This window comes from Glycine soja, chromosome 7, assembly GCF_004193775.1.
Source record: "Glycine soja cultivar W05 chromosome 7, ASM419377v2, whole genome shotgun sequence".
In the NCBI taxonomy this organism is placed as follows: Eukaryota; Viridiplantae; Streptophyta; class Magnoliopsida; order Fabales; family Fabaceae; genus Glycine; species Glycine soja.
This window is the reverse complement of record NC_041008.1, coordinates 16,507,113-16,609,397: the sequence shown is the minus strand read 5'-3', so window position 1 is coordinate 16,609,397 and position 102,285 is coordinate 16,507,113. Positions and strand designations below refer to the sequence as shown.

Sequence of the window (102,285 nt, the reverse complement as noted above, 5' to 3'; positions counted from 1 at the left end):
ATCGGCTTTATAGTTTTGTGCTTTGCAGTATTGTGTTACCCTTTAAATATCTGAAGTTTCAATAAGAATAGACAGGAAAATTATCTTTACAATTTATTTCTTATCAGTGGAATAAAATTACCTAACATTTTGGTTTTGGTTCGACCTGCTCCTCCTTCCGTGCCTTTATGCTGAAACACAATACCCGCCAAGCTTCAATTGAATGTTTGGAAGAAGCAATGGCTCACCTCACCAGAGGCCACACAGAGTTGAACAACAAGATTGAAATCATCCTGGATCAGCTTGCCACCCTCACCATTCCCCCACCTTCACCCAAAACACCACCACGTCCTCCTCTGTCCACCAAACCACACATGAAGCCAGAGGTCCCCAAATTTGACATGGCAAGATCCACTTGGGTGGATTTTTAAAATTCAACAATTTTTTGACTACCAAGGCATACCTGAAGCAGAACGACTCACCGTAGCCGCATTCTATATGGAAGACCCTGCCCTTTCGTGGTATCAGTGGATGTACAAGAATTGTTTCCTTACTCTTGGCCAACCATGCTTCAAGTGTTGGAATCGTGATTTGCACCATCTTTTTATGATGACCCTTAGGGTTCGTTGTTCAAGCTGCCATAGAGGGGTACAGTGAACGAATACCTAACCAATTTCGAACGCCTTGCGAATCGCATTATCAAGTTACTGTTAACAGATTGACAAATGTACCAATTTTATCACAAGTAGTAAAGATTAAAATGAAAGATCGAGTATCAAGTCCACAAGGACTTTGTTTGTACTTGTGTTGATAAATATCCAATTCATAAGCAAGAGAAGAGCAAGTAGAATAGAAATAAGAAGAAAGAAAGAAATTAAATTTAAAAAGGCAAGAATAATAAAATAAACAAGAAAATAAACAAGAAGAGAACAAAAGATGATTTCAAAATGCAATTATGTTGAAGCCTAGCATGCCTAACTATCATTGATGCAATATTAATATTTTTCTCTATTAACTGCTTTTCCAATTTTCACCCACATCTACTAATTTATGTATTATCTCTCCCAAATCCCTTTGTAAAGATTGAATCATAAATAAAATTAAGTATGAAGATATATACAAAGACACAACAAAGTCATTATATCCCTAATAATGCAATGTTGAGATGCTCTTTTCCAATTCTTTTAGACATTATCATTTCTCAATGTATAATCCCTAAAAACAGATGCATGGATGACCAAACACTACTAGAATTAGCATTTTCTAAGTTGGTTGATTAGGTCGTTCTAAATCGGTTTTTAACCGTCTTGAAAGAGCATGTCGTAAAATGGCATCACATATACTATGACAGTTGTTGAACCGTCTTAGAAAGATGATTATTCTAAGACCTTTAGGTAGATCTACGAAGACGGTTTTTGCACCTAACCCGTCTTAGTATACTCTACTTTCTAAGACGATTTTCTCTTTAACCGATTTAGAATGATAGAGATACTAAGACGATTAAATAATAACCGTCTTAGATTGTCCTGTTCATAGTTGTGAATCTAAGACAATTATTAAAATGACCGTCTTAGAATGGTTGACAAATTAAGACGATCATTTAATAACCGACTTAATTTGTCCACCATTCTAAGACAAGTATATAATAATTGTCTTAGAGTTGAATTTTTTTTATTGGTGCTATTTTATTATATTTTTTTGGTTTTTTCTGTGGTTTTTTGTCCTTGTTGTCAGGTAGTTTTAAGCAACAAATTATACATTGATGGAAACCAAAAATCTAATCATCATTTTCAACAATTATAAAATCATTTAATTACATATTACAACAATTTACATAATTAAGTACAAAAATTTATCAAAAGAAGCAAACTTCATCAAAATAAAAGAGATCTGAGCCAAATCTAAATTTACAACAATAGATCTGAAACATATATGATTCAACCTTTGTCAAAATCAAAAGATATCTAACTCAAATATCAAAATCACTTTTCTAGTAGTGGCTATAATGTTTTGGAATGTACACTCTAAAAGAAACCCTTTTTTTTTAATGCGTCAAAAAGGACCATTTCCATATATTAAGGAACATGCAGCTAGCACTATATAATTGAGAGATCTCTATCGTAGCTAACAAACTAATTTTGCAAAAAAGTTCATGCAAGACCCATGCTAATTCTTAGCTTGTAATGAACTCTATAAACGGAAAATGTTATATAATTGGTCACAATAATCATGCCTACAAAGAAAGGTTAAGTTACAAAGTTTTTATTTCAGGCATTATTTGCTCGTGGTTATATGTCTCAGCCTTAATTTCTACACAAATACCTTAAGGATAATGTCACTATGTCATACAGATGAATATGATGTATGTTATTAGTGGAAAAAATTATGCATTGATATTATATTATTAAATAATATAATATCATATATGTAGCAATATTTGTCTGCTGTTGAGCAAAAAGGATAGAGAAATAAATTAATTATCCTACTACCCTACAAATTTATATCACGTGCCTCTGATACTCGCAAGATTGTGAAAAACACTGAATCACCTTAGAAGGGGAAGATTCAAATAGGTAACGAATGGGACTTTACAGCAGGATAATCTCTAACCATTCATAACCTTATGTTTCTGACGTAAAAGATAAAATATAACCCCCCCCCCCCCACCCTCTATAACCCCTAGTCCCGAAATCATTGCTTGAATTCTTATTATAATGTAGTATTATTTTATTCATTTATTTAATTTGTGCACACTTATATATATGAAGTTAGATAAATGAGATATTTTGTTGTTGGATGTGTAAAAGGAGAGAGATATTCATCAATAAGATTAGGAAAAGAATGCAATAATGGGTTTTGACATCACATATATGTTAAGGATATATATGCATGAGTTATTTTATTTTATACTCCATTATCATCATTTAAAACTCATTGTTAAATTTCCAACATATTTTACCTCGAATCTTGAAGGGTCAAACTTCTCTGACTGAGGGAAGAAGTCAGTAGAATGATGAATGCTTCTGAAGAGTGGAAGGACCTTCCAACCTTTTGGAATAGTGTAACCTTCCAACTCAACATCTGTCACTGCTTCTTTGAATGTGAATGACAAAATGCTTGCACTTCTCAATGTTTCTTGGATCACCTGATGAAATTCAGTTTAGTAGTATTATAATTATTTCACAACCTTTCTAATATTTAACAAAATTAATCATGCATGATTGAGATATTAATTAAATTCTTATTTTTAAAAAATGAGAATAAAAACTAGATTAAATTTGAATCAGGCCTTGGAGATGAGCTGAAGTTATCATAACCATACTTTCCACAAAAGATAAAAAGGAAAAGAAAAAATTGAAATAATAATTAATATTACGAGTTGACAAGCTTTGGGGGCATATGTACTTTAAGTGAGAGAGAAGATATAAAAAAATTGGAATAATAATTAATATTACGAGTTGACAAGCTTTGGGGGCATATGTACTTTAAGTGAGAGAGAAGATATAAAAAAATTGGAATAATAATTAATATTACGAGTAAATAACATATACAAAGATGATTAATTTTTACATAATCAATCACATATTATCATATAATGTAAATTGATTGATAATAATAATAAAAAATATAAAATTCATATTAATTATGATTTAAGTTCTAAACATTATAGATGATATGATGAAAAAAATGTGTATAAAAATGAGAAATTAAGCAATAATTGGAGAAAATAAAATTGAATAATGAAAGAGAGAAAGAGTGTGACCGTCACAGCTTCCAATAGATTGGTGTTATCGTGCAAGTACTTGAGGACCCATGTTAGAGCACTTGTTGTGGTGTCATGTGCAGCAAAGATGACACCAATGAGATTATCAACAACTTGAGAATCTGTGTGCTGCTGATAGTACATCTTGTTCTTCTCACCTCGAGCTTGCAATAGAACTCCCAATAGCCCCCCACCATAATTTAAACAGATTATAGACTTTTATAATTACATTTCAACAGAAAAACCCAAGTCAGTGTGACCATCAACAAAGGTTACATATTATATATAATCAGCGCTGGATAAGAAAGGGGATGGATGCTACAAAGCTGTATGAATGAGTTCAAAGGTACTAGAGTACTGAGTAAGGGAAGGGAAAGAGGGAAGACAATGACACTTGCCAATGCAGAAATCAGAACCTGTTGTATTGATAAAAAAGTATGTTACACAATTTGAGCACAACTTTCATACTATGAACATTTGGATGACCTAATCTGAAATGCCAACTACCAAAACAAATAGCGCTAGTAAAGGCAATGTTTACATGAGACACAGTAGGACACATTCTATCAACAAAAGTTGTAGAATTTGATGAACAAGCACTTCACACAGGTTTTGAGCTACCATAGGAAATGGTATTCACACTGAAAGAGGCCTTGCATTGTTGTCCAGTTGACTAAAGCAAGCCAAGGAATTTGTAGAGGTCATGACAGGCTACCATCCCTTTAAGAAGCACGTCTTTAGAGGAAATGTGCAAATCTGCAGCATGTGATTATGTTGACAATTTGTCACATGGGTCAGCGCTTGAAGTGCTGCCAAAAGCTAAGAATGGGGTGTGGAGAGTGAAGTTGTTGATTGACCCGAGACAACTTGAGGAAATTTTATCTAAGCAAGTGAATACTGAAGCGCTGATTGAGAAGATGAGGATGGCTGCGCAACTTCATGTTCTACTACTACTCTTTCTCCTTCAAGGAGCCCAAGCCCAACTACAAGTTCTAAGAAAGTGAGGTGGAAGACAACACTCTTCAATGGGAAAATTGCTAAACACACTATCCTTGTCCCTGCCCCAGCCCTTGCAGCTTCTAATTTGTACCTGGGTTCTTGTCAGGGAAAGGTTTTCTATTTTGTATTTGCATAATCTATATATGCAGAAAAGCATTTAGTATGCTAGCTAAGTTTTCTCTAACAAATATTGGGTCTATATATCATGTATATGTAGAAAAGCTTTAGTATGGTAGCTAAATTAGCAAAACCTAAAATTGGACTGTGTAAATGTTTTATTCTCTCCTTAATTAGGATGTATGTATGTTATGTGTTTGTGCCTATATGTGTGTTATTTTTTTTTATAACAACTCATGCACCTCCTTAACTAACTAAGTTAGACTCCCTTAATTGTGTTAGTTTAGCTGATTTAATGAGACTTCTCCAGCCGAAAGAACACAGTTTTGTCTCATTCTTTCGAGTTTTTTGCTTAAATTCAAGAGTTCGAACACACAAATAAGACAAGAATTTTATTTATTGAAAGTTTGGATTAAACCAGAATTAAAGTAAAGCAACATTTTACATAGGTTTAAGCCCTAATAGAGAGTTCTCTTGGTCCTCTCACAAACACACAACAAAAAAACCACACCCAGAATAATAATAACTACCACACCATACACATAAATAAAACACACAAAATTGTCCTTCTAGGCACATAATTGTCCTCTTGCATAACAACCATCAATCACCTTTTTTTCTTCTTCTAACATAGACTTTGACAAGACCTTCAGTCTCCAAAAATTCAGTCATATCATGTTGGACTAGGCTATCAATACTCCCAGGTGCAGAAGCAGCCTTGTCCTTAAGGCTAAAACAAGGAAATTGTCCTTTGATAACATCTGCATCTTCCCTAGTAGCTTTAATGATTGGTTGAATACATCATTTCACAAGAATGAGGGAAATAAGCTTGACATTTCTGGTTATGACTCTTGAATTAAGAATTTCATCCAGTTGAAAGGCAGGGCCGACTCAAGGATAAAACAACTAAAGTATACATATATAAAAAATGCAACTTTTATTTAATATATATATATATATATATATATATATATATATATATATATATATATGTTAAATATATATTGTATACAACTGTATTGTGTAGATAGCTGTGTAGGTAAAAGGATGCTTTGAGTGTGTGAGTGAGGTTGAGTGTGTATTAAGCTTTATGTGTTGTCATGTCGAGTGTGTGGGAAGTTGAGTGTCTAATCCTTATCCAAAGGCAGTTTTCCCTTTCTCTCTCTCTTTCTCTGTACTATATATATATATGTGTGTGTGTGTGTGTGTGTGTGTGTGTTAATAAAAAGCTAAGGGCTGAGTGTGACAATTATCTCCACTCATTCAAATTCAAGTTTTGGAGTATCTCAAGTCCTTAAGCAATGTAGTTCTAAATTTTCAACATGGTATCAGAGCAGGAACGATCCCGTTATGACCTGCTATGGCCGCCGTCCGCTGTCTGCCGCCGTTGCCTCCGGTCGCCGTCAAATTTTCTGGCAAAACCAGGGTTAGGTGCACCTCGAAGAGCGCGACCGACCCCTGCACGTCGCGTGATCAGCAACGCATCATTTCCGGCACGTGAAGGCCACGTGCTGCCTTCCTGTTGTCGGAACCTCTCCGGACCACCTCCAGTCGCTTCGTCGGCCAGTCCTGGGTACGGTCCAGCCCTTGTTTTTTAATTTTGACCACCTGGAACGTGTCAGCCTCGTGTTTCCTCCTTTTTCTCTATTAGGGTTTCGTTTCTTTGGTCAGAAATGGCTTCTTCCGGCACTGTGCACCCAGTTTTAACAGCTTTGTTGTCTCCTTTTGGGCACATTTCAATCCCTGTTTTCCGGTATTGACAACTTGATTGTTCCAGCCCTTGCGTTCCCTTCTCTTTCTCCATTAGGGCTTCTTCTCCTTGATCAGAAATGGCCTCTGTTGATCCCGTATTCTCCTTCTCTACTGTCAGCCACCGTCGTTAGCCGCTCAAACCTCTCCTTTTGGCCCTTCTTCTTTGTCTACAGAACTATGGCATGTTCTGGTCCTATTTAAGGCCACTGTCGTTACCCATTGCTTTGGCTTCCTTAAAAGCAGTTACTCAGTTTGGTATGGTTTTGAATGTTGCCAAGGTTCCCCTTCCAGCTGCCTTTGAAGTTCCATTGTGTTATGGTTCTAAAAATGTCAACTTTAGACCCTGTTCTTTCTGTTCCTTGGTCATCCTCCATTGTACTTTTGAAGAAAGATTGGTAGGGATGCTACTGTTTTTTTTTTTTTAAGTTTTCTTTTAGTTTGGCCAGAAGTGCTCACAAGGCTTCTTTTAGTTTGTCTCTCTTAACCCTTTACTGTGCAGCTCCATTGTCTCATGTCCTTTTATTCATTTGTTGTGTGGTCTACTGATTAATATCCCTGTCCCTAGGGTTCAATCTGGTCAAGAACCCTATTATAAGTCATTTGTTGATCCTGTTGTCCAGCAATTTCTTCCTTGTCTCTGTCCTTGAAGCAATTGTTGTTCCCGGGGGTTCAATCTGGTCAAGAACCCCTACTATTAAAAAAAGGTCATTAAGTTTCTATCCATGGTGGTTAAACATTGATGTCAAGCTTCTACCATGGATGGTTAAACATTGTTGTGTTGCTTCTGCCTTTAGTGGTTAAGCATTCAAAAATTGTGTTTTGCTTCTGTCTTGAGTGGTTAAGCACCATGTTTAGCTTCTGCTCTTGATGGTTAAGCTTTGGTTTGCTTCTACCTTTTAGGTGGTTAAGTGTGTTTGCTTCTGTTAAGTGGTTAAGCATTGTGTTGTGGCTTCTGCTTAATGGTTTAACATATTCCAATTGTCTTTGAATGTTTTTCAGTCATTTTCAATCTGCTGCCAATGTATTTTTGACATGTTTCATTGTCTATTTTTGTACTTTATTGTTCATCCCAAGCTGGAAGTGTTGACTCCACCTTCCATCTCGTGAGGGGGAGTGTGTGGTCTCCTAATCAATACTAATCACTTTGAAGTCTAGCCCTGGAGCAAGTGCAGCTTTTGTTTTTGGGAATTTGTTGTTTCCTTCTTCAAGTCTTGCCACATCTTTTGAACTTGGCACCCCTGCTTCCTCTTCGGTGGTCTACTCTTAGTGGGCTGCCAATGTGGTCTAAGTTCTACTTTAGTTGGCAGCCCACTAAGTCTGCATTTGGCTCCACATTTAGTACATCATCGTCATCCACTGTGTTTGTTACTTCTGACAGTTCTCCCTCAATGTTTTGATCAACCTCCAGTGCATCAACTCCTCAATCCTCATTCACTCCGACAGCAGCAGCCTCGACATCCACACAAGTCAGCAACCTGCCCCAGTTAAATCAAATTTTGTATTTGGAATCATCAACTTCATCTGGAGGCAGTCCTTTCCAGTTTGGTAGTCAACTGAGTTTCAATCAGGGGTTTCAATCAAGCAATCAAGCTTCACCGCATCATCTAACTTAGAAGAAGAATCTTTCTTATGCTTCAGCTCATGTTCCAAGCTTGGAGCATTTAATTTATATGCTCCAGCTTGAGGAAGAGTGTTAAATATATATTGTATACAACTGTATTGTGTAGACAACTGTGTAGGTAAAAGGTTGTTTTGAGTGTGTGAGTGAGGTTGAGTATGTATTAAGCTTTATGTGTTGTCATGTTGAGTGTGTGGGAAGCTGAGTGTCTAATCCTTATCCAAAGGCAGCTTTCCCCATCTCTCTCTCTCTCTCTCTCTCTCTCTCTCTCTCTCTCTTTTTCTTTCTTTGTACTATATATATATATGTGTGTGTGTGTGTGTGTGTGTGTGTTAATAAAAAGCTAAGGGCTGAGTGTGACAATTATCTCCATTCATTCAAATTCAAGTTCTAGAGTATCTCAAGTCCTTAAGCAATGTAGTTCTGAATTTTCAACAATATATATATATATATATATATATATATATATATATATATATATATATATATATATATATATATACATATTACAAGGATTCAAGACTCAAAACGGGAAACTTTTGCATTTTATACATAGAAGCTTGAATGCTTGATGCCAAAGACATGACTTTGGATGTTGGTTAATTATAGGCACTTACAATTGATATAGGAGTCTGGTTGAAAATATGCCTAAATATCTGCAATTCCCTAGTTTTTAGGAATTTTTGTTATATTTCAAATTTTTAGGATATTATTTTTATCATTTAGACTTAAGGATACAATCACTTTGATTTTAAGATTACAGTGCTGTTGTCTGTTGAAATTTTTTAATTTTAGGTTACCCTTTGACTCCATATATAATGCTAAAGAATAAAAGTTTAATAAGTTCATTTGCCTAATGCCTAACATATCACTACTTCTTTTGAAAAATCTTTTCTTCTAAAAAAACCCAACAAGTTCTTTGTCTTTGCAAGGCGCACACAACTTACGAGATTTCTAAGTTTGCATAAGTGCTTCATTTGCATGATTTTGGAGATGGAGAACCAGATGGGCAAGTTCATTTACCTTAGAATAGAAATGAAGGGAATCAAAATGAAGAGACTTGCTCTCCAAATGAAGTTATGGAAGAGGCAAATACAGACACTGACGTGAACTCAGGAAATTAAAATATGATTAAGGTCAGGACCATGAACAAAATGCAGACTTCAGTTCCACAAAATCAAAGAAAGATGGCTCTTTTGCTACCAAAACCCAACCCATATACCTTGCATTCATTCATATAATACAAAACCTACAGTATTATATCTAGTACCTTAAATTAAAATTACATACACTATAAACACATAAATGCAGGCAAACACAAATTTCCCTAAAGACAGGAAATAAAAAATTGTTAAGATCAACATAATTAATCTTCAATCCATTCAACTCAAGTCCCTTAAACAACACCAACCTAAGTATCAACTATATATCAAGATACCATACGAACATGCATGAACCAGAGAAAATAAACAAATGCCCACTGACCCGTTTGCAGCCCAGTGAACTACGTATCAACTGTTGTTCACCAATAACTCATTCAATACATCAAATATCTTCCCTGCAACCACCATTACCAAACATCATCAGCAAAACTAGGTTATATCGAACCCACGACCTTTATTTAACACCACGACAACCTTATCTTGAGTAAAATAAGCTAATTTTTTCACTAACCTGGTTTCTTTGCAGTGACTCCAATGTCTTTCTTCACGAACTACCACTCCTTCATTCAAACTAATTTCTTCACGAACTTGAAAGTTCGAGCCGGGAAGTTCCTCGACGTCGTGGGGTTGAATGGAAGGAGAAGAGGCTAGGGTATGTTGCTGGATTGTCAAAGATTGAAGGGTTCAATGGTGAACAACGAAGAGGGTAGGGTTCAATGGACCGGAAGAATGAAGAACAGGGTAGCTAGGGCTTGAATGCGAAAGGAGAAACAAGCAGGTGGCTAGCTAGTACGTGCGGGTTTGCGGTTTTTTGATTTTTTTATTTTTAAATTACGACGGTTATTCAGTAAAACCCATTGTAAAATTTAATTCGTATAACATTCTAAGGCGGTTTTCAATAACTGTCTTAGAATGTGCGTCGTAAAATGCATTTTTAGTGACAATAATTACAAAAATGTCATTCTACCACTTTCCAAATCGGTTGTAAACAACCGTCATAGAATTGGTGTGGTAAAAAGGGCTTCTTTTAGTAGTGTGTGTTAGCACCACAGTCCAATCCTATATTATTATATATGTAGTAAAATTGTTGAATTTTATCATAATTTAAAGATCATATAATACTGTTACACAAAATGGTTAGACTTACAAATTTAATTTGAAAGTTGAAGCCGAAGAAAGAAGAGATAAGTGGTGAGTTTAATTTTTCTTCCTAACAAATTAATATCCCTGATAAAAAAAGTTACTAAATGGTTGAAAATAGATTAGTCTTTTTTTTAATACTAAGATTGATCTTTTAATTATGCACAAATGGTTGAAAATAATTATGCAAAGGCTATATGGTATGGAATTTTTTTATAGCAAAAACTGTATATGAACACCATGGGTCTTGTCCCACTTCTTTGCTTTTATTTTTATTCTTTTAAAAGTTTTAACTTATTGTTTAACTAAATAAAATTTTGCCACGTTGTCTCATAATGATTCGTACGGAAATATCTCTCGTAATCCATTCGTATCAAAATTATTCGTACTATCTAACGATTTGCAATAATTATTTAAGCTCTAGGGCCAAATGGTTTCAATGCTTTATTCTTCAAGAAGGCTTGGAATATCATTGGTGATGATATCTTTGAGGCGGTTAATGAATTCTTTACAACTTAAATTTTTTTAAAGCAGATTAATCATGCTATTATTGCGCTTATTCCTAAGCACGATCAGGCCTCCTAGGTTAACCATTTTAGACCCATATCTTGTTGTAATTTGTTATACAAGATTGTGTCTAAAATTCTGGCCAACCGCATAGCCCTAGTGCTTGAGACTATTATTGGGGAAACTTAAACTGGCTTCATTAAGAACAAAAAGATGGTGGACAACATCTTCCTAGTTCAAGAGATTTTGTGCAAATATGCACGAAAAAGATCCTCTCTAAGATGCCTCCTGAAAATTGACTTGCATAAAGCTTATGATTACATTTCCTGGGAATTCTTGGATTGGATGCTTAAGTCCATTGGCTTCCCAACCCAGTTCTGTACTTGGATCATGGAATGTGTTTCTTCCACTTCCTTTAGTGTGGCAGTCAATGGATCCATTTATGGCCACTTCAAAGGGCAGCGGGGTTTTAGACAAGGGGATCCTCTCTCCCCTTATCTGTTTGTGCTTTGTTTATAGTACTTTTCCAGAGATATGAGCAGCCTCAAGGATGATGCCAATTTTAAATTTCATCCCAACTGTGCAGGTATTCAACTATCTCATTTGGCTTTTGCAGATGATATTATGCTTCTATCTAGAGGAGATATCCCTTCTGTGTCAACTATGTTTGTCAAGCTTCAGCACTTCTATAGGGTTTCAGGGCTTTCCATCAGCTCTGATAAATCTTCCATATATTCAGTCAGTATTAGGCCTTATGAGCTTTCTCATATTCAACAGCTTACTGGATTTAGCTTGGGTGGCTTCCCTTTTAGATACTTGGGTGTTCCCTTTTATCATCTAGATTAAATGTATGCCATTATGCTCCCTTGCTTTCCAAGATTACTGGCCTGATTCAGGGATGGAGCAAGAAGTCTTTATCTTATGCAGGTAAGCCAGAGTTGATCAGAGCAGTTATTCAAGGAATTATGAATTTCTGGATGGGGATTTTTCCTTTGCCTCAATCTGTTTTGGACCGGATCAACGCTTCGTGTCGTAATTTTCTGTGGGGCAAAGCAGATATTGGCAAAAACAAGCCCTTGGTTGCTTGGTCAGTAGTTTGTTCTTTGAAAAAAGAAGGGGGTTTAGGCCTTTTTAATCTCAAGGACTGGAACATTGCGCTTCTTTCCCGTATCCTGTGGGACTTTCATTGTAAGAAAGATTCTCTATGGGTTCTATGGGTTCACCATTACTATTTCAAAGGGAGCGATGTGTGGAATTACAATACTTCTTCATCAGATTCAATTTTGATAAAGAAAATCATTCAAATAAGGGACTTTATTATCTCCAAAGAGCTAAGTACGGAAGAGGCCAAAAAGAGGATTCAATCTTGGAGCACCAATGAACAATTGCTTGTTGGCAAAGTCTATGAATACATTAGAGGTGCCAAGCCTACTGTTAGTTGGTGTTCTGTTATATGGAACCCAGCAATCCCCCCTAAGATGTCTTTCATTCTATGGCTTGCTAAAAGGAACCGGCTGCTTACTCTTGACAAAGCTGCTTTTTTGAACAAGGGTTCCCTCAACCCTTTATGTTCAAATGAGGCTGAGTCAAATGTTCATTTGTTATTTTCTTGCAGGAAATCTCTCCAAGTTTGGGCTCACATTCGTGATTTGGCTCCTTTCCGCAGGCGTTTCACTTCTTTGCAGCGTATTACTGACTCTTTAATTAGGGGCCGATCCACATCAGGTGTTCAAGGAAAATTTTGTTGTCTAACTATAACAATTACAGTCTACTGCATCTGGCTGTCTAGGAACAAGCTGATTTTTGAAGATTACCAATTTTCTATAATAGAGGTTATTAGCAAGATTAAGTTTATTATGTATAGATAAGCGCACCTGTTGCATTTGTTTTAACATCTTGATATAGGCCTTCTTGTATTAGGGAGACTTTTGATTTTCTCTAGCTATGGGGTATGCCCCGTTTATTGTTGTATCATTTTGGGTTTAATATAATTTACATTTTTCCAAAAAAAAAATGCACAAACTATGCAAAAATAGGGCAAGAAATACAAAACAGGATAATAAGAAATACATTTTACATACCTTCATTGCCTTCCAATAGGAAGTTCCAGGAACATGTAATGGATAAGAGTTGTATCCCTTCTCCAAGCAACGATAGAGCTCCCTGATTTCTTCCATTTCAAGCTCCTATATTTCCCCAAAGGCTGAGATTGCAGCTACTTCAAATGCATACTAATTAAATAAAACCAAGAAAATTTCTTGAGATTCTAAATCCATATAATGAAATAAATAATTTTTATCACATTACTTATCACATTTTCGTTTTCTTGTTATTCCTCTTTCTACTATAATCCAACCAAAATGAAGTTAATATTTATCGTGATTCTTAATATTTTTTGGTACACAAAAGTCAAACTAAGATTACAATTTATAAGCTCATGCATATTATTCAAATTTCCACCATTAAGCCGACTAAGTAGCATGCTCTTAATATGATAAGATATGGTTAATTCTAAAAGTTTTGATCGACATATGTGTAGATGTAGTTAAGTTATGTCATGTGTGATACCTTTTTCATCTCTTGCAAAGGTGTTGATAGTTTTGTTGGTCCAAGTTGGCACCATTTTGATGACAATTCGCTCGACCTCAAAGACTGAGTGCTTAATTGTGGAGGGTAAAAATGAGGCTTGAACCAACCTCTTGAGCATGGAGTGATAGGCACCTTGTTGAAAGAACACAGCCTCTGGCCCTATCAACTTCTCTTTGCTTGGAGGGTACGTTGGCTTGAAGAGATGTGCGTGAGTCACAGGCACAATTCTAGCTGCCTCAGGGCTTGATATCATCACACAAGGACACCCTAATATGTTTGTCTTGAATATATCTCCATACCTACACGTACAATTCAAAATCATGACTCATCAAACACAAATTCAAATAAATATCTATATATTTAGTATGTGTTTGAAAATCCGTTTCACATATTGCAAAGCAAAAACATAGAAACAAGGAGGCAGTTAGATATTGAAGAAATATCATATATTGAAGAAAGACTTGGTTATATAAAGACCATCTTGTCATATAAGACTAATATCATCAACATTATAAAATGAGGACAAGGGGATAGTAATTACTGCAAGTGGAGACACAACTATCAGTACTTAGTTATACATGTAGTCGAACTGATAAGTGGTGTTGCATAAGGACTTGTACTATGCCATTTCACATTTGCTCGCTCTAGCTTCTCTCCACAAGATTTGCAAGGCCTAATGGAAACTTTAACATTCAACTTTAGACTACTCTCATGTCCCTGTTGCTTGTTGTCAAAATTTGATTCTGACAAGCCCACACCACAATAACGACACATACTACATCCGATCCAACACTGTAACATGTAAAGAATGAAAAGAAAGAGGAAAAAGCATCATCTAAATAAATAAATATTTGTTGGAATTCACAATAGCACCCTATATCAAACAAATATTCGCTCTTATATAACCATAGAATCAAATGATTGTTTTAAGACCCTAAGTGTTTCATGGAGCATAAAAAAATCATAGAAAATTAGAAATCATTGTTATGCTAATTACTTTATTTTATGGAAAACATTTTATGAGAGAGAGAAAGACAGGAAGCCTCTTGGTAAGATATGAGTGTGTTGAAATTCATGGACTACACGAAAATGATAAAGCATTTTAAGAAGTGCACCTAAGGAGAAAAAGCAGCCCTATTTATGGATTGATGCAATAAATAGAGGAAAGGAAATACAGAACAACTTAGCAGCAAGTTGAATCAAACAAAGCTTGTGGGAAGGAAAGCTCAGTTTCCATCGAGAGAACAAATAAGGAAAATATTGCTAGTCTAACAATGCAAAAAAGAAAAAAAAATCATCAACTTAAGGTCATATGTTGGTGATATTAATTTCCAAACAAAAGCAAACAACCCATACAAGATCAAAATAATTGGTACCAAAGTAAAAACAACTAAGACGGCTCAAATTCATTAGCCACACATAAATTAAAACACAAGACAGCACAAAACTCAATCAAGGACTACAATTCCAAATTCATTTGTAAACAGTGCATTGACAAAGCATTGTGAACCCAAAATCTAGAATTGGAACCTTTAAAATGGCAAGCAATGCCAAAAATAGACATAGCTTTGAAACAGTAGTGAATAAATGAATCAGAGCTCAAAGCAGAAAGAACATTACTATGAAAAAGGAAACCAAGCAAGATTGATCCACAAAAATCAGACAAAACACTCAATCAAATCTTCTATTTCCAATCAAATCCACCATGTCAGACCAAGATTCATCAAGAAAGCTGCCATTTTTTGCTCCCATCAAGGATAATTTGAAATTTAAAGAAGAAGAAGAAAGAAATGCACACCTTACCGTAAAAAAAAACATGTAGTGCTGCAAGCATATGCCCGCTAAGAATAACATGTAAGAATACGCCGACGACGCCGATAGCGGCTTCACCCTCAGCTCCTCCAGCTGCTCCCGGTTCATGTAAAACACCCCTTGGGCATCGGCGTTCGTGAGCAACAAATTGTCGAGGGTGGCGTGCTCAGAGATTATCAGTTGAACCAAGTAATGTCTGGCGGAGGCAGTGTTGAGGGAGCTTATGGTCCAAACAATGCGCAGTTTGAGGTCCCCGTTGGTGTAGAAGGAGTCAGTGATGCTTTGATTGTCGCTGCTAGGGAACTCGATCCGGAGGAGGAAAATCTCGTTGAAGTTCTTGAGGACTTGGGTTGGGGAGTGGTGGGTGACGCCGTCGTCAAAGTCTTCGTCGGAATCGACGGCGAGGGAGGAGGTGGAGGAAGGGAATGTGGCAGCGGTAGCGGTGACAGAGGAAGAAAGGCGTTTGGGACTCAGGAATTGGTTGAGGGTTTGAATGGGTTTCATGATTCTGTCGAAGACGAGGCGGAGGAGGTTCTAGAAAGGGCCTCCGTTGGAGGCGGTAGAAGAGGAGGAACAGTCGTAGTCAGAGATCAAGTAGTCGACGCGGACAACGACATTTTCGACCTGCGGGACGAGGGAGTGGAAGCGGCGCTTGCTCTTTCGAGAATGAGGGAGCACAAAGAGTAGCTAGAGGGACACAATAAATATTAAAAATAGCACACAATTTTCTAAGGTGATTTTTATAAAACCGTCTTAGAATAACAATTTTCTAAGGAGGGTTTTGCATAACCGTCGTAGAATTATTATAATTATTTATGGAAATGCCACCGTGTTCTTTCTAAGACAGTTTTTTCCAACTGATGTAAAATTGACGTCATAAAAAATCACTTTTTTAGTAGTGAAACCACACAATAGAGATGAAAAGTAGAAAAAAGAGAATAGAAAATTGAAATTGCATTAATAGATAAGAAAAACAGTTACATTACAAGGGAGTTTAATAACAAGAAAATGGGGAATGATTAAGAAAGAAGGTTTCCCCTAAAGGATAGGCCCAATTTTTGGATAGCTCTGAGATTCAGTGTGTGTTTTCCTTCTGCCTCCTACTCCTTTTATAGGCATGAGGTAGCTTACTTTTCACGCTGACTTCGTGCTAAGCACGCATTTGCGCGCTAAGTGCACCTTGGGCTTTCCTCATGGACCTTCTCAGGCTAAGTCTGACATGTGCGTTGAGCGAGACTGCACATTAAGCCCGAGTTGCACGCTGAGCGAGATTGCGCATTGAGTCTGACTTTGCCCACTATGTGAGAGTGTGTGTTGAGCGAGCTGTACAATTCTTCAATTTTTCATCAAGGTTTTTTCTTCCAGTTTTTGCACCAATTTTTCTTCTAAAGCACTTGAAATCTTCTTTTGAATTTTGCTAATAAAAAATTGCAAAGATGTTAATTTCTTCATTATTTCCTTAAAAACAATAATAAAGTAAAGAAATTACACCCATTTATTAGCCAAAATTGACTATTAAATTAGCTCATATTTCACAGTTATCGGTTACCACCGACGTCCCTCCTTAGTTGTTTTATTTCCAGTCTCAACCTGGAATTGTGCTGCGAGGTCCAAGCCTTTCAGCTTGTCTCCTTATCCTTCGCTGGTGGTAACCTGACAATGCGATTCGCAAGGCGGAAAAAATTATTGACTGTCGATGTGCTACTCAACAACACTGTTCTCTTTCCCCACTTGTGCTCCCAACAAAACCACTACCTAAAATACCCTTCAAAAGATTATCCCCGGAGGAGATGGTTGTGTGACGCGATAAAGGTCTTTGTTATCATTGTGATGATAAATGGACTTCCATCCACCGTTGTTAGCCCCATTTCCATCTCCTCATAGTCGAGGATGATATTGAATACCCTTACCCTCTTTTGGTGCCGGATGACCCACATGCCCTCCAAGCTAATGCCTTTTGCCTTTACCAGACCAATACTCCCCACCTTAGCCTCAACGCAATGGCTGATATGCCAGCTCCAAAATTTTTTGTCTTTACGACACCATTAATGATCACCAGCTAACCATACTCATTGATAGGGGGCAGTACGCATAACTTTATACAAATGAGGGTAGCTAAGTTTTTGGACTTAACCTCCTCTGCGATAGAGCCCCTCAATGTCATGGTGGGTAACGACGGGGTCATGGTCTACAACCACTACCACCCTCAGGTGCCGATAAGCATCCAGGGTCATTCCTTTACCATTGATTTATATGCCCTACCCATCAGTGGAGCCGACATTGTTCTCGGGGTACACTGGCTTCGCCAATTGGGCCCGATTACCACTGACTACACCACACTTTCAATGTCTTTCACCTATTTGGGCCAGCCGGTCCAATTAGTTGTTGATATTCCCGTTCGCCTAGTTTTTGCTTCAGCTCACCAATTGAAGCACATGTTTCAAAACACAAGCATTTTTCGCCCTTTTCATACTCACACCCATACCAGATCCAACCCAAGATCACCCCATATCACCTTCCCTGAGCCTTGACCAACACACAGAACCACCAGAACTCAGCACACTCCTTTTCCGATATGCTAAAAATTTTCATCGAGGCCACCTAGCTCCCTCCACCCCGCCCTATCTCCCATCACATTCACCTTCCATCAAATTCCAAACCCATTAATGTAAAATCATACCATTACCCCCACAGCCAGAAAGTTGAATTGGAGAAACAAATTCAATTGTTGCTTGAAGTCGGATTCATTCAACTTAGCCACAATCCCTTTTCTTCTCCAATCCTTCTCATGAAGAAGAAGGATAGGTTCCCAGTGCCCACTATCGAAGAGCTACTAGATGAATTGAGACTCAGCTTCGTGGTTCTCTAAGCTTGACCTTAGTCAAGGTTTCCATCAAATACACATGGCGGACGAAGACATCCCTAAAATGGCGTTCCAAACACATCAAGGTCATTACAAATATCGCATAATGCCCTTTTGGTTGTGTAACGCGCTGACAACTTTTCAGGAGATAATGAATGAATTGCTTAAACCATTTTTGTGTAAGTTTGTTGTTGTTTTCTTTGATGATATACTCATCTACAATTCATCACTACCACATGCTCCCTTTGGAGGAAGTATTCGCAATGTTGTCTCAGGGATCTTTTCACCTTCGTCAATCCAAGTGCCTGTTTGCCAAATGATTTCTTCAATACCCAGGCCATGTAGTGTCTGCAGAAGGGGTGGCCTTTGACCATCTAAAATTAGCGCCATGGTTGATTGGCCTGCACCACGCACTGACCGCAACACCACTTAACCAATTTCTACACAAGGACCAATTCCATTGGCACTCAGACTCATAAGCTGCTTTTGACCAACTGAAACACGCCATGACCACTGCCTCTATTTTGGTTCCTCTTGATTTCTCCATCCCTTTCACACTAGAAATCGATGCCTCTGGTTTCACAATGGGTGCAGTGCTGGCTCAACAACATCATCTAATATCCTTTTTCAGCAAACTCTTCTACCCCCGCTTACAACACAGCTCAACCTATGTCAGGGAACTGCACATTATAACCATCATGGTGCACAAATGGCAACATTACCTACTGGGACACCCATTTGTCATTCTCACGGATCATCAAAGCTTAAAAGAACTTATGACACAAGTAATACAAACACCCAAGCAGCAAACTTATTTGTCCAAATTACAGGGCCACAATTACACAATTGAATATAGGTCCGACTCCGGCAATGTCGACGTGGATGTATTGTCCCGTATGCCACACCAAGGCCAACTTCTCACCATCTCACTTCAGCATTCGATTTCTTGGTAGACCTACAAAGGTCACTTTAGCAGTCCCCTGTTTTTTTGGACTTATGGAACAAGGTTGGGCTTCATCCAAATGCCCACCCGGAATATTCCATTTGACGGGACCTCCTTCATTATCAGAGAAAAATTTGGCTTCCTCTTGATTGCTCCTTCATTCCTTTATTAATGTATGAATACCATTCTATAGCCCTGGGGGGACATTTCAGAATCATGAAAACATTGTGTTGCATTCAGGATAATTTTAATTGGGAAGGAATGTGCAATTTAGTCCACCGTTTTGTGTCTCAGTGCCCTACGTTCCAACAAACAAAGTAAGAGACCAAGGAAGTAGCAGGCCTCCTTCAACCTCTGTCTATACCAAATGGAATTTGGGTGGACATTTCAATGGACTTCATCATGGGACTTCCCCAGTCCCATGGCTTTACCACAATTTTGGTGGTGGTCGACCGTTTCTCTAAAGGGGCCCATTTTGGTGCTTTACCCCCACACCATTCCGCATACAAGGTCGCCACCCTATTTATGGACATCTTCTGCAAGTTGCATGGTTTCCCCAGGAGTATCATTTCAGATCGAGAGCCAATCTTCATTAGCTTGTTTTGGCGAGAACTTTTTCGACTCAGTGGCACCGAGTTGCGATTTAGCACCGTGTACCATCCAGAGACCGATGGATAAACGGAAGTCCTTAATCGCATTCTGGAACAGTATCTACGTTCATTCGTGCATGATCGTCCATCCCTATTGTACAACTTCCTGACATTGACAGAATGGTGTTACAAGACTTCCACTCATTCTAGTACAGGGCTATCACCATTCGAAGATACATACAACAAACCTCCCCCGTCCCCTCCATCATCATTGCTCGACTCTTCTCCGATGGAAGTCATGACTTCTATGGTAATGTCACGCCAAGCTACTCATATTCAGTTACAGAGACGCTTACGGAAAGCACAAGAGGCCATGAAACACTATTCTGACAAACATCATTGTCATATATAATTTGATGTTGGAGACTTGGTATACGTCTGCCCACTGCCTTATCGCCAAACCTATGTGTGTCCCTATTACACCAAAATTTCAAAGAGGTTCTACGGACCCTTCCCAATAACAGATAAAGTAGGCCCTGTAGCATACCACTTTGAACTCCCGATGGATTCTAAAATCCATCATGTATTCCATATTTCACTCTTGAAAGCGCACAAAGGACCTTCACCCACTCAAACCGCTACTCTCCCACCCATCCAAACAGAGAACCATCCGGTGGTTGAACCTTTGTCATTCTTAGATTGGAAATGGGATCATTTAACAACAACACCTTCATGTATGGTTTTGGTGCAGTGGAACGGCCTCACTCCAGAGGATGCCTCTTGGGAAGAATGGACCACCTTGCACAATGCGTACGACCTCGAGGATGATGTCGAGTTTCCTAGGGAGGGTTTTGTTAGCAATTCAAACTAGGGAGATTAAAAACCCAAATGGATAACCAGAAGGCCCACTCATTTGGAGGATTATGTCTGATACCGCTAAAGAATTCCCTCTCCCTCTGATAGACAATCATTAGGCTGTTATTGGAATTCTGTTATTCCTTAGGTGGCATTTCTGTTATGCCCATTATCAGCTTTGTAGTTTTGTGCTTTGCAGTATTATGTTACTCTTTAAATATCTAAAGTTTCAATAAGAATGGGCAGAAAAATTATCTTTACAATTTGTTCCTTATCAGTGGAATAGAATTACCTAACACTTACAAACAACATTTTGAAACGAAATCATAACAACAATAACAAACAAGTAGTCAACACAATTTTCCTTAGAAATTCTGAGTCTCTCACTAGTTACTTCACGAGCCTATTTTAGAAATTCTGAGTCTTTCAAAGATAGTTTTGAAGAAGGCAAAAAGTGTGTCTCTAGGAGGAAGAACTTCTTTGACAACAGGGTGGTTGGTGAATTCTTCGCACCATTTGTTGAGCTTAGGAAATTTCTCACTGTTTAATAACTTCAAACCCACTACTTCTTGAACTATAGGGATCCAAAATGCTACGAAGATACCAGAAATATCTACCAAGCCAAACTCCTCTTCTCTAAAGAACTTCTTGTCCTTTAGCTCATTCTCAAGAAACTGAAGAGCCTCAAATGATTGATCAACATTCTTCTCACGCTCTTTCTCATCAGCAGTGAAAACAGCTTTCCATGCAGCATCCGCCACCTGATTTCATAAATCAGAGTATTTATTAGTAATTAGTTAATAAAGTAATTAGGATAACAGAATTTAGATTTAGTTATATATAGAAACAAATGTGACACCCCAAAAAAACAAAATTCTCCCAAGATTCCAAACAAATCATAATAATTGGAGGTAGTTCTTAAATGAATTTGATCTATCATTAATATGATTTTAGACAAATTTGGTACACTTAGTGAATGAAGTTTCTTCAACTTCTCTGACTTATTCAAAGATTTAACATTTAGATGTCATGAAAGGTGATGTTTTAGGGACAAATATAATAAGCACAAAGCAAGAAAAGAAGAAAAGTAGAGTTACCTTGTCATCTATGAATTTGGATCAGAAACAAGCCAAGGATCTTTGGTAAGGATCAGAAGGCAAGATGGGGTTGTTCTTCCATGTCTCATCAATGTACTCAACAATCACAAGGGATTCTGCTATGGGCTTCTCATTGTGAATAAACACTGGAACCTTCTTGTGAACTGGGTTGGATTTGAGAAGCAGTTCACTCTTATTTGCCAAATTTTCTTCCAAAAATTTGTATTGAACTTCCTTCAACTTGAGGGCAATTTTCACCCTGCACACATATGGGCTTCCCACAGCTCCTAAAAGTATCACCTCTTCCTGATTGTTGGCCATTGTTTGTACGTAGCACTTCAAACCTTCACTCAAACAACTATCTCTGGTCTTGTTTCTCTGTCTATGATGGATTCCTACGGTGTTCTCCTTTTATGGAGCCAGGACTAGTATTCATGGACACGAGATCAATTACAAAGGTTATCAAAGGTGCATGATAGATGACATAAGGTTTAGATATTTTTATTTTATGTGAAATATAGTCGATTTTTAAAAACTTTTTTTCTAGACTTTGCAATATAGGTTTCAAATCACTTTATAAAATATTGGTTAAATATGTTTTAACTCCGTCATAAATAATCGGATTTTATTTTGAGTTTCTAATTTTTTTTTTCTTTTGTATTAGTTCCGCAATACATGAAAATTTTTATTTTATATATATGTCGTTAATTAAATTGTGACAACATGTTGGTTAAAAATTTCAAAATATGATTTGTGACCATTTTGAAAACACCAATATTCATTTTAAAAAGTTAAATTATAATTTCGGCAGTTTAAAAACCAACAGAATCAATTTAAACAAAAAATATATCTTCCACATCAAATCCAACATAGAACTCTCCTCAAATGCCCAACTTTTTTAGGGGTAAATTTATAATTATATTATGAGTAAAATAAAAAAAAGAAAAAATTTGCAATCTTTTTTTTAAAAAAAATAAGAGATAAAATGTGTTCAATTAATTTATTAAAAATAAAATTTGTCAAAAACTAATTAAACAATAAGATGAAAAAATGTAATTAAATCAAATAAAAAAGTTGTTTTTGCATGAAGTGAAGAAAACTCCATTGTCATATAGTCAATGACTTAGAAATGATACAAGAGTTACGTCACCTCTACGTGGGAGCACGTGTTTAGCATTTTATATTATACGATGAAGTATCTAAGCAAGTAAGTGACTCACTCCAAAAATTTAATATGTTATACTTAAGATTAAATTGTCGGATCATATATGAGTTTGATATTTAATAAAAAGAATTCTAAATCATATTTTACTTATCTCTGTCCAACTCTAGATTAGTTATAATCTTTTTTTTTAATTAATTGAAAGATGGAGACAAAAAAAATAATGAAATATCTTTTACTAGAATAGTTTATTTATGAGATTTGTACATGGGCTTGCTATTTTTTAGTTTGTAATTTTTTTGGGGTGGGCTTATTCTTAATTTAAATTTTGATCACTTAAAGTTTCTAAATTTGTTCTCTATTATCACTTTAGTAATTTTTAAATAAAATATTAATCAATGACCTAACAACATTAATGATCTAATAACTTATCACATTACCAAAAAATGTGATAAAATAGTCACATATTTTTTTTTAGTAAAATGTACTTTAAATTATTTATCAGATAATCTAATGTCATCAACTCCTTAATGACATAATAAGTCATTGAGTTATCAACCATATTATTATAATATCAATTAATGTTATTATTTGATAATACAAACTAAAAATTGTAAGAAAGAAATGTTTAGGGATTTTCTTAGCTCAAAATTTAGATTTAGACTAAAAGAAGTCCGGAAAAGTTTAACTATCAAAAACATAATAAATCTTTCTTAAATTTAGAGTAATTTTAATGGAGTTTTTTTACTGGATTGTGTAAATTTTGAAATCATTCTTTATTTATTTTCATTATTGGAGTTGATGTGATTGGTAGAATGGATTGCTTAAATTTAAGCATGGTTACTTATATAAAAAGTAGTTGTTTATGAAAAAAGTGGTTTGAAATTAATATTTTAATGGAAAAAAAATCAAATGCAAATAAAAAGAATAATATTATAAGTTTTTAAAGGGTTGTAGCATTGAAATATAATAAATGCTGGTTAGTTGCTTAAATATAATGATACATATAGTGGAACCCGTTTTGGACTCAACTAAAAATTCCAAATGAATTGCTTAAATAAACACCATTGATTTATTGAATATGCTTTTACCACATCTTCAATGCATGTTCTTAACTAACTTAGTTCTTATGTGGAAGAACTATATATTTCTTAACAAGTTTTATTGTTGGAGAATTTTTATCATTTAGTGTGGTGTACTGCGTAGGGAATCATTCTTATAGAAGAATCCAAAATCAAAATCGACTAAAACAATAAAAAAAAATAATCATATATTCAAGTGGTGAAATGAGTGATTATAAAAATCGAGCCCAAAATCAAAATCTAGAAATAAAAAATTCATCGCAAGAATTTTTTCTAGAAAATAAATAAAAAAATTTAAATATACTTTTGGTTTTGATTTTGATAAATGATTAAATTTTGTTTTTTATCTTAATTTTTGCTGTTGTTGTTGATCTGATAAATTTAAAATTTTGTTTTTTTTCTTCTAAAGTGCTATCTAAACAAATTTTAATTGACTATCTATCAACTTACAGCATGTTGATATTTTCACATGTGGCATATCATATCTTTCAAGAATCGTTGTATCTTTGCATCAAATCCTTATCTCTTCCGACACCCGTATCCCTAAAAAGCATATCCACCAAAAGATTTATATGGTGTGGGGAAGGGAGGATATATTTTTTTTCCTTTTATTGATTGCAGTAGCGAAAATGTCAACAAGACCAAGACCCAAAGGAGAAGGCATTGATTTAAAAAGTAAAAAAATAAAATAAAAAATCATTGGATACTCATTTGATTTAAGCTAAATCTCATTGGTCCCTTTACTAAATAGTTTAAACCAATAATTAACACAACTCATTTGAAATAGCGAAAATGTCAACAACCTTGGATTTTTATTTTTTTTACATGGCGAAATCCTATATCGCTTAATTCATTTTGAAATGAAAATATAACCGCAATAACTAAACATAGATTGTTGAACAAAACGAAAACTAAACATAGATTGTTGAACAAAACGAAAACTAAACATAGATAGTAAGTAGCTTTCACTTCCTACAATATTAAAATCTCCTTGGGAATTCTGAGTCTTTGTTAATTCTTTGTTTTAGCAGCGAGGCTTTGAGCCCGAGCCTTGAAATAGGCAAAAAGTTGGTCCTTAGGAGGCATAACTTGGTTAACAAGTGGATGGTTGTAAAAGTCTTGGCTCCATTTGGAGAGCTTTGGGAATTTCTCACTTGGGAACAATTGCAACCCTGCTATCTCTTGAATTATAGGTATGATCACAGCAGCAATATCCACAAAGCCAAACTCATCTCCACCAAAAAACTTTCCCTTCAACTCATTCTCAAGATAATTCAGAGCCTCAAATAATTCTTCTTTTGCCTTCTCTTTCTCTTTCTCATCAACAATAAAAACAGATTTCGCTGCTGGAGCCACGCACTGATTTCCCAAGTTACATTACTTGTATGTTAGTAAATAATTGGAATATATAAAAACAACTATGATTTTTCTTGGATACATATATAATAGCAACCAATGTCTCCAATCATCATTCATAGATGCTAATCTCCTTGGAGAAATCTAAAAGCTAGGATGCAGTCTTCCTACCAAGTTACATTACATCAATCAGAAATATGATTGACTTATGTAAAAGTAAATAAAATTTGGATTTAAATACCTTTTTGCTCCTTAAAATTTAATTTTTGATAATGCCTTCACTACTAAAAGAGGTTGATTTTACGATGCGTATTCTAAGACGGTTATTAATAACCGTCTTAAAATGTAAGACAGTGACATTTTTATAATTAGAAGTAATATTTTTTGTTTTTACGTCGTGCATTCTAAGACGGTCGTAGAGAACCGTCTTAGAATGCTAGTTCATGGCATTTTTGTAAATATGAAAAACTTGAACAAAGACGGGTTTGGGTGAAGGACCGTCTTTGTTTAAGTTACCCTAATTATCTACGCGCGCGTTCAAATCGAGCTGGTTCATCTTCTCTGTCATTGTCGTTTCGGTTCCTCAAAAGCATTTCGCGTGTGAGGGATATGAGTTCTAAAGTGAAAGCATAGCATAACGGAGTGAGTAGTAGATCCAATCGTGTGCGGCAATGCCTCACCGTAACAACCCTGCACCTCTCCCCCTTGTCAGTGAGTAGTAGAAGCTTCTAATTTCTATATTATTTACGGTTAGAAATTTAGAATACATAACACAAATATTTCTTCCCCAAGTTGAAAATTCTACCATAATCCTATAATTACAAATCATAACAATAATTCAAGACAGTTCTTAAAGAAGTTTGATCCATATTATATATATATATATATATATATATATAAGCGATTTATTTTAAGAAAAGGAAAGAATAAAAGGAAGGGATCTAATTGAGAGTTACCTTGTCATCAATGAACTTGGCCCAGAAACGAGCCAAGGCTCTATGGTAAGGATCAGAAGGCAAGATGGGGTTGTTTTTCCATGTGTCATCGATGTACTCAACAATCACAAGGGACTCGGATATGGGCTTTTCATTGTGAACAAACACTGGAATCATTTTATAAACTGGGTTATACTTGAGGAGCAAATCACTCTTGTTGTTCAAATCATCTTCCAAATATTTGTATTCAACTCCCTTCAATTTGAGAGCAATCTGCACCCTGTGCAGAAATGGGCTTCCAATAACCCCCAAAAGGATCACCTCTTCCTGACTTGAAGCCATTGAAGCAGCACTTCACTTCTTCTCTTGACTTAAGAAACTACGAAGATGCTCGTTTGGAAAATGATGAATCCTATGTGGTCTTCACTCTTCAGCAATTAAATTATTATATAGAGTGGTACAAGATGACAAAACTAATTAGAAAGCCCTTGTGTCTAGATCTAGAAAATATAAATATTTTTTTTACAATATTACATAAAATAAGTAAGATTAATTTAAATAATATTTGAATACTATAAAAGTAAAAAAAAAAATTATAAATAATTCATGTCACTAATCTTGAATATACGGCATTTTAAAAATAAAAAGAAAATAACGGGTAAACTCTTTTTTATGTTGAGTTTTATTTAGTTTTTATTAATAACTATATATAATATTTTTATTTTGTTCTTTTTAAATATGTATACGTAAATTCATTATTTTCTTCACAATTCCTTAGAATTATAAAATAAAGTAAAATTGATGTGGTTATTTTGTGATTATTAATAAAGAGCAAAGAAAAACAGGACAGAAAACGAATTCTCAGATGAAGCAAACCTAAAAAAACATAAATGAATAAGACAAAACCAGTTGACGTTAATATGCTTTGAAAACGTTTTTTTAATCGATCCTTAATCTTTAAGCATTGCCTTTTTTTTTTCAAAAATAAATTAGAGTTGAATTGTTTTAATTTTAAAAATATATAATTATCATAAACCTTTTTAGACATGATCTTTATTTATAAAAAAAACAGTTATTTTTAAACAAAATAATTAGACAAGTACTCTAAAACGTATAAATTACATTCAAATGAAAATGAAAAACTCAAAATAAGAAAAACCACAAGTTTTACATGAAACTTGCTCAAATTTTATCGTATAAAAAACGGAAAATGCTTTACTTTACCAATTACCAATTCGTGTAACACGAAATCCATAATACCATGTTACCAGGTACATGCATGCGTATTCCTGTCAAACAACTTATTGTGTCACAATTTTTTATTTAACTTTTATTCGGTCAAATAAAAACAGTGGTCTTTATATGAATTCGTCTAAGCTGTTTTTTTTTATACGAAATAGTAATTCCAAGATAATAAACGTGGCATTAATTTTTTATTTTAAAATAAATGATATTTTAATATAAAAAGAATTAGAAAAAATATATATCTTTAGTTATTATTTCTCATAAAATCTTGTTTTTAGTTATTAAAGTTTCATATGATTTAATTTAGTCTCTCTTTACAAAAATCTTATTTTTAGTCTCTAGTCATAAATTATGTTGACTAAGACTACTAAAAAAACTAGTTTTAGAAAATACCTATAACTATAAATATTTTTATATAATTAGTTATATAAAAGTAGGTATTTTAAATAATTTATTTTTATTTAAAAAATAATTATAATTATAAAAATATAATTAGTTTTATAGAAATGAATATTTCAAACAACTTATTTTTATCCATATATAACTAGTTTATTCATAACTAGTTATATACCTCTATTTTAAAAATAATAACTAGTTATATTAAATTATACCCATATTTAAAAAACTAGTTATAATTATAATACCTACTTATAATCTAATTATTTATTAGGTATGGTTATAGTTGCATAAATATCCAATTATGAGGACCTCTATTGTTAACGTCATTTCTTACATGATACATAAATTACACTATTTACCTATCATGCCAATTCATAGAATGGAAATAAAAACAAAATAGAACCATTAAAAGTTACTGTTTGATGTATATCGTAGAGACATATTAATAATTATTTTTCAAAAAAAAAATTACATATCATTTTAATTAATTTAAAAAATAAAAAAAAATATACTTTGCTTATTTGTCACGTTAAATAGACGTTAACAACGTTGTTTGTAAGAATTTTGTAAAAAGAATTTAAAAACAATTTTTTTTATAAAATACATGGGTTAAATTAGATGGTATGAAATTTCAACAACTAAAAATAAGATTTTATAAAAGTATGAAAAATAAAACATATTTTTCCTAAAAGAATTCATTAAACGACGCTTTAGGTTTCTGATAAAATATAGTTTTTTATTATAATTTTACTCTAATAAATAATTAATACCATAAAATCAGTTCTAAAGATTTTCGTTATTTCTATAAAGAACCATTAAACGTCATTTATGCAGAGAGTATCATCTCTTTGTTTGTCTTTTCTTTTGGTCCTGCTCATTTTTCTGTCTTTTCTTTTCTTTTTCTCTTTTTCTCTTTTTCCTTTTCTTACTTGTCTTCTTCCCTCCATCTTTCCGTAATTATCTATTCGTCGGCCCCTGCTTAGTTTCACGCCACCTCTCCCCAATCCATAATTATAAGCTCAATTGGTTTCATGTTATTTGATGAAAAGTGGTGAGCGGTAAAAAAAATAAAATCAAACATATGGATGGGTAAGATGCATTTAATAAAATTTCTCAATGGAGTAAATCCCTCTGTTAGTTTGGGAATGCATCAAGAACAAGATTTTTTCCCTTGAAGGTAGGACATTTTTCCCTTGAAGGTAGGACGTTTTCTTCCTCCACTCATCCTTTTTCTTTTATATCGGGTAGATTTTTTAGAATTTTAACATTATTCTTGTGTAAAGTTCATATGAATAGTTAATATGTAAGGTTATTATCCCAAAATTCGAAAATGTAATTTTTATGTTATTATCACAATATTTTAATCAACTAAGTTAATAGATTAATTATGTTATAAAATAAGTAATTTTATTATATATAATAATAAAATTTCTAATGTATATTTAATACACATATAAATCTATATAATAAATTTTGATCTAATAATATATATTTTACATATATAAATTTTTATTAAATATATGATTTTTATTTAAAATTTATATATTTTAAAAAATTATTATTAAATCAAAATTAATTGTAATAAAGTCAAAAATAAAGAATCAATTTAATGTAATAATTATAAAAAGTTATAATTAAATTTATTAAAAAAACATTAAAATATCTATTTTTAATTATTTTTTTAAAATAGTTCATACTGATTGACCATCTGTATGAATGACCATCCGTATGAATGATACCGATTCTTTAATGTAGAAAAATTGGAAGAAAACTACTTACAATAATAATGACGGTGACGGTGACGTAAAAGCGGTAGAAGGAAACACCAACAAGTGAAGTTAAACAGAGGAGTGAAAGAGGGGAGATCACTGCGCAAGAAGGGAGAAGGGAGAGTAAAAACAGAAGCGGCAGAGGAGGAAGGGGATGCGTGTAGGGGTGTAAGAGCAAAATCAACAATTCAATTATATTGTTGGGTGTAGAAAAAATCTAACGGTGTAGGAAGCAATTGCCTGAAGGTAGGGGTCTTAAAAGGGGTTGGTCCCATTAGCCCAATGATTGATCGGTCTATATTATAAAAATTTAAGCTCAAACTATTTTAGCTCACTCTGCCCAACCCAACTTGTAATTGTCCTTACAGCTGGCAAGTTTTTGTCATCACTTGTGCTAAGTTTGATATCTTTCCCAATAAAATTATTTTACTTGGGTAAAAAAGAGAGTTTTACATAAGAAGCACAAAATATAAGAGAGAATAGAAAAATAAAATTAACTAAAATCACGAAAATGAAGACAAGATTTTCATTATATCCCTTCTTGTATTTATCAAATTATCATGAATGAAATGTCTTAATTCTGTTATTGTAATAACTATATCTTACTGTCGTAAATTCTTTCACACGGTGCTTGATATGCTAGTAGCCTTATACATGCCAGCTTTCGTCTTAATTAACAAAGGAAGACAAAAGCTTTCGCTATAAAATTTGTATCAAGAAAAAATAGAGTTTCTTTAATTATTAACTGAAATGGCAAAAATGGAAACAAAATCCTAGGATTCTTTGTTCCTTGGGGATATCCTAATATCCCAGGTTACTAAATTACATATAGTATCAAATTGACAAGAAATTCAAACAACAATAATTCAATGAGCGACAAGTAGTTCACACAATCATTCTTAAACAATCTATTTTGAAGCAGAAAGGCTTTCATAGAGGGATTTGAAGAAGGCAAAAAGTGGTTCTCTAGGAGGAAGGACATCTTTGACAACAGGGTGGTTGATCAACTCTTGGCTCCATTTGAAGAGCTTAGGAAATTTCTCACTGGTGAATAATTGCAACCCTGCTACTTCTTGGAAAATTGGGATTGAAAATGCAATGAAGACACCAGCAATATCTACAAATCCAAATTCATCTCCTCCAAAGAACCTTTTGTCTTGTAGTTCATTCTCAAGAAACTGCAGAGCCTCCAACGATTCTTCAACATTCTTCTCACGCTCTTTCTCATCAACCGTGAAAACAGATTTCCATGAAGCACCCACAATCTGATTTCACAAATAAGATTAATTTTTAGTAATTAGTATTTTATAAAGTAATGAGGACAAACAGGTTATGGATTCACTTATATGATAGTACAAATTAGGACAAATATAGTACAAATTAAAAAGAGCTCATGGTAAGCTGTTAGATGAATTTGAGGTAGTATTGAGTTCTCTAACATATTCTAACATTTCACAGTTAGATGTCACGAAAGGTGATTATTTGGGGATAAATAAGCCCAAAGCATGAATTTTATTTTATTTTGAAATTTGAGTTACCTTGTCATCTATGAACTTGGACCAAACCCGAGCAAAGGATCTTTGGTAAGGATCAGAAGGCAAGATGGGGTTGTTCTTCCATGTCTCATCAATGTACTCAACAATCACAAGAGACTCTGCTATGGGCTTCTCATTGTGAATAAACACTGGAACCTTCTTGTAAACGGGGTTGGATTTGAGAAGTAGATCACTCTTGTTTGCCAAATTTTCTTCCAAAAATTTGCATTCAATTCCCTTCAATTTGAGGGCAATCTGGACCCTGCACACAAACGGGCTTCCAACAACTCCCAAAAGCGTCACATCTTCCTGATTAGCTGCCATTGTTTGTAGCACTTCAAACAGAAAAACTATGTAGCTGGTGAATTAATTGCTTCTTTGTCTGTGATGGGTCCTAAGGTTTTATTTTCTAGAGCCAGGAATCAGGACTAGTATTCAGAGGATACGTGATCAATTAGAAAAGATATACCTATATTATATTATATCCATTACATATACATATCATGGACATAGTCAATAGTGGGGACGATAAGAAAAAAATGGGAAAGTGCTGTCACGTATCATTTCCATTTTGATGTAGATGGTGCCACCTAATTATTTCTACATGAAAACAAATAATTCTAAAAATCTTTAATGATGTTATATATTTTTAATAACAATCGATTATTTAATTTAAAATTTACTACAAATTACTTAATAATAAAAAAGTGCCTTAAAAATGTATTAGAGAAGGTATTATTACTTACTAATACTCTTCTTTTAGATCGAATTGATTTATAATGTTCTAGGGATGGATGGTTTGGTTGGTGAATCCATGACTCCATTTTTGTGGAGTTTTGGAAATTTTTCAGTGGTCAACGATCTCAACCTGGTGGCTTGTCGGAGAATAGGGAGCCAATTAAAGAGAGTCACACCATAAATAAAAAAAATAATAAACATATTTGACTAGGCTCTTTTCATGTTTAAAGAAACTACAAATTCTCTGTTTCATACAGCTTTTCATGTTGCTGGCAAGCAAAAGAGAATTTAATTAGCAAAGATCACACATTACATATAATTGTAAGTGACAATCATGAAATTCGAACAGCATTAAGTCGAGAGACTCAAATAGTTTTAAGGCTGGAATTTACATATGATATTATATACGTTGTCCTTCGAATTGAGGCAATAAAACTTTCAAGGTAGTAGCTGGCTAGTCGCTCCAAGTCTACCAATATTAAGATTATGCACATTGAAGGATTTTATAAAGGAAGACAAAGGCTTTTCACTATAAAATTTATTTGGAAAAAATGAATTTCTTTATTAACTGAAATGGCCAAAATGGAAACAAGATCCAAGGATTATTTTCTCCATGGGAGATATCCCAGGTTACTAAATTACATATAAAACCAAATTGACATGAAATTCAAACTGCAATAACTCACAAATGAGAGACCAGTAGTTCACACAACTATCCTTAAATAAGTCTATTTTGAAGCAGAAAGACTTTCATGGCAGGCTTTGTAGAAGGCAAAAAGTTGATCTCTAGGAGGAAGGACTTGTTTGACAACAGGGTGGTTGATGAACTCTTGGCTCCATTTGTAGAGCTTAGGAAATTTCTCACTTGTGAATAACTTCAAACCCAATACTTCTTGAATTATAGGGATCCAAAATGCTATGAAGACAGCAGCAATATCTACCAACCCAATTTCCTCTCCTCCAAAAAACTTCTTGTCCTTCAGCTCATTCTCAAGAAACTGCAGAGCCTCATATGACTCTTCAACATTCTTCTCACGCTCTTTCTCATCAACAGTATAAATATATTTCCATGCAGCACCCACAACCTAATTTGACAAATCACATTATTTACTAGTAATATTTTGATAAATAATCATGAGGGCAAAATAATTTAGATCGATGTAATGAAAGGTGGTGTTTTGGGGATAAATCAGTAACAAAGCAAGAAAAGAAGAAAAGTAGAGTTACCTTGTCATCAATGAATTTGGACCAGAAACGAGCCAAGGCTCTTTGGTAAGGATCAGAAGGCAAGATGGGGTTGTTCTTCCATGTCTCATCAATGTATTCAACAATCACAAGAGACTCTGCTATGGGCTTCTCATTGTGAATAAACACTGGAACCTTCTTGTGAACTGGGTTGGATTTGAGAAGCAGTTCACTCTTGTTCCTCAAATTTTCTTCCAAAAATTTGTATTGAACTCCCTTCAACTTGAGGGCAATCTGAACCCTGCACACAAATGGGCTTCCAGTAGCTCCCAAAAGCTTCACATCTTCCTGATTAGCAGCCATTGTTGTTTGTAGCACTTCTAACAGAACAACTATAGTGGTGAATTAATGTTTCTTATGGATTCCTAAGGTATTCTCCTCTTATTGAGCCGGGAATCAGGACTAGTATTCAGCGGATACGTCATCAGTTAGATAAGATGTATTATATATTTATAGAATGTGGAAAAATAAATGATGTAAGAGATTACGTAAACCGTATAGAATTTTTTTTATATATATTCTCCTAATGAATAGTCAAATATTTACTTTTTACTCCATAGATAAAACTTAGATAGTAACACACACCGTGGTTTTATTCGATCCCATAAAATACACACCCTTGAAAAGGAGTGATTATGGTTGTTGTCAACAAAAAAAAAATACTTTCTTATTTCATTATTTATAATTATCATACTAGATTATTTTACACAAATAAAAAAAATTAATAAATAGATAAAAAAATAACATTTTTTTAAATTTAACTTTATCACCATTAATTCACTTTTAATTTTTGTTACCCATATCATTAATATTAATTTTTGTTACCCATATCATTAATATTATAAGGAATATGAATAGAAAAAATAATAAAAGTTACTTTAAAAATTTAAAATGATACTTATTTTAGAATAAATATTTTTTTCACACAATAATTATTTTAGAACAAAAGATGAATACATTAGAGTAAATTACAACAACATCCGTAGACGTTTAATATAATTATACATCTTTTTATATTATCATTACTTTTAACATTTTCTATAAGGAATATTAGTGTAAGATTTGACGGAGTATCACAATAGTATTTTTAAACATATAAGAAAGTGTCAATGTAATATTTTGAAAATTAAAGGAAGGTTATTGTAGTGTAATGTTTTCAAACATTTAAAGAGGTGTTAATATAATATTTTCAAACTTAAAAAAAAGAAGTCTAGGAAAATAAAAAAGGATAAAATTATGTATAGTTTGATAAAAGTTCAACGAGTAATGCTATGATTTATTCTATAAATTATCATAACATGCAATAAAGGAATTCTAAAAAAATAATCAATGATATTGATTTTACTAAGAGATATTTTTTCTAATTGAATATCTACCGCAATCACTAAATTGAAGGAGGATTTTGAAAATATTGAAGAAACCTTCCTCATCAAAATAATTTTATGCACCTATATATGAAGAGAGAGAAAAAATGATGCAAGAGATTATGTAATTTCTTATTAGGCATAAATATGATTTTTATATTCTGAAAAATAATATTATTTTGATTTAGTTCATGTAAAATTTAATATGTTTAGTTTTAGTCTCTCTCAAATGATGCAGGATGACATAACAGTGATATTTAGATTTTATTGACTAGTCACGTAATTAAAAAACATGACAAAACGATTATGCATATACTTTTTAATAAACTATGTTTTTATATATCTCATCAAATTACATAAAAAAAAAAAAATCTTATCGACCAGTCTGATATACTTACTCAGTTTTAAGCATATTAGATGTACCTATTCTTTAAGATTTCATAATTATGGGAAATATTGTAGTTATCATATCAGTTAATGTTGCTATTTCACAATAAGGATTGAAAAAAAAATTAAATTTTACATGGACTAAAATTAAAATAATTTTTTTAAAAGAACAAAATCAAAATGGTCTTATTTTTTAAGGATTAAAATTATATTTAATACAAATGAATTATAGTGCGTTAATGTTTTGTTTGGATGATAAATGATTTGAGGTGCCAACATTCTTGTGAGATGTCAAAGAAGGTCCTATTGCAATGCTCGTGCATGCCAAAGCTTATGGAAAAAACGAGAGAAAATTTTAAAAAGATTTAAAAGAGGAGAAGAGAATAGAATAGAGAATGAGTATTTAATGAGAAGATTTTTAAGTTATTTGGATTGAGACAAGTAGAAATAAATAGAAGAAATAGAAAAATGTGTGTTTGTTGTAAATATGTATTTATTCCTAATAATATTATATTTACACAGTTCAAAATAAAATGATAGATAACCAGATGATTCATTTCATTTTTTTAAATAAGTCCCACATTTTTTTTCACTTTTCCCTTAAAACTCTCGTCACTTCTTTCTCTTCAAACTGAAAACAAGCATGGTATATGTAATGCGATTTAATTTGATTTTTAGAAGAAAAATAATAACCAAGCATAGAATTAATATGTGATTTGGTTTAGTTGAATTTAAAAGTAACATGAAATTTAAATTAAACCAAATTAATTTTTTACAGTTTGATGAATTTATGTTTTTTAAAATTTATAAATACAATATAAAATTTAATAACTAAATTTACATAATTATTATTATGCTATACTGATCTAAAATATAAATTTTCTTTTCTATCTCTTTTTAAAATTTGAAAAACAATACTTTTTACTACTGTTTAACATTTTTTCTTAATTATATTGGCATCATCATCTTGTGATGTAAAAGTAACTTGCATAATATTTGATATTTAGCATTATTCTTCAACTATATTGCTATGCTCTTTCTGTAACATGTAAAAGTAAATTATGCAGATCAAATTACAGAGCAAAAAATATTATAAATTAATTTAATATTTATTATTAATAGAATAATAAAAACCACATATTATGAACATCTTATAAAAAGAATTAAATTATAAATTATATATTATAACTATTAAAAGTTTAAAATACAATTACCTAATGCTCAATACCTAGTAAGATTGATATTAATATAATGTGAGGTTTGATTTGAATTGGTTCAATTTTGAAAATATCATCCAAATTCAAACCTGATTGATTATACAAAATAGTAATAAAAAATTCCAAAACAAATAAATTTTTATTGGTTTGAAGTTTTTTTTTTATCAATTTTTGTGATTTATTTTTGGATTTGTTTAGATTTGAACACCCCTACAATAAATGTGTGTTATAAACACTAATTTTCTTATATCCTTTTAAGGGATACTTAAGAATTAATAATTATTTCTGCATGTAAACAAATAATTCTAAAAATAAAAAAAATTTAATGGTGCTTTATATTTTATTAACAATTTATTATTTAATTTAAAATTTACTATACAGATTTCTTTATAAAAAAAAAAAGTGTCTTAAAAATGTATTAGAGAACGTGTTATTACTTACTAATACTCTTCCTTTTAGATTCAATTGATTTATTATGTTGTTGGTTGGTTGGTGAATCCTCCTGATTCCTGACTCCATTTTTGTGGAGTTTTTGAAAATTTTCAGTGGTCAACAATCTCAACTTGTGGTTTATCTGAGAGTCACACCATGATTTTTTTTTCACTCGGCTCTTTTATCTCAATAAACTATAAATTCTATGTTTCACACAGCTTTTCATGTTGCTGCTTGGCAAGCAAAAGAGAACTTAGGAAATCATATTACATATTACTTTAAGTGTCAATTTGACATCAAATTTGAACAACATTAAGTCAACCAGAGACACAAATAATTGTATGGCTGAAATTTAATTACATATTACATAATATATACGTTGTCCTTCGAATTGAAGCAAAATTTTTAAGGTAGTAGCTACTAGCCGCTCTAAGTCTCTCTACGAATAAGATTATGCACATTGAAGGATTTAATGAAGGAAGAATAAAGCTTCTCACAACAAAATTTATATCGAAAAATATAATTTCTTTATTAACTGAAATGGCCAAAACGAAAACAAGATCCTAGGATTCTTTTTTTTTTTTTTTGGGATTTACATATAGCTAGTATCATTTGACATGAAATTCAAACATCAATAACTCAACAAGACACAAGTTGTTCAACAAATATCCTTAAATAAGTCTATTTTGAAGCAGAAAGACTTTCATAGCGGGCTTTGAAGAAGGTAAAAAGTGGGTCTCTAGGAGGAAGGACTTCTTGCACAAAAGGGTGGTTAAGGGATTCTTGGCTCCATTTGTAGAGTATAGGAAATTTCTCACTGGTGAATAACTGCAACCCTGCTATTTCCTGAAAAATTGGGATCCAAAATGCTATGAAGACAGCAGCAATATCTACCAACCCAAATTCCTCTCCTCCAAAAAACTTCTTGTCCTTCAGCTCATTCTCAAGAAACTGAAGAGCCTCATATGTTTCTTCAACATTCTTCTCACGCTCTTTCTCATCAACCGTGAAAACAGATTTCCATACAGCACCCACAATCTGATTTCGCAAATCACATTATTTATTAGTAATTATTTCATAAAGTGATTAGGACAAACAGAATTTAGATCGAGTTATATAGAAACAAATACTTGACAGAATCCCCCCACCCCAAATAAAAATAGTAAAATAAAATAAAATTTCTCCCAAAGTCATAGTATATGATTCCATAAAGTTTCAAATCACTAATATCGTTTTACAAAAAGTTGATACATTAAAAAAAATCATGGTTGGCTGTTGACTTTTGAGTTCTCTAACATATTCAAAGATTTCACATATATATTCCACACCAGAAAGATTTCACATATATAGATTTCATCGTGATGTTTTGCTGACAAATCAGCACAAATCATGAAAACTAAGAAGATTTTTGAAATGTTGAGTTACCTTATCATCAATGAATTTGGACCAGAAACGAGCCAAGGCTCTTTGGTAAGGATCAGAAGGTAAGATGGGGTTGTTCTTCCATGTCTCATCAATGTATTCAACAATCACAAGAGACTCTGCTATGGGCTTCTCATTGTGAACAAACACTGGAACCTTCTTGTGAACAGGGTTGTATTTGAGAAGCAAATCACTCTTGTTGCCCAAATTTTCTTCCAAAAATTTGTATTCAACTCCCTTCAACTTAAGGGCAATCTGGACCCTGCACACAAATGGGCTTCCCACAATACCCAAAAGCTTCACATCTTCCTGAGTAGCTGCCATTGTTTGTATTGTAGCACTTCTAACCTTCAAAAGGAACAAGTATAGCTGGTAAATTGTTTGTTTGTCTGTGATGAATTCCTATGGTATTCTCCTTTTATAGAGCTAGGAATCAGGACTAGCTAGTATTCAGCAGATACGTAATCAATTAGAAAAGATATACCTATATACATATCATGGGTATAGTCAATAGTGGGGACGATAACAAAAAAATGGGAAAGTGCTACCGTGTATTAATTCCATTTTGATTGCTGCGTATGAATGCGGAGACATTGCACATGAGAAGGATCTAGAAAAAATATGAAAAAACTTTCCCCTATCAAGAAGATTCCTCAGAGTAAACAAACGTGGAAAAATAAATGATGTAAGAGATTACGTAAACCGCGTAGAGAACTTTCCTTAAATATACTCGATCCTAAATTCAAATTATAAATTAGAGTAAATAATAACAACATTTTTTAAGATTTTGTGTAATTATATAAATATTTTCTTTTTTTTTTTATAAATTCATTACTTTGAATCTTTGACCACCCTTGTTTCTAGTATTCAGGTGCTTTTTTACCAATTGGGGATAAAATAATCCGCAATTTTTCATTTGGGGTATATTTTAAAAAATTATCTAAAACGGGTTAAGTTGTAACAGTTGTTAGCACCTATTACGACTTTTTAGTTTTCTTATTTTTTTAACTGAAATCGTAAAAATATTTACAACTTCAATGTAAATATAATTTTTTTACGACTTTAAAGTCGTATTAAAAAAAAACTCGTATTTTGTTTTATTACTTTAAAGTTGTAAAACTGTCTTACTTATTTTTTAAAAATTTCATGAGGTATACGATTTTGAGATCGTAACCTCCTTTTTTTTTTAAAAACGTTATTTTACTATTTGTAGTTTGTTTTTAATTTGTTAACCTTTTTTTTCATAAATTTGTTTTTTAATTTTATAATGTTAACAATTTTATTTTTTTAAAATAAAAAAGTTAAAAAATATATATTTAAATATATAATAAATAATATTAAGTTGATTTCATTAGTATATTTTTTGTGATTTTATTTGATATGTTATTATTTTATTTTAATGTTTAATTATTTAAAACATGTTATATATATTTTTATTATAGTTTACTTTAAATGTTTTTTATTTAAAGTTTAAATAATTTATCAATAAAAATTAAAAACAACATAATTAATACATTAATATAAAACGCACAATACAAATGAAAGAAAAACATAAAAATTACAAGTTATTTTAGTTATGTACTTGTTTGTATGGACAGTTACTCTGATTATGTCCTTCAGTTTTACATAATGAGCATTTCTTAAGCCTATTTGGAATTGATTCATCCATCTCATTATGTATCCGAGTAGTGGCCGGCCTGCCTGATATCTGTCGTCGTTTCGAAGGATCAGACATAAAATGCGGACCTAAATATTGAGGCCACGTGTCTTCACTTCCAAGGGAATGAAAATGATGTTGATAAACTTTGAAAATATTTTCCAACTTGTATACAGGGTCAACAAAGTCATCATAATTTAAATTGCAAAAAGCACACGCTGCAATTGCATGTGAGCAAGGTAGTCGAAGTGCTTGAAATTGTCCATAATCACACAACCATTCATTCAATTTGACAGTGCATGCCATTCCTCGTCGACCAAGTCGCGTATTTGCAATTTCTTGAACCTCAAACTCCTTTGTTTCTCGAACATACATGCGAACATAATGTGAGGTAGCAATGTGTTGATTTTCTTGCATCATGACATATACGTCTTCGGAGTACCTATGCCCTGCCTTTATCATATTCATGATTTTGATGTCGTTAGTGACAAATGAATCATTTATTTTATTAAATGTTTCATTGACTAAGGCAGTAATAGGTAATGTTCGGGCTCCTTTCAAAACAGAATTCATACATTCAACAAGGTTGGTAGTCATATGGCCATACCGTTTTCCTTCATCGTAGGCCTGAGTCAATTTACTCTTACGAATTTGATCCAACCAATCTGCTGCTTGTGGAAACTCTGCTCGCCTAGCGAGCAACTTAGCCTCAAATCATGATTTCCTCATCTCATACCCTGTGCGAAAAGATAGAATAATGAGTAAAAAATTTAGTGAACATGTAATAAAGCAAGAATATGATGCATGAAATAGGAAGAAACATACCCATATTGATGACTTGTTTTTTTAAGTTAACATTTTTAAACTATTTGTTGAAATTTGATGCAATGTGACGAATGCAATACACAGACGAAACATCTGGTCCATTCCAACCAACGTGTTTGGATTGTAAAGTTGCTAGCAAACCAGTTCCCCTGTCTGATATAATACACAAATTTGGTTGCGGAGTAACATATCTTCACAAATAATGCAAGAACCATATCCAAGCTTCTTTAGTCTCGCTCTCAACAATTGCAAAAGCAAGTGGAAAATTGTCCCTACTACCATCTTGTCCGATGGCAGTCAACAAAGTATCATTGTATTTGCCAGTTAAAAATGTCCCATCTACTTGCACAAGTGGCTTGCAATATTTGAAGCCTTCAATGCATGGATTAAACGCCTAAAATACACGGTTAAGAATCACCCTAAGAGGGTTATCGTTACCTTCCTCCATTGAAGATGAAGTTGTGTATTTTACTATGGTACCTAGTACAAAGTGTTGAGCAGCTGTGAACCATATAGGCAGGTAACTATATGATTGTTCCCAACTTCCAAATGCCATTTCAAGATCTTTTTGTTTACTGTCCATGCTTTTTTGTATGAAACAATGTAATGAAACCGTTGATGCATGTCTGCAATCAAGGTTTTGATTTCGATATCCGAATTTGTTTTCACTAAATGAACAATATTATGGGCAATTACAGAAGAATCTAACCTAACATGATCTTGTGATATGGTAGAATTTGTGCATGTGTGAATACCGTTTAATTTCTTCAGCTCCCACCTTTTGCGTATTTTGCTGAACGATACTCTCGCCCTCCAATAACATCCATTACCATATTGATTACACATGACAACATACTTGTCACGCTTGTTCTTGACCACATCAAAATTAAATGAATGCATAAAATGGAATTGTTTAATGGCATTCACAGCGGCTTGTTTTGATTCAAATATCAACCCTTCATAAAGGTCATTTGTACTAACACTCGTTGTCCTTTGATAAGGATTTGAGTACTCTTGATTTTTAGAAATTTGGCTACTAATAGTTTCAAAATATGAAGATGACTCACTTTGATTGCTTGGTTCACCATGTTCACCAAAATCATGTTGTTGCTCATCATCACTGAAGTCACTAACATTATCTCTTATTATGGGTTCTTCAGTAGCCATTTGTAAAAAAAAATTATTGATTAGTAAGGAATCATTGGATTACATGTAATGTAAAAAATTAAAACATTTTTAAATACCTTTTTCATGTATGTAACACTAAAAAAATTATGTCAGTATGACTCTAAGAAACACGTCAAAATCAGAGAACTAGGGTGATTGTTTGGATGCAACAGATGCATCGAAGTGAGAATGAACTCTCTTTTTATAGGTTTCACGGGAGTGAACAGTGTAATAATAATTTGTCTAACTCATATTCTAAAACACAAAATAATAACTAAACTGTAAATTAATAATAACTAAACGGTATTATTCTAAAACATAAAATAATAATTTAACAAAATTAATTGCTCATCTATAATAATTTATGTAACTAAACCATAAATTAATGATAACTAAACACTAATATTCTAAAACACAAAATAATAATTTAACATGTATAATAATTTATCTAACTAAATCGTAAATTAATAATAACTAAACACTAATATTCTAAAACATAAAATAATAATTTAACAAAATTAATTGATCATCTATAATAATTTATGTAACTAAACCGTAATAAACACTAATATTCTAAAACACAAAATAATAATTTAACAAAATTAATTTAACATGTATAATAATTTATCTAACTAAATCGTAAATTAATAATAACTAAACACTAATATTCTAAAATACTAAACCATAAATTAATAATAACTAAGTGATATTAAAAATGCAAAACTAATTAATAGTGAAGTCGAGTGATATTTCACGACTTCAACAATTCAGCAATTGTCTCATGAATTAATAGTGAAGTCGTACTCCAAAGTAAAGAGCAGTTTATAAACAATAACAAAAAATCAGAAAATTGAAAGGCCATCACTTGTGCAGCACAGAAAACAGCGGAGAAAATCATAAAACAATCCTTAAAAACAGCATGCGTAATGTATTGTTCACTCATGTTAATGCAATGTATTGTTAACTCATGTTGCAACATTGAAATAACAACTGCAGCCAAGGGAATAATTTTAGAATCCATGAAGGTTGCAGAGGCAAGACAGTATATTGTTAACTCATATAGTCATGAAACATGCTTACACGATTTCCAACTTGCAATAATTATTATTATATAATATATACGTTGTCCTTCGAATTAAAGAAAAAATTTCAAGGTAGTAGCTACTAGCCGCTCTAAGTCTCTCTACGAATAAGATTATGCACATTGAAGGATTTTATGAAGGAAGAATAAAGCTTTTCACAACAAAATTTATATCGAAAAATATAATTTCTTTATTAACTGAAATGGCCAAAACGAAAACAAGATCCTAGGATTCTTTTTTTTTTTTTTCTGGGATTTACATATAGCTAGTATCATTTTACATGAAATTCAAACAGCAATAACTCAACAAGACACAAGTTGTTCAACAAATATCCTTAAATAAGTCTATTTTGAAGCAGAAAGACTTTCATAGCGGGCTTTGAAGTAGGCAAAAAGTGGGTCTCTAGGAGGAAGGACTTCGTGCACAAAAGGGTGGTTAAGGAATTCTTGGCTCCATTTGTAGAGTATAGGAAATTTCTCACTGGTGAATAACTGCAACCCTGCTATTTCCTGAAAAATTGGGATCCAAAATGCTATGAAGACAGCAGCAATATCTACCAACCCAAATTCCTCTCCTCCAAAAAACTTCTTGTCCTTCAGCTCATTCTCAAGAAACTGAAGAGCCTCATATGTTTCTTCAACATTCTTCTCACGCTCTTTCTCATCAACCGTGAAAACAGATTTCGATACAGCACCCACAATCTGATTTCGCAAATCACAATATTTATTAGTAATTATTTCATAAAGTGATTAGGACAAACAGAATTTAGATCGAGTTATATAGAAACAAATACGTGACAGAATCCCCCCACCCCAGATAAAAATAGTAAAATAAAATAAAATTTCTCCCAAAATCATAGTATATGATTCCATAAAGTTTCAAATCACTAATATTGTTTTACAAAAAGTTGATACATTAAAAAAAAATCATGGTTGGCTGTTGACTTTTGAGTTCTCTAACATATTCAAAGATTTCACATATATATTCCACACCAGAAAGATTTCACATATATAGATTTCATCGTGATGTTTTGCTGACAAATCAGCACAAATCATGAAAACTAAGAAGATTTTTGAAATGTTGAGTTACCTTATCATCAATGAATTTGGACCAGAAACGAGCCAAGGCTCTTTGGTAAGGATCAGAAGGTAAGATGGGGTTGTTCTTCCATGTCTCATCAATGTATTCAACAATCACAAGAGACTCTGCTATGGGCTGCTCATTGTGAACAAACACTGGAACCTTCTTGTGAACAGGGTTGTATTTGAGAAGCAAATCACTCTTGTTGCCCAAATTTTCTTCCAAAAATTTGTATTCAACTCCCTTCAACTTAAGGGCAATCTGGACCCTGCACACAAATGGGCTTCCCACAATACCCAAAAGCTTCACATCTTCCTGAGTAGCTGCCATTGTTTGTATTGTAGCACTTCTAACCTTCAAAAGGAACAAGTATAGCTGGTAAATTGTTTGTTTGTCTGTGATGAATTCCTATGGTATTCTCCTTTTATAGAGCTAGGAATCAGGACTAGCTAGTATTCAGCAGATACGTAATCAATTAGAAAAGATATACCTATATACATATCATGGGTATAGTCAATAGTGGGGACGATAACAAAAAAATGGGAAAGTGCTACCGTGTATTAATTCCATTTTGATTGCTGCGTATGAATGCGGAGACATTGCACATGAGAAGGATCTAGAAAAAATATGAAAAAACTTTCCCCTATCAAGAAGATTCCTCAGAGTAAACAAATGTGGAAAAATAAATGATGTAAGAGATTGCGTAAACCGTGTAGAGAAATTTCCTTAAATATACTCGATCCTAAATTCAAATTATAAATTAGAGTAAATAATAACAACATTTTTTAAGATTTTGTGTAATTATATAAATATTTTCTGTTTTTTTAAAAAAAATTCATTACTTTGAATCTTTGACCATCCTTGTTTCTAGTGAATGTTACCGTAAGATTTAAAGGAATGTTAGTATAACATTTTAAGTATTTTAAAAAAAAATTAGTGTAATATTTTGAAACTTAAAGGAATGTTAACATAGTATAATATTTTTAAACATATAAGAAAGTATTAATATAACATTTTTAAACTTAAAAAGGAATTAGTGTAAAAAAAATGGAAAGTTAACTGTAATTTCATAAAGGCTTAAGGAATAAGGAGTGTTATAATTTATTCTATAAATTATAATAACATGCAATAAAGGAATTTTAAAAAACAATCAATGATATTAATGATTTTACTAATAAATATTTTTCTAATTGAATATGTTCCGCAATTAGTAAATTCAAGGAGGATTTCAAAAATATTGAAGAAACCTTCCTCGTCTTAAAATGTATCAGAGAACGTGATATTACTTACTAATACTCTTCGTTTCAGATTGAATTGATTTATTATGTTGTAGCTTGGTTGGTTAGTGAATCCTGACTTCAATTTCGTGGAGTTTTTGAAAATTTTTCAGTTGTCAACAATCTCAACTTGTTGTTTGTCGGAAATGAGGAGCTAAAACGCTATGTCGGGAGTCACATCATAAAAAAAATGACTCCTTTTTATCTCAATAAACTATAATGACTTAATTAGTCTTTTAATTACAATTAAAAATTTGGACTCCCCGATTATTCAAAAGTTAAATGACATTGATGGGAGAAAATAGACAAACATAATAAGTAATAAGCAGTCAAAATAAATTTCTCAAAATTTGTAAAAATCTATAAGGAACACCAATGAAATATAGAGCGTAAGATAGAAATTAAGGAAAAAAAACAGAGACATAATTTGTTTAGCGTGAAAAACTTCTCAATGTAAGAATAAAAATTACGGGTCATCTAGATCAAAGAAATAACTTTACTATAATCAATGAATATACAAGAGAACCTCCAACAAGTGCATTAAAACATGCTACGAACAGTCAAATCAAATTAAACCCTCCAATTGATACAACAGAGACAAAAAGATAAAACTCCAAAATATAGAGTAGATAATGCGAAACACTTATCTCTCTCTAAAGATATCTTTTTTCCGATCCAACCAAACAATTTGCAGAATCACGCGTGTAGAACTTGTTTTCCAAAAATCAACTGGGTCCAACGGTGAACGAATTCGCAGTTGCAATCTAAAAAACGCTCTCTAGTGGGTATGCAAAAATTACAATAATTTTCCCTCTCATTCTTTCTCTCTCAATGATTTGTAACTCTTTTCCCTTCTCAAATGAGTCTCTCTCACTATATCTCTCTGTGTGTGTTTCTTTCTAATCTGACCTCTCTCCACTTAAATAAGTGAGACAAAATGGATCTTTTCATTTGGGTTTTTACTCCACATAAGAAGGTAGCCCAAAAAACCCAACAAATCTCTCCCTTACAACTATGGGGAGGTGACCGCCAAACCGGCGATCTCACAACAAACTTCAAACTTCCCTCTTAGTAATGCCTTAGTCATCATATCAGCACCATTATCATCAATATGGATTTTGGCCAACTCCAATAGCTTAGCATCCAAAGTATCTCGTATCCAATGATACCTCACATCAATATGCTTAGACCTTGAATGAAAGGTTGAGTTCTTACCAAGATGAATAACACTCTGACTATCCACAAATAGTAGATATTTATCCTGAACAAAACCAAGCTCCTGCAAGAATTTCTTCACCCATAGCAACTCCTTGCATGCTTTGGTAATGACAATGAATTCTGCCTCTGTAGTAGACAAAGCTACACATTTCTATAGCTTGGAGTGCCAAGTAATAGCTCCCCCTGCAAATTTAATCAAATAGCCCGAAGTGAACCTCCTGGAATCAATGTCTCCAACCATATCTGAGTCTGAGTATCCCACCAAAGTAGGCTTATCACCACCAAAACAAAGCCTCATATCAACAACACCATGAAGATACCTCAAAATCCATTTCTCAGCATTCCAATGCTCTCTACCTGGGTTTGACAAAAATCTACTAATTGTACCAACAACATGTGTTATATCTGGTCTTGTGCATATCATTGCATACATCAAACTTCCCACCACAGATGTATAAGGAACCTGTTGCATATCTAATTTCTCAACTTCATTTGATGGACTCTGTTTAGAACTCAGCTTAAAATGAGTAGCAACAGGAGTGCTCACCGCCTTATCCTTTTCCATCTGGAATCTCTACAACACTCTTTTGATGTAGTGTTCTTGTGACGGCCACAACTTCTTCTCTTTTCTGTCACACATGATTCTTATACTAAGAATCTATTTAGCAGCTCCTATGTCTTTCATGGCAAATGACTCACCCAATTGCTTCTTCAACCTGCCAATCCTGGAAACATTTTTCCCAACAATAAGCATGTCATCAACATACACTAACAGGATAATGAAGTCATCATCAGAAAACTTTCTAACAAAGACACAATGGTCAGAAGTTGTATTCCTGTAGCCTTACTCACAAATAACAAACTCAAACTTCTTGTACCACTGCCTCGGAGCCAGCTTCAAACCATATAGGCTCTTTCTCAGCCTACACACATAGTCTTCTTTCCCTTCAACATGAAAACATACAGGTTGCTTCATGTAGTTCTCTTCCTCCAAATCACCATGAAGGAAAACAGTTTTTACATCCATTTGTTCTACCTCCAAATCAAGAGTAGACGCCAAACTTAATACGGTTCTAATGGATGACATTTTCACTACGGGAGAAAAAATCTCATTAAATTCAACACCCTTTCTTTGACTATAGACCTTCACCATTAATCTGGCTTTGTACCTTGGAGATGTAGAGTTACTCTCATGCTTTACCCTATAGATCCACCTGTTATCCAAGGCCCTTTTACCCTTAGGTAACTTCACTAAATAAAAAATGTGATTATCATGTATGGATTTCATCTCATCCTTCATTGCATCCAACCACTTTCTCTTTTCTTCACTTTCCATAGCCTCTCTAAAGCACTCAAGTTCTCCATCATCTGTTAGGATCACATACTCATTAGGAGAATACCTCTTAGAAGGTTGCCTCTCCCTGTTGGACCTCCTGAGTTGAACTTGAGGTGGTTCGATAGCATCACCAAGATTTTCATCTTGTGACATGTCATGTTCCTCATCATCATCATCAGTAGGAACATCTACTTCATCTCTAAGTTGTTGGACACCAACATCATTCTGAACATCAGTATTCAGATTCTGAATAGACGGTTGAACTGGTTGAAAATCAGCCACACCGTTGTCTTCCTTGGGTGTAAACTTCTCCACCTTATCAATGTCTTCAATGGTTTGGTCTTCCATGAATTTCACATCACGACTTCTAAAAAGCTTGTTCTCAAAAGGATCATAAAACTCGTAACCAAATTCATTCTAACCATAACTAATGAAGATACACTGCCTTGACTTTACATCCAACTTCGATCTTTCATCCTTTGGAACATGCACAAAAGCCTTGCAGCCAAAAACTCTTAAATGATCATACTTCACATTCTTGCCAAACCAAATTTTGCTCAGCACCTCACTATTCAAAACAACAACAGGACTAAGATTGATAACATGCACCGCCGTGTACAGTGCCTCACCCTAGAAGTGCTTGGGTAACTTTGCTTTGAAGAGCATACATCTCACTCCCTCGATCAATGTCTTGTTCATCCTCTCCGCCAAACCATTCAGTTGAGGAGTTTTAGGAGGAGTTTTCTCATGAGCAATACCATGCTGCTTGTAGTAGACATCAAATGGTCCACAATACTCACCACCATTGTCAGTATAAATGCGTTTCAGATTCTTACTTAACTTCCTCTCAACTAAGACATGAAACTCCTTGAACTTCTCAAGAACTTGGTCTTTTGTCTTCAAAACATAGACCCAAAGTTTCTTGGAACAGTTACCAATGAAGGTAACTAAATAAGGTGCACCACTAAAGGATTTCACCTTCAAAGGGTCAGAAACATCTGAATAATGCACCAATTCAAAAAACTCAGATTTTCTAGAGGGAGGATGCTTCTTAAAGGATACTCTGGTTTGCTTACCAACCATGCAATGAGAACATTTCTCCAAATTTGCATTCTTCAATCCCTGAAGCATATCCTTCTTGGCTAAACAATTCAATCTCTTCTCACTGATATGACTAAGCCTTCGGTGCCTCAAAGATGCCTTTATATCCATAGCATTCACACTGTCTCTAGCAACCAAAGCTTTTGTCCAATACAACTTTGAAATTTTCTCCCCCTTGGCCACAACCAAGTTACCCTTGGTGAGTTTCCACTTCCCAGAACATCATCAAGTACCTACACAAAGATCAAATTAAAGTGAACATTTAGAGCATGTTTCACTCCTCTAAGTAGCAATTGCATTCCCATGTTGGTTTGCAAACAAACATCAGCAACACCAATCACCTTGGACATGCCATCATTACCCATCTTCAAAATTCTAAAATCACCTGGAGTGTAAGATGTGAAGAACTCCTTCCTGGTTGTAACATGCAGTGTAGCACCACTATCAACAACACCAATCACCTTGGACATGCCATCATTACCCATCTTCAAAATTCTAAAATCACCTGGAGTGTAAGATGTGAAGAACTCCTTCCTGGTTGTAACATGCAGTGTAGCACCACTATCAATTATCCACATGCTTTCATCAAATACAAGATTAAGCGAATCAGGGTCATGGAGAATAACAAGATCATCACTGGTAGTAGTAGTCACACAATCATCATCATGATCCTTCTCTATTTGCTTACCCTTCTTCTCTTTATTCTCCTTCTTCCATAGAAAACAATTCCTCTGGATATGCTCTGTTATGTGACAATAATGACACTCAGCATTCTATTACCGAGACCTGAACTTGCTTTTGCTCTTGTCTCTATCACCCTTCATATGTGCCTCCATTGTTCAAGCAAGTAGAAAAAACAACCCCTTAACCAAAAGCTCTGATGTAATGAGCCTATCCTCTCTTCGCTATTTTTATTTTTTATTTTTAAAATATTGAAAACAATTACCAATATAAGACCAGAATATTCGGAGGACTTTTCTGACCAAACAAATATATGTCAGCAAAGTTGTTTTTTTTCTTCAAATCCAAAGAATTCTTATTCATTTATACATAGGTCATCGATTACACATTGTACAAAAGGGAGGGTTAAATTAACCCGTTTTTCAATTTCTTGTCGTAAGTAAATAGGATTCAAGCCATTTTATCGAGATGAGTGTTCTATATTGAAAAAAAATCTAATAATTTTATCGAAATCTGATGGGGGAAATTAAGCAAACATAATAACAAACTCTATAATAGAGTAATAAGCAACGGAAATAAATTCCTCCAAACTTGCAAGAATCTGTGAGGAGTACCAATGAAATATAGAGCACAAAATAGAAATTAAGAAAAAAACATAGACAATTTGTTTAACGTGGAAAACCCCTCAATACAAGGGTAAAAATCACAGGTCGTCCAGACCAAAGAAATAATTTCACTATAATCAATGAATATACAAGAGAACCTCCAACAAGTGCACTAAAACGTGCTACAAACAGTCAAATCAAAACAAACCCTTAATTGGTACAATAGAGACAAGAAGATAAAACCCCAAAATATAAAGTAGATAATGCAAAACACTTATCTCTCTCTAAAGATATCTTTCTCCCGATCCAACCGGAAAATTTGAAGTATCACATGCGTAGAACTTGTTGTTCAAATATCAGCCCGATCCAATGGTGAACGAATTCATTGTTGCAATATGAAGAATGCTCTTTAGTGGGTATGTGAAAATCACTGATTTTCCTTCTCCTTCTTTTTCTCTCAATGATTTGTAATTATTTTTTCCTCTCAGATGAGTCTCTCTCTGTGTGTCTCTTTCTAATCTGACCCATCTCCACTTAAATAAGACAAAATGAGTCTTCTCATTTGGGCCTTTACTTCACATAGGAAGAGAGCCCAAAAAACCCAACATGCATTCCACTAAATTTTGGTAAATTTGTCTATTATTTGTTGTTTCATGCACATGTAGCGATCTCTATTTTGATTAGGGTTTCTTTTCAAACCACATGCCACATGATCAAAGAATAAACCATTATTGGTTATGACTTCAAACATATTTTTGTTATCATCAAAATTCACCATTTTTTATGTCGCTTGTTAATCTGAAGTGGAGAGAGGGAGGAAAGGTGTGGAGGTTGTGAGGAAAAAAATGAAATGTAACCATCGAAAATCGTCTTTAACGACGGAGAATGGTAGTCAGAAGAAGAGTTGCTGGAGGGTAAAGGTATAAGAAAGATGATGGGGAGATATAATCTAGTGTGATTAGCGTAAGGTGTGATTTTAAGGTATAAATTAATCTAATGGTGGATAAAGATGATGCACCCCAAACTACCTATAAAGGTGTGATCCATGTAGCATCCACCGAAAGACAAAGCTTCTCACTACAATAAATATATATATATATATATATATATATATATATATATATATATATATATATATATATAAAGAATTTCTTTATTAAATGAAATGGCCAAAATGGGAATAAGATCCTAAGTTACATTACATATAGTATCAAATTGACATGAAATTCAAACATCAATAACTCAACGAGAGACAAGTTGTTCACACAAGTATCCTTAAATAAATCTATTTTGAATCAGCGAGCAGGCTTTCGTAGCGGGCTTTGAAGAAGGCAAAAAGTGGGTCTCTAGGAGGAAGAACTTCTTTCACAACAGGGTGGCTCATGAACTCTTGGCTCCAATTGTAGAGCTTAGGAAATTTCTCACTTGTGAATAACTCCAACCCTGCAATTTCTTGAACCATAGGGACCCAAAATGCTATGAAGATAGCAGCAATATCTACCATCCCAAACTCCTCTCCTCCAAAGAACTTCTTGCCCTTGATCTCACTCTCAAGAAACTGCAGAGCCTCCAACGATTCTTCAACATTCTTCTCACGCTCTTTCTCATCAACCGTGAAAACAGATTTCCATACAGCACCCCCAATCTAATTTCACAAATCACATTATTTATTAGTATTCATAAAGTGCGTTTGTTTCACGAATTAGCATGAAAATATTACATACTGACGTTTGTTATAAATTTTAAAAAATTATTCACACCTATTGTTGATTCTAGGAAATATAATAACTTCCATTTTTTTATCATAGTTTTCCACACGTTTATTTCCTAAAATACCATTCAATTCTTTTTTTTATCTATTTTTATTTAAATTATTTTGAATTTTAAAGTTATTTTTAGAAATATTAAAAACGTGATCAAACATATTTTTAAAAAATAGTCATGAATGATATTCTCAGAAATGAAAAAAAAATTGCATGAAATAAACGTCCCAAAAATAAATGGAGGTAGTTGTTAAATGAATCATTAATATAATTTTAGACAAAATTGGTATACAATTAATAGTGAATGAAAAATATTAAAGAAATTCATGATAATTGGCAGTTAACTATTGAGTTCTCTAACATATAACAACATCTCATATTTAGATGTCATGAAAGATGATGTTTTAGTGATAAATTAGCACAAACAAAGAAAAGAAGAGTTATACACCTTGTCATCAATGAATTTGGACCAGAAACGAGCCAAGGCTCTTTGGTAAGGATCAGAAGGCAAGATGGGGTTGTTCTTCCATGTCTCATCAATGTATTCAACAATCACAAGAGACTCTGCTATGGGCTTCTCATTGTGAACAAACACCGGAACCTTCTTGTGAACAGGGTTGTATTTGAGAAGCAGTTCACTCTTGTTGACCAAATTTTCTTCAAAAAACTTGTATTGAATTCCCTTCAACTTGAGGGCAATCTGCACCCTGCACACAAATGGGCTTCCAACAACTCCCAAAAGAGACACCTCTTCCTGATTAGTTGCCATTGTTTGTAGCACTTCTAACCTTCACTCAAAAAATAACTATAGCTGGTTACGTGTTTCTTTGTCAGTGATGTATTCCTAATTATTCTCCTTTTATAGAGCATATATGTTATATTCATTACACATATTATGGGTACAGAGAAAAATGGTAAAGTTCTGCCGCGCTTATTAATTCCATTTAATGTAGTGTAGATGGTGCCGCGTAATTAGTTGATTGCATGCTGCCTATGAATGCGTTGCGGAGACATATACACATGAGAAGGATCTAGAAAATAAGAAAAATATGAAGATAACCTTTCCTATCAAAGAAGATTCTCAGTACACAAATGTGGAAAATGATGATGTAAGAGATAAGGTAAGCGATGCGTACAAAAGACAATTCCGTAGGAAGGACATTTTCAGAATAAAGAGAAAAGCCACCCGTATGGGGGTGAGAATAGCAGTTCCCTTGCCTTTACAAAAAGCTCTACCACTCTACATGAGTGGCCCTGGCCTTTCCTATCATCTATAGTCCAATACTCCAATGGATCTGAACAACTTTGGGCCTTTTAGGGCTTAACAACTAAACACATGCAAAATCTAGTAAGTTCGTTATTGCCATTGGTGATCTATTGTATTAATAAATTCAGAATCTGGATATTGTTTTTTCTCCTGCCTTTTATTTATTTATTTTTTATTTCACTTGCTTTCAGATCCCGCGTAACACAAGTGGCGGCTGTAGATAATGACATAAATTTTATCATTAACAATTTCTTTAGATTAGGTTGAGACTTACATTTCGGTGAATCTCTTATCTATATATATATATATATATATAGATATATATTATGTAATAGAATCTCTCAAGTCTTCATCATAGCATGAATGATCTAAGCTTTAGTTAAATCAGGTGAATTGTATATCCCCCTCCCCTGGACCCAGAAAAAAAAAGTGAGTTAGCAACACAATTTATAGATAAAATTGTGACGATGGCAAACATTACAACCAAATAAAAAGCATCCTATCATCTACATGTTTAATTTTGTAAGGAAATAATGCATGTAAAAAAAGAAGATAAAATTCAGACTTTGTTACTAATTTCTGAGAGTTTCCTTCATCACTTTTTCTTTCATATTCAAATTTCAAAAGACTAGAAGAAGTCATTTCGTCTTTAATTGTTTATGCTTTTCACACCATTGTGCCTATGCCCTTACCAACTTCCCCACATTTAATGGAACCAAAAGAATGCTATAGGGCAGAAGAGGCAAGAAATGAGCACCCTCTTTATTTAACCCTTTTATTCAAAATTTGAATTGAAGCGGGTTCAAATTAAAAGAAGGAATAAGCTAAATACACCACTTTGAGAACTTGTAAATTAAAGAAGAAAAATCAACAAAAGGGAAAAGCGAGTAAGTAAATAAGGCTAGCTTTAATGCAAACTCAAAATTCTTGAGGCTTAAGTTTTGTTGTGGTTCCCTCTCAAGGTTTTCAAACGTTTGGTCCACCTCAACGTAGTTGCTAGCCGTTGTTGGTGAGATCTCTTTCTTTTTCCCTTGGCAAATTCTGTTGGAACAACCGCTATCATGAATAAATAAGAAAATTATGTTAGTTTTGTTACTAGGAAAAGCCTTGCAAGGAAAGTAAGAAAATATGTTATTGTCATTATTTGAAGTGCTTTGATTTGATTAGATCTCAACTGCAACTAACTTAATAAACTGATGTCTTTTTCACTTGGATTTGTAAGTGTTCCTTCTGAATTCAGTTTGTGCCCTTTCGTGTGTTGCATGATTTGATTGATTTTTCTTTTAATATTGTTTAGAAGCACAACAACGTATTGGTCATATTGACCATAGAGTTCTTCTCTTTACAATAATGTCAATTTCACTATCTAATAGTCGTCATATTTATGCCATAACGTCAATGGCATCTAGAAAAAATAAAAATAAAAAAGACCTTCACCCTATAGAAGAAACATACTGGAGATAGAGGAAGAAAAATACAAAATAATAGTACAGCGATATGTTGATTCTTGAAATTACCAAGCTAACTCAACACCCCTAAAGCCCTAAGCATTGTTACAATGTTACCAATGATGCATTTTCTTGGCAGTTTGATAATATTCCTTTTGGAACCCCAAAATTATTAGAAACATTTATCACTTTTGCTAAATGACTTTCTAATACTTGGGATTCCCCAGGTCATGTGAGGCACCGGGAGACAAACTTCCCCATGCATTGCTAACATTTAACACTGCCTTCCAAGAGCCAAACAATTTCAAATTCTTTCCTTTTAAATTTAACTGTGCTCGGAGAGAATCCAATTTTTCTTAGCATATTCACACTTCACTGAGCAACCCTTTATGACCGTAACTAGTGTCAAAAAGTATGATTTCAGGACACAATTTGTTGAATGACTTTAATGATCAATGAAGGAGTACATGTTAGAGCGTAGGCAATGCAAAGTGAAGACATTAATCTAATATACAATAGTAGTTAGTAATTTCAAAATGAGGTTGACTAAGTAATTAACTGGGCTGGAATGGAATCCTAAATTAGTCACTAGTACTATTAATTTAGGTTTTCTCTTTGCGGTGGGGTAACTATTGTAATTATTTAACGAGTTATGAACAAAATGAAGCACAAATTTGGTAGACATCATGGCCAGATCCGTCGCTTACACGACTTCCCATGACATTTCTTTATTATATTTTTTAAAACATTGGCATTAATTAATACCCATTTGATTTGGATACTTACTTTAAGTAAAAGCGTAACAAACATTGACCAGTAAACTAAAACTAAACCTTATTATGGTCTGTTTTAAATATTTATGATTGGCAATTTAGTCCTTATATTAAAACATATTACGGTTTAACCAATTAGTCATTCAATTTTTCAAAACTCGTTTCACATTATTCCCTCTGTTATCTGTGATAAAGACTCCAAGAATAATTTGAATAGTTCCAAATATGAATCATACGCCTAGTTTAAAGTTTTTCAAGCATAAACTTACGTACATAATACATATAGCAGCTCCAATATTAGTATTATTTGTCCGCTAGCTGTACCTCAAGAAACATGTCGCATCGGTAGACAGACACAAAGGAATTTTACTGTTGGGTAACTTGTATTAATGGTACATGCTTGAAGACAGTACACAGTACAAGTGCAATATTACTCAATTTTTTCTATTTGAAAAGAAAAATTTAACCTATAAACTATTATTTCTACTTTTCAACATTTAAAACAAAATCTATATGAAATGAGATGAACAAGGTTTTCTGTCTCATACTTCACATAAAGTTTTTGGGACAAAACCTGAGTAATGATGCCTAGGTTCTCCCTTGAAATATAAGTAAGCAATCAGATGTAGTAGCCCACAAATTGCTCTCTCTCTCTCTCTCTCTCTCTCTCTCTTCACTACCAGACACAAGACATGGTTTTAAGTTAACAACGTATGGATAGTACTTTCACCCAACAAGAAGTGAGAGAGCAAACCCAACAACATCAACATCAGAAGAAGCATTGTGGCCCTTTGGTGAGGCTCAGTAGAAGGTCCACTAATCCTAACCCATTTTCCATTCTGGTGTTCTGGGTGTCTAAATCTCTTAGAAGTTTGTGTTTCAGAGTTCAGCTCTCACAACAAGGGTTTTGCTTGAGGAGGATTCAGTACCATCATGGCATGGTGATTAACACCCCTGTTCTCCATGCTTCTTCTTCTTCTGAAGAAGAAGAAGAAGAAGGGAAAGCTTCTCATGCTGCAATGGAGGGTTTGAGTTTGGCTGAGAAGAGTACTGAGGCTGTTGAAGAAAGTAATAAAGGAATTGAAAATGGTTCAAAGAGAGAAACTTTTGCTGATTTGATTGAAGAAAAGGGTCGTGAGAGCAGTTTCAGCTCTGAGTTTCTGTCATCTGAGACCACTCATGGCGAGCATAGTAGGAGTAGCACTGAGGACTCATCTTCATCTCCTTCTGTGGGGTGGCCGGTTCAGGAAATTGCTGCATCTGATTGTGCTAGTCCTCATGGAAGTGAAGATGGTGAGAAGAAGCACTTGGTTTTGGAGAATAAGGAGTTTGAGAAACGAGTTTCAGCCTTGCCAGGTATTCAATGAGAGTTTTATCCACACAATCTCCTTATTTGTTTTAGATGTGTTTTAGGTCCCTCCAGATTTGGTTAAAATTGATTTTGATTTCTACATTTTGAAAACAATAGTTTTGGTCTTGGTATTTTTTTTACATGATAGACTTTGTCTTTTGACGCTGTATTTCATTTTGACTACTAGAGATGAAATTCAGTACATTTCAGAAAAATACAAGAATAAGTTTTTAAAATGTGGTAGAAAACAATTTTGACTAAATGTTGAGCGACATAAAATACATTTTATCTTTTTAATGTTTTAAATTTTTAATGTCTATCATTCTCTCTTTTGATATCCGTATGATGAGTTTTATGATTTGATTTTGATTCTCACTTGTAGAGGTTGAGATGATGAAGGAGAGGTTTGCAAAATTGTTACTTGGAGAAGATATGTCAGGTTGCGGAAATGGGGTCACTACAGCCCTGGCTATTTCAAATGCCATAACCAATCTATGTGGTATGCAAAATGCACAATTGAAGCAGTTACTGTGTTTTTATTTGGTTTTTTCTTTTTATTAATTGGTGCAAGTTGGTTGTGGTGAATTTTAGAGTGCTATTCTTGCCTGTGATTGTGATGGCTCTTTCCTTTGCTGAATATGTAGCTACCCTCTTTGGGCAACTTTGGAGATTAGAGCCCCTACGTTCAGAGAAGAAAGCAATGTGGCGACGAGAAATAGAGTGGTTTCTTTCTGTCAGTGATCATATAGTTGAATTGACACCTAATTGGCAGACCTTTCCAGATGGAAGCAAGCTTGAGGTACCTAATTTTAATATGCACTTATGTTTGATGCATTTTTCGGTTATGAAGATGTACTTATTTTGCCTTATCATCAACCTTGGCATAACTCTTACTATTTGGCATTTGAAAGTCAAGAAATGCAGAAAAATATTCCCGCTTTCCTTTCCCAAAGGTTTATGAATGACTGGATGCTTGGTCATGATAAAATTTGAAAGCTGTCACTTGTATGTAAATCATAGACTCTAAATTGAAAGTCAAAGCTTCATATTAAGTTATTTGATCTAGATCAATTTTAAAAGATACATGTACTTGAAATGTGCTGAATATATACTGAAGGAGGTTAGTCATGTTAGTACATTGGATGCAACAACACAGACAGTATCCTTATTCCTCAAAGTTGCCTTACGCGGTCTAGTTTTATTTTATTTCAATTAACCTATATTTTAATTCATTTCTTCGTGTCTCAAATGAATGGGCTGTACTATAGAAATTTACTTGATTGATTCATATGCTATAAATAAAACTTTGGAATGCATTTAATTTTGATCCAAAGTGAAGGATTTTTGTGTGATGTGACCGTAAATCTGCTTTTTTTTTTCTTCTTTTTTTTCCTCAGTGCATTTTGTTTCTTCTTTTTGTTAGCATTGCCTCAGGGTAGGGGGATGGATGAATAATTTGTTGATGGTTAACAATTCTTTTGAAATGTGAATCAGGTCATGACCTGTCGACCACGCTCAGATCTTTATGTCAATCTTCCAGCTCTGCGCAAATTAGATAACATGCTTCTTGTAAGTTTTACAGCATTGAATAATGCACACCACGTATCACTCCAGTTTCATGAACTATTCCATTCTAATTTTTGGTATTTTCACAGGAAATTCTAGATAGTTTTGTCAATACAGAGTTCTGGTATATAGACCAAGGGGTTCTAGCTCCAGATGCTGATGGTCCATCTTCTTTTCGACAAGCACTTCAGCGACAGGAGGAGAAATGGTGGCTTCCTGTACCGCGAGTCCCTCCATGTGGCCTAAATGAAAACTCAAGGAAGCAGTTGCAGCACAAGCGTGATTCCACAAACCAAATATTAAAGGCTGCAATGGCCATTAACAGCATCACTTTAGCTGAAATGGACATCCCTGAGTCCTATTTGGAATCTCTTCCAAAGGTATATGATATGAATGATCCCTATCTATTCAAAATTTTCAAACATCAAGAAAGCAAATGACATAATGGTCAAATTTTTAATTCAAATTTCTTGCAGAATGCTAGAGTAAGCTTGGGGGATGTTATTTATCGTTATATCACATCGGATCATTTCTCTCCTGAGTGCTTGCTAGCTTGCCTTGATTTATCTTCTGAGCATCAAGCTATAGAGATTGCGAACCGAGCCGAGGCTTCCATGTATATTTGGCGTAAAAGGACAAACTCCAAGCCTGCCAGTATCAGTGCCAGGTCTAGTTCAAGAACATCATGGGAAATGGTCAAGGATCTGATGGTTGATGCAGACAAAAGGGATTTGTTTGCAGAGAGAGCAGAAAGCCTTTTGCTTTCCTTGAAGCAGCGTTTTCCTGGTCTCCCTCAAACAGCCTTGGATATGAGCAAAATCCAATACAACAAGGTTTGCTTTCATTATTGTTAGGGTAAAACACCATTTTGGTCTTGAAAATGTAAAGCCATTAAGCCTTGAAATCAAGAAAATTCAAAATAAGTTCCTACAATGTCAAATAAGGCTCAAAACTTAACAATTTAATGTCATATTAATCCTCAAGGATATGTTAATATTATCACTAAAGTCATGATTTGTTTGAATTTTTAACTAAAGTGATTGACATATTGCATTTTAGTGGACTTTTTTTGAGTTTTCGTACTTTCATGGACTCATGTGACAATGCTATAAACTTTCAAGGATCGAATGATGTTTACCTTTATTAAGTTATTATTACGTTTGAACCATAAAGTCCTTAGTTTCTTGAATGTCTTTGACCTCGATCTTAGTCCTTCAAATTTTGTGTTGTCTAGGATATTGGGAAAGCCATTCTGGAGAGCTACTCTCGCGTGCTAGAGAGTTTGGCGTTTAACATGGTAGCGCGAATTGATGATGTGCTCTATGTAGACGACTTGACCAAAAATTCAGATAAAATCTCATCTCTCTCAAAAGTTGGTGTAGTTACTCACAAGAGTATATCAGTTCCACACTCAGTGCCTATCCCAGGCACTCCATATAAATCGGCTTTCGGCACGCCAACCCTTTCTCCAGCACATGGGATTAGTAGTCCTGCCAAGCTAGGGAAGTCCCCACTCATCAATGACAGCAACCTTCCCCAAAGAGGGTCAGGGATCAAGAAGTCTTTGACTGATTTTCTTAGCATTGATCCAAAAGGGAAGGAAAGTGGCAGTTCAATTGAGAAACAAGTTCCAGAATCAAATACACTTGATGAAGTGACAACATGTGAAACAGATGTGGAGTCCAGTGATTGCACAGAAGGTGGTGCCAGCCCAAGTATCTTGGACCGGAAATGGCACGTGTGAGGCTATTGATCTTTTATAGTTGAGGCATTTCTCCACCTGCCTTTCTTTTTTCTCATCTTTGAGTCTTTGTATCATTGTATGTATATGAAATATGTAGAAGGATTCACATAGTTAAGAATGGATAGTGCTTTTTGTTATTTACTTGTGGTAGTAATGTGATGCCTCTAAGAGAGGTTATTCTATTTCTTCATTCCCACTAACTCAGCTTCACTAAACCACTATGAAGGAGATACATAAAGAATAAAAGATACAAAGTTGTGGTACTCATCTTTTATGAAATATGTAGAAGGATTCACATAGTTAAGAATGGATAATGCTTTTTGTTATTTACTTGTGGTAGTAATGTGATGCCTCTAAGAGAGGTTATTCTATTTCTTCATTCCCACTAACTCAGCTTCACTAAACCACTATGAAGGAGATACATAAAGAATAAAAGATACATAGTTGTGGTACTCATCTTTTCAGGTTAGAAAATTTGTGAGAAATAAGGAAAAACTTCACCAAACGCCAGCGGAAAGTGGGAATCATAGTGCTCGATTGCTTGCATTCATGCAGTGATTTAATAGAAAATCAGCTAAAAATTGGGGCATTCCGAGAATTGAACTCGGGACCTCTCGCACCCTAAGCGAGAATCATGCCACTAGACCAAATGCCCTTTGTTGTTTAGAGGAATTTGATTTATTAATTCTATTTTTATGCTCAAGTTGTTTCATCTTTCTATATAAAACTAGTTTGCAACCCGTGCATATGCACGGGTCGCTTAATTAAGGTAAAATTTTAAAATTTGATATTATCTCAAAAGACATAATATGATTAAAATTATCCAAATTGTAATGCAAATTAATTTGTCATCGATATGAAGCATCGAAGAAAGGCTAACTACTTAATACTATCATCTACAACTAATTAACTTGTCCAGGCTAAGGTGTATGAGGATAATTTCTGAAGTTTAACTATTACTATCTTCTAGTCATGTTAACTTATTCAACTTCACTATGCAAATGGAAAGACAAATTTCTTAAAAATGCATTAATCCCTGATTTCTTTACAGTGAGATTAGCAACAATAGGCCAGCATGATAACTAAGAACTCATGAAATAACGTTAATTTCATAGTAGTTTCACTTTCTAGACAACAATGCAATTACAAAAGGGTTCTTTTAGAGCTATGATGCAGCTGCTCCAGGACGCAAATTCTGGTGATGCCAATGTAACACTGAGTGAATTCTTGCTCTCCTGAAAAGATCAGTCGGGTAACTAACGGAATGAATGGAACAGAAAGTGTTAAAAGGCAAGCAACAAAAGAGATAATGTCATGTGTGTCTGTCATTTGTAACATATAAAAGGAAGAAAAATATGATTAAAATGACAAAAAATGAAAGAAAAAATAGTTATCTTTTACTGATATTACAAACATTATTTCCTATCTCTTATTATTGTTATTGTTGTTGTTATTATTATTATTATTATTATTTATGTTTGTAAATGGTATTTGAACCATTCCTTTTTTATTCATGTCAGCATTTCTTATATAGGTTATTATGTCAGCGATGGTGTCCTTACCCATGGTAAACAAAAATGATTGTTGCCCTTTACCTTCTATATAATCAACATGCTCCTTTTTCTATTTTTTTTTCGTAAGTCTGAAATTTCTTGTTCATGTGTCTGTCGAATCCCCAAAACAAAAAAGACAATTGCGGATCAATACGCAGCGAGTGTAACAGACCATGGAAAATTACAATAAAATAAAATTGAAGTGAAAAACAAGACTTACTTTGAAATTTCTTATGCATGTACCTGTCAAATCCCCAAAACAAAAAAGACCAGCTAGTGTAACATAACATTAAAAATTAAAATAAACTAAAAATAAAGTGAAAAATGAGAGGAACACTTACTTCTTCAAATCCCGTGGTTGCCCTAACCTCCTCATGGTGGCAAATTTGAATCACGAAAATATCCTAGGCAACACCCTAGCATAATATGTCATGGTCACTTGACTTGAGTAATAATAATAATAATAATAATAATAATAATAATAATAATAATTGAAGTGAAAAATTAGACTTACTTTGAAATTTCTTGTGCATGTGCCTATCGAATCCCCAAAACAAAAAAGACAATTGTGGATCAATACGCATAGGGGTGAGAATAGGTCAGGTCAGACCAGACTTTAAAAGGCCTGAGCCTAGCCTACGATAATTTTTTGAGGCCTGAGCTTGGCCTATAGCCTATCAAAGACATTTATTTTAGCTCGGCCTGGCCTTTTTAAAAGTCTGGTCTGGCCTGAAAGTCTTTTTAAAAGCCTTCTTCACATTAATATTCCTGGAGTAGAAACGTAATAGGAAAGTTAAAGGAAAAGGAAAACCAATAAAAATAATGAGGAATATAAAGGGGCACATGACTCACACCTAAATTATAATTAAAGTTTTACTTGATTATAGAAATGAAAGTTATGGAATAGTAATGTGTAATTAAAGTCTGCTAGTTTCAAAAAATAATTAATTGTACCCAAAAAATAATATAAGTATATATTGGTACTCAAAAAATAATATATATAGGCCAATATATATAGGTCGGCCTATCAGGCTTATAAGGCTTTTTAAAAAGCCTAAGCCTGATGTATTTAATTTAATAGGCTTTTAAAAAAGCCTGAGCCTAACCTTTTAATTAAATAGACTAGTTCAAGTCAGACTTTATGTAGGCCATGTCGTAGGCTCCTGTAGGCCGGCCTGGTCTATTCTCACCCCTAAATACGCAGCGAGTGTAATAGAGCATGAAAAATTAAAATAAAATAAAATTGAAGTGAAAAATCAGGTTTACATGAAAAATTACAATAAAATAAAATTGAAGTGAAAAATCAGACTTACTCTGAAATTTCTTGTGCATGTACCTGCCGAATCCCCTAAACAAAAATAGCCAACTAGTGTAACATAGCATGAAAAATTAAAATAAAATAAAATTAAAGTGAAAAATGAGAGGAACACTTACTTCTTCAAATCACGTGGTTGTCCTGACCTACTTATGCTGACAAATTTGAATCACGGGAATATCGTAGACAACACCCTAACATAGTCATGGTCACTTGACTTGAATAATAATAATAATAATGCTGACAATAATAATAATAATAATAATAATAATAATAATAATAATAATAATAATAATAATAATAATAATAATAATAATAATAATAGTAATAATAATAATAACTTGAAGTAATGTTGGAATAAAAGAATGAAAACTTGATTTTGCCAGGTAAATGTGGCGGTCGAGGCTGAGAAAAATCGGCGGCGAACGTCATTAACTCCTACACCACACCATTTCAACACACGACAATAAAAAACACAAAAAAATGTCAAATCAATAAATAGATAAAAATGATACATTTATTCTTGAACATGATAAAAAAAATAGTTGTAAGACAGAAAATGAAAGGTTAGAATTGAGGGAGAGAAGAATGACGATATTTTCTTACCTTAAAGGAAGACAAATTTTTTTGACCTTTTGAGAACCTTGATGGCAGCACAACTTTAACAATATGAAGAATCCATGATAACTATTTAAAAGTTAGAAGATATATAATTTGATAATCACCACAAAATAAATAAAAATCAGTCAGAATTCAAGGTAATCCCTATTAAACCCTTTTGAGATGCCTGCATACACACTTTTAAATATTTTGTCCGTTTAATTACTAACAGCAGTCAATAATTTTACATGAAAATAAATTATGGTCTTTCACCAAATACAAATTTCATGTGGCTTCTGTACTCGTTGGTCCTTTTATTAGAAAAGTTCTAGTATCATTAAATTTTAGGACACAAAGATTCATTACGAGTATGTCTTAAAACATTATCCTTTTTACATTTTCAGGACACAAATTCATTATCCACCCTCAAGTGTGTGTATGATTCAATTGTCCTCCGCAGACCCTCTTGCAAGAAAAATTACAATCTCATTATTATGGGTGAAGCACCAGGAAAGAAGTACGATTAATGTATGCTCACTGCTATAGATGTAAGAACCTTGGTGCACTGAAATATCACCATTTAAGAGTAACATCTCATACTTGATTTCCTGATATATTAGATAATCTCAACTCGTTATCATCAGTGATTTTGATGGCCTTGAATTAGCCAGCTTCTCATTATGTTTTTTTTTCTTTCAAAGTATGAAAAAACACAAAGAATGTCCATGATAGAGCATTAGAGCATATAATATTATTATGTTTCTGAAACGTCATAGAACCTGTGGTGTTACGATGGGGGCATAGCCAAGGCGATCCTTTGCTTTTGAGCAATCAAAAGTTTTGCTGCAAGATATGAGTCTTATTCTTGAAGGAATTAGTTGAGGCAGCTTCATCCCATATGGGCCTAGCAGCTTATATATCCACTCCACCAAATGTGCAATGGGCATGATAACAAAGGTGGGGATCTTTACCCTTGGCCTAAAAGCAACATGACTCAGATAACAAAGAAATGGCATTGATAATGCCATAATAATGTTCACCTTTGTTTATCTGAATGAAAAAGCATAATTATGTTCCTTATTAATTTTAAATATAAAAGCAAGAAACATAAATACTTATGAATTATTGATTAATAATAGGAAGCCAATATTCTAATTTACATAAAGAAGAAGTCATCATTACGCATAAAATAGATAACAAATAATAGCCACCAGCCAAGATAGCAAGACCAAAAATTCCATAATCCAACATCCCAAATTGACAGCAACTTCAACCTAATCCTGCTGATAAGCACAACTTAAATTTGCATCCTTAATACAATTTTACAAAAAAAAAAAGAAGAAAAATGATGTATAAATTTGCATCCCAAATGTTTACTGAGTATAATCACATAGCAACTTTATTTATAATCTAACTTCCAAACTGTCACCCATAGGTGATGCAGACTAAGCATAATCTCATATTTGTTATATTTAAGTTTTTAAATTTAGGAAAATTTTCCATATCTATAGATAGATTCTATGTTTGACTATTGGTCCATTCTAGGATTATAAATACTCCTTTTCTGAAATTCAAATTGGTATTTCCTATAAATTATTAATTATTAAGTATTAATAAAAAAGAAAACTTTCAGATTTTTGCATCAAACTTATGAGTGTTTTGAATCCTTGATTAATATCTAATGGTTAACAGTAAGTAAGAACCTACCTTTCATATCCAAGACCTTCCACTACCAATGACACAAACTCCCAGAATTTCATAGGCTCCATATTTGTTATGAAATATGCCTACAAAACAAATATCTGTTAGCAACAAAATACCACAACAATTGCTAGGTTTCCTAACTTGCAAATCAATCACTTTTCCCCCTCCTTTAGTAGGACAATGCAATAATTCATTCTTAGTCTAACAAACTCGGTCACTGATAAGTATTTCCTAACAAGCATTTTTTTCATGTTTCTTCATTTTCCCAAATGAAGAGATCTACCCTTCACCATATCGTCATCATTTAATCAATAATTTACATCTACCCCAGTATACGCCTGTGAAGAACCAACAACCATTCAACAATGAAGCTGCCCTGTCCAAACCTTGAAATATATCATCATCATTATCCATGTTTGTATGCCTTTTAATTTTAAATTTTATAACACTAAGGTGTCTACAACATCAACACCTCACTGTCAACAGGTGAAAAATTAGCTCAATTGAAACACCACCTTCAGTCACAGTCGAAGGAATTCCACCCACAAAAATCTTCTTCGTTCGGAAGTCTTTTGAGTTCCAGCCAGCAGCCCCCCTCGGTATCTTCCGCTTAATCTCCACCTACAAACAAAACCATTCAATGCATCAGCTTTCATTTCTCTTTCGTTCTATTCCCTCCTTTAAGTATTTAACAATCAATACTCAAAAAGATTCAAAATTCAAACACGTGTCAATTATCACCTGCTTGCCATTGATAATGTGAGTGTCCTCAATCATTGTATCTACCAAAGTGCTTGATGAATTGCGCTACACAAAATTATTTAAAAAAATAGTTAATTACATGAATTCTCATTGGTAAACCCGGAAAGAAAACAAACCAACGCAATACAAATAGAAAACACTCATCAATCGTCGTTTCTCTCGCTAAACCCCCTATGGATATCTTTCTGCAATCAATGGGTCCAGGGTAATTAGATAGAACCAAATGTAAGAAATTTCGAGAAAGGGAGCAAAAACAAACTTGAAAAATCAATAAGAAAAAATAATTATTATTAAGATAAAACATGCATAACAACAAACAAAATTAAAACCTTGCAAATGGAAATAAATAGTAATGAAACAAACATGCATAACAGCAAAAGGACAAAAAGTTGCCTGGTGGATGCTTCTTCGCGATAGCCCGGGAAATAAAAAGGAACCAAAAATAGAGTTGCAAAAATCAATAAGAAAAAATAACTTATTAAGAAGAAAACATGCATAACAACAAACAAAATTAAAACATTGCAAATAGAGACAAATAGTACCGAAACAAACATGCACAACAACAAAAGGGAAAAAAACTTGCCTGCATGATGCTTCTTCGTCGATAGCCCGGGAAAATAAAAAGAAACCAAAAACAGAGTTATAAAAATTAGTAAGAAAAAATAATTATTATTAAGAAAAAAACATGTATAATAACAAACAAAATTAAAACCTTCCAAATAGAAACAACTTGCCTGCTGGATGTTTCTTCGTCGATAGCCCGGGAAAATAAAAAGGAACCAAAAACACAGTTGAAAAATCAATAACAAAAAATAACTATTATTAAAAAAAAACATGCATAACAACAAACAAAATTAAAACCTTGCAAATAGAGACAAACAATAGCCCCCAAAAAAGGGAAAAAATAGATCAAAATGACATCTTTATTCTTCAACACCGTCCTGACCTTTAGCATTGTCGTTGTTACTGTAGTTTGTCCCAAAAATCAAACCAAAAAAAATCAGACCAAAGAATAGAATGAAGATGAAAAGAGAATCATATCAAAAACAAAAAATGCAACATGCACAGTACAAAAAAAAATGACTTTCTTGCGGCTGGTTGTGTTCGAATCGAAAGAGAAGTGAAAAAAAAATAGAAGAAGAAAGAAAGGAAGAGACAGCCAACTCTACGGGAGAAATAGAGAGAGGAATGCAATTGGGCACAAATGCAAGTGGAAGAAAACTAAGGCAGCCCACTAAGCCAAGTGACAGAAAACTAAGGCTAAAGTTGAAGGGGTAAAAAGATCCGAAAACCACAAAGATGGATAAATGTCAAACTCTCAACCATGGACATTTTAGTAATTTTGTCATACTCCAATTTTAGTATATAGATATTGATTGATTACTTGTTGGTGTTCTTTTATGAATATTTTATTCAACATATAAAAGTATGAGTTTTCTAAAAGATCACTTTCATTTAGAAAAAAGTAAATTAGAAATATTAATTGACATTATTATTCATTCAACTCATAATTTCAAAGTTACAAATTCATTCACACGGCGAATGCCAAAATTATACGGACAGGATGCAATTACATCTGTAGTTGCAAAAGACTTACCTAAAGCACCATATCCAGCAAATATTTCACTGAAGTGTATCTATGAAGGATTCAAGTGTTAAACAAAATTATGAAAATTTAATTGATATATATGAGACATAGAAGTATCTACAAGAGAGAAATGTAAAAAACATTGTTTCTTATAATGAAGTAGAAATGGATATTGTCTTCTTTAATTAAGAAGGAAACGAGATTGCATATTATTTCTGTTTGTAGACAATACAGGTAATGATTTATAATTTTTATATTAGTTTTATTAATATATATGGAAAAAGTATGCTCTTGATTTTAATTTACAGAGTTAAATCCTATATGTTTTGTTATGTTTAATTAACTTTTATACTTATCTAAACGTATTTCATGAACATGTATAATATGCTTAAATACATTTTTGTCTTTATAATATAATTTAAAGTTTTTGCATTTTCGTTCCAGTAAAAAAAAATATTTTAATCCTTACAAAATGTGTTTGTTTTATTTTTATTCTTGAAGTGTTTTAAATAATAAAAAATATTATCTAAAATACTTTAAGGATGAAAAGTAAAATAAATATATTTTGTAAGGACTAAAATGATTTTTTTACTTAGACAAAAATAAAAAAAATACTAAATTATAGAAAAAGAAAAGTATTTAAACCTATCATATTCTATATATTTCAAAAATGATATCACTATATCATAAAAAAGTCTTGGTTTCCGTATTCTTACCGTATTTATGCATCCATCATAGCCTTCGAAAGCATAATATTATAATCAAAATTGTTTTTCTAAACACAATTCAAAATCAAAAAAGTCTAACTCACTTAATTAAATGTAAGTTATTGTTAACTGTACTTGATTTCTACACATAAAAGAAATCATTTACATTAAACATCTGTGTAATATTTGTACTTAGTGTCAGTGAGTCACATTTGTATCAAGATGATAGTCTGAATGCATTTTATAATACTTTTTACGCTATAAATAAGGTGAGTGTGTATTTTGATTATGTTATGTTACTCCACAGAGTGTAGTGTAACTAGTGTTAGCTATTCTGTTGACGGCCGGTGGTAGTTGGCATATAAAGTTGATCACAAGTTTTCAAAATGTTTATTGGTGTTGCACTTGATTGAGAAAATGAGGTGGCATCACAACATTGCTGTCTTAATTTACATACTGTGGAAAATGGCTACATCTGGAAGTAAGAAAACAAAAAAGAATTTGTGTTGGCAAAGACACGCCTACCTTGATTGGACAAATAGGTGGAGCAAAAAAATCGTGTTTACACCTGCTTTATGTTCCTAAGTGGTGCAATAATAAAACTCATCCTTAGTCCTAGTGCAAGCTCCATTAATCAGAGGGTGGTGACAAGGCCAATAACTTTTTTGGAGCAAAGTTAGGCTATAAAACCCCATGAGGCAAAAGGGGTTATTGCATTGTGAAATTAATAGAGAGACATAAAAAATAAACATATATTGAGAATGGAGGGTTGTGTGAAGAAGTTGCTATGCCTTGTTGGGTTTGTGGTGCTTGTGAGTACTATTGGTGGGGTGGAGAGTGCTGGTGAATGTGGGAAATCTACAACCCCAGATAATGAGGCTTATAAGCTTGCACCATGTGCCTCAGCAGCACAAGATGAGAATGCTAGTGTTTCTCAGAGTTGCTGTGCTCAGGTGAAGAAAATTGGGCAGAACCCTAGTTGCCTCTGTGCAGTTCTTCTCTCTAACACAGCCAAAATGGCTGGCGTCAACCCTCAAGTTGCTGTCACCATCCCCAAGCGTTGTAACCTGGCTAATCGCCCTGTTGGTTACAAGTGTGGACGTAAGTTTGATTAATTAATAATTACCCCTTCTTTATATATACAAAGGAGAGTTACTCAAGTGACACTACTTTGCTAAAAATGCTATAAAAAAAAGACTATTCAATTATCAAAATTGAAAGAAATATATATATATGACTCTTTTTATTATAACTTTTAAGCTTAACTATTGTATGTGGTTGTATAGTTTTATATTTACAATTTTCACATTCTTACAGTAGATTATAAATTTATTAAAATCATAATCAATTTTTTTATACTATAATCATAATAACTTCTAAAGTTTATCTTCTCTCACTTTAGAAAAATTATATCTATCAACGAGGTCTCGTCATGCTCGTATTAAGAGTGTATTTGGTAGGAAAAATATGGAGTGGAAATAGAATAGTGATAAGAAATAGTGTCTTTGGTTGAAGAAAAAAAAAAGAAGAGAGGTGATGACTGACGAGCTCATGAATGATTTTGGCTTACCATGGTTCAAAAGCAAAACTGTAAAAAATTTGCTATGGTGTTCTTTCTATTTATTTTTTATTTTCTTAAATCAAACAATCTTATTTTGATCAATCTATTTATTATTTATTTTATTTCTTACCTATTTATTTCTTGTTACTAAATACAGCCTAAGAGATCGAGTGGATCCAAATTCATTTAGTGAAGATAAATATATAATTACATCAAATAAAAAGTAAAATATTAAAAGAAAAATGCTGGTTCACAAAACAGTTTTTCCAATAACAAGAGAAACAGAAAGTGAATAGAGAAAAATATAGGATAACATGGATATGGAGAGACAGAAAAAATATTGTAAACAATGTTGTAAAATTTATGAATAAAATCATTACTGATATTAAAAAGGGCTTCAAATTATTTATTGTTGATATTCCTCTTCTTGTTTTTTTTTTTTTTGCCATATTTGTTTTTCTATCTAGCCATATGCCAATTCTCATATAAAATGATAATTTTTGCAGCTTACACTCTGCCTTGAAAGAGTTAAGGTTGTTGCTGAAAACAAAGATGACAGGGCGTAAATGCACTATGGATGTTAGCTACTACAAACTGTGACTACATGTTTGTTGTATTGTCTTGTAACTTCCTAGTGAATAAGAACTAGCAGCTCACTAGTGTACCCTATAATAAAACATGTACTTTCGGTGTTATATGTGCCTACTCAAACTTTTAACTGTTTTAACATTATATTTTAATCACCGTTTCCAAATTAAGTTTTCTATAATACTTAATATTATCTAGTAATGACTTGTTAATTAATCAAAAAGAAAAATCTATTGATGACTTGACTGAGAAGAATCTAATACTGAGAAAAATCATTTTTAGGTGATACACTGAAAAAGTTTAATACTTTACAGTAGACAAAAGTGGAATCTATTTTTCCCACTAATCATTTTCTTGGAGTGAAAAGATTAAAAAGAGAGTTTTGACTTATTTCTCAAGGATGAGTTTGGACTCATATTACGAAATGAATCTAGTTCAATTGAAATGAGTGTTGTAAATATTTCTTCGATTTTCATAAATAAAAATTGACTTATTCAATATTTAAATTCCAATACCATATTAAGTTGTGTTAGTAATACAGTGAATGAATTATTCTTAAATGTAGTTGTGGTTCATTGGTATCGGTCCTACCTAATCAAGAAATAAATATCTTAACATTGCACCAAAAAGCAGAAGAAAAAGAATCTTCTAAACTACCAGAGACATGTCCCACCATCGATGGATAAGGATGTGCGATGAATTTATGTTTTGAACAGAATACATTAACTGAGAATCATAAGAATATTATTCTGGAAACGAACTGTTACTACATAAATATGCTTTGCTAGGTGGTGGACCATGCCCCCACCTTAGGGGTGTTTAACTTGTAGCAGTGCGTGGCAATTTCTTGGCTTCCATGGAGTACAAAGATGGTTCATGAACCTATAATTTACTTTGGCTTTTTATTCTTTTCATCAGTACTTTATTACTCCCAGTAGTACTGCAACATCTACTACCCATCAATGTGCAGCAACAATGACTAAGGTTAAGAATCTATCACGGTGGCATAAACTGAAAGAACCTACATTGGCGTGACTTAATCATGTGAAAAAAAGGAAGTGAAGATGACATATTGGTCGGTGTGAATTTTCTAATTAAGAAGTTTGAAAACTATTTGGGATCAACAGAAAAAATGGAATGATGAAGAAGAAACCAGTAGCAACAACTGACCATAAAAAATAAAAAAAAATACACATGCCGGCGTAGGGGGAGGAGGCCGTGACGGAGGGGGAGGGAGACCGTGACTGCGACTGAGGGGAAGAAAGAAGAAGAAGGCCGTGGCGACCGGGAAGGAGGTCACGGCGGAGGAAGAAGAAAGAAACAACGTATGAGGATAGAGGGAGGGGGAGGGGAGGAGAAGAGAAGAAGAAAGGTCAGGAGAGGAGAAGGAGAAGAAAAAGAAAAAGGAAGTGTAGGTTGGGAGAAGGAAGTGTACTTTGGGGTAGGGTAGAAAAAAAAAATTTATACGTGTGACCTATGAAAAATTGTCTAAAGGTGTGAGATAAAAAAAAAATCTAAGATCCTAATTTAAAAAGATGCTCTAATATGCTCACTGCGTGAAGACATGAAAATTCCAAACTATAACAAGTCTTTACACTCCCTTTTACAATGAGAAAATCCACTGTAGAGAATGAAATGCACTCCACTAATTAGAAAACCAACAATTGAACTGTGATAAAATTAAATACATATCTATAACAAACACTAAAACTAATTAAAATTTCAACTATTAATTTTTAATTAATAATTATTATTCTTAATCCTCATTTCAGTGGAACCAAAGCCTCCCTTCACACTAAGTGTCACACTTCAGGAAGGGTGGAAAGGAGGGAGTAAAAAAATTGATGTAAAAAGAAAAATCAGTTTACCAAAAGATACTGCCAGCAAGCATAAAAAACCATGCTAAGCTTCTTGGTCAGAAAAAGAAGATAGAATCAAAACCAAAAATAGACTTGTAAGCAGTAAAGGGTACTTCACTCATAAAGTAAACTAGCACTACATATTCATAAATGATCAGTTCTCACTAATCACATCACATCTGAAATACAAAGTAGAGGGGAAACCAGTAAAAGAGAGTTTCTCCCATACAAGTAAAAGTAAAAACTTGAAAGCCTCAGCCACATAATAATAGAGTAGCTGATGATGCATATATTTCCTATACCATACCATACAACTCTTACATTACCACTGTTTTTGAATACTATACTCTTTACAGGTAAATGAAAAGATATGCGTATGACTAACTATAGGTTCATATTGTGATTGTGTTGTTTGGCTGGAGAAAGCAACTAGCCATCCACAACGTTCTCACTGTTCATAACTTGTTGTCCATGCAACAAAAGATGCACTAAAATGCTAAACTATCCTCCTGTTTACCTGCACAAATGCATGCAACTGATTAATAACAAATCATAAAATCAAAAGATGTAACATGGAAAACAGGAAGCATGATTAGCAGTGCAAAAACATGGTCAAATGTACATGTGCAAAATGGATAAGGTCCTAGTAACCCTTCTCCTCTTGACATTTTTCCTTATGATTTTATATGTTATGAAATTGTTGAAGAGGGTATGGTGCCTATTTACAAATCTTCACTCAAGATTTGCTAAAGTATTATAACTAAATGTCTCAAGCGCCAAAACTAAGAATTAACTCAATCTAGTCTATAAATCTAGACTATGCCTAAGTCACAATGAAGCATTAAAAACTCACAGGAATTGAGTACCATTTGGCTAAGGCTATAAGAAACTCGTATACCTTAAGGAGCATGTCCTTTGGCAAGTGTGATCTTAATAATAGGGACCCCCTGTGGATAGACAATTACAAGACAGAAAGTGAATGAGAAACTTGTAGAAGCCAATTGCGAAATTTACACTACAAATATCCTATATACGTCTTACCTTGCCACAGGTTACTTCCTAAATCATCTTCAACCCCATCTTTCTTGTACAGCTATATAAAAAACCATGTTAGGTGTTGCTAATAGTATGAAAATGTATCAACCCAATAAAATACAATAAACCCAAATAACAACTAATCATCCTTGGATATATATATATATATAATAAAATCTCAGCTGGTCTCCGCAAATTTCTATTCAGTAACTCATCTTTCCAATGAAAAATATTTACATTTGATTTGAGTTAGCAAGGATTACAGTATAATTCAACCCCATGAATGTTTTCAATCACACACATCTACTATGGTCTTTTGGTTGTATGCTTTTGAAATAACTAAAGGATAACTATAGAATAATAAATGTAATCACCAAAGAGTTGTATCCTGAATCTTGTGTACTCTTGGGACAAGAACATATGTCCTGGCCACCATAATGGATTGATGAGCTAAGTTGACATGGTTGAAGTCTTTGTTCCTGATAGATAGAACTCATATCCTTATGTGTCGTGCTCTGAGTTTCACCATCACTTCCCTTGCTGATGTAATCTGTATAAATAACAAAGAAAAACTGAAAAGCAATACTATTTGTTTCTTCAATGGTTAATCTGAAGCTATTAAAGAATTGAATTGAATCATTCAATACATATCCATTTTATATTATTTCATCCATCATATATGCAAAAATCTTAAAAAGTTAAATTTTACTAGAAAAAATTCATCTATATGGATTTTAATATGATAACTGACCCTCAGGGCTTTGGAATGTATAGTAATTTGGTGAATTGCATCAAGGACACATAAAGGATGCACTATGCGTAGAATTGAGACATAAAGGAAAATTCTGAACAAGGAAAATAGAGCCAGTAGGAAATTTGATGCTACTTGATTTTTTTTAACGTTACATTCTAAAACAATGCCAAAAATTTATATAAACATTCCAAAATTTGTAAGCATAGTGTTTAAAACAGAGTATGGTAACCGGGAATACCAATTTTGGAGCTCCACCTCTCATTGGCAGTTTTCTCACACACTTCAGAACGCAGAGACTCTCTCCCTAACACCTGAATCATCACAAAATGATGGTAATGATTATGATGATGATGATAATGACAATGAAGATTGTGATGAGAATGATGAAACATCAATATTCAATATGATCAAGATGCTCATTGCTTGTTTCTTTTGTGCATCAATTAAACTCACTGAAAAGCTGAAATTGGACTAAAATCAAACCAAACAATCAACACACCTTAGACGGTGGAGGAAACATAGATTCAAAAATTCCAGAAGCAGCAGATTTCTGGAACTGGTTGGATCCAAAGAGCTCAGAAGTGAAAGAAGAAGAACCCATTTTTTTCCTTCCTTCCATTTTTCTACTACCACCACACCCTTTAACAATCTCTGCCTCAACCCTTCAAACAAGGTGAAAGTTTTACCAACCCCACAAAGAAACACCAAACACCGCCTAAGAACAAAAACCTTTATAAGAGTAAAGAAAAATAAATATGAAGGAACCCAATTGAGGCTTTTTCTTTTCCTAGGAAACAAACAGAGCAAACAGAACAGAACAAGGGAAGAGAGGGACACGTGAAACGATGGTGGCTAAAGAGACGCGGAGAGAGAAAAATGTTGTAAATGAAACGGTTGCTCCACCATTTATTTATAATTGGAGAACTAAGAAGTAGCTGAATATTTTCATACAAAAAAAATTGGATTTGTATCTTTTCTCTCATTAGAAATTCAGAGAGAACAGAGCAGAGTGTCACTCTCTCTGTTTGATCATCTTCTATGCCTTGTTCCCACGTGGACAGGTTAAACAGATTAGTGCCACGTTTACAGGTTAGACAGATTAGTGCCATGTGGACAATAACAACCCTATCCTTTTGTCCAATGTTTTGAGGAGACGTCTGGTTTTAGAGATTAATATTTATGTAATTATATATTACAGTTTGAATTGGATGATTATGTAAAATTTTATATTATGTTTAATTTTTTTTCTCTTAATTTTGAATTCATTTTGAAAGTCTAGGTCAATCAATTTATGAGAATTGATAATTATGATTTTTTTTTCTTTTGTAAGTTTAATTTTTAATTTTAGTTCCTATAAATTAATATTTTTTTTAATTTTGATTTTGTAAGTTTGTGTTTTTAGTTATAGTTGTTTTAAGATTTTAATTTTTTTTATTTGTAATCTTAATAAGTTTGTACTTACTTAAATCAAAATCAAGAAAACATAGATTCATAGAAACAAAAATGAGTAAAATATTTTACTGGGATGGAAATTGAAAAAATAGGAAATTACACCAAAAAAACATATTTAAGATAATTTTGAATTATTTAAATATTACCTTAACAGATCTAGAATGAATTTAAAATATTAGAAATTTATATATAAAAATAGTGTACTAATACTTAATTTGGAAAATTAGTTTTGTTTAAAATAACGTACTAGATATTGCAGGTCCATTTGGTTTAGATTTAGTGAAAATAATTTTAAATACGTTTTCATCTTGTAAAACATTTTCTTGTTTAGAAAGACAAAAAATAAATTATTCTCTTTTTAATGGAAGGTTAAACTAAAATCACAATACAGTTAAAATAACACATAATTTAACCTTAAAAATTTAGAAATGAATTAAACATAGAAAATTTAGAAATAAATAATGGTAAAGTTTGTCAAATTAAGTTATTTCAAAAAATCACCATAAAGAGGGCATAATTAAACATAGAAAATTTAGAAATAAATAATGGTAAGTGATGCATAAATAATGGTAAGTTATTTAAAAAAAAATCACCATAAATAAAAATTTAGTAAAACTTGTATTTTTATCTTATGGTATTTTTCTTGTCTTGTCTAGTATCGTATTTTTTACGAGATGACAATATTATTTCAACTAAAAATTAAATTTACTTAATATTAAATCAGTTTTATTGAATGAAAACAATACTTAAATTCAACAACTTCGTTTAACACCATTTTAAGTTTGTTTTCTTTTTTATTTAGATTGATCAAATGGTAAAACAGACTTTCACCTAAATAAAAATCTAGATCTTGAGTTCTATTACAGGTTTCCTTCACTTGAGGACTGATAGCGTAACATGGCAAGTTCTATTGTATTAAATTTGTACTTTTATTATGGTTGAGATAAAAAGTTTTACCAAGTCATGGCCACCTAAATCTAGATGCAAGGTTTAAGATTCTAGTCCACCGTGACCCTGACTAGGGTATGACCCTAACTTGGGGTATGATATTTGTGAGGGTGGTGCACCTATTGCTAACCCTAGCTAGTAGTACCTTACGGAGTCTTGATCTATTTGTGACATGATGTCAACTCAATGTTGGTGTAATGTCCATCTTAACTTAGCTATTCTTATTTAAACTTAGTTTCGTCATAACTAGACTCTGAAGCCGTGAGAGTTTAAAGCAATTCTTGTGGCATGTAAAGTTGGAGAGGAATGGCTAACAAAATTTTATCTCTACATATACCAGGCATAGGAATTTATCTCCTTGGGACATGATGTCGGCTCAATGTTGATGTGATGTGCATCTTAGCTTAGGTATCCTTATTTGAATTTAATTCCATCATAACTCGACTGTGAAATCGTAGGAGTTTTAAAGCCAGTGGCATGTAAAGTTAAAAAAGAATGGCTAGTAAATTTTTTTACCTCTACGTATGCTAGGAATATGAATTGGTTGGAGGGTAGAAATTTTGCCATGGCACTCTATGCATATACTCAAATCTCTGTCTATAAATAGCAACTCATTTAGCTCATTTGTGCATCCCATTTTGAGAGCTAGAAAGAGATTTATAAGAGTGCTCTCTTATTATATAATAAGTGTATTATCCCATTATAGGAAAGTGTGGATAAATGTTCTCTCCTTATATTTAAAGAGAGGTTATAATTTTTCTTTTACAATCTATTGCTTTAGTCTTGTCCATAAGTTTTTGCTTATCAGTGGAGATTTTTTCTCTTTAAATATTTTGTATTGAGCCTTAATTTTTTTTTCTCATCTCTAATTGTAGTTGTAAGATTATTTTATTGCTCTAGTATACTTAACATCGACTGTTTGTAGTGGTTTAAATCTTGATAATAACATGGTAACTTGGCTATTGTATCTTACATGATCAGGAATAATATTTAGCTTTTGACCCGATATGCAAGAGAACATTGCAACCGATTGTGAGCCCAAAGACTTTTGAAGTCTCGACTCTCATGTCATCATGGTGTTGTAAGTCATTTACCTTAACTAAAAAATTCTTATATTCCAATTTCCAATAAGAAAATTATCACCATGGACAATTAGTAAGATCCGTCAGAATCAAATTAAATAACTAATTAAAGAAAATGATATTGATTTGATTGATCATATAAGACACATACATATATGCCACAAAAGAAGACATTTCATTACGGATAAGAAGAAATAACATTTCAAGAAAATAAAAATCACTTCTATAGTAAAAAGACCGAATATTTGGTAATGATAATACAAAAAAAAAACATATTTTATTTTATGTGTAACCAGGTCTGATTTTCAGAATAATGACTTGAGTCCATTATTTCTGGACTTTACTTTTATAGGGATTGAATTTATTTGCACGTTTTGGATTCATAGCATAGGCATACGTTTTGGGAAGGACGCACTAAAGGAGATAGAGGAAAACCTTACCTAATCTCACCTTAGCTATGTGAATGTGACCTTATCTTTTTATCTTGTTGGACAGTTGGACCCAAATTGGGTGAGCCTTCTTTGCTCTTCTTAGATAGTACCTTAAAATAGCTAAGATTTGTTGCTGTTGTATTAAGTCATAGAATAGGAAAAGGGGAATGGAATGGAAATTGGAGAAGGGAAACCATTTGGAGGAGTTGGATAGACAAGGACAACAAGTCTAAATTTGGCATTCCAAAAAGGCACACTGATAAAGATAGACGAAAGATAACATTGTTCACAAGAACAGATTTAGATCGGTATTTTGCAACAAAAAAAAAAAACTATGTTCTTATACAATTATAAATAGTGTTACATATTTATATGAACGTTATTGTTTATTTTTTAGCACGAGGAAAGATAAAATGAGATTTCTTTTTTCTTCTTGTTTTTGGTGGAAGTTCTTTCTTTAATTTGCTCTACTAATGCATCCAAACTATTTAACCAAAATTCCTAAAATTTCACATGTTAGGTTGCTATCGAGAAATTAAGATTCACATAAATAAATGAAAAGAAAGCCATTATGAGAATCAAATCATCCTTTTGTTTGTATGCACAAACAACTGTTCATCACTGAGGGTGGATGTGCCCTTCAAAATCATTTGTTAACGACCCGCAATAAGGTTTATAAATGTTTTGGATAAGAAATGGAGTCATAGGATATACACTAAATGACTCATCAAAAGGGACATGAAACATAGGTTCTGGATAAGGAATTTTTTTTTTTTTTTCAATCTTCTAAGTTTTGGATAAAGAGGTTTAAGAACATGTAACGGGGCACAAACATGCAAGTTGAGATATTTAAATACGGGATAAGCACCATGTATGGGGCCAATTGGAAATAGAAGCAAATTGGGTGCCAAAGCACACAAGATAACTATGAGAAATGAGACACTTTATTAAACAAATTCCTAAAAAGAGTGATAGTAGTTGATATGGTTGATTAATTAAAGTGGGTAAGGTTAATAATGGGAAGGGGCCCCCATTGGCATCAATTGCAAATGGTGACAAAATAAAAAGGAAAGATGGCATAAGAACGGTCCATATTGAAGGCTGAGTCTCCCAGGCACTAATACACTCATCACTCACTACTAAGGGTCGACCCTTGCAATACGTGCATTTGCCTATCTTCCCACATGGGAGTGTCTCCAATCTTAATAGTTAATATGTATACACGCATCATCATCTTCATTCCTCATGTCTTGTACTGTCCAATGATTAGTACATGATCATTGAACTATATGTACTAGCCAGAGGGAAGGTAGTGGATTTGTGTAAGTGAAGGGAAGCACTATTTTCGTTTAACGTGCAGTTTTATTCTTCTATTCATGATCAAACCATACATAGAAAAGAGGCATATTTTGTCCTTTCATTCGATATATGCTGAAGCCTGAAGGAGGTTGAAACCAAACGAAACTATATGAAAGATGAATTGACGCATTTAGGATATACATGACATATGCTTTAATAGTGAAAATGGATCCCAGTAGTACATAGGTAGAACTTGGATTGGAATATTAAATAAGCACTATTTTTATAAGTACACCCCTTGCTACCTTTCTATCTCTTAATTACTCGTTATACCCTTTTTCCTTAAAGGAGTAACCCCCTTAGAATTCCTTTTCCTTTCTAGAAATTTATTTCCATAATAGGTATATATTATTTTAGAAATACATTTTTCGGTAGCAATGTAATATCACTTAAGATTGATTGTAAATGCTTATGAAGTTTAAAGAACAATAAAAATAAGATTTTATATAGGATTAAAGAACACTAATAATAGGATAAAAATAAGACTAGCAAGCATTGATTGTAAGATAAGGGTTTAAAATGTCAATGGTCTTAAGTGATATTTTATTACTATCGAAAATATGTTTCCATAATAATATATACCTATTTTGGAAATGTATTTCCATGACTAGGATGCATAATTTCCAAAATACATTCCCAAAATAGGTATATATTCTAGAACACGTTTTCAGAAAGGAAAAGATGTTTCAAGGGAAAGAAAAAAGGATATAATTGGTAATCAAGAGGTAGATAGGAATTATAGGGGTTTACTTTGTAAAATTTGTAGTGTAAATAGAAAGTACCTTTTAAATATTAAAGATTAGTGAACCATACTTAACCCTGTATGAATGCGCCTAAAAGACCCCTGCATGTAAACTAGGGAACCCATTTTGTGAGTATTTTTTAAAAAAATTCTGTTTATATATAGTATAGAATATAGATTATTAGTATTAACATAAAAAAATTATAAAAGTAATAAATATTATGAAGATATCTTTAAGTAATAATAATTTGGAAGACCCATGTCAGGATCCCACTTTAGTAACTGGACACAGACATTTTATTCAGATTTACAAAATTTGAATTAATTATAAACCTTTTTTGGAATATTTATAGCAATTTTTTTTCATTACAAACCATTTTATTCAGATTTACAAAATTTGAATTAATTAAAATTGCGCCAATAATTTGAAAATGTCGTACTACAATATGGAAAATGATTTGAAAGAAATCACTGTGGTTATATAAGTGTTTTTTACGAAATCTCTTTAATTGCGTGGTAAGCAAATGAGTTAAATTCAACTTTTTTTTTATTATTATTAACTTCCCTAGATGATTGATGGAATCTCAAAGAAGCGCGTTACAATAGTTCTCTGCAAGAATAAACTTAAAAATGCTAATGATTGCCTCGTAGTATTAAATGGTTTTTTTTTTTTTTTTTATGAATTGTGAGTTAAAAATCGTAATACTTATTATAATTTTTTTTTACTTGAAGTTATAAAATTATTTATAACTTCAGTTAAATTTTTTTTACCACTTCAAAGTTATAAAGAATTTTTATTTTTATTTTATGACTTTAAAATTTTAAAACCTTTTTTTTATAGTTTACAACTTTGAAGTCGTAAATCTATTTTTTTTAATGTTTAAGTTAATTTTTTTTTCAAATTTATAATTTTTATGTTTTTTTCTTGATAAAATTATTTAAATATATAATAAATAATATTAAATTGACTTATTATTAGTATTTTTATGATTTTATTTAATTTGTTATTAATTTATTTTAATATTTCATTATTTAAAACATGTTATATATTTTAATATTTTTTATTTAAATGTTTTTATTTATTTAAAATTTAGATAATCTATTAATAAAAATACATAAAAAAATTAAAAATTTGAAACACTTTAATTTAAAATTGATTATATTTAAATAAAAATTACATATTTATTAAACTAATAATAAGATCACATCCCACAACGAGTTATTTTAGATATACACCTAATTCTCTCATCTTGTTGGACAAGATTTGCACTATCCATACAAATAAGTGCATGACTAAAATAGGTTGTACTTTTTATGTTTTTTTTAATTTGTATTGTGTGTTTTATATTAATGTATTAATTATGTTGTTTTAATTTTTTATGTATTTTTATTAATAGATTATCTAAATTTTAAATAAACAAAAATATTTAAATAAAATAATATTAAAAATATATAACATGTTTTAAATAATAAAAAGTTAAATAAATTAATAGCATATCAAATAAAATCATAAAAAAATATACTAATAATAAATCAATTTAGTATTATTTATTATACATTTAAATAATTTTATAAAAAAATTTAAAATAAAGTAAAAAAATTATAAATTTGAAAAAATAATTGACTTAAACATTAATAACAAAAAAAACTAGGTTTATGACTTTGAAGTCTTAAATTATAAAAAGAAAGATTTTATGACTTTAAAATTGTAAAACTAAAAAGAAAAAAAAATTTATGACTTTAAAGTTATAAAAAAAATTAACTAAAATGTACTACTTCAGTTGAAAAAATAAAATAAAAAAAGAAATTATAACAAGTGTTATGACTTCAAATTCAAAAATCGTAACACCTATTATTATTTATCTTTTTTTAGGTAATTTTTTAAAACATACCTTCCTTAAAAAATCACCTAAAATTTTACCCCTTTTAGTAAAAAAACCGTACTAAACTATATTTCATGAAAACTTTGAATAATTAGCCTTTTTTTTATTTCAACCACGTGGCCTCTCTTGATCATTGCCTTCATTTGAAAATAACTTCAATTTGGTATAAACTTCCCTATATGAGATAAGATAGTGAAAGGAAAAATAACTTATTAATTCTGTCAGATAACTTCTTTTCAAGATACAGTCTTACTTAGTTCAGAGCTTATTTCATGCCCTGAGTCTCATATGAATCTTGCTAAAAACACTGGAATGCCAGAATTTTCACTTTCAGGGTTCAAATTAAACCGTGTTTCCTTGCATTTCTTCATCAACATTGGTTTCAAATACATCATTGACTATTGTTGACAAGCAACGTAATTTCTTATGTATTTTTTGTGCTATTTTTTAATCACAACTGTAGTTTTCACTTAGGAATCTATGCTAACATTTAGCATAAACATTTATTACATGAATTTCAAAGTATAGCCCCAATAATTGGAGAACACCACTAAAAACGCGTAAAGAATGCATCTAAATTCTATCCCATTTAAAACATTTAGCATAAACATTTATTACATGTATTTTTTGTTCCACTTGATGTATAATTCACGTACGTCTTCATTCAACAAGGACAAAAATTTAAGTCCTCTTTCCCAAGGAACAATTGTGATATAAACACATACTGAAAAACACTAGGTTTGCAGCCTTTTATCTACACAAAAAGAGTTTTACACTTTAGTATCCATATATTTATAAAATCTGTCTAGCACCTTGTCATGTGGTTGCCGCTGGGTGTTTGACGGTAAAAAAAAAATTACAATTTCCCACTATAAAATTAGTGTTGTCAGCGGATCCAAAATTTTAAGTCAGGAAGTATAAATTATAAAAAATATAAATTATAAAAAATAAAATAAGTGAATTTAATTATATAAATATAGATAAAATAAAATATAAAAATATAAATTTTTTTTATAAATTTAATAAATTTTAAAAAATGAGAAAATACAGTCCTATAAAAATTATCTAACTGTTACCACATGTCATTAATCTGCACTTTTAGCTTTCAAACATTTTACTCCTTTCTTTCTCTCTCATCTTTTTTTTGTCACTTAAAAATAAACTAAAACCAGCACTAAGGCTTGTTGATTTGCGAGAGAACCAAATCAGAGATAACACGATACCCTGAAAAGAAAACATAAAATCCTTCTCATTTCAATTTACCAAATTGAAACACCATTTGTTTTTTCGCCAAACAATTTTTTTCTATGTTCACATGTCATAGTCAGTAACTAAGTATAGTAAAATATCATTCATATTATCTTTCAGTGAAAGCCCTTCTTCCCTTATCCTTCTAAGCACTAAAAGTCTTAGTCAACCACATTTGAAGAGTCGTCAATGTCACTTATCATCAATTAAAACTGATAACAACCCTTCACCTGTTTAGTTTGAACATACTAATTTAAAAGCACAAACTACAACGGGTATTTGGTGATCATATATCCATTTATTATTGTTATTGATTTGCCTCACATTATACACCATGGATACTTCTCAAAGTTCATCACAAAGTCAAACTGTTCACATTTCACAGAACAGAACACCGACTGCTTAATTTTGTATAATATTTCAAAACTCAATATACAGCTAATGGAATACAAGGAAAGATACAGAAAATAATTAACTAGTGTGATTTCCAAGGTAAACACTGCAAGTTATTGCAAGATTCTGTCCATGTACTAGTGCAGGCACCTCCAACCCCATCACAACACTTGCATACAAGTCCAAGCGTTGCAAAAATCTTTGAGTACCCTGCAATTACATCACATACATAAATCAACAAACACCCAAAAAATAAATTAACTAGGATGAACTAATAAAATCATAGATTGTTATATATAGTAAGTTTTTTATCAACAAACTTTGTTGAAAATTAATTTTTTTTGAGATGCCAAAAAATTTGATTGATTGTCTTTAATGGAATCTTTTCTTTTTATAGTTATTTTTAAGATAATTATTTAAAAATTATATCTAAAAACATTCTAATTAGTTAATGGTAAAAGTATCTTTATATTAAAAACTGGACTCCACAACAAAATCAGCAAGCACAATAAGAGAGGGAGTAAAATTACCTTGACCAGATATCAAGGAAAGAGCCCTTCCTTCTATTACTGATGGTTTCTCTGCAATTGAGACAACCATGATGATCAACAGCATAAGCACATGAGGCTTAGTCACACCCATATGATATGTTAATGGCCTAATTAAACTCTCTATTGTGCTTAGCTGAGCTTCTAAAACCTGAGAGGTTCAAGAGCCATATGGATCACAGAGAAATTGGAAGCTATAATGGGAGCTTTAAAGGACAAAACTGGGAGGAAAGGGAGTTGCGTAGAAAGTATGTGAGCCACATGATTGGTATTATTATAATTCCTAAAGTATGAAAAAGGAGAAGTAATAGTGGATGTGACGTGCATAGTGTTGTTATTGTAGTAACGTTTAATTTATGCGCTGTCTGGAGAAAAAGGTTGGCATTTGGTCTTCTTGCTGTATTGGATGGGTTAGGAGCTTAAATAAGACGTTGAATTAGGTCCATTGGGATCCGAGAAGACGTATTCAAATCTTCCATCTTCTTACATATATTATAGTAATCTGACATTTAATTTACTTCTCTTCCCTAACCTAAATTATAACACATGACACCACATATATAAAATTATACATTTCGGATCTCGCTTTTCTAAAACGAGATTAATGTATTGTTTTACTATTATAAGATAAGGTATAATAACAGCTATTAATTGCTAATGAATACCAAAAGAAAAGCTATTAAATAAAAGAACTAATATTTGAAAATTTAATAATTATATATAGACCCAAACACTCACATGTACATGTGTGTTAGTGTGTATAATTTATCATAATTTCATCCGATGATTTTTTAATAAGGACTCGGCACCCCTTATTATTTTGTATACTATTTTTTTTAAAAAAAAAATATGAATTTTATCTAGTTTTAAAATAAATATAGAAAGTTCGTGTACCGTGCAAAAGCTTGTTAATTATTCTAAAATATATATTGTAAAATATTTGTTCTATTACTAATCTTAGAAATTGATTTTTCTAATATTATTAGTAAAATAATTAATATTTTATACTGCAATTAGTGAAATAATCTTATTCGATGATAAAATTAATAATTAATGTTATAGTATATCAATTAGTTATTATGCATATATGTATAGTTTCGATTTGATTTTCTCATTAACAATTAAAATGTATTATCTTATCATCTAAAATGAATTGTTTATTAAGGATGAGAAAAAAAAAATTGCACATGTATATATTTGCAAATAAAATCTACAACAAGAAGAAAATAGATATCTTTAATGAATACTTACGAGTAATAAATATAAGTATTTTTCACTACACACTTGTTAATAGGGCGCAGGAGGGTATTACCCATGTGTATCATGATATTTTTTACCGTTAATATTATATATTTAGCCTAACATTTTTTTTTTGTTTTCCTTTATTAGCTTTTGTTCACATTACATTCAGGGACTTGGAATAAATCAAGCATCTTAATTAGAAAATCATATCTTAAAAATTCATAGCGGAGAATTTTCAGTTTTGTCCATAAAGGAATTGGATTGGCAATAACATGATTACAAAGCCCGTAAAAGACTTCATATCAATAACATTATGTTAAATAAAATATTGAGAAAAAATCTTATATATTGATAACGAAAATAAAATTTATATTATTATCCAATGATAATTCATTATGTAAAATAAGATTGCTGATTGTTATGATAATTATTTTAAAAATTATATTAATAATAATTTGTATATAAATGAGTAGGGAAAATTGTTTTATATCATCAATCAATGGATGATGGTTAAACTCTAAAATATGAACTCATCAGTTTTGTATAGAGATATAAATAGTATTAACCAAGAAAGATATTATTATACCAACTTAAAAAAAAAAAAAATATGATGCATCTATGTTCGTATTGATTGGCTCTCTTAATTAAGTGTATTTTAAGAAGATATTTTTTTGGATCTGTAGTGTAGTTTAAGAAGATATGGACAAGGAAAACAAATTTATTGAAAAGAAGACGACAAAGGACAACAAAGGATTTGAGTTGCCGGAAAGAAGACACAGGGGAGCATGTCACACGTTTTCCAATTTGTTACGTCTCTTGTGGGCTCGCGACTGAGAAGTTGGATGCCACTTTCCTTGTAACCTTTTCGGTTTCAGTCCACATTAAAGTAAGTATTTCTTTTTGAAATTGTTCTTTTATCAGTTGTCTCATCTACTTAGTTTATGTTAATATTTAATTTTATTAATATTTAATTTAAAATTATGTGATTTTCAAAAAACAACAAAAAAAAAGCCAGGTCCTTTCTTTCCACTCTTCAGCTTAAGTGAATTGACAAAAATTCTCCTTAAAACAAAAAGACAAAACTTAATGGTGAAAGATTGCGATTATTTTTCACTTAGCACGACCACTTCAAACAAAATGGAACGTTTCTAACTCAAATTCTATTTTTTTATTTCCCGGTATATCCATTATATAACTACTGAATTGAATAAATCATACGAGAAAAATAAAAACCCATTAAATTATCTAATTGCTTACTAATATTTTTTACTCGGATATATTTTCACTCTTTTATAATTATGATTAAGATTTTTTTTTTAAAGAGTAGTAAGGCATTCCATGCATAAGATAAAGAGATAAGGTGATAGAGTTCTCTGGACGTATGGAAATGAGTCGAGTCAAGTCAAGTGTTATTAGGTTTGAACTCGACTTGAGCTTGGCTCATTACCTGTCATAGACTTTTTTTAGAGGCTCGGCTCAACTTCCATAAAAGTCTGACTTGACCTACGAGCCTATTTAAAAGCATGCCTAAAGACGTCTTTAACCAATTAATTGTTTTAAGACCTAGTGAAATACTAACTAAAAAAATAAACTTATAAAATTTCGTATAAGTAATGTACAAATCCAAAAATAATTGATAAACAAAATCATATCGAATTCAAGTTATTAAAACACAAAGTATATCAAAAGAAAATGAAAAAAGAGAGCATAAATATTAAAAAATATATGGATTAGAGATGATTTATACTAATATAGCCAAATAAAAATATTTAAATTGTCTGAAAATGTCTTTATAAAACATTCTTTTCTTTGAAAGTATTAATCTGGTTACATTATCCTTTTAACTTAGAGTCTTTTTCTTTTTAAAAATTTTCCACATGCAAGTGAATTCTCTAAGCACTTTATGATACTTCATCCTGTCATTCATAATGTCATAAAAATGTTATGGATAAGAGTTATTATTATTATTAGTTAAATAAGCCGGCTTATCAAACTTAACGAGCTTTTTTTTATAGTTTGACTTTGGCCTTTTATCTAAAAAAAAGTTTTTTAAAAAGCTTGAGCTTGACTTTTATAGTAAACAAGTCAAGTCGAGCTGAGCCTTAAATAGGCCAAGTCATAGGCCCTTGACAAGCGGCTCGGCTCATTTCTATCCCTAGTTTTGTGTAAGACATCTCCTTAAAAAAATTGGGCCAACACCTTCACTATTATGCAAAATATCTACTAATTCAACACACATTCTCATCCTCCCCCACCCATTAAGCAGCAAAACCCATCTTGAGTAAAAGGACACTTAAATACCTATTCAACCTTATCAAATACTTTGATAATATCAATTTTGCAGGTAAACTCACCAAATATACCTCTAGTCTTACATTTCAATATCATACTTAATTCGACTACAATTAAAAAGGATAAATTGTATCATAATTAAATTAATTTAAATAAAAAAAGAAAATTTATATTGCCATCAATTTGATTAGTTTTAAAAAATGATCTAAATAGAACTACATTTTCGTTTTATATTGTGAAAATATAAAATGGAAACGGTTTCCATTTTGTGTTCTAAACCAATACAAAACTAAAACGTTTGTTTTGAATAGGGAACACACGGAAAAGCCATAATACAAAATGGAAATAGGTTTTCATGTGTTATGTGATCAACAAAAACACATTTTCGTGAGGGGTGTTTTTGTAAAAAAAAAAACTAAAGCAGGGTAGTGTTCTTAGCAATAAAAGTGTGCTGATAACAATTCCTAGAAAAAGAAAAGAACACGCTGACCCAATAAAATAGGCCCATGCCTCGCACTTGGTTGCCAGCCCAAAACGTCTTTCATTCATGTTTTTTTAAAAGGAAAATTAAATAAAAAGAAAACTTAAAATAAAAAAAGTCCATTAGTTTATTCAACCCGGATTTATACCAGTCTTACCTGAAATCTAATTGAATAGACTATAGCGAAAAGAAAAAAGTTGGCACGACATCCATCAATCATATGCATCTTACGTAATGATAAGTATAAATTTGAGGTCTAAATAGGAATGGATGGCTTTATCAAACTTGCTGCATATCAATCACCGAATAAAATCAATACGCACGGTAACAAAATAGAAAATGAATCAATCTCCTCTAGCACTATCCCTCACAGACTACTAAACATGCACAAAGACATCAATCAAATGGTGTTCCCAATCCAACATTTAACACACATACTAAGGCCCTATGCATTTAATTATGCAAAAATAGGGACAAAAAACAGTGCTACGATGCAGGTTAGACAACTGTAAAAAATAAAACCAGTAAAGGCCCAAAGTACTAACATGGATCACTAAGCCTTTTATGGGGTTGGGAGGCAAGGCTTTTACGGGTCTGATGGATTAAGACGATGGCTGGGATCGAATTTTTGGAAAGCCTGCTTATGGAATTTGTTTATGTAATATTTATGTTCTTTGTAACTTAAATATGGTGCAACCAATGTTTACGCTGTCTCTCTTGGAGCATTGTATTTCTGTTTGGGTATAGCTTGTACCCAATTTCATTGATGTGTATTATTTTCTACTGATTTTTTTTAAAAAATGGATCTCTAAGCTCGTGATTGGTGGGTGTGTGCCCAAGATTATTGAGAGTGATTATTTATTTAGAGTGATGGAGATTTAAATCTTGCATCTCTTAAAAATATTTGAAAAGACTAAAATGTCTTAACACCTCCTTCAAATTAATAGTAGCTCTAAGACTTGTAATGGCCACAAACTCGTCCTCCACATCGCGTCACCTCTTTCACCCACCCACAACGGCAACAACCTTATCATTCATCACGGAAATCCATGCACCCCCTTACAACGTGGCACCACCATCTTTCCCTTTCTTCCTTTGTGCATCGCCATTTATGGATTTGAATGAGTTTCGGGTTTTTGGTGTGGGGAGAGACATCTATTATGGAACAATAAATCTAGAATAATCAGTCCAAAACTTTATTTTAGTCTTACGAAAAGATGATTTTAAAATAATTTTGGAACACTTTATTTTTGAATGGTCATTTCGAAAGATAAAAATCACCTTCCTGAATGATTTTTATGAAATAATTTTGAAATCCTTATTTCTATTACGGAAGGTAATATTTACTTTTCTGAATGATCATCTTCGAAATAGTTTTAGAATACTTATTTCTATTCCTGAATGATGTCAAGTTGTTATTATAGCAAACAAAGGGAAAATGAGCTCAATCAGAAGTGGGCTCATTGCATATTTTGGTGCAGTGTGCCGATGCAATTTTTATATATACCTACATTTATTATTAATATACTTCCTCTTACATTCCCCTCACCCCTAAAATACCCTTTATGCATACCTTTCCTTTATTATTAATAGACTTAAATATATATTTTCATACCTATAAAATAATTTTTTTTCTTCAAATTACTACCTAAATTATTATTTTTTGCTTTAATTATCTAACATTTTTTTGTTTGGTTTTCATACTTATTGTTAGTCCTATTTTCTACATCATTAATCACTACAAGAAAGCATGACTTTAGGGTCGGCTAACAAATCATTTAATTTTTTATTATTGTTGTTAGAGTTAATCATGCTAACTTTATTTTATTTATTATTCTTGTATACTTTAGGGGAGTTCATGTAATGTATTTCAAATAATTAAGGAGGTGTCATTGTATATTTTTAAATAATTAAGGGAGGGGAAAGGGTAATGTAATGCATATGAGTGTCAGTTTTAAATAACTAAAAGGGGTTAGTGTATAAAGATAAAGGGTATTTGTGTAAGTTTATGAAATTTTAGGGAGTATTAATGTAATTTATTCATTTTTTCTTAAAACTTAAATGTATAATTTATTTATTTTCTTTTTTTACCAGTATGTCGTCAATTGAGTGAAATTGGTTTAGATATCTTAATTAAAGTCTTTAGATAGAATCTTGAAAATGAAAAAAAAAAGTAATTTTGAGAGAAAAAAATTACTAAAATTGATAAGTCAAACTTTTCTAGTAAAAATTAATCTTTGATAAAATAGATGAAAATGATGATACTTTGCATTAGTAAGATGGTAAAAAAAAATTAATTTTTTTTTAAAACCCTTAAAAAATTGGTGGCCTTATTTGAGTGCTTCGATGGCTTAAAATCAGCCAAGATGCTGACCTATAAATAAATGAGAAATTATATGTTTATATGTATATAAAAGTTTGAAATAACTTTTTCTTAATATGATAAATAAAGAAGTACCAGAGAAGATGAACAACATGATGGAAAGATATATAAAATAAATAAGTAAAATAATTTATTAACCTAAAATTGCGCATTCAGTCCACCACTAGTTATTGTTTACCAACTATACATTTCCATTCAACAAGATATCAAAGTCAACCTTGATGATGAAGATGATCACCTTTTCTCCCGCAAGTAATCTGGCGGGATTGTAGGATTAGTTCAGCCATCCATTCAGTGAATTTTATTATCAGCTTAATTATGATAGATTGGGATGTTAAAAAAACTGGTTTTAAAAAAGTAACTATAACTAGTTATATAAAATATAAAATTATAACCAATTTTATAATTATGGGTAAATAACTTATTTTTATTTAAAAATAGTTATATTTATAAATTATAACTAGTTTTTTTTTATATAGAAATGATTATTTCAAATGTCTTACTTTATTTATCCCTAACTGATTATGTAATATTAGTTTCAAATATATCTTCTTATATAATTGGTTATACAGCTAGTTTACTCATAAATAGTATATATTCGTATTTTAAAAATAATAACTAATTATATCAAATTATATCCATATTTTAAAATTAATATATAATTATAATTATAATACTCACTTATATAACCTAATTATTTATTAAATATGATTATATATAATTATGTAAATACCTAAATTATGAACACCCTTAATCTCTAGTGATAGAGATCACATTTGTTCTTAACTAATTGAACGTACCCCTAGAATAAAAATTACGATAATGCTTTTCAAACCTATATATGTTGACTTTTCGGGAAAGCTTTTAATTTTTTTTTTAAAAAAATCTACAGTATTTTTACTCGGGATTTATATCAATCGTATCACAGTGTCTAAGTAGCATAAGCTTATAGTTTGTGGGATCGATAGGATCGATATTAGTGGTAGTGGAAAGTTCATTATTCATTACAGAAACTGATAAGAGTTGGTCCACTATAACATGCACTGCTCATGCATTTAGGTGATATAGGCTAGTAGTAGACGAGTACTAGGTGGACACAGATGTTTGACTATGTCTTCAAGCAATTTCATAATGGTTAGACTATTTTACAAAGTAGAATTGCATGTGCTCTCAATTAGAAATACAGAAGCTGGTTAATTGATTTAATATATTAGCGGCGAGAATGTTGAAATAAACACGTTTTTAGTTAGAATATGTAGTGCTCTCACTATTTAAGTGCATTTAAACGTGTAACTACACCCCATAATCTTCTCAAATATATGTGAATGGTGCTGTTGCTATAGAAATATTAAGCGTTTTGAAAAAAAACAAAAACAAAAAACTGCAGATTGTAAATTATGAAAGGTGCATGTCGTCTAGAAATATGAAGCATTGAAATCGCTACTGGGAAAAATCAATGTAGTTCATTATGACAATGCTATCATGAAATGTAGATTCATTTATCACTTTATTAATATTTTCGTTTTACATATTTAATAGAGATATTGGAGAAAATTTAAAATTACAAAATTTAACTAATACTTTATTTAATTGAAATAATAATTAATAATCTTTTGAACCGGAGTTTTATAAAAAAAATGAAGTATTTATGCAAGTATATGATACTTTACAAATTCATTGTAGGTGTATGATAATTTACAAATAATAGATGTAAATTGGACATGTATAGGTGTATAATACTTTACAAATTAACTGTAAGTATATGGTTCTATATCATGAATTTAACCGCAGTCATCTGTAATTCAGTATATGTAAGTATATGATACATATGAATTAACAGTTGTTATTTAATTTGTTCCTAAGTACATAATCAAGCTTGCATGGTAGAATGGTACTGAACGCCCGTGGAAACTGCTTGGGCTTCTATGCCCAGTTTAAACCGTAAGTAGAGTCATGCTCCAAAAGATTATGCTTAAAGATTCAGGTTATGTAACTAGCTATAGATTTCAAGTTTTCAACCGTCAATAAAGAAAAATGTTTTTATTTTTTTCCTCTATTGAGACATAACAATGACCCGGTTCTAGTGGAAATATAAAGTGAAACATTTTAAAAAACTGCAAAAGAATCTTATATATCCAAGTCTCATCAGATAGTAAAGCTGTAAAGAGTTTACATATCTAAAAGAGAAAAAAAGATAATAATAATAATAATAAAAGAGTTTTAATCGTTATGCTGTTATATAATCAAGCCTCGCTCTTTATGTTTTTCTCTTTTATCGTAGTTTGCTTTTTTCTGTGCTCCTTTATTTAGAAGTTAACCAAACTGCTGCATGGTGTAAACTGTAGACATAAAAAAAGAGCCTGAGATGACATCTGTTACGAATAAAGGACCTTGTGAGCCTTGTTTCGAGAACAAGGGGCTTCCTTCTACTCTAAAGCATTCATACTCAAATTCATTCCCCAATTGCCTTATTGTTGCATCCTTATATAGGCTATTACCTTCACACATTACCACTAACAAAATTCAAATAGAACGAGCAAGTGGCACTACTAACAGTTAAGACCACTACTAACAAACTTTGGCATTTAGTGAAACTTAAAAGCACTACTATCAGATTGATATTCTTCTACCCCGCGTCCCTAAGGTAAGCTAGTTTGCTTGTGTTCCTAATTCCTAACATTTTCTAGCCCATCAAAAAAACCTTATCCTTAAGGTGTTGGGACTTCAACAATGGCTTCCAAAATCAATACCAGGATCCCAATGTTTGTTTCGGCAAGGCTCCTCTGGGTCAGTAGCCGTCCATAATGCAAACATAACTGGTTGGCGCTTGCATGCAACCATGGTAGGTCCATAGTATTCAGTTCCTATCTCAAACAACGTCATGTTTCTCCCTTTGAGAGCCTTGTCATTAGGAGTTGTTGCACGACCATACTGAGCAACAGTACTGAAGAGCTTGTTGCAAGAAATAGTGGCACGAGTGTGGCAGAGATCGAGGAGGTAGGCAGCAGGCATGGGAAGTGGAGCCGGCAAGGGTGCAAGGAATGGTTGCACGGGTGTAGGACATGGAGGCACAATCGGCATGGGAAGTGGTGGCTAGTTATCGGGATAGGTAGTTTTAGAAGAAGGGCATCCAATTTGGATTCCATGGAAGCTTGGGTCGCGGCGAAGCGGAGTTGAGCTGCAGCAAGTTTGGTCATGGCGGCCTCGAGGCGATCCATGCAAGCGACAGAAAGTTTGGCGTTCGCCATTCGAGGTGTGTGCTGGAATGGAAGGGATGAGTTTGCCAAAGGTGGTTGCTGATGGAGGGTAGTGTGAAGAGGATGCAATAATGGAAAGAGGTGGTTTGGCGGGTGGTGTGGGTTGGCATGGTAGCCATGGAAGGCAGCCATTGGAGCTCAATGAAAGCACCAATATTACGAATAAAGGACCTTGTGAGCCTTGTTTCGAGGACAAGGGGCCTCCTTCTACTCTAAAGCATTCAGACTCAAATTCATTCCCCTATTACCTTATTGTTGCATCCTTATATAGGCTATTACCTTCACACATTACCACTAGTAGAATTCAAATACAACGAGCAAGTGGCACTACTAACAACTAAGACCACTACTAACAAACTATGCCACTACTAACAAACTTTGGCATTTAGTGAAACTTAAAAGCACTACTAATAGACTGATATTCTTCTACCCCGTGTCCCTAAGTTAAGCTAGTTTGCTTGTGTTCCTAATTCCTAACATGGAAGATTGCTAAATTGGTGTTGGTCCACCTTGGGGGAGACAAGCTTAATCGTAATCTATTTTCATAATATTCCTTTAGCACAAAATGACAAATTCTATTAGTAAGGAATTAGTATAAATAAAGCAATTGTAATGAACAATGGATATGAAAATTAAGCTTTCTTTCCTTCTTTTCCTTGTCTGGAGGTCCTAGCCCTTGAAGCCAGCTTTTCTTCCCTATTCCCTATCAATTTTGATGCTCTCGTTGTTCTCCTCCACCCAACAACACCCATGGGGTTCTTCGACAAGCTTGATGATGCTTTTCTCAGGCTTACTAATCATCAGCTATCCCTCAGAGAATCAATGCAATCCTTGACTCAAAAAATTGATGAATTTCTTCTTCGCGTGACTCCCATACTCTCTTCATCTTCCTCCCCAACCCTATCCATTCCGCCACCGCCTTCGGTACCTGTAAACAACCACTGCATGAAATTAGATATGCCTCACTTTGATGGCACTAAACCGCTTGGTTGGATCTTCAAGATCAACCAATTTATTTAGTTCCGCGGGACACCAGAACAGGAATGACATACCATTGCCTCATTCTATATGGAAGGCAGAGCACTGGCGTGATTCCAGTTGATGACCAGTAATAGCCAATTCACCTCCTGGCCCATATTTCTTCAAGCCCTGCAAACTAGGTTGGCACCATCACAGTAGGAGGACCCTACTGGAGCTCTATTCAAGCTAACATAGAGAGGCACAATAGCATAGTACCTGTCGGAGTTTAAGGACCTCGCCAATCGAATCATTGATCTTCCTCTGCCCTTCTTCCTGAGTTGTTTTGTTTCTGGCCTCACCCCGAAGATTCATCCGAAGTGTAGGCGCACCAGCCCTTGACCCTTGTGCAAGCGACCGACCTTGCTCGTCCCCAAGAGGAGAAACTCTTGGACATCCGTTAGCTGTCGCACCCTCGTGCTTCACCACACCAACCCATGCCCTCCCCACCTCTACGCCCTATTTCCCTTCCGCCTCTACTACCTTCCCTTGCCCGCTCTGCTCCACCACCATTGAAGCGCCTCTCACCGGACGAACTCGCCTCCCATCGCAAGTGTGGCCTCTACTTCAACTGTGATGAGAAATACTATAGAGGTCACCGTTGTGCCTCTAGGGTTTTTCTTTTGATTACAGAGGATGAAGACACCATTCTGCCTAATATAGTGACACTTGGACTTGCCTCCTGACTCGCTTAATAATAACGACCCGTGCCCGACCCAAACAAGTTTTAATTCTTTGGCGGGTCATCTTGCCCCGAAAACATTACGCTTGTTGGGCTTGATCTCCGACCACCAAGTGGTGGTGCTGGTGGACGATGACAGTACACATAATTTCATCCAACAATAATTGGTGACTCAATTGGGCTTACCTTGTCGCGAAACCATCCCCTTATGAGTCATGGTGGGCAACGGCCAACATCTACAGTGCACATGCTTATGTGAGGCAATCACCATCGACATTCAATCAACACAGTTCAGGGTTGATCTCTATTTGTTACCCATCTCGGGTGCTAATGTGGTGTTGGGCGTTCAGTGGCTCAAATCATAGGGCCCGATCCTCACGGACTACAATACCTTATGCATGAAATTTTTCCACGATGGTTGTTTGGTCGAACTCACCGGCGACAATGAGTCAACTCTGGGCATGTTGACTCCATCACAGTTTCGTTGTTTATCTCACAAATAGGGGACTGGCCTTTATTGTCACATCGCAATTCTTCTTGACGAAATTGCCCATGACGCCATTCAGGAACCTCATCCTGCCATTCAAGCGCTTTTCACCAGGTTCCATCTTTTGTTTCAACAACCCCATGCCTTACCTCCAGAACATGACACCGACCATCACATTCACCTGCTACCTCATTCAAATCCAATCAATGTGTGCCCATATCGTTATCCACACTAACAGAAGTGTGAAATTGAACTCCAAGTTGAGTCTATGCTTCAGAATGGCCTCATCCAACCAAGCACCAGCCCATTTTCTTCTCCGGTGCTACTGGTTAAGAAGCATGACGGGTCATGGCGGTTTTGTGTTGATTATCGTGCCCTGAATGCCATCACCATCAAAGACAGATTCCCCATACCCACTATAGATGAGCTCCTCGATGAATTAGGCGGTGCTAAATGCTTTTCAAAGTTGGATTTGTTGCAAGGCTATCATCAGATACGAATGAATTCTGCGGACATTCCTAAAACAGCTTTCCGCACTCACCATGACCATTATGAGTTCAGAGTAATGCCATTTGGGTTGTGCAATGCGTCATCCTCATTTCAAGCCACAATGAACAAGATTTTTCGGCCTTATCTTCGCCACTTCATCATCATTTTCTTTGATGATATACTAATCTATAGTGGCTCCTTCGAAGATCACTTGCTTCATCTGGAGATGGCTTTTCAGGTATTGTCCGCTAACCAATTCATTTTAAAGATGTCTAAGTGTTTTTTTCTCAACCTCAGGTAAAGTATCTTGGCCACCTCGTGTTGCACAAAGGCGTGAAACCACTAGCATCTAAGGTGGAAGCCATTTACCAATGGCCTACTCCGCGTTCGACCAGAGCCATACGAAGCTTCTTGGGCCTTGCCGGGTTTTATCGCCGTTTTATCAGAGGATATGCTACAATTGCGGCCCCTCTAGTTCACATCACCACCATGGAGCATTTCGAATGGACAGCCCAAGCCCAGACGACCTTCGAACAACTTAAGCAAGCCCTCTCAGAAGCCCCTGTCTTGGCCCTGTTGGACTTTCAGCTCCCTTTCATTGTCGAAACAGATGCCTTTGGTATCAGGATGGGGGTGGTTCTCTCACAACAGGGTCATCCTATTGCCTTCTTCAGTAAACCATTCAGCCCAAAGCTGTTACGTGCGTCGGCAGATGTTCGCGAGTTATTTGCCATCACGACAACCATGAAAAAATGATGCCAGTATCTGCTCGGCCACTGCTTCACCATCATCACCGACCATCATAGTCTCAAAAAGCTTCTGACACAGGTCATATAGACGCCGGAACAACATATGTACCTCGTAAGATTGATGGGCTATGACTATCAAATCCAATACCGCTCCAAAACACACAATTAGGCGGCAGATGCTTTATCTAGATGTTTTGATCAGGACTCATCCTCATTAATGAGTCTCTCAGTCCCTTGCCCTCTCTTCTTAGAAGAACTGTGACACCAATTGGAGGATCACCTTGATTATTGACAACTTCAACAAGCCATCACGGCAGACTCAGACAAGCACCCCGAATTCACTATTGTTCATAACTTGATGTTGAAAAAGGGATGAATTTGGCTACCACGGGGACTTCCACTGATTCCCACATTACTCGTGGAGTATTATTCAACACCCATAGGAGGCCACATGGGAATTGCAAAAACGATAGCTCGCTTATCAAAAAAATTTTGTTGGTTAGGGCTCCGAGAGGATGTCTCCCAGTTTGTTTCGCATTGCATAGATTGCCAACACGCCAAGTATGAGACGAAAAGAGTAGTAAGGTTACTGTGTCCTCTACCAGTTCCCCATCAACCTTGGGAAGACTTGTCCCTTGACTTCATCATTGGACTGCCGCCATATCACGATAACACAATGATACTTGTAGTGGTTGATCGATTCTCAAAAGGCGTTCATCTTGGCATGCTACCTTCGGTAAACACAGCTCATACAGTAGCCTCATTGTTTATGGAAATTGTGGGAAAGATTCATGGAATCCCTTGCAGCTTGGTTTCAAATTGAGATCCTCTGTTCATTAGCAAATTTTGGCAGGAGTTGTTTCACCGAAGTGGAACTCAACTATAGATGAGTTCTGCCTATCACCCTCAAAGTGATGGTCAAACAAAAGTATTAAATAGGGTCATTGAGCAATATTTATGCACATTTGTTCATCGCCGACCATGGGAATGGGGAAAATTTCTCCTCTGGGTGGAGTGGTTTCATAACACCTCATGTAACACTGGAACTGGCACCACTCCGTATGAAATCACTTTCGGACGCAAACCATAAACTTTCCAGAGTACATTGCAGGATCTTTCACTCTCGATGTAGTCGACGAGATGCTAACCAACTGAGAAGAAACATTCCAGACCATCTGAAAAAAGCTTTTGAAGGCACAAGAAAACGTGAAGACCCTTGCAGATGCTAAGAGGAGGGAAAGGATTTATCAACCAGGAGATTGGGTTATGCTCAAATTACGGCCACACCGACAGACTTCAGCTAATGGGTCTCAAGCAATCATGGGGAAATTGGCTAAGAGATTCAATGGGCCCTTTCAAGTTCTAGAACAAGTAAGGATCGTGGCCTACCGCTTAAAACTGTCTGAAGAAACCTGCATACATCCAATCTTCCTGTTCACTGATGAAACCACTCAAAGGCTCCTAGAACTTATTAAAGAAGTTCAGTTGCCGACTCAATTTGTTCAACACCATCCGATTATTGTTCCCCTAGCCATATTAGATTATTGACAGGCTTCATCAACAGAACAAGGACCTTGGGAAGTGTTGGTGCAATGGCAAGGACTATTTCCAGACGAAACATCTTGGGAGGATTGGGCTCAACTATGCAAGGATTACCACCTTGAGGACAAGGTGATTTTACAAGGGCCGAAGAATGATACAAAAGCTGAGGAACATGGGGTAGCTAGCAAAGAACACAAGCCAGGGGTGCGAATAGAAGGAAGATCAAAGAGGGCAATCACAAAGCCCTCTTACCTCATTGACTACCTATAAGAAAAGAAGAGTGTAGGAAGTTGACCTGGAATGAAAGATTGTTATAAGAAAAGTATAAGAGGGCCATAACTTGCTCAGTCTCATTGGATATCTGTCATTACCAAGCATGGATGTGGTGAGTCTCTTGCAACATGCATGTAGGGCTGGAATTTTTTTTTCTATTTCTAATAATAAAAAATATAATAACCATGGAATTAAAGATTTATTAACTGACTATTCAATATATTTTGATATATATGGACTATTTTCTGAAATGAAAATCATAACTTGAAGGTCCTAAAGTACTTCACACTTTTTTTCTAAACAACTATCTGTTGTAAATCTCTGAACCAAACCTTCAAGGTTATGCTTTAAAGAATCGTTAATTGGCAGACAATACTAGTTAAATGTTATTGATTCTACGTCTTATAATATATACATGCATCTAAGTGTACCAATCAAAGACTACAGCATACTTCCCATCATATGATTAGTTAACTGGTGTGCATGTTTCTTATGGGCGCAATTAATGAGTACTTTAAATAAAGCTGAAGCTGACATGCTTATGCGTTTAGTTGCTGTTGAGTAAAATATGAAAGATATAACTCAATAGTTGTGGTGCCAATGTGGGTCATGAGAGATTTTAGCATATTGCTACTATATATGTTCCACAGCTAATTAAGAAAGTAACACTTACCTGTGCAGCTATCAAATTGCGAACATACTGATAAATTAATCTGGTATTCAAAATCTCCGGTGGGGCAAGATGATAAATCAGCTTTAGGGAGCATATCTTTCACTAGAAATGTACTTTAAACTCAAGAAAAAAGCACTTTGGAAATGTTAGCAGTGTTAAAAATAGGTTAGTTTGCTTAGAGGTGGCCCAATTTATTTAGGTGTAAAGCGAATTCTAAGACGATATATTTTTAAAATATATACTTAAAACGATTTATTAATACATTATATTTATTATATTACATCATTTTATTTTAAACATATTTTTCAAATTTTTGAGATGCAAATTTACTTATTGATCATGTCAAACTCTACTTATACGTCATGAATCTAAGCAACAAGGAAATAATCAATATATCAAGGGCTATGCCCAATCTAAGAAACAAGGAAATACTACTTAAGCATAGTCATGGATATAACCAAGAAAGATAAATAATAGCAAAAAACCAAGATTTTGGGACGAAAAAGGAAGAGAAAATAATTTGTCTTTGATCTTCATCTTAGTGTCATTGTCTTGCCAAGGCCCCAGAAAAAAAAATACCTGAAAGTTTTATTGAAACTTAGGGTTTAAAAGAGCTCAAGCCCATTACATAACATAACTCAAACACAACAGAAATTAGTATTCCTAACTAGCATCACCATGATCATGGACAGCATCATCACTAGGTCGTGATAGATTCTAGCAGTATCTTCATAAAAGTTGGAGATAAATTTATCCTTCAAATTTTGACACTTGCCTTATGCCCTTTTGGTTTCTACAATTCAATTTAATTTATGCTCAAAATATGATGCACAGGAGGACACATTATTCTTTTTCTTCATGGCAAAATGAACCTTAGTTGCGCAAATATAAAAAGAGATAGAGAGGGAAAATGGGTAAGAAAAAAGGATAAATAAGAAAACAGAAACAAAGAATTGTGAATCGATTAAAGTTGTGCTTGCTTTTCCAACTCAAAAAGGGTAAAAGGCTTTAAAAAATGATAATATGTAAGTTTACAATAATAATATTTACAATGAAAGTTTTTTACTGCAATTTTTTTCGCCTTTACATTAAAGTAATATTTACAATAATGATATAAGATTTGATTTCTCTGGCATAATCCAACATTATATTTGAGAAGTATACCAGATATGCAAAAAGACAAATATGAAAGAATTTGTGTGTTTTCTAAAAATTAGAGGTGACAACGTCATAGCCCATGTCTCAGATCGACTTAATATATGATATATAGATGAGAATTACTGAAATTATTAATTAAGAAGTTTTGGTGTGCACCAAGTATTTATATATTCTAAAGAAACAATAATCTTTATACATTTTGCTACAGTAATTGTGATTTTATTTTTAATCATGTTTTTCTTCATAAAATCAAGTTTCAAATACAGAGCATTTTAATATAATATTATTTTTATTTTTAATTAAAATTAATAAAATTAAGTGATGTTAATTTATTTATTTTTGTGTAAAATTAGATATTTTTACTTTTATTTGTGTCCGGAAAGAGAGTATATTCTAAATAAATTTATTTTTATTTTGAATTGATTTGACATTCATGGCTTTCAATTTCAAAGCACGAGGACGTGAATGAAAATCCAAAATTTAAATCACATGGTGTATTGAATAAAAGGACTTGGCGGAGTTGCCGTGATCTCGATTGCATTCGGCCTGGTGCACTAATGGTTGACTAACATTATATTTGAAAATAATTTTGTTTCTTGTGGAGTATAAAAAAGTTGCTAAATTATGCTTTCCATGTTATGAATGGTTCTAGCCCGTTGAAGAAGGTGGAAGTGCTTCGGCCACGACGAGTATTGAGCTTAATTACAAGTTGACATCCACTTCTCTAGATCCATTCAAAATTAATTACTCGATTACCAAATTGAATTATCTTTGTCAAATGTTCCCCAGATAGATATGTTGCTCCACGATTAATTAACAAATAAAGGAAAGTAAGAAAGCCAAAGCTTAATAGACAACATCATTAGGGTCATAAAGTTTTAATCAACAGATTTAGTTTAAAGGCGGTGGATATTGTTTTGTCTTCAAGCACGGCTTCTATGTGCCTATGTGTCAAACCCGGAACTCTACTTAAACTAGAACAATCCGTATCAATTGATCCATGTACTTGATAGTCTATGCTTTTATACTTACATTACATGTGAGTGTGTTAATTTAAAATATTTGCGATTTGATTATATTTTTTTTTAGATTAGAGCAATGGATGTTGTTCAACTCACTGAGTTAGAGACTAGTTAATCTCATTCACGTTGTGTGGTTATTGTTAGTCTAAGAAAATTTTACACAAAAAAATCAAACATAAGTTCTTTCGTTCAATAAATCGTTCTTTCATATATGAACACAAGTTTTATACCAATGTGTTAATTTTATAAGTTAGTTATATATAGGCAGACAAAAACATTTTTTTGTAAAAAAATAAAAATAAATTCTAATAATAATAATAATAATAATAACAATAACAACATTAAAAAAGACTTAATTAAGTTTTTTATATCTGAAATATAGACCGCTTTTAGATTATTACCTAATATTT

General features: G+C 33.0%; 9 protein-coding genes, 1 non-coding gene and 3 pseudogenes across 13 annotated transcripts; 2 read left to right on the top strand and 11 right to left on the bottom strand.

Moving 5' to 3' along the window:
- Positions 1-2,206: 2,206 nt before the first annotated feature.
- On the bottom strand, positions 2,207-13,919 carry LOC114420425 (annotated as a pseudogene).
- Positions 13,920-15,298: 1,379 nt separating this feature from the next.
- LOC114420424 lies at positions 15,299-18,692 on the bottom strand (annotated as a pseudogene).
- Positions 18,693-20,929: 2,237 nt separating this feature from the next.
- On the bottom strand, positions 20,930-22,240 carry LOC114419153 (annotated as a pseudogene).
- A 2,555-nt stretch (positions 22,241-24,795) lies between these two features.
- Positions 24,796-26,763, bottom strand: LOC114418987 (probable glutathione S-transferase). 2 transcript variants are annotated; one of them, XR_003668149.1, is made up of 3 exons: positions 26,344-26,763; positions 24,979-25,390; positions 24,796-24,948 (listed from the first exon to the last, which is right to left on the bottom strand). XR_003668149.1 is itself a non-coding variant. In XM_028384560.1 (2 exons), the coding sequence occupies exons 1-2, from the start codon at positions 26,662-26,664 to the stop codon at positions 25,043-25,045; spliced, it is 669 nt and encodes a 222-aa protein (XP_028240361.1). In that variant the 5' UTR covers positions 26,665-26,763; the 3' UTR covers positions 24,809-25,042. The 2 variants fall into 2 exon arrangements, 1 of the variants encoding a protein (XP_028240361.1); XM_028384560.1 differs by having other exon boundaries at positions 24,809-25,390.
- A 3,679-nt stretch (positions 26,764-30,442) lies between these two features.
- Positions 30,443-33,670, bottom strand: LOC114418986 (probable glutathione S-transferase). 3 transcript variants are annotated; one of them, XM_028384558.1, is made up of 2 exons: positions 31,274-31,715; positions 30,443-31,000 (listed from the first exon to the last, which is right to left on the bottom strand). In XM_028384558.1, the coding sequence occupies exons 1-2, from the start codon at positions 31,592-31,594 to the stop codon at positions 30,644-30,646; spliced, it is 678 nt and encodes a 225-aa protein (XP_028240359.1). In that variant the 5' UTR covers positions 31,595-31,715; the 3' UTR covers positions 30,443-30,643. The 3 variants fall into 3 exon arrangements, with proteins under 3 accessions (XP_028240359.1, XP_028240360.1, XP_028240358.1); XM_028384559.1 differs by lacking the exon at positions 31,274-31,715 and adding an exon at positions 33,236-33,670 and having other exon boundaries at positions 30,482-31,000; XM_028384557.1 differs by lacking the exons at positions 30,443-31,000; positions 31,274-31,715 and adding exons at positions 32,546-33,093; positions 33,236-33,664.
- A 3,487-nt stretch (positions 33,671-37,157) lies between these two features.
- On the bottom strand, positions 37,158-38,529 carry LOC114418985 (probable glutathione S-transferase). The gene is made up of 2 exons (XM_028384556.1): positions 38,079-38,529; positions 37,158-37,691 (listed from the first exon to the last, which is right to left on the bottom strand). The coding sequence occupies exons 1-2, from the start codon at positions 38,397-38,399 to the stop codon at positions 37,335-37,337; spliced, it is 678 nt and encodes a 225-aa protein (XP_028240357.1). The 5' UTR covers positions 38,400-38,529; the 3' UTR covers positions 37,158-37,334.
- A 4,447-nt stretch (positions 38,530-42,976) lies between these two features.
- On the bottom strand, positions 42,977-44,346 carry LOC114418984 (probable glutathione S-transferase). The gene is made up of 2 exons (XM_028384555.1): positions 43,896-44,346; positions 42,977-43,507 (listed from the first exon to the last, which is right to left on the bottom strand). Exons 1-2 carry the CDS (start codon positions 44,214-44,216, stop codon positions 43,151-43,153), a joined length of 678 nt encoding a protein of 225 aa, XP_028240356.1. The 5' UTR covers positions 44,217-44,346; the 3' UTR covers positions 42,977-43,150.
- A 6,933-nt stretch (positions 44,347-51,279) lies between these two features.
- Positions 51,280-52,689, bottom strand: LOC114418983 (probable glutathione S-transferase). The gene is made up of 2 exons (XM_028384553.1): positions 52,316-52,689; positions 51,280-51,749 (listed from the first exon to the last, which is right to left on the bottom strand). The coding sequence occupies exons 1-2, from the start codon at positions 52,634-52,636 to the stop codon at positions 51,390-51,392; spliced, it is 681 nt and encodes a 226-aa protein (XP_028240354.1). The 5' UTR covers positions 52,637-52,689; the 3' UTR covers positions 51,280-51,389.
- Positions 52,690-55,901: 3,212 nt separating this feature from the next.
- On the top strand, positions 55,902-60,279 carry LOC114418981 (rop guanine nucleotide exchange factor 7-like). Its single transcript, XM_028384552.1, has 7 exons — positions 55,902-56,711; positions 57,089-57,205; positions 57,351-57,505; positions 58,201-58,275; positions 58,362-58,652; positions 58,749-59,105; positions 59,507-60,279. Exons 1-7 carry the CDS (start codon positions 56,069-56,071, stop codon positions 60,014-60,016), a joined length of 2,148 nt encoding a protein of 715 aa, XP_028240353.1. The 5' UTR covers positions 55,902-56,068; the 3' UTR covers positions 60,017-60,279.
- A 320-nt stretch (positions 60,280-60,599) lies between these two features.
- Positions 60,600-60,671, bottom strand: TRNAP-AGG. The gene has a single exon. It is a non-coding gene; the product is annotated as a tRNA-Pro (tRNA).
- Positions 60,672-68,945: 8,274 nt separating this feature from the next.
- Positions 68,946-70,511, top strand: LOC114418979 (putative lipid-transfer protein DIR1). Its single transcript, XM_028384551.1, has 2 exons — positions 68,946-69,346; positions 70,313-70,511. Exons 1-2 carry the CDS (start codon positions 69,007-69,009, stop codon positions 70,327-70,329), a joined length of 357 nt encoding a protein of 118 aa, XP_028240352.1. The 5' UTR covers positions 68,946-69,006; the 3' UTR covers positions 70,330-70,511.
- A 1,838-nt stretch (positions 70,512-72,349) lies between these two features.
- On the bottom strand, positions 72,350-75,018 carry LOC114418978. The gene is made up of 6 exons (XM_028384550.1): positions 74,542-75,018; positions 74,281-74,353; positions 73,663-73,838; positions 73,295-73,346; positions 73,152-73,200; positions 72,350-72,770 (listed from the first exon to the last, which is right to left on the bottom strand). Exons 1-5 carry the CDS (start codon positions 74,659-74,661, stop codon positions 73,184-73,186), a joined length of 438 nt encoding a protein of 145 aa, XP_028240351.1. The 5' UTR covers positions 74,662-75,018; the 3' UTR covers positions 72,350-72,770; positions 73,152-73,183.
- Positions 75,019-83,465: 8,447 nt separating this feature from the next.
- LOC114418977 lies at positions 83,466-84,382 on the bottom strand. The gene is made up of 2 exons (XM_028384549.1): positions 84,111-84,382; positions 83,466-83,790 (listed from the first exon to the last, which is right to left on the bottom strand). Exons 1-2 carry the CDS (start codon positions 84,220-84,222, stop codon positions 83,663-83,665), a joined length of 240 nt encoding a protein of 79 aa, XP_028240350.1. The 5' UTR covers positions 84,223-84,382; the 3' UTR covers positions 83,466-83,662.
- Positions 84,383-102,285: the final 17,903 nt, after the last annotated feature.

What these genes read in the sequence shown, in the direction of transcription:
- LOC114418987 (XM_028384560.1), bottom strand. Translation starts at nt 26,664, where the DNA reads ATGGCTTCAAGTCAGGAAGAGGTGATCCTTTTGGGGGTTATTGGAAGC. An exon ending in CCAAGTTCATTGATGACAAG is followed by an intron (nt 25,391 to 26,343) that starts GTAACTCTCAAT and finishes TTGGGAAATCAG; the next exon opens with TGCGTGGCTCCAGCAGCGAA.
- LOC114418986 (XM_028384559.1), bottom strand. Translation starts at nt 33,556, where the DNA reads ATGGCTGCTAATCAGGAAGATGTGAAGCTTTTGGGAGCTACTGGAAGC. An exon ending in CCAAATTCATTGATGACAAG is followed by an intron (nt 31,001 to 33,235) that starts GTAACTCTACTT and finishes TTGTGAAATCAG; the next exon opens with ATTGTGGGTGCTTCATGGAA.
- LOC114418985 (XM_028384556.1), bottom strand. Translation starts at nt 38,399, where the DNA reads ATGGCAGCTACTCAGGAAGATGTGAAGCTTTTGGGTATTGTGGGAAGC. An exon ending in CCAAATTCATTGATGATAAG is followed by an intron (nt 37,692 to 38,078) that starts GTAACTCAACAT and finishes TTGCGAAATCAG; the next exon opens with ATTGTGGGTGCTGTATGGAA.
- LOC114418984 (XM_028384555.1), bottom strand. Translation starts at nt 44,216, where the DNA reads ATGGCAGCTACTCAGGAAGATGTGAAGCTTTTGGGTATTGTGGGAAGC. An exon ending in CCAAATTCATTGATGATAAG is followed by an intron (nt 43,508 to 43,895) that starts GTAACTCAACAT and finishes TTGCGAAATCAG; the next exon opens with ATTGTGGGTGCTGTATCGAA.
- LOC114418983 (XM_028384553.1), bottom strand. Translation starts at nt 52,636, where the DNA reads ATGGCAACTAATCAGGAAGAGGTGTCTCTTTTGGGAGTTGTTGGAAGC. An exon ending in CCAAATTCATTGATGACAAG is followed by an intron (nt 51,750 to 52,315) that starts GTGTATAACTCT and finishes TTGTGAAATTAG; the next exon opens with ATTGGGGGTGCTGTATGGAA.
- LOC114418981 (XM_028384552.1), top strand. Translation starts at nt 56,069, where the DNA reads ATGGATAGTACTTTCACCCAACAAGAAGTGAGAGAGCAAACCCAACAA. An exon ending in AATTAGATAACATGCTTCTT is followed by an intron (nt 58,276 to 58,361) that starts GTAAGTTTTACA and finishes GTATTTTCACAG; the next exon opens with GAAATTCTAGATAGTTTTGT. An exon ending in ATTTGGAATCTCTTCCAAAG is followed by an intron (nt 58,653 to 58,748) that starts GTATATGATATG and finishes AATTTCTTGCAG; the next exon opens with AATGCTAGAGTAAGCTTGGG.
- LOC114418979 (XM_028384551.1), top strand. Translation starts at nt 69,007, where the DNA reads ATGGAGGGTTGTGTGAAGAAGTTGCTATGCCTTGTTGGGTTTGTGGTG.
- LOC114418978 (XM_028384550.1), bottom strand. Translation starts at nt 74,661, where the DNA reads ATGGAAGGAAGGAAAAAAATGGGTTCTTCTTCTTTCACTTCTGAGCTC. An exon ending in TGTTTCCTCCACCGTCTAAG is followed by an intron (nt 74,354 to 74,541) that starts GTGTGTTGATTG and finishes GTGATGATTCAG; the next exon opens with GTGTTAGGGAGAGAGTCTCT. An exon ending in GAGGTGGAGCTCCAAAATTG is followed by an intron (nt 73,839 to 74,280) that starts GTATTCCCGGTT and finishes TTATTTATACAG; the next exon opens with ATTACATCAGCAAGGGAAGT.
- LOC114418977 (XM_028384549.1), bottom strand. Translation starts at nt 84,222, where the DNA reads ATGGGTGTGACTAAGCCTCATGTGCTTATGCTGTTGATCATCATGGTT. An exon ending in TTCCTTGATATCTGGTCAAG is followed by an intron (nt 83,791 to 84,110) that starts GTAATTTTACTC and finishes ATGTAATTGCAG; the next exon opens with GGTACTCAAAGATTTTTGCA.